The sequence below is a fragment of the Monodelphis domestica genome, chromosome 5 (genome assembly GCF_027887165.1).
Source record: "Monodelphis domestica isolate mMonDom1 chromosome 5, mMonDom1.pri, whole genome shotgun sequence".
Taxonomy (NCBI): Eukaryota; Metazoa; Chordata; class Mammalia; order Didelphimorphia; family Didelphidae; genus Monodelphis; species Monodelphis domestica.
Genome location: NC_077231.1, coordinates 36,268,121 through 36,371,135, shown reverse-complemented (window position 1 = coordinate 36,371,135; position 103,015 = coordinate 36,268,121). Strand labels below are relative to the sequence as shown.

Below are 103,015 nucleotides of genomic sequence, written 5' to 3'. Positions count from 1 at the left end.
TGGGGGGGCAAAAATAGCTTCTGGCCAACTTGGACCAAGAGTCTGTTTTCACATGGTCAGGATCACAAAGACCAGGAAAGAAAGATCTTCTTTGCTTCTTTCTTAGTTGGTAGTATCTTTCAGATCACAGCTACACAGTCACTAAATGTTGGTATTTCCAAACTGGCAAAAAAAAATGCCAAAAGCTCCAGAGAGAAGAAAAAAACCTCCTTTTTTGCCAAGCTCCAGTGGGTCAGAGCACTCAGGAAAAGACAGTTGGCTCAAAAAACCCTTCTCAGCATTCCACAGAACTCTGCCTAACAACCCCCATTGCCTGCAAATTCCAAAGCAAGAAGCAGTTTTACAGGACTTAAGTTTTTGAACCCAAAACCTAAAGTCTCTTCCTTCAAAGTTTAGCACAAGCACCATTTCCTTTAGGGAATCCAGCCTGATCATCACTCCCTTCCTGCAGTGACTTGAGCTTCCTAGAATTGACTTTTTATTTATTGGAAGTATTTTCCTTTTCACCTAAGATTATAGAAGATCTTAATATGTAATCATGAGTAAGGGACATTGTAAGGAATATTTTACAATCCCATAACAAATGTGTAATTCATTCCTTAGTCAATTTGACAGAACTATATGGTTTTGGCCATGGAATGAAGGCAACTGAAAAATCTTATTCTTGGTTGAAAGGAGTCCTCCTACTTCTTGGACCTATATGTCAAAGAAACAATTCATTAACTGGTGGAGGACTCTGGAATGCTTAGTGGAGGCAGGTGAAGAACTGTGCCAGAGGGCAGAAAAGTGTGGTAGGAAAGGGATTTTTTTCCCCTTCTCCTTACCCTCTAACCACTTTCCTTAAAATCAAATCCAGAGATGGGGCCAAGAGAAAACAAAGCATCTGAGATCATTTCAGTTATCAGTTCTTTAGGTTTCAGCAGCCTATGAGACTTTTCATCATCAAACCCCTGTTATGGATGGCCAGAGATCTGGGATAGGATGGAGATAATGCTTTCTTTAAACATGGGCTTTTTCTTAGATTCTGTCTCTTCAGAGACCTCTCCCTGAGGAGAATCTGAAAAGGTGTGAGTCTTTTCTCTTGAAAACTGGAAGCTAGATGAACAAGGACCAAGCTATTTTTACTTCTACCCCTCATATAGAGAGTATTAGAGTAATAATAGTGAGTATATAATAAAATAAAATTACTAGCATTTATATGGCACTTTCAGTTTCACAAAGTGAAATCTCAGTTGTCCAGTCTCCACCAATGAGGAGAGTCCTATGAATTCCTAATAGCCTTTGAGCTCTGGGTGATATGCTCTAAGGAGTGGGCAGTTACAATTTCAGTCATAGTGCCTCCCTGTTATATTTATATTTTCGGTCCCTAGACCAGTCCCTTACACATAGTAAGAGATGGAATAGAAATGTTGGAACTGAACTGGCATGGCTAATGAGCTGTGTGTTCACCATCCCTATAAGGACCCAAACAAAGGTTATTGGATTAGGTTTCAGCTAGAAAAGGGTGGGTCATTTTAAGGGTTGGGTATAAATAATCTTCATCTCCAGAGTGTTAACTTGGAAATTACACAGAACTACCAAAGTAGTTAGAAAAAACAAGTTTTTAATCAGGAAAGGGATAAGTCCAATATTTGGTCCTTTACTTAGAACCCACCACCAAACTCTTGCAGGGTCTACACCCCGGGCCTCTGGGGACATTATCCCTGGGAGTGACATCGTGTTAGATGACTACTACTACTAGGAAGGACAAAAGAATTTGGGTAATTTATTTCTCTTTTGGGAAACCGAGGGACAGGGAAATATTGATTGACATTGATTGATTGACATTACCATGGTTCCAAGGAAATGGGAGTGTTCAAACTAGCTACCAGCAGGTTTAGGAAAGAAACCATATCCAAGGGGCTGAGGTATCAGGGAGTGACCTAATCACAATAGACACTAAAGAGGTAGTCCCAGCCAAGGCGTGGGTCTTCTAGGGAAGGACCTGATACAATGGGGAAAACTAATATAAAAGGATATTTAGCATTTGCTTAGCCCCACCTGAGATTATAATTTACTTGGGATCTATTGTGCAGCCAGAGACTAGATAAATCTGAAACTTCCCTCCTCGGTGAAATCTCCCAGGAACAGGGATGAATTTGGGGTCTCCGGTTACAAGTTAATCCTAAACTTGGGGTTCATCAGATTTTACTAGGCTACAAGTTTGGAGGTTTCTAGATTCCGGGTTGACAAGAGGAATATATATATATTTTTATTTGTATAGACCAGCTCTTATCTAGCAAAGTGGACAGTGAGGATGAATAATAAGTTTGCGAGGGAGCTGGTGGAGAAATGTGGAGTGGAGAACAAGGCCCCCCTTGGAATATCTTATGCACGATTCTTTGTTCCATGTCTTGAAAAATGGAGACACCTGCCAGGTCTTTTAGGACCAGAATACTTCATTCCTTTTTAGACTGTTGCTTTTTCTAATGAACCCAAATTCGTTTTGCTCTTGCGTATCTACTTTTGGAGGAGTCCAGGCACTGTCACCCCAAGATTAGGGGTCACTAACACACTATGACAGCCAGGGCGTGCCCGACTATCTACTTTTACTGGGTTAGGGGTGGCGTCAGTTGCAGCAGATCACGTCAATTGAAGGGAAGGGGGCTGGAAGGCGTTAGAGGGCGGCAACCGCTTTCGACGACGATGATTGGCCGAAAAACCAATGTTTGATGGGTAGGCTTCCTAGCCAATGGACCTTGAGTAGCTGCTCCGTGTTTACGGAGCATCAGCCAGTGAGTAGGCAAGAGAGTGGCTGAGGACCAATGAGAACCATTGAGGCGGGGTTAGGGGCGGTGTTTCCAGAGAATAGGGCGGGGAGCTAGGTAAAGGGGTTGGAGCGGAGCGGAGGAGAATTAGTGATACTTCCGGCGCTGGAAGGAGTGGGTGGTGTGAGTGGCAGGTGAGGAGCTACGTCCTGGTTAGGGTCTGAGAGGGAACTAGAGAAACTCTTAGGGACTAGTGGAGGAGTCCTTGGCGCACCTCGGAATCAGGATGCTGCCCTGGGTTTACCACTGCTAGTCAGGAAGGCCTACCCAGTTGTGCGGTTTCGGGGAGGGAGGAGATGAGAGCTGGCGTTGCGCGTGCGCCGCTGCGTGTGGTAGCAGTGGGGGAGGGGGGCAAGAACGCACCCCCCCCCCCCCGTGGCGCCTTTCTTGGGCCGCTGGCTACTCCGGGTCCTCTTCCCCCCTGTCTCCCCCAGCCTCAAAGAGGGGGATGTAGATCCTGCCGGGGCCTCCCTGCTTTGCTGTTGTGGGCCGGGGTGCGGCCCTCTCGGTTCGACGCTCCTGAAAGTGAGCCCCGGGGCCCCTCGGTCCCCCTGTGGAGAATCGGGGAAACATGGGGCTGGGGGCTGCCGGGAGGGTGACGGCGGGGAGGGTGGGCGGGAGGCACCGAGGGTCCAGAGCTGCTCCGTCACGGTGGGGGGGGACGAGTGACGTCATATCCTCCTCTGTGACACCCAAGCTTCCTTGGTAACTTGAAAGACCAACTGCAGAGGCGGGGAGGCGGCTAATCAATAGAAGACCGGGCCCTCGGCCCAGCGTCCCGGGGCCCAAAGGGCAGCCCCGACCTGGCAGGATTGGTTACCTTTGGACAGGTGAGACGCCCCGGCCTTCCCTGGGGCTTGGGAGAGATCGTCGCTGCCAGGTGTATTAGGGCGAAGGTTCAGTGACTGCAGCCGGGAATGTTTGGCTGCGCTGCCCTTGGATGAGCTCGGAGTGGCCCTAACTGGGACTTTGAGGCAAGCAGAGGGGGCGGCTGTTGGAGTCACAGTCACTGCTCCATTTTAAGATAGAACATTACTTTTCCGGTCTCTTAAGTGATTTTTTTTCATTTATGCTTTGTCTTTTTATTACCTAAACTGTTTAACCCATAACCAGAAACGTGGGCCAAAGCAGCCTTTGAAACTAGAAATAGGGGGAGCAGCTGAGTGGCTTAGTGGATTGAGAACCAGGCCCCAAAGACTAGAAGTCCTGGGTTCAGATCTTAGCTGTGCAGTCCTAGACAAGTCACTCACTCAACCCCCATTTCCCTCTCTTCTGCCTTAGAACCAATATGGAAGGTAAGGGTGCAAAAAAAGAAAAACTAGAAATAGGTTTATTTGGGTCACTGGAGAAAGCTTAGACCACGGGGTCAGAAGATCTGAATAATGGTAACCATTATCTGTTTCCTACTTTGTAAAATGGGAAATAATACCGACTTCAGAATTATGGTGAGGAAAGAACTTCTTAAGCTACCAAGAACCATGTCAGTGCAAGCTATTTGAACTGTTAGGAGTCAGGAAGACTTGTTCAGATTTGGCCCCAGATACTTCTTAGTTTTGTGACCTACCCTGGACAAGTCACTCAACTTGTTTGCCTCAGGTTCATTTGTAAAAATGGGGATAATGATAGAAATTATCTTCCAGGATAATTATGAGGGACAAAATGAAATAATTACTTTTTTAAACTCTTCTGTCTTCCAAACTTTAAATAGTCTTTCCAAGAAGAGCTGGGCAAGAGGTGTTAAATGACTTGCCCTGAGTCACAAAGCCAGGAAAATGTCTTGGTCACATTTGAACTCGGGACCTCCCATTTCCACGCTTGGTTCTCTATCCATTGAACTACCTAGCTACTCCCTTGAGGTAATAATTGTAAAGTATTTGGCACAAAGTAAGCATTTTCTAAATCTTAACTTTTTCTTATTATTATTGCTTAATGAATACTTTGAAGTTATTTTGCCATTTTCTTTTGTTGTAGACTTTGCAGAAGCTCATGTTTAGAACTTCATCTGCTAACATGTTTATTAAGTACTTTGCTCACAGCACTGAAGTAGGTAGCTTAAGAATTCTCTCCATTCCACATAAGATAAAATTGCATTTGAGAGGTTCCTTCATTCTCTGAAATGTAGTCTGTAAGTTGTGGCAACAATCTTAAATTCTTCAAAGTGGAAGCATATCAGAGTACCTCTGCCCCCCTTCCTCATTCTGTTTTACAGACTTCTTCCCTTAACTGAAGACTAAGAAAGGTGAGACAGTGTGGTATGATAAAAAGAGTACCAGACACACGTAGAGAGCTATTGGTCTAATTCGATGAACAATGTTGGAAATATATGTAAAAATTAACTAAACCATACCCCCATCTGGACCCAGTAAGATCATGTTCCCCACATATACAAAATATAAAGAACATCACTTTTTATAGTAGCTTTTGAGGGCTTTTTTTTTTTTTTTGAGGACAAGTACTACAGGTACTTGGTGGGTAATTGGAGATGGTTGAACAAATTGTCTCTGAATGTAATGGAATATTGTGCCATAAGAAATGATTGAAGAATTCAGAAAAGGTTAGAAGAAGAGTTGTCTGAATTGATGCAGAGCAAAGTAAGTAGAACTAGGAAAAAACTTTAATAACTACTGGAATGTAAAATAAAATAGTATTTCAGACTCAGATTCTTGTCTCTTGGCCAAGGTAATGGATGTAAAAGGGGATGGTAAGACATATTGTTCATATGATCGTATTACATTTTGCAATGACAGTGACATTAAAACCTGTTTGACTTGGAATCAGAAGAGACAGTGGTTCAAACCCCACCTGATACTTCTTAGCTGTCATGGATAAGTCACTTAAAAACTCCTTACTCTTGATTATTCATCTTTAGAATTGGAGCAATACTTATTGTAATCAGTGATATATGGAAGGTACTTAGCTCATCTTAAAATGCCAGAGCTGTAAGGAAGCTAAATGTCAACTATATTAGTATTAATAAAAGTGAAATGAATCAAAATGTCAGTCATTTTTTAGCACTCAAATTTTCCTAAAATTGTCGACATGTTTTTGACTTTTTAAAAATCAGTTAATCAACAAACATTTATTGAGCATCTACAGTGCAATGACTGTGCTAAATTTTTGAGATATAAAGATAAAATGCGAATAGGCCCTACCTAAGAGGAGCTTACACCAGAGGAGATAAACACATGTATAAATATAAATTATATGTGCTATTTAGGCATGTAATAATTATCATGCATATACAAAACAGAACATATGGAGTATGCATTAGTATGAACTCAAGTTTTAAATGTAGTTTTATTTAGATTTTCATTTATTGATGGGTGTACACTTAAAATGACAAGCTATTTTCAAATACTGTTTATTAGCTAAGGGCAGTTCTTTTGTCCTTAGCTTATTGATATAAAACCCTGCATCCCTACTGTTCCTCGGAAGGAACCTGAAGAGTTTCATTTTATTTCATAAACTACTCTAGGGGATTATTCTGTCCCTTGGGGAAACTAAGTTGGAGGAGTAATACAGATCGGTCATTGAAAAGCATACAGGAAAAATGAGAAGGGACTAGGGTTGTTGTAGAGAAGGTTGTAGGGTTTTTGGAGTGCGGAATGGGAGAGCAGGGGCAGTTTGGCATAATGGATAAAGAGCTGATCAGTTTGATCTAGGTTCAAGTGCCACCTTTGATAAGAGAGATACTGACTCATTCTGGGTAAATCAATGCTCCAGACAACTCCCTTAAGGTTATAAACTGCAGAGAAAGGTATTCATCTGCATTGGTAGCTCCCTACACTGATAATGGATCTATCCAACAATAAACATTAAGAGCTTCCTATGTGCCAGTCTAAATGTTTATGATATGGGTGTTAAAATTCCATTCTCTTTACAATTTTTCTCTTTTAGTTTCACTTTGATACAGAATATGGTAGAAGTGGACAAAAGCCAATTTTGGGGTGATATTTTAGCCTACTTTAATGCCCTCCTTCCCCCTTTTACATGCAACTTTTTGTTTATAAGCAATTGCACAGAAGATAGAGTAAGAGAAGGATTATTTGATAGATTGTTTTGCAACACAACTTCTGAAGGTAACTCTTGAGTGGTCAGCTTAATAATAGCCTTGGTATTTGTAAAGCCATGTAGGATGTATGTGTTTCCTTTGGTACAGTTACAGGGTGACATTCCCCTCCCCCTCAAGTCCTTAACTAAAACCTTTGGGGCCATTCTTGTGTAAACCAGAACCTTAACTATCCTAAGTTGGCTTCCATAAGTGGGAGTGGAGGTGTGGGTGTGGTACCTGGACCTGTTATATTATTGGTCATAGAATCCTGAGTACTGTTCTGGCTCTGTGCTCTTTGGTGGTGCAATGATTATTGTGGTTATTTTAAAATTTTCCTTTTTATTATTATGCACTTTGACATTTAAAAAATGAACATTTCTCCCAAATGAAGAGCAGAAAAAGAAAATTGCATGGCATATGAAGCTGAGTTTATTGTTGTAGTTATTGTTAATGGGAAATGGGTTAGATTCCTTAGCCAGAGGCTGTTTGGTTTTGAGTCAGCCTTAAGGATTTGACCATATTTGAGTCTAAGAGAATATGAAGCAGTTCCAATTTGTCCTTGGTCTGAGGACACCAGGAAAGAACACATTTGTTTTTGGCAGATTGAGGCAGTTTTTCTAGATAGCTAATCTGTGATGACCAAGGCCCCTTAGTCTGAAGCAGAACTATTACTGTTGATCTAAAAATAAGCTGGACTCTTTAGAGATGGCTTGGTGGCCATTAAATTCTCAACTCTTAGATTCATTCATTAGTCAACCTCATTCACACCTTGTTGGGGACCAAAAGTATAGTATGTGTCATTGTTGTTGGACTAAAAATAAATAGCCTGAAGGAGGAGGTATAAAAGGGACCTCAGAGGTCATCTAGGTCTATACCCTCTCTTTGCATTTGAGGAACCTGAATTTTGTTAATCATTTTTATAAGAATGTAATGCTGTATATGCAGATGAGATCTTTATAATGCTCTTACTAAATTGAGGCCTTAAAAGAGTGACCAATGGAAACATTCTCAATAAATAGGCAAGTGACTTCATTAAAAATTACTCATGAGTAAGATGATTTAATCATTAATACTGGATTAGTAAGAAATTGTGATAAACAAAACTCCAGTTTTTTCCACCATGAATTCTGTTTTTTGTAATTTGTCATTTGTAGTAGCTCATAGTTGCCTTATTCCCTTAATGATCAGTGGTAATGGGGTAATGTGACTGGAATGTCACTATTAATGCTACCCAAATTTATCTTTAGTGAAAATATTTACTCATTTTGTTGGGTTTTGTCACCACTAACTATGGTAATTCTGTTTTCTCTATCTCATCAAAGGAAAGTTTTCTTAAAAATCAAAACACAATTTGATCTATATAGGTAGTATTGTTAGTATATTACATGAGCACCTACTATAAAAGGATGATTTGTTTGACACCTACCATCTCTTGGATTTTTCTTGTCCTTATATTAAGCATTAAGTATAAAACTAAACATAAATCATAAAATAATACAGTACACTACCTATCTGCCATTTTTATTATGAAAAAGGTACTGTGTAAGCCTTAAAATAGGCCTAATGTATGTGAGTATTTATAATTATGATTTTATAAGACAAATGAGTGGAAGGTGCACATGAACACTATATAGCAAGTCACAGGCAGTACTGAGGAAGATATTTCCCCCCCAAACAAAAAAGAAATCACAGTAATTCTTAAAACTATGACTTTTCTTAAACTCTTGCTTTTTCATATAGAATTTGCTAGCAGAGAGATTACATAACTCACAATGCTCCAGTAGAACTTTAGGGGAGAGTATATATTGGGAATAGTCCCTAACAAAAATTTCTGGGTTCTTTGGTATCATAAGGATGAAGGCATAAAATGAAGTTATAAATTTTAGAGGGTTAACACTTAGGCTGCTCAGTGGACTGAGAGCCTGGGCTACAGAGATGGAAAGCCTTTGGGTTCAAATGTGGTCTCAGATGGTTGCTAACAATGTGACCCTGAGCAATTCATTTAACGCCACCCCCAGCCCTTAGGACTCTTTTGCCTTATGCAATATTGATTTTAAGAGGGAAGGTAAGGGTTCTTAAAAGTTAAGAGAAATTTAGAAGAGAATTTCACTTGAGTCTGAAACCATGCTTTATTAAATAAGAGGTATGTTGATTTCCTAATTGCCTGATGAAATCCTCAAACCAAAACTAATTGTTTTTACCAGTGGAAAGACTGGTTATGTTGTGATGTTATGTTGGTGGGCCTTTTACAATATATCCTTTGCCTCATGTTTCTTTCCCTGCAGGTTTTTCTTTGACAAGAAAATTATAGTATTGAAGGTCTTTTGAGATTAATGGTAGATTAGCGTCTTTAAGAGTTCAGTTATTTCTGAGACAAGAACTGGTAGCAGTGTTGGGTTGGATTTGATGAACTATTTACCTTGATTGATTATGACTGACTGAGAATCAACTTGATTAAATAGTTCTTATTTAAAACCACCCCATACTGTGTTCCTTTACTAACTGTTTACTCATCTGGAATATCTGAAATGTGGTTCTTTTTGAATAATTGTGGTCTTCAAGCCCCAAGGCTAAAATTATTCCTTCCTATTTGTAGACTTCCCTCCCCCTTCAGTCTACCTTTTAAGGTGTGAAATAATTCAGTCTTATTCAATTGAGTTTACATATCAGTGATTACTGGGCAGTATATTTATTCCATCCAACAGCTTTTAAGAAAAGTTGATATTTAGAGGCTTAGTAGATTAGCAGATAGAGAATTGTCCTGGAGGTCCAGAAAACCCTGATTGAAGGCCCACCTCTGACCCTGGGCAAATCACAAAAACCTCAAGTTAAAGATAGAGGCAAAGTACTTGCTTTTGTTGGTACCTCTCGATCTCCCTCACCTGGGAGTTCTTTATACCAATTAAATCACAGGTCCACTCCCTTTGGAACAAACTAGTTAACATATTCCACTGAAATTTTAGAGGGACCTTAGTGTTTCAGTGGTTATTTATATGAAGGTCAGAATGAATGAAAATATTACACTAGAAATTGTTTGACTCAGGAAATTCTTGCTGACCTTGGCTCCTCTTTTCCTTACCACTCTGTGGTACCCCACTGGAAAGAGCCTGTCAGACACTCCTGGGAAGTACAAAGAATGAACCCGGAAGAAAGTTGTTTTCATTCTTCCTTACACCTTCCCCTTGGACAACTGATTGGTTTACTTGGGTTTATTAGAATTTTGATTTTTTTTTTCCTCTTCTAAAGTAATATGTCTTGAAACTAGAAGCAAAAAATAAATTCTTATAAATTAGAAATTTGCATCAAAACTTGAAAGCTGCTTCAGAATCCTTGTAAGATCTGTCTTGGGATATCATTAGGAGTGCTAATGGCACTTTCCAGATGCTGGATTATGCCATCCTGTAAGAGAACTCCTCAGGGGGCTTGTTCATCATGGTTATGGAAGGTTATGGTTAGCTTGCAACAGCCTGCAATAATTGCACCATCTAGATCAAGAAAACCCAGAGTCCCATGACTTCGAGTTGAGAGCCGCAGTGTTAGTGGACTTGGGCAACTGACAGCACATTTACCTCTCCAGGATTTTGATCAAACAACAAAAGCATTAAGGTGGGTAGAGATAAACTTAGCAGAACCAAAGGGGGGGGCATTGGAAACTTGTGTGATGTACAAAATGATGCTGACTTGTAGAGTGGAGTTCTTGGTAAAGCCTGCAGGAGATGTTTGAGAAGAGGGTCATCTTCTTGCTTCAAAAGCCTTTTTTGTTAAGGGAAACATTGATCCAGACCTTTGGTTAGTGGCTTTGAGTTGTGGTTGGCCTGGCTGTTGATTAGAATATGTATGAAGGATATTTTATAATATTCTAGATGCCTTATAAGCAGTGCTTGCATATGTAAACTGGAAAGGAGCCTTGGAGGTTATCTAGCTTAACACCTTTATCTTAAAGATGAGGAGAGGTTAAAAGAATTGTTCAAGATCACATAGGTAGTAGGACCAATTAGGTGGCTCAATGGATAGAGAGCCAGGTCTGGAGATGGGTTCAAATTAGTCCCTTAACCCATTGTCTAATCTTTACCTCTTTTCTGCCTTGGAACCAGTACTTAGTATTGGTAGTAATACCAAGGTAAGGAAGGAAAGGTTTAAAAAAAAAAGATCACAGATAGAAAGGGATTTGGTAGAGCTGGGGTTTGTGAACCCAAGCCTTATGACTCCAAAACAGTACTTTTCTACATACATTATGAGGGTGAGGCAAATATATAGGAGGCCGAGATTTAGTATGGGGAGAGCCATTATTGTGGTATAAGTTTGGTCTATGTTATATCTTTTGAGGGCTGTGAATGTGCATTAATTATGGAAAGGAAATAACTTTAAAGTCAAAGTGCCTGACTGACTTTATAGAATTAAAAATCCCAGGCTGTATTTTTGATTGCAGTAAAGTGTCCCAATGTCCTGAAAATAATCCAATTGGTAATTATGTTTCCTTCCCTATGTGCCTTGCATAGATTCATTTTGGAGAACTTGGTGGTTTTTGTTTCCTTTGATTGTGTAATTTTCATATTAGAGTTGGGATATAATTGTTGCATTTCGTCATCAAGGCAACTGAGTTTATTTGGGATCTTTTAGCATACACATACATGTGCATTTTTAGCATATATATATATATATTAGAAGGCAGAAGAGCAGTAAGGTCTAGGCAGTGGGAGTTAGATGACTTTGACTTACCCAGGGTCACACAGCTAGGAAGTGTCCGAGGTCAGATTTGAACTCTAGGCCTGACTCTCAATCCGCTGAGCCACCCTGCTGCCCTCAGTACATATTTTTTAACTGTATGTACTATTCATTGTCCAGTTCTGTTATTTTGGAATTCTTTTAGGTTCTTAAAATTCACTATATTGTTCACTTTTAATGAAACTTGGGTGTTTTCTCCAGCACCTGGAAACAAGATGGCAGGAACATTTTATATCCCGGGATATAAAACTCTGGACCTCTTTAATTGGATCACTAACAGAATTTCCTGGAACCATTTATTATTGGTTAAAGGCTGTGGACTGTTCCCCTTTGAGAAAGTGTCAAGTGATTTCTCCATACCTCCTGCATCTTAACCTTTTTGTCTTTTTTGCTACCCCTCTTGGCCCTGCAGAGTGAAGGCTGTGCCCCACAGACACCATGAACATGTTTGATCGGAAGATCAACTTGGATGCCCTCTTAAAATTTTCTCACATGTAAGTGTTTTGACCTTAACTGCCAATATGCATGGCTAACAGACAAACTAATAAATCTTTTCAGGAATCATCTAAGATAATCTAATTGAACAACCCAGAATCCTAGAATTGCATAATCATGAAAAAGTCTTTGAACTATTTTAACTTTGAGCGCCACCCCCATCTCTTGTAAAGATGTCATAGATATATGATTTTTAGGTGTTTTGTGGTTTGGCCCTCCCAAAACGTCTTAAAGAATACATTGTATTTTCATAGCAGCTCAACATATTTGTATTATAATTTTCAGAATATAGGGAAGTTTTATATGTAGGGGAAATGGGCAGGTTCCCTCCCCCTCCCAAGACTTTCCCTCCCTCCTTTAAAAAAAATATCTTCTGTTGTGGAATTAATTTTTGAGGCAGAAGTAGTAGAAAGGGCTAGGCTGTTGGGGTTAAATGACTTGCTCGGGGTCATCTCCAGGTCTGGCCCTCTATCCACAGTGCTACCTAGCTGTTCCATTTTCTCTCCTTTTTGATTTATTCAAGTATGGCCTTAGTTCCAGAGTACCCACTGTTTTTTTCATTATCATTTAGCACACCTTCTACACAGCAGCACCTGAAGAAGGTCTATGCCAGTTTTGCCCTCTGCATGTTTGTGGCAGCCGCAGGGGCCTATGTCCATGTGGTCACCCATTTCATTCAGGTAAGAACACTTAACTCGCTTGACTGCTGTAGAATTTAAGGAATTTGCTCAGCACTCTGACTGGGCTGATGTCTAACCCACATCCTTGTCAGCAGCTGGGGAGAGAACCTTCATCAGCATCAAATACAGGGCGATAAAGGCCATTTGGAAAGTATGGCAACACTTCCAGCACATACCCAAAATAGAACACAGAACAGTGTGCTACCGAGAGAGACGGGATAGTATGTGCCAGAATTCTCCTAAACATGCAGTTTTTTTGTTCTGTTCCTTCTTTCTCCCACCTGGACGTTCTCTGCCCAAGACATCCTGTGGTGAAGTAGGGGAACATTTGAATTTTAGACACAGGGTCATTCTGATGATTTCATATGAGGCTTAAGAATTCTCAGTCATTATAATACTTAGGAAGTAGGAGTAGAGATTTTCAGGAAAGTTGCTTCTCCATACTAAAGAATCATTGAAAATAGTTTCCAGAGAAAACCACACATGGTCAAAGTCTCACTGGACAGGATACAGGGTTTAGAGTTAGGAGACTTGACTAAGAATCTTGACTCTTACCTGAGCCACAGTTTCCTCATCTGTAAAATGGGGATAGCTTCCTATTTAACTTTTCTTGTGGTTTCTTGTGGGGAAAGATTGTGTAGAAATATCATTAAATTTCTGTATTGTGAATTGTTATTAAAAATTAGCCTGCTATAGTTTAGCTCTGTGTCTGTTAGGAGAATGCAAGTAATAAGATTATTATATATTGCCACAAGTGAGCAGACATTCCCAGATTGACAGTAGTTTTGTGGGAAATGTCCACAAATGTTTCTACATTACAGGAATAGGAAGTTTTCAGAGCAAGGTTATATTTCCCATTTATTCATGGGGAAAGATAGTGGAAACTGGGGACAGAGAATTGGAAACCAGAAAGGGCAGTTGCTACAGGGGCTTCCTGCTTCAGTATTTTTATTACAAGAAAATCATGAGTATTTTAACTTTGGGAGCATTTGAACTCTATAATAGTCTCTTATAAAGAAACTCTTCTTGTCCTTCAAGTACTTAATTGTCTATTTGACTCATCAGGTTGGCTTGCTCTCCGGCTTGGGATCTTTGGGATTGATGATATGGCTGATGGCCACACCACACAGTCATGAAACTGAGAAGAAGAGATTGGGTCTTCTGACTGGATTTGCTTTCCTTACTGGTATATAAAGTAGCTGAATTCATCTTGAAAGGATTTGTTTTTCTATCCTGTTAAAATGTGAATGAATTCTAGCTGTGTTTATTCTGTTCTTTCCATGAATGATCTCTCCCTCTCTGCCAGTCTGAAGTATACATGTCAAAGTCCAGTTCCCAAGATAATCACCCCCCCTCCCCAATTTAGAATAGGTACTCTACCAGTTTGCATTTATATCACTTGTTCTTTTCTTACTAGTTTAACATTGATGATACAAGAGGAATCAAGTTACTTGGGATGGGGTGGGGTAGAAACTTATAGTTCTGGGCACATAGTAGGCACTCGAATGCTCAAATAATTGAATACTGAGAGCTTAAAAAAATGAATAATATATCTTGTTGATGGCAAAGTTAGGGGCAGTGTGGTGGTGTAGTGAATAGAACACCAGGACTAGAGTCAGAAGGGCCTGAGTTCAAATCCAGCCTCATGTCCTGGCTGTATGACCTTAGTGAAGTCATTCAGCCCTTTTTGCCTCAGTTCCTTATCTGTAAAATGAACTGGAGAAGGAAATGGCAAACCAATGCAGTATCAAGTTTTGTTGTTTTTTTTTTAAACCGTTACCTTCTGTTTTAGAATCTGAGATTAGAATTTTTAGAATTAGATTAGAATTATTAGAATAGATACTGAGTATCAGTTCTAGGACAAAAGTAGAGGTAAGGGCTAGGCAATTGGTGGGAAATGTCTGTGGTCAGATAAAGTCAGGACCTTCTGTCTCCAGACCTGGCTCTCTAGTCACTGAACCTCCTAGTTGTTCCACTCCAGTTTCTCTGCCTAGAAACCCCCAAATGGGGTCATGAAGAGTTGGACAAGACTGAAATGATCAAACAACAAAACTGGCAGAGTTTAGAAAAGATCAGACCCTGTGACCTGAAAGATGAATTTAAGCCATTGAGTGAGCAAGCTTCAATAAACCAGACCAATCTCCGCAGTCTGTAGTTGGCCAAACATTCATGTCTGGTCTTGTGATCAGCCACTTGGTAGTATATATTGAAATTCATTTTGTGGGATATACTTGTACTTAGTCTGTATTGGGGATTAAAAAGAAAATTGTCGTTAGTAAGGTAGTGTCTTTACTTCTCATCACAGCTTTATAACCTAGAATGGTAAAGAGGACCCAAAATAGGAGAATTCCTAAAGAAATACTAGTTTAATACAGGCAGTAGGTAAACTCTAAAATGAATGATAGTATTTTCAAAGTGGTTAGAATTTGGACACTAATCAGGGAAGGCTGCTTAGGGGATGTAAGTGGAGAGTAGGATTTTGAAATTAGCCAGAGTTGCAAATTGAGAAGCATTAAGCAGGGGGAGGACATTGCTGAAAATTCACATTTACTTAATGCTTTGGGAATAACTGAATGGCAAATATTATCTTCATTTTGCAGATGAGAGGAAATAGACTCAGAGACTAAGTGATTTGTGTTGTGATCACAGAGTTGTATCTGCAATCTAGATTCAAACTTAGATCTGATTCATTCAATGCTCTTCTAGCACCAAGATGTGATCACTGCTATTTCTTTTGTTGTTGTTTTTTATCACTGCTATTTCTTGAGTGATTAATAAGTAGGTCTAGCTGACTTTTTACTATATAAGAAACCAGTTTTTTGATGATAAGGTTGTTCCTTTCATGATTTCTAGCCTGGATTTGAATTATTCTTGGTTCCTACCACTTACTAGCTATGTGATTGTGTACATGAATCATTTAACATTTCTAAGTCCATATACTTATTCACAAAATAGGACCAGTTCTGTCCACTTCATAGGGTTTTTCAAAGCTCAAATGAGATAAGAAAAAGTATTTTGTAACTGTAAAATGGTATATGGATGAGTTATCATTCCTGACACTTAGTCTACATTGTTCTGAGTCCTCTTCAGACTTAAGATTAGATTTTTAAAATCCTCTCCCTGCTAATATTTTCTGCTGTGTCTCCCATTGTTGTACATTGTAGCTTCTAGTTATTTGGAGGCAGATCTGTGTCTAGTCAAAGAAGCCCCCCAGATTTGATAATGATATTGATATAAAAAACTAACTGGGAAAGCAGGAGGAAAAAGGTAGACTTCATTAAAGTTTGGTCTGCTTCTGATTTCCATGTGTATTTGCATGTAACCTACTGGGAATTAGCTCTGTGGGTGGGAGGAGTGTTTTCAGTAACTGACATCTAATATTGGATTGTGGGATATTTCTTGTTTTTTAGGAGTTGGTTTGGGCCCTGCCCTGGAGTTATGCATTGCCATCAATCCCAGGTAAATGATCTTAAGAGTTTTTCATCTGTTAACCTTTATATCCCACCTCCAGTCTGGCATCCCTCAGTCTCTCCCTTCTCTCTTGTAGCATCATTCCCACCTCCTTCCTTGGCACAGCAATGATTTTCAGCTGTTTCACCTTGAGTGCACTCTATGCTAGGCGTCGCAGCTATCTCTTCCTAGGAGGTAAGGAAACTGAAAAGTTGAGAGGTTTCCCCTTGCTCTTCATAGAGGCCTCACTAAGCCCCACCACTTTCATTTGTTGAGGATCCTTAATTGGGCCTGACTCGGGCTGTTTTGGGCCTTGATTGTTCTTGGAAAAGGAAGGGGGGCTGGGGGGCTGGGGGGCTGGCTCTCATAGGATGTTCTTACTTAGTGTGTTTGATCAGGCTTTTCTCACAGTAGCTTTTTGCTGCCTGTTTAGGTATCTTGATGTCCGCCATGAGCTTGATGCTATTTTCCTCCCTGGGGAACCTCTTCTTTGGATCTATTTGGCTTTTCCAGGTAAATTATTTACATGTGAAATGAAATAACTGAATATTATCATTTTGGCTTTGAACCAAAGACCTAACAGTATTAGTTTACCTCTTGATTCACCTGTAAGTCAGATAAATCAGAGGAACAATTTCAAGTGTATCCCTGCTAGGTTGTAAGCACTTCTCCCTTAGGGCCTAACATTGGGCTTCAGACATCACAGTAGGTATTTAAGTATTTTTGTTTTAATGGAACTACATTTTTATGAGGTGGTCCTACCTACACCACCGTGGATCTCATTGGCCCCTGAGATCCAGAGGTCTTCTGCCATAGGTGGGGAATGCAGGCATGTGCTAGTGACTAAGGAGAAGCTACGGTGTGAAGAGACCTTGTTTCTCCCTGCAGTAATTCCCTAGAGCAGTGGTTCTCGCCTTTCTAATGCCGTGACCCGCAGTACAGTTCCCCGTGTTGCAGTGACCCCAGACCAAAAAGCGATTTTGGTGGCGACTTCACAACTGTCATTTTGCTCCAGTTATGATTGGGAATGTAAATACCTGATACGTATTGTGTATCCTCATTGCTACGAATGGAGAGGTTGAGACCCGCTGCCCTAGAAGTTAAATATCTGGAGATTCCAAGGTTAATGGAATGCTAGGGGTGTAAGGGCCTTAGATAGAGGAAGCTGTTTGTTGCTTCATTTCAGGGCCCCGAAAGGATCCTAATTGACTTTCCAGGTTTCAGTGCTTCCAGTTGTTGGCATTAGTTAGAAATATATTAGCATTTTCAGGCGGCCCAAAGATGTAAATAAATAAATCCACTGAGTTTTGGGGAAACTTCACTAACACATGCTCTTGTCAAGTAAAAGGTTCTGAATTCTGTCTCCCATCGTTACCTTAAAATGTCTTGACTTCGTTCACCACATGTTGCTAGCGTGGTAACCATGTTCCTGTTCCCTTTGCTAGGCAAATCTGTATGTGGGACTGGTGGTCATGTGTGGCTTTGTCCTTTTTGATACTCAACTCATAATTGAAAAAGCTGAGAATGGAGATAAGGATTACATCTGGTAAGTAGGAGGACATTAGGATGTTTAGTAAGCAGGTGTGACACTCGTCTTCCTTCTGCTAACGAGGATCTGGGCGGCCTTAAATCTAAACTGACTTTCGAATGGGTCAGCCTGTCGTGGTTGTAGCTTTTCAGTGCTGACTTGGATTTGGTTCAGAGGTCATTAGCGTGGGAATATTCGCTGGATTAGAGCATTGTAGAAAATGAGGGGAAAGCGTTCTGATTTTTGTTGTTGTTCTGTGGACTTGGGGGCTGAGAAGAGTAGTGGAGTGACTTCTTGGCTTGGTTTCTCTTTCCCAGGCACTGTGTTGACCTCTTTCTGGATTTTGTCACCCTATTCCGGAAACTCATGATGATTCTAGCAATGAACGAAAAGGTAAGCCTGAAAACCAGTGCCCTTCTAACAGGGCATCACCCTCCTCCCATCTTGAAAGCCTTTCCTTGGGAAGCTTTTATAATGGGCCACTAAGGAATGCTGGGGAGTAAAGCAGGTATTGAAAAGGAGGCATTTTCTGATCAGGGTGACTGAAGTCTGAATGGAAAGTGCATATTTCTGTAGCCGCAAGTAAAAGTTCAGACTGGAAGAAAAAAACATGATGGTCATGAAAACAGTTGTTCCTTAGAATGTTTGCTAGTGGCTGACCAACCCATACAATCTTGCTCACAGTCTTTATCCTTAATATACATTATGGAGACTAATGGAATGGATGAAGCCTGTTCTTCCCAGTAATTAGCTTAAATGAGACACGGAGTGGCCCTGGCGGGGCAAAGGGCCTTGCTCTTCAGTTGGGCCCTTTCAGAGCCCAGGCCGGGAAGCATGACTGGGCAGCTCCGATCTTTATCGTGTGCTTTGCCGGCGTTGTGCCCAGTGAGGCCCAGCTGCAGAAGAGTTCGTGTCCTTTGCTTCAGAGGACTGTGGCATTTTCACTGAACTAAAACGCTGACTGGCCAGGGTGTTAGCGAATCAGCTTCGGATGTGGGCTTCCAGGAGCAGCTAAGAGTTAGATGCGGGCAGGGTTGGCTGCCTAAGTAGTTCTGCTTAAGTTCTGGGAGTGTGGCTTGGGTTGACTCTGTGATTCTCTTCTTTTAGGACAAGAAGAAGGAGAAGAAGTAAGACAACTGTTCAGCCTTTCCCTCTTTGGCTCCCTTCCCTCATCCTCTCATTTCCTCTTTGCACACATTACAGGTGGCGTGTTCTGTGATAATGAAAAGCATCAGAAAAGCTTTTGTACTTTGTGGTTTTCTCTGTTTTGAGTTTTTTTAATCAGAAAACTGATTAGCAGATTCTAATTTGGAGTTTGGCTTCATGTTCCCTGGGATTCCATATCTCTCCTTTGTCCTTCGGCAGTCAGTCCCTGGTATGTGAAGAGTAACTGCGACCAAGCAGAGGGAGCAAGTTCCAGGAGTCTCGTTGCTGGCAGACTTTGACATTTCTCCTTGCAAAGTCTCCTCTTCTCACTTAGAATTATTTGGGCTGACTAACCATTCCTGTGGGTGGGAGATACCGGCAGTGTGTGCTTTAGCAAGTTGAATGGAAGCTTACTTAGAAACCCGCAGCTCCTCTTGTGTTTAGTGCTGTTGGAATTGAGCCTCTGCCAGCTCCTTACGAGATTTGTAAACAAAATGAACTGGTCTTTCTGCGTTAGAAGAAGCTTTGTGGACGGCACTTTGCCTCTGAGCCTTGTCGAGCCACTGCCAGTGGGGCAGACACACCATCTTGCGCCCCTCATTCTCAAAGTCTTGGTTGATGGACGTTCCCGGAACCTCTCACCTGGCTCTTGTTCAGGGAACCTCTCTGCTCGGACCCGTTAGCGTAGGAGAGTTTTCAGCATGTTTGGAAATGTTAGTTTGCTGGGACAGCAGCAGCTCCTCCGGAAACCTGCATGTTTGTTACCTGGGATCGTGGCGACTTCTCTAAAGCTCCCCCAATTCGTCCTCTCAGAAGCCTAGCCCGGCCTTAGTTGCTAAGTAGCCTCCCCGAGTTGTCCTTAGAATGCCCAGAGAGAGCGTCTTGGAGTTGGGCCCCGGAAAGAGCCGAAATCCAGATCTGCAGTGAACTATGGGGTCATTTCTAACGGGACCTTCCAGGCACACCTCCCAAAGGCTCGCTGGGCAGAGCAGGGGAGCAGCCAGGTGGTGAGCTCCACGCAAGTGGAGGACGCTCAGAGAGACCACACTTTGAACCCGAGACAGAACGGCCTCCCATTTGACCAGGGCTCCCAGAATAGTTGAGGCTGCACTGCAGGAGAGATGGAATTACTCGGGGCTCCTTGCCAGCAGCCCTCTGGCTCTTCCCTTCCCCCAGACAGCACAGAGTGCCTGGGGAAGCCTTGGAGGCGCTCAGGACGGCTCTGCTTCTCCCATAGGCGGCAGACCCTTGATTGAGTGGTTGCCTCTGATCCCAGGGTACCGACCTAGGTAGGACTGCTTCTCCCCTTGTAGTGCCCCCCCCCCCCCCCAGCCTTTTGTCCATGTATTTGATGTTGCTCTGCCCTTGCTAAGAAGTTGACTGTGTTAATGTCTCCTGAAGCCAAATTCCACCTTTTGTGCTTTTTGCTTGGGATAAAAGTTTTTCTTTAGAAACAGTGCCAAGAATGACAAGAAAAATTCTACTTTTAAAGAGAATGCCTAACAGGTTTTTAATACATTAATCACTGTAACTATAACTATCACTTTCTTTTCTAGTTTCTTGGTTTTCAGCTCAGGCTGCATTCTATAACTCATACTGTGAAGATAAAGGTGTTTTTGATTCAGAAATATATGAAATCTACAAAGTCTTAATTTGTAAAAAATAAAGAAAAAAATCCTGAGTCTGTCTTGGTGCTTTGTGGGTGTGTGTATATACCCTTGCCATTGAGGGCCTGCTTAGCTAAGGATGGGCTCCTTCCTGTCTCTCAAAGAAAACTGACATCTTCCACAGGTCAGTTTCTTCAACAATGATAAATTTGTTGTTTTTAAATTAAAACCCTTTCTGTCTTCAAATGGATGCTAAGGATCAGTTCCAGGAGCAGTTAAGGACCAGGCAATGGGAGGCTAAGTGACTTGCCCAGGATCCCAGATTGAACTCGGGGCTTTGAGTCCAAGCCTGGCTCTCTATCCACTGAGCCACTTCGATGCTCCAAATTCTTGATTTTTATTACCTGGGTTTTTTTTTCTTGGTCTTTAATTTTTTTGATTCAAAGACATTTTTCTCATTGTATGTTTTCCAAAATTATAAGATCCAAACTGGCACCTCCCTCCCCCCCCAAGCAATTTGATCTGGGCCAGACATTTGATTTAATTTTTATACAAGCAGTTTTGGTGTAAAAAATTTCCCCCTGCAAGGCATTTGCAACTTGAGGTAAAGGGACTTTTGTCCAGGGTTACACAACCCTTTTGTGCCCAGAACCTCAAAGCTGGCTGGCTGCCTTTTTGACAGATAAGGTTGCAAAACTGCACATATCCGCTTCATTTGACCTTACAATAGAAGATGAGAGGGCGATACCAGAGGTGCCGCCACTCAGGGTAAAAATGAGCATCTGCTGAATAAGTTTTACTTGTTTTTTTTCCCCTCCATTCCTGCTTCCCCACATTAGCCTTTTCTCCCACTGCAGCCTGTCACAGGGCTCATTCCAGAATGGTGACATCACATAGAAGTTGGAATACTTTTGTGCCCTAAGAAATCCGGCAGGTTAAAGGAAGCAATGGAAAGACCCGAACAAAATGAAAGGGGAAATGAGTGTGCCCAAGGGAACGGTATATACAGTTGCAGGAGTGGGGGTTTGAAGAATAATGGGAATCTTGGGGGAGGGAGATACAAATTTGAGGTAACCAAATTAATAAATCCCTTGATTAATGTAACTAAAGAGGTGGTTAAGCAAGGCAGAAAACAAGCTGTTAATGTTCTTGCTGCCCCTCAGCTGTGCCTTTATGAATGACATCAAGCCTTAGAACACTGTAAAGCCTCAAAACTAAGTTTGCCTTGACCACCTAAGGAAAAGCAAGTTGGATTTTTTTAATGCCTTTTTCTAGACCCACCTCCACTTTTTGGAGAAAAACTAGCCTGCAACCCCGATACGTGTATTTACCACTGTACTGATGATGTACAGGAGGCAAAATGGGCATTTAGGAAAGAAGCTAGAGATGAAATCCTGTTTTATTCTAGAGTTGACAGGGAGCCCCTGAAGGATGAGTATGGAAGTGGTTTAATGTCCCAAGCTCTGTGCTGCTGACAACAGCAGATGGGAGAGTGTTTTCTGGAGGTTGTCATACCCCAACCAGCTGACAAGGTCACAGTCTGAGGAAATGAGGTCTGCAAAGCAGACCCCATAATGAGGGCCTCCTGCTGATCCCCCTCTGTGACTTCTCCCCAAATTTTTTTCACTACTGGACTTATTCTTTCCCCAATACAGGAGAAATAATATGAGAGCAAATACTTACAGGATCAATAAATATATATACCCTACTTTAAGCCCCTTAGGTTATTACCCCCAAAAGATTGCAATTACAGAATGAAAGTCCACTTCCCATGACCCCTCTTTCTCAAGCACAAGATACACTCCACGGCCCTACAATAAACACCAGCCAAAAGCTTGAGTACTATAATGAATTTTCCTACAGTAAGCACACTCCAGTGAATTTGTTAAAACAAGCCAAGGGGCATTGCTAGGCACTTCAAAGTAACACAAGAAAAGCAGAACTTGTAAGTTGAGGAAAACCCCAAAACTGATCTGTTTTAAGTCCTCACACCTAGATACGAAGATGTTTTGATCTCCCAAGCAATTGTGATTGATAGTGAAAGCTGACCAGAAGCACAATGATCCTCGCAGCAGGTCAAGGGGCACTAACCTACAAATGGCTTTATTCACATTAATCATATCTATCACAGTGTTGTAGAAACCTGGTAAATGATCACAGAATTCTTTGTTGTAGTAACATCACAAGAGTGTTGTTTAGGTGATTTGATAATATCCAATCAAATTGTAGAATGTCACATATATAGAAGATTGTCAAAGAAGCATGTACCAAAAAAAATCTATATAATAAATGAAACAGCACTATGGCAGAGCACTGTGTGTGATGCCTGTATATGTGGGTTGAATGCCCAGTGTGTCTCCCTTATTCCAACTGTGATGTCATATCTGGGCAGAGACCTTGGATCCTCAGAGTGTGAATTTTAGATTACCCCACCCTACTTAGTCTAACAAAATCAGGAATGTCTACACCCATACTTAAGGATTAAGTATTTAGGAGGATGGCCTATGACAGACATGTGCTAGCGAATGACAAATCAGACCTTAGGCTCTCCGAAGTCAAGCTTAAGCTACCATTGGTACATGTGAGATGCAAGAAAATGATGTAAAACCCTCTATTTTATGTCACTTCCTCTCTCCGGGCTCTTTGGAGGCGGTGAGGTCTCTGGCTGGAAGCTGGCTGAGCATTTTGGCATCTTGGGGTGGTGGCAGCTATTGTCTGGTTTGGCGGTTAGTTTTCCTTGATACTATACTGGGAGAAGCTGAGTAGCCTAGTTCAGGTGAGAGACATCTTAGCTGAGCTCTCTTGGAGTTTAGGCTGATTCCTTTCTCCTTTATCTTCCAAACACTATTCTCTTAGAGAAAGCCTCTAATCTTCAAAGTCCTCATGGCGGAGGACTTTGAATTCCCCCTGGCACAGGCCAGGCGGGAGAAATCCTAAACCTTTCTCTCCTTAATTCATTCCCTCTATATTAATTAAACCACCATAAATTTCCAAACTGACAGGTATTTTATTTGGGATATTCCTTGGCAACCAAACTAATTTAGTTTAGGTCACAACCCCAAAATTATCCTTATAAGAGGGGCTGCTGGATGGACCCCTATAGGTGTTGTCATTGGTGTTCATTCACCAAGTCTCATTTCTACTTCCAGAATGTTTTGATTGTCTTCTCCCCACTAGCACAGTCCCTGTCCTAATTCAAGTCCCAGGCATTTTTCTTCTGCAATAGTGCAAGTCTCCCTGCCAAAGTGCTCCTTCTAAAGTGTCATTAACCATGTTGCTCCCCTCTAGGATCAAGTATTTCATCAAGTCTCATCCTTTTAAATTTTCTATTCTCATCTCTTCTGATATTCACGATGACGGGTCAGTCGTCTGTAATTCATAATCATTCATAAATAAATATGCACACTGGGGGTAAATGCCCCCCAAATGTTTTCCTGATAGGACTGGGTGATGAGAAGTTTGGAGACAAGCGGTCTGCCCTTCTGCAATTGGCTTTTAGAACTACTTTGTCAGTACATACCTTGGAAAGAAATTGCAGATGAATGCTGACCAGTCCCAGAAATAAAAGGAAGGAAGAGAGGAGGCCAGATTGCATTTCAAAAGCCATCTAACATTTTGCCACCTCAAGTGTCTTCCTGAAACTAAAGCTTGCTTTTAACATTAGCTATATTTTAAGCTGAACTGCACCAGCACCCCAAGGTGGCTGTATAAGGGTGACACCAGTCAGATTGTCACCAAACGGGACTATTTCTCATTCCCTACCTCTGGCAAATGGCACTTGGTAAACTTGAGTAGGAACTTTAATCTCATTGCCTATAAAATGATAAACCTTCTAGAGCAAGGATAGACATTTTTTATCTTTCTACCAGGATGTTGCCTTGAAAATAATAGACAAGAGATAAATGTACTTTTATTTAAATGGCTTAGGACAGGCTTCCCCAGTCCCATTTTTATCCCTGCTATAATGATCCCATTGACCTCTTTCTTACTTTAAACAAGAAAGAGTTCTCTTTTACTCTACATCTGCTAATAACGTGAACATGCCCTGCCCCCCCAACGTCAGAGCTAGATGAAGTGGGGGCACCCTTGCAGGGCAGTGTGGGCACGCATTAGAGGCTCCAGGAGCTTCCTTTCCTCATCTGGAAGAACTGAATGACTAAATTGGGTCAAGGAATGATATATGAGTAGATGACGCATCATGTTGGCAAGTTGGGAATGCTCACTGAGCTCTTATAATGGGAAAGGCAAATACCATCATGCCAAGCTTAAGAGTTTAGGGATAGGAGGAAGCAGTTACAGATTCTTGGGGCAGAAGGAAGAAAATTCTGGCAGGGAGGGTGAACAAAAACAACAACTACCACCTTTCCCCAGCCCCTTCACCCCTGGATGCCCTATCTTTTGATTCAGTGATCCAGATTTTCCATGAAAGTGCATTAAAAAACCCCCAACTCCTAGTGCAAATATCAATAATATGGAAATAGGTCTTGACCAAAGACACATGTAAAACCCAGTGGAATTGTGTGTTGGATATGGGAGGGGGTGGAGGGGAGAGGAGGGAAGGAACATGATTTTTGTAATACTGGGAAAATGCTCTAAATTAATCAGTTAAATTAAATAAAATTTAAAAAACCAAACAAAAAAGAAAACCAGACATTTCTGTACCTCCTGCCTCCACGGGAAGTTCTAATAGAAGAATTTCTTTTTTTCTTACTTTAAAAATATTATTTTTTATGTTGTAAATTGACTAAATAAATTCATTCAAATGAAAACAAATTGTTATTAACCCCAAATGGAAAGAGCTGCCTTACAATGTATTAAGGTGATGAGGGGAAAAGTAAAAGAACCCATATGGTGTAAAATATTTATAGCAGCTCTCTTCGTGATGGCAAAGAACTGGAAACTGAGGTGAATGCCCATCAATTGCATGATGGCTGAACCAGTTGTGGCATATGATTGTGATGGAATATATTGCTTGGTAGGAAATGACGAATAGGTTAATTTTAAAAAACCCAGAAAGACAAAAAATATTATTTTTTATTGGAAAACCCCCCCAACTTACTTTTTGTCTTAATATCATTTCTTAGAAGAGTGATGAGGACTAGGCAATCAGGGTTAAGTGACTTACCCAGGACCACACAACTAGGGAATGTACATTTTTAAAAAGAATATGTGTAATATAACATAACATTAATATAACACCATGCTTAGGAGGGGCTGGCGTTTCTTCTAAAGGACTAGCACCATAAGCTGAGGAAGGAGAATTGAATCTTAATAAGATTTTTGACAGCCTTAGCACCAATGGGATTTTGAAGATAATTAGAAGAACTTGCAGTTCTTCCATTCTTTTCTAGGCTCTTTTCTGGGCTCTCTTCTTCCTCTGCCATCCCTTGGCAGCTTTCTCTAACAGAAAGTTTTCTCCTTTCGGAAGCCTTCTTGCCTTGGAAGATTCCTTTGCCTCTGAAGCCCCTTCACTGGATCAGTGGGTTCCTCCCAGAAACTAAACTTTAGGAAGAGCCCCCTGCTTCATTATTGTCCAGGTTCTTCCCAACTCTGGACTTCTCTATGTGTCGGAAAACATCCCCCTTTTCCCACTGCTTCTCTGTGGTCTTTCCACATTCCAGTGTTTGCTCCTTGGAGGCAAGGGCTGTGGCTTCTATTTTCATAGAGCACACACTAAATGCCCAATCAATATTTGTGCATCCTACAGACCCCTGGACAGATTGAGATATTTTTTAGGGAGGAAAGGACCAATTCAGGAATTTGTTTTGTTCCACTTCGTATGTTTGTAACAGAAGTTTTATTTTTCTTGCTTTCTTGAAGTTAAAAATAGTGGGGAGAGGAAGGAGGTAGGAGAGAGAAAAAGCTCAATTTTCCTTCATCGAAAATAAATAAATATTGATTAATTGCAGCCATGGAGGGAAATCTGATGCCACAACTTGTCCCTTGATTCCTAGTGTCTGCACGTCAAGAAATTGCTAAGCGCTGCCTCCTCATGTGAGATCATTCCATCCTCGTTTGACCCGAGATTCCTAGCAGAACCCCTTTGTTCTTGCATATCGTATTGCCTAGTCTGTTGGCTTTCCAGTTTAGATGTTTGTTAATAATCATTTAGTGAGAGAGGGATGAAGGAGCCAGAGAATGTCACCATCTTGCTCGTTGGGCAAGACTACTTACCTGGACTAACCAGAGAAAGGGACTTTTATCCTGAACCCCAAAAGAACTCAGTACTCCTAGACTGGAAATAGCCAATATGTATGGCACTTAATTCTAGCGCAATACCTACTCCGTAAAGATAGGGGAGCAGAGTGATCACTTACAAGCTCCTGCCAGTATTTAAGAATCTACTCTGGGAGGGGCAGCTAAGGGGCTTAAAAGCTAGCCTCAGATTGTGTGACCCTGGGCAAGTCACTGCCTAGTTCTTACTGCTCTTCTGCCTTGGAACCCATACTTGGTATTGATTCTAAGACATAAGGGTAAAGGTTTAAAAAAACAAACAACCAACATTGTGCTTAGCACTGGGGATTTAAAGAAAGCCAAAAGACAACCCTGGCTCTTAAGAATTCCTGTAAAAGGTGGGACTTAAGAGCCCAGGGAAGCCAGGAGTCAGTGAGGAGGAGGACAGAGAAAGAATTCCAGGCAGAGTGGACAGCCAATGAAAATGTCTGGAGGGAAGGGATGGAGAATGTTCAGAGACTAGCAGAGTCAGGGTCACCAGATGACAGCATTTATGGGGACAGATTGGGAGAGATCAGATGATGAACACCAAACAGGATTCTGAATTTGACTCTGGAGGTGACAGGAAGGCCTTGGAATTTAGATGGCTTTAGGATGATTTAAACAAAATTTATTAAATTTAATTTAGAATATTTTTCTATATTTACATGACTCATGTTCTTTCCCTTCTCTCCTCCTCCCCCTTCCTGAAACCGATGAGCCATTCCACTGGGTTTTACATGGATCATTGTTCAAAACCTATTTCCATATTATTAATATTTGCAATAGAGTGATTATTTAAAGTCAACATCCCCAATCATATCCTTTAGGGTGATTTTTATGTAATTTTAATTGTATTTTTTTAAAACCCTTACCTTGCGTCTTGGAATCAATACTGTGTATTGGCTCCAAGGCAGAAGAGTGGTAAGGGCTAGGCAATGGGGGTCAAGTGACTTGCCCAGGGTCACACAGCTGGGAAATGTCTGAGGCCAGATTTGAACCTAGGACCTCTCATCCCTAGGCCTGGCTCTCAATCCACTGAGATACCCAGCTACCCCTCTAAGGTGATTTTTAAATGGAGTTTCTTTTTCTAACTCTTGCTGCCGAGTTTTGTTGGAAATAGATAGAAATGCAGATGATTTGTGTATTTACTTTGATTCTTGCAATTTTGCTAAAGTTGTTTCCACTAGTTTTTTAGTTGATTTTCTAAAAGTATAACATCTTATCCTCCATAAAGAATAATTTAGTTTCTTTATTGCTTACTTTAATTCCTTCAGTTTCTTTTTTTCCCTAGCATTTCTAGTACAATATTAAATAATTAGACTGATGCTTTAGGAAGATCCCTTTGACAGCTGAGGGGAAGATGAACTGGAGTAGGGAGAAGTTGGTAGCAAGACCAACTGGTGGGCTCTTAACTATCCCTATGAGGTGATGAAGACTTCTGCCTTGGGATGGTGGTAGTGTCAGAAGCAAGAAGATACGTATAAGAGATGTGACCTTGGCAACACATTCTATGTAGGGGATGAGAGAAAATGAGGAGCTAAGCCTTGGTGATTGGAATGATGGTGGTATCCTTGGCAGTAATGTGGAAATGAGGAAGATAGGAGGGTTTGGGTGGGGAAGATTATATAATGAGTTGAGTTTTAGATATGTTCAGTGGAAGACATCTACAAGACACCCAGTTTGAGAAGCACGGTAGGTATTTAGAGATGCCAACATGGAGGTCAGCAGAAAGGCAGATAGGAGAACCACCAGCATATTTGGATCCATGGGATCTGATGTGATCCCCAAGTAAGGGAGAAAAGAGCCCAGCCAGAGTCCTGGGGGACATCCAAGGTTAGCTGGCAAAAGAGGCTGAAAAGGAGCAGTAGAAGAACCAGGAGAGAAGAGTGTGGTGAAAACCTAAAGAAAAGAGATGATCAAAGGAGAGATGGTAGCCAATGGTGTCAAGAGCTGCAGAGACATCAAGGAGAGGGAAGATTGAGAAAAGGGCATTGTTTTGGCAACTTGGAGATTTGTTCGGACTGTTCCCCACAAAGGTGGTCATCACATTTTCTTTGGAGATTTAGGGTGAGACCTGTTTCTAACCGTAAATGCATGTGCCCTGCTTCAATCTTCTCTATACCTTGAAGAAGCCTTTTAAAAGAGGAGCATCTCTAAGAGATGATAAGCAAGATGACTCCAGAAAAAGCTGAAAAGATCTACAGGAACTGATGCAGAGCAAAATGAGCAGAAATTGTACACCGTAATGGCGATATTGCACGATGATTATCTGTGAAAATTTGGCCACTCTCAGCAATGCATTGATCTGGGAGAATCCTGAAAGACGACCTCCAGAGAAAGAACTGTTGGAGTCCTCTTTCACATCAACGTATTTCTGGTTTTATTTGGGGGGTTTTGGTTATGTATGAATGTGCTCTTACAACAATGCCCAATATGGAAGTGTTTTGCAGGATGATAAAAATAAAATAAAATAAAAATAAGCATCCTTTGTCCAATCATGTATTCTGACATAATTAGGAAATTGTTGGGGAAGGAGGGCTTACTCTAGAAAATTTTTTGATATATTTTTATAATTTTTAATTTTATAATAATTTATAAATATAAATAATTCATATAAAATTTTATAAAAGTAATATATTAATAATATATTATATGATAATATAATATAACCTATAATATGATATATCATATGATACATATTATCATATAATATGATAAAATATGATAAAATAATAATAAATTTATATATTAATAATTTATATAAAAATTTATAAAATTAAACAAAAATTTAGACAAAGACTCTAAAGATATAGTAGGAACCCCAGAGCCTCCTACTTTTGGCCACTCACTGTGGTCTTCCACTAACCCCCAGGGTCTTTCTCTATCCCAGGATGGGTTCTAAGGTTTAGACTTTGGCTGATAGGCTGGACTATCTTCTTTCCTCTGGATTGTCATGACGTTCTGACTCCGTGTTTGCCCATCCTTCCTCCTGGTGTGAATTGATCTGTATTGAGGGTTCTGCCTTTCTGTGCCAGATACCACAAGGTGGCAGTGCTAGACGTAAATTCTTCTGCCCATAGTTGGACTGTCTGCTCTCTAGCTCTATGGCTATCCTTAGGGGTTGCCATTTTCTTCCAGATTAAGCAGAACATCTCAGAAATAAATACTCCATGAGAGGGGAATAAAAGTGGGCATAGCAAAAGCATTCAGATGGCTAAACCTTTAAAATGAGGCAATACGGGCACAAAAAGATGTATGGCTCTTTGGGTGACTCCCACATCTCCAAGGCCAGCTCCAGCCTCTGCCTCTCGCCCCAGCTCAGACAAGTTATATGGACGCCCCAAGATGCTGTCTACCGGACAGTTCTACTTGCAGAATCCCCAGATGGGGCAACGAGGTGGCTAGGACGCGTTGCCAGCCTGTCTCCTGAAAATCTTAGTTTTGGTTAATTTGGTTTCTCCAAATCAACATAAATTCATTAAATAAATAAATAGTGATTAAGATACTATGGTCAAACGATGTGAATGGGTTTCAAAAGGATGGAAAATTGTTAATAAAGGTAGGAATGTTCCAAATCACTACTAATAAGTGGAAGGTCAATCAAAACAAGCCAGAGTTTTCCCTGTACAGCCAGCAAACAGCCAAAGATCTTTAGAAAAAGATGGCACCCGACCATGCTGGAGGGGTTGTAGAGAATCTAATGCATTGTTGGTGGAGCTGAGAATTGGTGCAACCATTGTGGAAAGCCATCTGGAATCGTGCAAATAAGTGACTAAAATGGTCCTCCCCTTTGACCCAGAGATTCCATTGCGAGGCATATGCCAAAAAAAGGTCAATAACAAAAGTTCCACGTAGACCAGAATATTTCTAGCTGGGGGAAATATAGGCAAAGCAAACACGAAACAAACAAAACATAAAATGCACAGCCGGAGAGGATGCTTGAATGACCCAAAGACTACTTCAGTCTGCACAGCCTCTCCCATGTGTGTTTGCTGTTTTGCTGGGAAAACTGGGTCTACGGGGCACGGCTATTCTTGATGGTCTTTGACTGGCTCCAGAATTCCGGGCTGGACGGGACATGCAAGTGGGGAGCAGAGGAGAGCGGAGGGGCTCTGATCAGGAGTAGAGCCGAGAGGATGACCAAAGTGCAAGCAGACACGGGAGCCAAGGACGGAGTGAGAACGGAGAGCAGAAGTGCGATGGCTCAAATCACCAGAATCCTGTGGGCAGCCCCTTCTGTTGCTGGCGTGCTGGCCCAAGAAACTTTGTTTTAATAAAGAATTCATTTCAAATTTAATTAAATTAAGTCATTAATCTCAAGTGAACAAAATTGCTTGGAAAGGGAACAAAAGAGGGAGCTCCCTGCCCCTGGGCACGTTCAAGGGGAAACCAGACCTGCACTCGTCTGGGATTCGTGTTTTTGGAGAGGCTTGTGGCCTGCGTGTGTGAAGCTGTTGCCCAGACTTCAAGATGCCCCTGGAGAGCTTCCCTAACAGGGCGCAGATCCGGACTACGGGTCAGCTGATAATCTTGTATGAAGTGCCTACTGTGTGCGGGTCTGGAAAAGACGCTCCTGACGGATGGAGAGCAGGAGGAGGAGCGTGTACGGCACCGTTAGACCGTGAGTTTTCTGTACCAGCAAAAGGCCCTCTTTTCAACGCATTCGACCAGGGAGATGCGGCCCACTTTTGCCTCTGAAGGATTCCAGGTACGGGGGCGACGGATGGGGGGAGAGCACAAGGCGGAGAGCCGCTGGATGCAGAGAGAAGGGGCTGGACATGCGGCAGGCGGATGGCCCGTGCGCGCCTGTCGCCCTGGCAACGCGAGGGGAGATCCAAGGACCACGGAGAGCATCTAGGAGGCCCGGATGGCAAGTCTTTTCTCAGGCCGAGGCGCTCCGTGTCCAAGATGTGGAAGGGACCAGCACGCGGTCGGCGGGGCACCAGATGCCGCCAAAACCTCGCCATCGTGGGACAAAGGATGGGTCGCGAGGGCCTCGCTTCTGATGTTTGGGAGGAGGGCAGGGAAGACTGAGCTCCTGCACGAGCTTTTCTGGAGGAACCCACGGAAATGACATCCGTGTTTAACGCTTAAATGAAAAATCTTTAACGTCCATGAACCGTCCAAGGGAAGTTAGTGGCAATAACGGGAATCTCTTCTGGCCATTGCCGGGTCCTCCAGGCATTTTCCTGGAGATCCTCCGGGTCGGTGCCTTTCCCTCCTGGCGTGGCGGGACCCCGTGGGGGTGTCCTTCGCCACAGTCACCCCCAGTGTCCGGTTCCTGCCCCCAGGAGAGTCCGGGCTGGGATGACTTGACAGGAAGGTTTTCCGGCGACGGCTCCCCGAGAGCTGCTGAAAGTGGCCCCCCAGCGGCCTGGTGGAGAGCCCGCTCTGCCCCCTTCCCTTCTCTGCCGCCCGAGGGCCGTGCGTCGGGGTGAGGCTGGGGGAGCCCTGGGGGCGGAGAGCAGAGGCCCTTTTTGCCTCTCTTTGTACCCGGGTCACCTGATGGAGGCTAGGATAGAGGAATGTGGGCGTCGCAGAGTCGAGGAGCTCAGAGGCTCCCCAGTCTGTGGCTGAATGGGTCCCCCCCTCCTGGTCCTCTAGGCAGATCCCTGGCCCGCTGCCATGCAGCAGACCGTCCCCCTGGCGGGCAGAGGCCAGGCCCCCCCCAGAGCCTCCTCGGCCTCGCCCCCCCCCCCAGAAGCCCCTTCCTCAGCATCCCGACTGGCCAAGGGGCTCCTGGGATAACTTTCCCGGGCTTTATCTGAAGTGCAGCCACATTCACGAGGGCAGAGAAATCAAGCCAAGCAGAGGGCGCAGGAGGGGAAATGACTTTAATATAAACAAAACTGTTCCCCAACGACAGAACCCCAAAGACCTGGGGAGGGGGCCAGGACAGCACCATCTACGAGAGCGATGAGGCCCCCGGAGGCCAGGGGACACGGAGGAGACGAGATGGGGGACGCCACACTCCGCGGCCTCCTCCCCCCTCGGCTGAGGGTTCTGGCCTCGTCCAGGGAGGGTGGCGGGAAACGGGGAGCGGCCGCTTAGACGGGAGGCCTAGTGGCCAGGCCATGGGGTCCGGCCAGCGGGGGAGCGGGGCAGGCCCAGCACCATAACACAGTGCCCCTGGGGTCCAAGACGGGGCAAGAGCAAGAGGAAAACCAGATGGACGCGGGCGATCCAGGCTGTCGGCGGGGCTGCAGCGCAGCTTCTTCTCCAGCTCTTTCTCCCGGGTGTGCTTCAAACGGGGTCCCCGGGTGGAGCAGCCCCTTCTGGTCCACAGAAGCCGGGCCCCGTTCTGGGCAGGGGGCGACGCGCGCCTCGGACGCCTCGGCCGGCATCAGCCTTGGCTCCCGCAGGAGGACAGGGAGTCATACAGGGAATCGCTGAGGGACTCCGACGTCTCCAGGCCAGGAGGGCCCCCCCCAGACGCCCGTCCGTCCTCCCCCATGTCCGAGGTGCTGGGCGTGCGGCTGCCACTGAACGCTGGGCCGGGGGTGCCCGACGGAGGCTGCCCTTCCTCTAGACGCTGCTTCCTCTCCGCGGGGGGGACCTAATGGACGGGAGCGGGGGTCAGGGGGGAGGGGGCAAACCCCGCCTGCCCCCAGCTGCATCCGACCCCGGCAGCCCCCATCGGTCAGGGGCCCCAGAGGCTGTGGCAAAGCAGGGGGAGGAGGGAGAGGCCGGGGACCAGCGGCCCATGGGGAAGGGCGCCGAGCTCACTGCTCCCAGGCCCCGGGGAGAGGGGGGACCCCTCCTACCATTCCCTTCGGGCCAGGCCTGGCGGCGCTTACCAGCGGGGTCCTGGGCAGCCCTTCCAGCTGATGGGGCGCGCAGAGGAACGGGTCGGAGGCGTTGGTGCCCGCGCGGGTGCTGGGGAAAGTCCAGTTTTTGGAGAGCTGGATTGGGGGCGGCCGTCCGGGATGCCCGCTGGAATCTGCCTCAGGAATGGAGAAGGCACCGCATTAGGGGGCACGAAGCGCCCAGACTTGGCACTGCATCCCCCGCCCAGAGAACCCCGCGGCCCCCCGCCCTCTCCGAGGGCGCCCACCATCCGTGCAGGCCTTGTGCCCGTGGTGCCTGGGCGTGGGAGAAAGCAGGGCATGGAACGTGGGCACACTCGGGTGCCGCCCGGCCACCAGCAGCTCTTCCACGGCGGGCACCTCCCGGTCCAGCGTCCTGGCGCGGCGGGGAACCTTGGTGAGGGGGTTGGGTCGGGCCGAGGGGTCCGCGGGGGCCGGGTCCAGGCGAGAAGGCTTTGGTTTGGGGGGGTTTTTGCCGGGGGCTCCGCCGCTGCCGTGGTCCGGCGGCGGGAAGGTGCCGATGCCGCTGTCCAGGGTGCGGGTCAAGGAGCCGCAGGCTGGGGAGGAAGGGCAGAGGGAAGAAGGGGAGCTCGGGCCTGGCTCCCCCCGGCCGGCCGAGATCGTGCCCATCCCCCTCCTGCGACAGCACTGACCTGTGAAGTTGGGGGCCGGGATGGGCTCGGCGAGGCCGTCCTCAGGAGGGGCCACTTCCCTGGGCGCTGGCTCGCCGCTCTTCTGTGGAGCGGAGGACGTGCTCAGGGCCCGCGGCTCCCGCCCCCCCCCATATTGCCCCCCCCCGCTGCCCCTCCCCCCTTACCTTCCCGGAGGGCTTGTGGGCGCTCTGGGCCACCAGGCCGTTGCGGGGGCTGCGGAGGGCCGGGGGGCCCTTGGCGTCGGGAGTGGCCGGCGCGAAGTCTCTGAAGTCCGGCTTGGGCTCCTGCCAGCGCTCAGGGGGCAGCTCCTTCCCATCTACCCTAGGTGGGGGAGAGCACGAAGGCGGGTCAAGGCGGGCCCGGCGCCCGGCCCCCTCCCGCCCGGCCCAGCCCCCGTACCGGTTGAGCAGCTGCTGCATGAAGGTGTCGGCCCCCTGGTAGACCAGGGCCAGCTGGCTCTGGGCCTGGCCCAGCACGGCGTCCCCACTGCCCCCGGGCCCCCGGGCCGGCCCCCCCGGGCGTCCCCGGCCCTGCCGGCTCAGGTAGGCCTTCTCCTCCTCCAGGGCCTTGCGCAGGTCCTCGGCCTTGGCCATGAGCTTGGAGATGTTGAGGCTCTCCGGCTCCAGCCTGCGGGCCTCCTGCTTGGCCCCCTTGGGCGGGGGCGCCCCCGCCGGCCCGTCCTTGCTCTTGCCGGGCTCGGCCCGGCGGCTCAGGGCGGGCAGCTTGCTCTTCTTCAGGCCGAACCAGCTGACGATGCTGCTCGAGTTGCGGTGCTTGGCCTCGGCGCTCGGGGCCCGGTCCTGGCCCTGCAGCCGCAGCACGTTCTCCTCGATGCCCTTCATGACCTTCTCCTCGATGGCCGAGTGCGGCGCCGGCCCCTCGGGGCCCCCCGCTTTGGGCACGGGCTGGGAGGGGGGGCCGCCCTCCGCCCACGGGGGCCCCTTGCCCTTCTCCTTGGGCACTTGGGGGGACGCCCCCCGCGGAGCCACCTTGGTGGGGGACTTGGAGGGCAGCTTGGTGGGGCTGCCGTGGGGGCTCTTGTTGGGCTTGCCTGGGCTGGGCACGGTGGTGGGCAGCTTGACCGGGGTCCGAGGGGTCTGAGGGCACAGCGCCCCTGCCAGCCGGCTTTTGGCCAGCTCCACTTTGGTGAGGCAGCCGCGAGGAGACACGGGGTCCAGGTCGAGCCGGGCGCCCATGGAGTGGGAGGAGTAGCAGCGGGGCCCGGGGTCCCCGGGGTCTGGCTGCTTTAGGCTGCTGGTGCCCGAGGGCACCGCCCCCCGCGGGGGCGCCTTGGCCTCCGCGGGCTCCCCGGCCCCTTCCCTCGGCCTCCCCGGGGGCCGGGCTCTCTCGGCCCCGGCTTTTCCGGGGCTCCCGTTCTTGTCGCCGCCGCTCGGCGCTCCCTCCGAGCCCGGCTTTGCCTTGCCCAGGACCGCCAGCCGCTCCCGGAGAGGCGGGCAGCCCGGCTCCCCAGGCCGTCTCCCCACGCCGTTGCCTGGCCTCTTGGAGGAGCCGCCCGTGCTCTTCCAGCCGGCCTGGGGAGATTCTTGTCCAGCCTTCTCGGCACCCTTCCCCTGGGCACCCCCGTACGGGCAGGGGCCGGGTGCGCCCCGGGGAGCCTGGTCTCGTGTCTCCGGGGCCAGCTGGGGGTAGCCGGACGACTGCAGCGGGGAGACGGGGGGCTCCGGAGAGGGCCCCGCAAAGGAGCTGGCGGAAAGGTCCAGGACGTCTCCGTAGCGGGCCGGGCTCGGACACGCGGGGGGCTCGGAGAGGACGGAGGGGGGGCCCGCAGGGGCGGGCCTCAGCGGGAGGGCGTCCACGACGATGACGGGCGGCGCGCCGCCGGGCTGGCTCCGGGCCACCCTCTCGGGAGACAGCTCGCCCCCAAGGCCACGGTGGGGAAGCAGGGGGGAAGGGCTGCCCTCTGGCCCGCCGTTCCAGCAAGGGATGCGGGAGCTTCGGGCCAACTGGGGACTGAGATGGGGGGTGCCGGGGCTTGGGGCCTTCTCCGGGGCCAGAGACAGCTTCAGGAAGTTGAGGCTCTTGGGAGGGGAGAAGGAGAGGTCCTGGGTCTCGAGGGGGGACGAGGGGCTAATTTGGAGCTCGCTTTTCACCTGAGATGAGGAATGGGGGTAGCTGGGCCAGGGGCCTGGGCCCGCAGAGCTGTCTCCTCCCCCCACAAACACGCTGAGGAAGGGGACGGCCCCGTCACCCTCTGAGGTAGTGCTGAAGCCCGGCCTGAGAGGCTCGGGGCCGCCCCCGCCCCAGGCTGCCTTGGGGAGGCCTTTGGCTCTCGGGGCCTCGCCGGGCAAGGGTGGCTGCCCCGAGCCGGGGCCGTAGGCGGGGGTCGTGTCTCCGCTGTGGGGTCCCCCGGCCCCCGAAAGGAAGGCCTGGAGGTAAGATTCCGTGTCCTCCAGCAACTGGCCCAGGTTCAGCTGCTTCCGGGCCAGGGCGTTGAGCAGGGCGGCAGGTGTCAGGGCCTCCCCCGGCTCCCCGGCCTCATCGGAAGAGGAGCTACTGCTGCTGCCAGGGCCGCTGTGGAGGCTGGGCTGGGGTGCCGGGGACCTCTGGGGCTCCCGGCCTGTGCCCCAAAGCCTCCCCAGCTTCTCCTCCTCTGCGCGGGGGCTCCCCAGCACGGGCTCCCACCGGAGCAGTCCCCCCAGGCTGCTGGGGCCCAGGAGCAGGCAGGATGCCCACGGGGCAGGCTCCGGCAGAGGTGGCGTACACACCTCACCGTTGACCGGTTCTGGGGAGCCCAGCCGCTCCCCGGGGCTCCACTTTTCACCCGCCTTGCCCTTCAGGGAACAGTCGGGGTGGAGGCCAGGCTCCCCCTGGGGGCGCTGCCCCGCTGCCCGCCAGGAGGCCGTGGGGGGGTGCAGCAACAGAGGGTCCGTCTCTTCCAGGCTTCTCAGCACCTCTAGGATCTGAGCCTTTTTCTTCAGAAACGGGGAAAGGGCATCCAGCGGGGGTCCCAGGCCCCCCAGAGCCACCTGCTGCTGCTGCTGCTGCTCACAGCCTACCTAGAGGGAAGAGAGGCTTGAGGCCGGGGATGCCCGGGTCCATCTTCGCCCAGCAGGACACACGAGCCCCCATGAAGCCTTCAGAAAGCCCGGGCCCAGCCTCTGGGGCCAGCCCTCTCCCTCCCGGGCCGGGGTCTCTGGGAGCGAGGCCAGCGTGGTTCTTAAGGGGGCAGCCCCCCCCCCCCCCCGGGGCTGTCGGGGCAAGGCCCTTCCCAGAAGGCCCAGCACGCCAACGAGAACCGTGCCACCTGCTGGCCTGGTGTCAGCAGGCAAGCTAGCCCCAAGCAGGGAAAACCCAGCGGCTTCTGGAGGCCAGGCAGCGGCCAGGCTCCCCCCCCCTTCCCCGTACCTCTTTGGGTCCGGGGCGGGGCCCCATGGGCAGTAGGGCCGCCGGGCCCTCCTCAGCGTTCAGGAGCGCGGGGGCCAGAGGCTCGGAGATGGGCTGCAGCGGGTGTAGCGGGAGCTGAAAAGCAGAGGCAGTCAGCAGGGATCCCCCTGCACAGGGAAGGGCCCGCCACTCCCTGGGTCTGAGGGAGCCGCCAGCCCTGACCCCTGGGGCCTGGGCCTGGCAGCTCCTCTGAGAGGACGGGGGCCGCCAATCAAGGGGACCACGAGGGCCAGCCCTGGCTGCCGGAGCCAGGAAGCCCAAGCCCACATCCCTCCGTGGCCCAGCCAGTCTGGGCCTGCTTCCCTGCTGAGAACGAGGCTCGGGGACCTCAGCAGTCGTGGAAGGACCCAAATCCCCGACCAACAAGTGCGCCATCGTGAACCCGGCCTATACTGGCCTCCACTGGACACCTAAGCTGGGAGGCCCAGCCCAGCCCAAAGCCACAGCTTCTCCCAGGGCCTCTCTCAGGGAGGAGGCCCCAGTGCTGTCCCCCTGTGCCGGAGGGGCGCTCTGTCCCCTGTGCCGGAGGGGCGCTCTGTCCCCTGTGCCCGAGGGGCGCTCTCTCCCCTGTGCCCGAGGGGCGCTCTCTCCCCCTGTGCCCGAGGGGCGCTCTCTCCTCCCCTGTGCCCGAGGGGCGCTCTCTCCCCCTGTGCCCGAGGGGCGCTCTCTCCTCCCCTGTGCCCGAGGGGCGCTCCCTCCCCCGTGCCCGAGGCCCGCTCCCTCCCCCGTGCCCGAGGCCCGCTCCCTCCCCCGTGCCCGAGGCCCGCTCCCTCCCCCGTGCCCGAGGCCCGCTCCCTCCCCCGTGCCCGAGGCCCGCTCCCTCCCCCGTGCCCGAGGCCCGCTCCCTCCCCCGTGCCCGAGGCCCGCTCCCTCCCCCGTGCCCGAGGCCCGCTCCCTCCCCCGTGCCCGAGGCCCGCTCCCTTCCCCGTGCCCGAGGGGCTCTGTGTCCCCCTGTGCCCGAGGCCCGCTCTCTCCCCCATGCCCGAGGCCCGCTCCCTCCCCCGTGCCCGAGGGGCGCTCTCTCCCCCTGTGCCCGAGGCCCGCTCCCTCCCCCGTGCCCGAGGGGCTCTGTGTCCCCCTGTGCCCGAGGCCCGCTCTCTCCCCCATGCCCGAGGCCCGCTCCCTCCCCCGTGCCCGAGGGGCGCTCTCTCCCCTGTGCCCGAGGGGCCCCGACCCTCTCGCTGGGCACCAGCTCCCTTCGGCCCCCGGCAGCAGTTCTCCAAGACCTCCCTGTGAGCTGTGCACAAGCTCCAGCCTGGCGAGGGCAGACGCTCACCTCTGGGGCCCCAAAGTCCTCTGATCTGCTGCCTACAAGGCGCTTTTGAGCGTTTCCCACAGGAAAGGCAGACGGGGAACTAGAAGGGGCCTGGCCGGCTGTTCCCAGGCCCAGGCACCCAGCAAACAAAGGCTCTGAGGCGGGCCGAGACCCCACTTTCCCAATTGCGGCCTCAGGGTCCCACTACCCTCTGCTGTAGGAACCAAACTCTGGTGGAGCCTATCAAGATGATTCTAGATCTTGGCTCGGAAGCCCATCCAGGAGTCTGCAGCCATCTGGCAACAAGGAGAAGCCGAGCGGGCGGGGCCTGACCCGGGTTCCAGTCCCGCCTCTGCCAAACTCACAAGCCCTTTGACTTTCCGGGGCTCTGGGTCCCCGTTGCTAAAGAGGATTCAACCGTGGGGCTTTCTGATGCCATGATCCTCTGGTTCCCAATCCAGACTGCAGACGCCACAGGGGTATTAAAGCAAAGGCGAGAAGACGCTTTTGTGAAAGAACTTCAGAAACTGGCTTGAAGGGGGCAAGGGTGGATAGATCCAGTTGATTCTCCAGAGTTCATAAACCAGGGCACAATGTAATCCTAAGCCTTTCATTCTTAGCCCATCTTTTGAGGAATTAGGTGGCGTAATGGATAGTGCCAGATTTGAAATGAGGAAGACCCGAGTTCGAATCCAGCCACAGACCATTTACAATTGCTCAGTTACCCCCTTCTAAAGATATTCATTCTGGTTTCTTAGGCCACTTCCCACAAGAGTCAGATCCACATCCTTAGCCTATTAGCATCATGTAGTATTTGATAACCTAGTTCAATGCAAATGAGCACAGATTAACTCGGTATGCTTCCGTTTCTGCCCCTGTAAAATGGGGATAACAACAGCACCTGCCCTACAGGCTTGTGTGGATGGAATGAGACATTTGTGCAGTCTATCGCGGTGCCCGGCACGTGGTAGGTGCTGCAGAAAGCACGTTCCCTCCCCTTCAGTACAGGGAAGATCTTCACAAGCAGGCTGGTCACAAGAGGAGGGATTCTTTGGCCGAGGCAACCACGAAAGGAAGGAACCTCCACAGTGGTGCTCAGTCCTCTGAGGCCCCCTGCAATGCTGCGAGCGGCAGGCGGGTGGGAGAAGGGGCAGAAGACACGAAGACTCCGTTCTGGGACTTGCACAAAGATGCACCCGACCAGCAGTTCTCTGTCACCGCCGTCGGCAGCGATCAGGCGCCTACTCTGGGCCGTGCAGTGAAGACACAAGAGCGGGCGAAGGCCGGCCTGCCCTGGGAGAGCCGCACGCTCACAGACTCCCTGAGAGAGGCAGGCCGCCGCCGCCGCGGAGGCCACGACAGGAGAAGGCCAAACTGAGGCGTGGTCCGCCGGCATTCGGGCCGACACACAAGCGCGCCACCGGACACTCATCTGCCCGAGTGCAGGCGTGGGTGAAGACGCCAGACGGCTTTTGTTCACTGCGCGAAGCACGGTGGGCGGGCCGCTCCCCAGAGGCCCGTCAGTGGCACTTTCCAGAGGGCTCAGACGGCTCAGGGCAGAGGGGTCGCCCGCCTTGACTGGCGCTTGTCACGCTTTGCTGGGGAAAGCCTGCTGCCTAAGCTCCGAGCCCTCGTGGGTGCTGGCTGGGCCTTGCCTGATGCTGAATGCCGTCTACAGGCTTGTCCAGGACAGACCTTTTGGCACCCCCACCATGAAAGCAGCCTCCGCACCAAGGTCTGCTGCCAAGGAGACGAGGTGCGGCAGTCCGGGCTCAGCCCGCGTCTCCAAGCGCCGATACTTGATGACGTCAGGGCCAAGCTGGCTCGGGCCCAGGAAGTGGAGCCCGCAGGGGGCGAGGGGAAGGCGGGCGGCTCAGACCCTTCCGGGCCGTGGGCACATCACTTCGCCAACAGCCTAGTCTCTGCTCTTCTGCCTTAGAAGCGACACGGAAACAGGAGAAAGGGCTAGAAGAGGGGAGGTGGGGCTCCTGCCCAGCCAAAGACACCCCACGGCACCCTCTGAAGTGAGACTTGGGGCTGGAACGGGCAGAGCAGAGGCTGCGGAGCGACGGTCAGCATTAACATCGAAGCAGGCAAAGGCACAGGAACGGAAAGCTACGGCTCGCCCGGCTTACTTGAACGCTGTAGAGGTGGTCAGAGAAGGGCCCAGAGCGGCGCGGACGTGGAGAAGTCGGTCTTCTCCCCCCAGAGTGAAGGGGCTGCCTGAGCTCCGCGGCCCCCTCCAGATCTGAGTGTCTAGACGTGTTTCCAGAACGCCTGGCCCCGGAGTCGGGGAAGTGGGGTCACGCCACGATCCCCTCGGGGAGGACCTCAGAGAAAGGAAGCCCACCCGGGGCAGGAGAGACCCGTCCAGACTACTGAACAGGCCATTCTCCCTCTCCGGGTGAATGTGAAAGGCAACATCACGGCCCAGAGTGTGTGGCAATGAGGGATCGGAGAGCAAGAGCCCGAGGACCAGAGGCTCTCCGTTCAGACAGGAAGTGTAAAGGGACCCATTCGCGGAAGCAGGGCCTCTAAAAGAGCGGCGACCACATGGGTGGGGAAGTGTTCTCACTGAGAAAAGGGATCCAGAAATCGTGAGCAACTCCGGACCCCGACACCTAGGCCGGAGCAGCCTGCGGGCAAGCTGTCGAGGCTGTTCTACGCCGGGCCACACGAGCACTCAGGATCACTCGAGGCCCTCCACTGCCCGCCACTGTCACAGAGGTCCAGCTCAAGCCCACAGGAAGAGGACGCTGCTGGAACTGGCAACGTCTCCAGAGGCTACTGTTTGTAAACGGCCTTATGTTTATGGCCGATGGGAGGCTGCTCTAACTGCAGCGAAGGGAAAACAAATCAACACAGAAGAAGGCCCATTTTCCAGACTGTGGTAACAACGCCGTTGAGCCGACCAGCCAAGAGCTGGTCCCTCCGTGGCCTTGGACAGACACTGACGGGAGCGAGCTAGATTCCCAATGGAAAAAAAAATGGCGGCCAGCAGGCTGACTGCGCTGGGAACGGTGGGCGCTTCTTCCCGAGGCGGGCCATTCCGGGCTGGGACGAATACCAATCATTAAAGACAGCCACGTAAAAGGCAGGAATGCGGGCCAGCAGGTGACCAACGAACACGAACAAGAGGATTCTAAAAACCCCAACAGAAGCCCAAGAGAAATGGAGAAAAGGACATCATAAAAGCGGACGGAGAGAGGAGGGACACTCCTGGCACCGTGGAATGCCAAGCAACGGGGAGGGAGGCTCGCCCACGGCAGAGGCAGAATCCATGGCGAAGCTCTGCCCCCCGGGACAGATCCTGACAGCGGGGAGATCACAGCTTCTTGCCATTATCTATCCGTCCTGTCCAGAGAGGAGCTTAGGGGTCTGTGTGTTTCCCAGTGACGCTGTCCCTATCGCTCCCCTTAGAGGGGATAGTGGACATCCGTGAACAGTGTTGGACTTGGAGTCAGGAAAACCCGAGTTCAAATCTCAGCTCAGACATTCACTAACTGGGAAAATCACTTGCCCTCGCTCAACCTGTTTCTTTACAGTACTTACCTCTTGTTGTGAGGATCAAATGAGACTTATTTGGGGGTGCATTTCAGGCAGAGTGAATAAAGTGCTGGGCCTGGAGTCAGGAGGATCTGGGTTCAAATCCAGCCCCATACATGCTGTCACTAGTTGTGTGACCCTGTGCATGCCCCTTAACCCGTCTGCTTCAGTTTCCTTATGTGAAAAATGGGCACACTAATAGCGCCTAACTCCCAAGTTGTGCGGATCAAATGGGACAAGAGTCTTACGTACAGCACCTGTCACATAGTAGGTGCTCTATGAATGCTCACGAGTTCTTCATTCTTGCCCTTACCAGGGACCAGCCCACTTGGTCTTCCTACCGGCCGATTCCCCAGGGTCTCTACTCCTTTGTTCCTCGATGAGCTCCCGGGAGCCTCTTCATCACCCACTGGGTGGCTTTAATTCTCGCAGTTTTAGTCCACAGGTCACCTCCAGCGACGCCAGCAGAATGTTGGCATTAACAAGATGAGTCTGTTTACATAGGAAAGCTTGGAGTTGTTAAAGAGCTTTGCAGTCTACTGAAGGCAAATTAGCTTGATTTCTTGTCCAACTTCAGCCTAAATCTGCTGCTCATTTGTACAGGCTTTCCCCCTAAACGTAGGTCCCATCTGGGGCAGCAGATTCATCGAGGAGTCAGGCCAAACTTGAGCAGTTCAAGATTTCTTCCAAGAGGCCTCCCAAGCTCCGGGCCTTGGAGGGACCCCCCTCCCCTCCCGGACTCTGTGCAGGGTCCAATCCCCCACAGCGGCGAGCCTTCCCCTTTAATACAGCTCTTGATGTCTTTCAAAGCATCTTGAATGACTGATAAGGTGAATGGAAGCCACCATGTTGGAAGAGAACTGTAATACATTGCTTTGCTTTCTAGTAAAACAATATAGACATTTTGGTCTTGTATTATTTACACCTTTCATTCAATTGTGAAATGGAAATGGAGAAGATATGGTCCATGCTTGAATCTCAATTGCAGAAGCCTGCTTGTTCCTATCCTCATTAAGGCTGCTCTCCATCTGTACAGGTGAAGTATGCATTTAGGTTGTAGTTGCTGATCCCCTTTCAGCTGCCTTTTTTGGGTCTTACAAATTATACTTGGAGATCAAAGAGACCTGAATAAACCATTCAATCTAGCCATCGAGGAAAGGAATTTTCACTCAAACAACCTGGCAAGTCCTTGTCCAAGGAGAGGCACCTGGCACCTCAGAGGGCAGTCCATTTCCCTTCTGAATAGCTCTAATTCATAAAAAGTTTAAGTAACGAGGTCTCAGGGTTTTTCCCCTCCTTCAAAAGACTTCATGAATAGACTCCCCACGCTCGCCGTGGTATTTCCTCCAGCTTGATTCTCCTTTACGTGTACTTGGCTCCAATTCAGTTGCTTTTCCTGTCTTTGTTCTCTCTCTGTCTGTCTCTGTCTCTCTTTTACCACCCCCAAGAGCCAAGCTGGGACATGGTGTTAGCGGTAACTCCATTGCCCTTGGTGGTGAAAATGGGTTTCTAGCTATAATCGTTTTTTCAGACAATGACCATTTTCCTTCTGTTTGTTGGGCTCCTTTCATTCTGACACTTAAATGTCCTTGGGAGGACTTTACTGACTATTATTATCCTCTTTGGGATAGCAAGGCAGCAGATCGCTAGGTATAGATATTTCAGTCAATCAGCGGAGCTCTGAACTGCTTTCCAGAAAAGCTGGGTCCATTCACGGCTTTGCCAGAATCCTAGAATGCCCATCTTTCCGCAGCCCTAAGGCCTGGACTTGATGATGTTTATCCAACTGAAGAAGCATTTGGTGCCTTCTAAAGTTCTCCCCAGTTCTCTCTGCCACTTAAGACTGGAGTCTTTCTCATCATGCTTCCTGTTCGGATGCTGTGAGGAGGCCAGATCCCTGGACAGCAGCAGCGAGGCCTCCTCTAGGAGTTTGGAACTGCTTTTCCAGGTCCCATCCTTCCTTCTCCTGGCACAGCTTGGAGGGAGGGAATGAGTACTTTCTCCCTACACTAATAAGTGGAGCCTTTCTAGATGACAAGGCCAATGTGCTGAGGAGCTCTCAGGCGGTTTTTATCCCATCTTAGCTTCTCTAATCCACGGGGACTGGGTGGGTTCTTCCAACCCCCCACCGATTCCTGGCTGGCTCATAGACCCTGGGAACATAGATGGAGACAGTCCCCTATTCTGATATTCACGGAAAAGGCGATCACCAGAAGGGTGTGGGTAGGCAGTCGGGCCTTTTTTTTTTTAAAGGAAAGAAAAGCTTACCTGTGGAAGAGAACCTGCTGAAAGCTGTAACTTCTGCTGAAAGAGAGTGCTCAATGTCTGGTTCTGCCTCTCCAAGTCAAATACCCTCCTCTTCAACTTGATGCATTCTTCTCTTAAGTCCTTGCGCACCCAAGGGCAGAGAGCAGATGGGAGGGAAAAGGAGACAGGATTAGCCCAGAAGCATCTCCTTTCCCTCTCCAGGACCTCGGAAGGGCCACCTGACAAGTCGCTGGCCGACTCATCCCCAGGTGGCCTCTGCCAGAGACGAGGGACTTGGCAGGACAGAGACAAGTTGCCCTCTCTGCTTTCTGACTTCTGCTCCCACGCTGAGGGAGTCCCCATCATCCCCAATGAATCTAAACTTTTCTGAAAACTCCATTCATAGGTTCAGCAATGGTAAGTAGTAAGTGCCAAGAAGTTTACTAGAGGTCGAAGCAAGTTAGGCTCGCTTCAGGAAGTGTCTCCTCCCCTCGCAAAGGCCGACGTCCCAAGGTTCCGTGTCAGCAAGACCACTTCTATTTCTGTGGCATCGGCCCATCCAGGAACCCACCCAGCTGTTCGCCTTCTCCTGGATGCCATCTTATACACTCCCAGGAGTGGCCGTGTTCCTGGTCACCAGATGCCATTTGGCAAGGAAGAAGAAATCAGATGGGACCAAGCACAGGGCTAGAGCCACAAGCCACGGAGAGGAATCTAGAATGATCTCCAAAGCCTACACTTTACTAAGAATGGGAAGGGATTAGTTTCAGGGCCAATGGAAAAGCAGCCGTCCATCCCACACCTCGGAGAAACTATCTCCAGAAGTCATTTCTTCAGCTTTTATTCATAGGGCTCCTTGGCCAACCAAGTGATGTGGGGAAGGGGCAGAACCAGCCTCTAAGCCCAGAGCCAAGACACCCCCTTACCTTCTGATTCAGAAGAGCCTGTACCACATGGTTAGCCACCTAGGAGACAAAGAGACACAAATGTCAGGCATCATAACAGCAATTCCTTTTTTTTTTAAACCCTCACCTTCCATCTTAGAATCAATACTGTGTGTTGGTTCCAAGGCAGAAGAGGGGTAGGGGTAGGCCATGGGGGTTAAGTGACTTGCCCAGGGTCACACAGCTGGGGAGTGTTTGAGGTCACATTTGAACCCAGGACCTCCAGACTCTAGGTCTGGCTCTCAATACACTGAGTTATCCGGCTGCCCCCTCAATTCCTTTTTTTAAAATAAATTTTTATTGATGATTTTTAGGTGCAAGGTGGCCAGATGATGAAGGGCTTTGAATGCAAAGCTGAAGACTCTGTAAATAGGGAGCCACTGGAGTTTATTCACGGAGGAAGCATTTTGTGTTTTGTAAAATTGATCTAATGGTGGAAGGACTGGAGCAGGCAGAACGTGAGGGAGACTCACCCACAGACTCTGGAAGGAGGTGAAGAGTTCCTGCACTGGGTGGCAGCAGTGTCAGAGGAGAGAAGGGGACACAGACAAGAGATATAGGTGGGGGAGTGAGGAAGAGAGGAGGTGAGGATCACCCTTGGGAGTGGTGGGGAGGGAAATAGTGAATCCTTGTTTTAGACACAATGATCTTAAGATAGGGGACATCAGGAGAGAGATTAGGGTTAGAAAAGTAGACTCAGAACTAGAGATGACGACTGAATCCATGGAAGCTGCTGAGATAACCAAGTCAAACAGTACAGAGGGAGAAGAGAAAGCCCAGGACAGAGCCCTGGGGAACATCCACCTCTAGTATAAGGACTTGGATGAAGGGTGTCGCCACCATTATCTGATATTGTTCTAAATAGGTGTCACTATATGAGAGAAGGAAAAGAAAGGAGGAAAAAACAAAATCAGTTCTGCAGACTCCAACATGGTGGTTTACTAAAGGAAACAGAGAGAACTAAAAGTGAATGGAAATGATTAATAAGCTTTGTAAAGAAGCAGGATAGAAAACGAACTCAGGAAATATTCTTTTCAACTTTTCTTTTTTTCTATTACATGTAGAAACCATTTATGACAAGTGCTTTCTGACATTTTGCAATTCAGATTCCAATGCCTCCACGCCCAGGGCAGGGAATAGTCTGACAGAAGTTACACCAATGCTTTCGCACAACACATATTTCCACATTCAGAGAATGTTTCGTTTCTGTTTGGACTGTAGCACTTTCATAAACACGACAACGCTATCTAAATTAACTTACAGATTTACCAGGTTATTGAACTCTTGAAGGATTACTTCCTAGAACTAAAAAAAATAACAAAACTCATCTGGAGGGGGAAAACATCAAAGATTCTCGAGGGAAGCAGGAGAATGGAGGCTAGCAGCAACCCATCTCAAACTATGTTATAAAGCAGCATCATCCAAACTATCTGGGAGTAGTTTTTAAAAAAGGGTTCACTGGAACAAATTATATACCCAAGAGTCCACAACAGACAAAAACGCAAATGCACACAGCAGCATCGTGTTCTGAGCCAAGACTCATGTGTACAACGGGGAAGTGGGCTGATTAGATTTTGACTAACGGCTCACATCATATTCCCCAATAAATGCCGAAGGGGCAGAAGACTTGGATATCAAAGGTCACATCTTAAAGGAACAGGAAAGGGGGTCCTTTTTACCACTACCCAGTGGGAGAAGCGTTCTTGACACAATGAGAGATAAAATAGACAATTGTGAAAAGCTACTGAACAAACAAAACCAATTCAGTTAGAACTGGAAGGAAAACAGTGAGGTAGGAAGGAATCTCTGTAGGAAATTTCTGTGATAAAGGCCTGATAGCTTCAACATCATAAGAAAAGGATACAAACACCTGAATACAAAAGAAGTGGTTTCAGATCTGTTTGCAGGAGCCCTCCCTGGTGTCTGGCCTGAGCCATTCCTGGCCAGGCTCTTTAGCCCTCCTTACACAGTATTGCTGATTTGCTGGAGTTTGCTCTGGGGTTCCCCGTATTATTTGTTGCCTCCAGAAGCTCTACATAGATTCACATGCACCAGGGCTGGCTTTCCTGGTGAACTCTCCTATCTGCCTCTTCCAGTTTTTGGTCATATTTCTGTGTAGTTCTGGATTGGATGGAGTTGATATGTTTAGTTCTTTCAGGTTTTCTGTATCATTAGATGTTCTGGGATCATCTTCGGATATATAAATATTTTTTTGCTGGGGAGGATTCTGGTTGAAAGAGCTGGTCTTTAGTAATCTTTCCCAATGCCATTTTAATGGAAGTTCTCAGGGTTGTTTTAATCTCCATTTCCTTTATTATTAATGATTACAAATATTCGTTCTTTTAATAGAGTTGTTAATAAATATTAATTATTTTGAGAACCATTCACATTCTTTGACCTACTAGGGAGTAGGCTTCACCCATTTTGGTTGTCTGCTACCTTGACTGATGATGTCAGACCCTGATCAGAGAGAGATGATGCAAAGATCTTCCCCAAGGCAAGGGCCCTCCTATTTGTTTAGTCCTTGAATGTTTGCAGTCTTTTGTGCTGGAAGAAGACCAAAATAACTGGATTTAAGTGAGGCAGAGTTGGGCAAAGTGGACGGCCTCATTCTCTCTTCAGTCATCCAAGTCTAGTGGCAAGACAAGAGTCAAGACCACTGGTGATGGCTCCGGACCCAGCGGATAACCCTGGCTTCTTTGGTGTTCCATGTAATGAGGAGTCTATGTTTTACCTTCATTAGCCGCCTTGTTCCCATTTGGTTCAGACTTCACACCTAACACAGCTAGGAAAGGTAAAGACGGGCTCTTTCATTTTTCTAATGATGCCATCTTTGGTATTTAGGCCTTCATTCATTTTGAATTTACTATGGTCCGTGCTACCTGTCATGAGTCTAAATTCAATTTGTTATACCACCTTCCAGTCTTCTTAGCCATTTTTTTTTTAACCCTTACCTTCCGTCTTGGAGTTGATACTGTGTATTGGCTCCAAGGCAGAAGAGTGGCAAGGGCTAGGCCATGGGGGTCAAGGGACTTGCCCAGGGTCTGTGTGACAGCTGGGAAGTGTCTGAGGCCAGATTTGAACCTAGGACCTCCCATCTCTAGGCCTGGCTCTCCATCTACTGAGCCACCCAGCTGTCCCCCCTTCTTAGCCATTCTTGTTAAATAGGAAGTTCTTTGAGGTAATTTTTAAAAAACCGATCCACCCTGGTTACTCAGTTGATTTACTTCAGGTTCTTCCTGGTTCAGTCCACTGACTCCTCCCTTTTAAACCAGAACCATACAATTACTGCTCTGAAAGAATAGTCTGAGGAATGGAATTACCATTACTCGTTTATTCCAAAAATTTTTTTGTTACTTGCCTTGAAATTCTCAATGTATTATTGATGAAATGAATGTTATTAACGTTTAGTCTAATTGTCTAGATTAAGAAAGATAATATTTGTAAAGCACTGAGCACAGCGCCTGGCACACAGCAGGCTTGTAATAAGGACTTGTTCCGTTTTCCCTGCTCTGCAAAATATCCCTTTGGCAGGCTGAATATTATAATGAGCTATTAATTAATTTCAGTATTATCGACATTTTTATTAGATTGGCACGGAGCTCAGTTATACAGAGTGAATATTCTTCCAATTATTTATATTGTTCTTTATTTCTTTTAAGAAGCAATTAGTAATTACAGTTGAATAGTTGTTGAATTTGCTTTTATAAAAGACTAATTCTCAAACATTTTACACAATTTTAGAATGTTTTTCATGATCAATTCCTGTATTTTGTCGTTATGATATAGAAATACTATTGATTTTTGTAACTTATCTTGTAGCCTACTATTATTTTGAAGGCCTGCAATTCTATTAATGCTATTATCCCACTTAATATATTTGTGGATTTTCTAGGACTTTTAAAGTAAACCATAATGCCAGGAGCCAATATATAATTTTGTTACCTTTGTCTCTACAGCTCTAATTTTTTCTCATATTTTGCTTTCGTTATTTCTAGAGTAAGAGGGGATCTTCATTTTACTTATGTATTGGTTTTAGAAAAACATTGTTACTTAAGAAATAGTTTTATTGCTGCCTTGCTCCTATATTGCCTACATTTCTCCTTATATCTTTCCCTTGACCTCTTCCCAAAGAGTCATCCCTTATAGCCAAGAGATTTTTTAGAGGAAAAACCCCCACAAAATGGATGAAATATTAAAAAAAAATCTAATGCCATATCCAAAGTTCCACATCCGTGGAATCCAACTGTTGAAAAGGATTGTTTTCTTATCTCTTCTTTAGGGCAAGCTTGTTCTTTGAAGGGAACAAACATTAATTAAGAGCCATGCACTACGCGAAGCACATGACAACCCTGGGAAGTAATCACTATTATGAACAGCTGAGGAAACTAAGGTAGACAGAGGTTAAATGACTTGCTCAGGGCTACCTAGTTAACAAGTGTCTGAGGTTGAACTTGAACTTGGTCTACGCGCCATCTAGCTGCCTCTCTGCATTTTAAAGTAACGTTGTTCCTGATTGCTGTTGTGGTTGCTTCTCTCCATTCCCTTTCTGGCAGTCCTGTTTTCCTCACGCTGCTCACTCCGCTTTCCAGCCATACACGTTTCCCCAGGCTTTTCCGTATCCATCATGCTCATTATTTCAGTCGACACAGTAACACTGCGCTTCATTTGTGCGCCACAAAGCACCATCCCTTTTGGGCTTTTGTATTTTGCTAATTGAAAAAGGCTGTAAATACTCGAGGGCACATGTATACATATGTGTATATGTGTGCTTATTTAGCCCTCCTTGCCAGCGTCTGACACGACATCGCTGCAGATCTGGGGCATCCTTTCCCACGGCGAACTGTTTGCAATTACTTTGAGAACTCTGCTCATGCCCTCTGCCGGCTCCTTTGTTAGGGAAGTTGTCAGCAAACTGTGTATCGTGGACAAAACCTCCTCAGTGATAGGCGGCAGAACGATTTCCCCTGAATGAACCGCTTCCTAGTGTTTCATCCCATCAGCATTCACACCTTACTCAGAGCTGAAAGGTACAGGACCAGCTTCTCTTCTAACCTTTTTATGATGGCTTATTGACTATGTTGGTCTTGGTCTTATTGCTGCCAAGTTGCTCACTCTTTTCCCAGCAAACAGGCAGTTTTGTCTCCAGGTTTATCAAACCCATCTAGCATGTTCTCTTGGTCTACTTCTGAACTCACATCAAGTGGCGCTGAGACTACTGCTCTATAACACAGCTCCAGAGCCGTCTTAACTCGGACTTAGGGACGTGCTGAATACCAAGGACCCGTGTGGGAAAACGTGCCGCTCAGCTGCCGCGAGAACAACCAAGGGGCGCAGGAACAGCGGGGCTTACTGATCAGACACGGGACGCCCAATTTGGCCCTCGCTCAAGACTTGAAAATTGGACGAGGAGACCAAAGGGCTGGGGTGGGTGGTGAGGATGGACACAGGACAGTGGCCTGGGATCCTCAAGTGGGGCAGCGTTTTATCTAAGTCAACTACAACTAAGAACTGGGAGAAGAGGCACCAGAGGAGCTTAAACCTGAAGTTTGGGTCCAGGGCCAAGCTTAGGATCAATTTATATTCAAACAGGGAGGAAAAGGAACTCCTGGCTAATATTCAGGCAGGGCAAACAGTCTAGTTTTTTTGTTTTGTTTTGTTTTGAAACCCTTACTTCCATCGGTGTGTTTCATCAATCAATATAGTGTATTGGTTTAAGGCAGAAGAGTGGTAAAAGCTAGGCCATGGGAATGAAGTGACTTGCCCAGGGTCACACAGCTAGAAAGTGTCTGAGGCCTGATTTGAACCTAGGACCTCCTGTCTCTAGGCTTAGTTCTCAATCCACTGAGCCACCCAGCTGCCCCTCCTTTATTCTTACAAGAAGGAAAATTTAAAAAATTTTTATATTTAATAATGAGAAATCATTTTCCTAGATACTGTCAATCTTTTGTTCCTCCAAATTTAATTATCTAAAATTATTTTGTCTGAAAGATCTCTTTGGTAGTTTAATTGATATAGCATTAAACCTGTAAATTGATTTTAGTATTATCATTTTTATTAAATTTGTACAGCTCAGCCATTAAAACTGAATATTTTCCCAGCAATGTAAGTTGGTTGTTCTTTATTTCCTTCTGGATTATTTTGTAATTGAACCTCTACAAACACTGAGCATTCTTGGGTAGATGATCTCAAATATTTTAGGCATTTTACAGTTATTTTGGATGAGACTCCCCTATCACTGCCTCCTAGATTGATCACCATATGGAAATTTACCATTTATTTATATATGTCTATTTTGCAGCCGGAAACTGCTAAAGTTATTGTTTTGATGAGTTTTTTGCCAAATCTCTAGGCTTTCCATCAGTAAAATGGGATGGTTTTGTGTCTTCTTTGCCTCTATGCCTTCAATTCGATTCTCTTGTTTTCCTACTATTGCTGGCACTTCTAGATCTCTATGAAATAGTGAAGAAAGGGGGAAGTCCTAGGTTCAAATCTAGCCTCAGATACTTCCTAGCTGTGTGACCCTGGGCAAGTCACTTAACCCCACTAGCCCTTTACCACTCTTCTACCTTGGAATCAATACATAGTATTGATTCTAAGATGGAAGGCAAGGGTTTAAAAAAGATATAAATTCATTTTAGATCTGTATCTTTTGCCTGTACTGTCTTATTATAAATGACATTATAGTCTATAAAGGACATTTATTATTTGCTTTTTTATATTACATACAATTTTTCTGTGCACTAAAACATGGTTTATTCATATAAAGAAGTCATATGATATTTGACTTTTATTGGGCTGTTCAGTCCATTCTTGGGTAAAGTTATGAAAGTTAAGTTTAAGTTCTCCTTCATTTGTTTATTTCTAATAAATCCTTTTGTTCTTTTAGGGTGTTTTAAGTTTTGCTTCTGACACATACTGACTGTTGATCCAGAACAAGTCACTTGCTATACCCCAATGGTCTTGGTAACTATAAGACTGGAAGTTACAGAAAAGGTGCCATATGAGTTCCCCATATCAATGGCATTGTAAGTCGAGTTGCTAATTTTACTTTGTCTTTATTAATTTTGATTAAATTGCTTTGATAGGTTGTAATTTCCACTGCCTGCTTTATCTCACAACAACCCTTCACTCCTATTTATCAAACCTTTCCCTAATTTGGGGGAGTTTACTTATTCCTTCATTCTTCATCTATTCTTTTATACGTCTTTTTATATATCTTTTATCCATCTCTTTCCCTGGTTTCTCTTCTTATTCTTTCAGTTTAATGGCTCTCAATATCTCCCCTCCAACTTTTTGTTTGCTAGGTTTTCCCCCTTATACTTATTTCTAAAAACCTTTGCTTTGTATTCTTCATTAATTCTTTTTCAATCTAATCTGAAATTTTATTCTGTTCACCTGTGGACTTGATTAGGCAAGCAATCCTTTCCCTCTAACTTTCATTTCCATGATCTCCTCTTCCTACTTATACACACTTCTATTCCACAATTTTCTCTCTTAAAATATACCGATTCACACATAGGATTCAGTCCCTGGTACTTTGGTATGGCTCCTTCATTTTTCTCTGTATTTCAGTAATTTTGTGTTCCAAAGCTGTTAACCTCTCTTATTCTTCCTCCTTATCTCTCTCTCTTTTTTGGTGGTAGTGGGAGGAACTGGGCATTCTAAAACATGGCGGCCAATGACGGTTCACAGCACAGCACAGCACAGAACCTCTGGTCTGCTCCAGGTAGCCCCTCCTTAGTCCCCACACTGCCTCCCTGGTACATCTTATTTACTCTATGAGTGCAGAGACCCAATTGGCTGTAGTCCTACTTGTACCTCATAACTTTTAAGTTCAAATGATCCATCTGTCTCAGCATCCCTAGGAGGGACTACAGCACCCGCCTGATCCTCTGTCAACCCTTTTAGAGAAACTGTCTACCAAGGACTCCATTTGCGCTAATTAAAAAAAAATATTTTTTGAGAGCTCTAAACTCTGACCTACAGTCACTCCTGATTTCTTTTCGATATGCTGCATCTCAAACAATTTGGAATCTTATGCTATTTCATGCATTCTTGGGGAGTCTACATCATTCCTCTGGAATTAGCCAACTTTTTTTTTTTTGCTGTGGGAAAGGGGGGAGGGGAGAGATATTTGTTAGGAAAGCTTTTTAGTCCTGTTGAGGATTTAGGGTGCCTTCTTCCTTGTTTCATGATCCTTTCTGTTGATTTATCCATTTGTGCTCTGGGCTTGGAGTTTTCCCCCCTTCCTGAGGTCTTCGGCGTTTCAGCCTTTCCCCCTTAGATTCCTGGATCCTATTCTCCCAACTACATCCCCTTTTGTTGATGCTATGTTCCCCAGCCCGGCCACAAAGATGCTGTAGCCTCCTCCCTCCTGTCCTGGGGGAGTTAGGCTTCGCTGGCCTTGGTCCTTCCCTAAGTAACCTCAGGGAGGACAAGACTGTCCCTAAATAGATTCGTCTCCTTCTCTTTAAATCTGGTGCAGTCACACATCCTGGCCCCTGCCCCAGTTCCTCTCTTGCCTCTCTACCACTTTTCCTTCTTTGTGAGGAAAAGTCAGAATCTGTTGCTTTCTGGTGGGAAAGGTGTTCTGGGTAGAGTCTGTAGTTTTATTGTCTACCTGTGGGGTGACACCAGAAAGAAGGCTCCCTGCCCTCCTTTCCCAGGTGAATGGACAATTCAGATGGCGGGGGTGGGGAGTGTACAGGAATAGATCAGTCATTTCTGACCCAAACATGTAGGCCCTAAGTCCATAAGTTAGTCTGTGTCCCTGCCAGGAGTGTGGAGACTGGTGGGGAGTGGTGCTAAGTGAACACTTTAGAAATGAAAAGTTTCCTTACTGGGGCAGCCAGATGAATCAGTGGATTGAAAGCCAGGCAGGGTGACCCTGGGCTTGACCCCCACTGCCTAGCCCTACTTAGTACTGATTCTAAGACAGAAGTAGGGGTTAATTTTTTTTTTTAAGTTGAGATCCAATCTTCACAATTCTTTTTTACTGTGATCAGAGATGATATAAAACTTTAATTGCTTTTCTGGTTTTTGTTGTTGTTTTTGTTTTTTTTTTCCTTCAGAGCATTAACTGGGTCTGAAGAAAGTATCTTCTTGGTCCTGGGCTCTGAAGTTCCTTAACCTCGTTTCTTTCTTTTTATTTAATTAAATCTTAATTCTTTTAATCAGAAGTTTACCTTCTTTCCCTTGCCTTCTCCTCTCTTTCCTCACCAAATAAGAAAAATAAAATGCTTATTATAGTCAAACAAAATAAATTGTCTTCAAAAAATATATCTAAATTTCCCAGTCTTCACTTTGAAGCCATTTTCTGTCAGAAGCTGAGTCCTTTGGAATTGTGGTTGGTCACTGTGTTAATCAGTTTTAAAGTCTTTACAATATTGTCATTACTGTGTAAATTATTCCCTGGTTCTGGGTTCTGTTCACTTTACTCTGCATCAGTTTGTACAAATCTTCCTTGATCTCTTAGAAAAGCTGTGCCACCCTCATCATTTTTTATGACATGATAACATTCCATTACATTTATATACCTTCACTTATTTAGATAGTCCCCATTTGATAGTCAATCCCTTGGTTTTTAGTTCTTTGCCACCATAAAAAGAGGTACTATATTTTTGTACATATGAGTTCTTTTCCTTTCTCTTATCTCTTTGAGGGCATAGACTTATAAATCAATGGTGCATTAATGTATTGCCTCTCTGGCATTTGCAATTTTCTTGTTAACTTTGCCACGCTGATGCATTTAAAGAAGAACCTCAGAATTGGCTTACTTTGCATTCCTGAAATTATTAATGAGTGATTTAGAACAATTTTCTATTATTTTAGAAATTTATTATTTAGAGCAATATATCTATTTTGTTGACTGGATTTCTTCCCCTGAAAAATGTCCATTCATATCCTTCAACCACTTAACATGGGAATAGATCTTTTTCTTTTTTTAAATAATAAAGGGTCTTTAATCATTGTTAGAAAGATTGTAGTCTGGGATCTCCCATAGCACCATGCCCATGGTACTTGTGTTTCCTCAGAACATATCTTATTCTTTAAAATTTCAATCAGTTTTTTATGGCTTAGAAATCAGGCCTTTCTTACAAATATTTTTCCCTCTCTATTTGCCTTTCTTCTAATCTAGATGCTTTAGTTTTGTTTATGCAAAAACTCCATAATTTTACATAATCAAAACTGTCCATTTTGTCCTGTTATCCTCTCTATCCATATACATAGCAGGCAATTTCTTACTTGCTTCTCTAATTTGCTTAACATTGCACTATGTATCTATCATGCAGCCATTTGAGATTATCCTCGTATACGGTCTAAACTTAGTTTCTGGCTAGTCTACTTTCCAATTTTCCCAACAGTTTTTATCAAACCGTGAGTTCTTGCCCCAGTAAGCTGGATCATTAAATGTATCAAACACGAGGCTATTATGGTCATTTGCTTCTATATATTGTGCACCTAATCTGTTCTAATGGCCAGCTGAATCACATCATCAAAACATTTTGATGATTACTGCTTCGTAGTATAGTTTGAGATGCAGTACTGCTAGGCTCCCTTCTTTCCCACTTTTTTCATAATTTCTCTTGAGATTATAGATCTTCTGTTCCTCCATCTACACCAATGTTTTGTTTTTAATCAGTCTCTCCAATTCCCACCCTTATTTTACTTCCCTTTCTACACCCCCTCCCTTCTTATTCCCCTCTTATTTCCTTTACAGTCTTTTTAAACTACCCCCCCTCCCTCCCTTGTACTACTTCCCTCTCTACCAATCTGTTTGTTACCCTTCTACTCCCCTATAGGGCGCAAATCAATTCTCTCCCCCAATGGATTGGATTGTTTTTCCCTCTTTGGATCAATTTCAATGCATGTAAGAAGAGTTGAGTATTTCCTATCTCCAACCTCTTTACCCTTCCAGTGTATTGATGTTCTCCGAGACCCTCACCATGAGCTTCTTTGTGACATATAAATTTACCCCCTTTTATTGCTTTTTCCATTTCTTTTAGTATTAACCTCTTTTTTTAGCTCTAGTTATATATATATATATATATATATATATACACACACACACATATATATGTATTTATACATACATACATATATATATATATATACACATATTTATGTCTTGGCATCTCATCCTATACAGTATGTCACTGTTCCCTCTAAGTGTAGTTCTTCTAGCTGCCCAGGTGGTAATAACAATTTTTAAGAGTTACCAATGACCTCTTTTCTTATAGGGATACATATCGTTTTAAGTTATCGGGTCTCTTAAAAAAATAGTTTTTTTTGGTTTTGTTTTTCTTAATTACCTTTTGATGATTCTCTTGAGTTCTGGGTTCGGGCACCAAATTTTCTGTTCAGGTCTGGTCTTTTCTTTACAAATGCTTGGAATTTTTCTATTTTTTTTTTTAAATGACCATACTCTCCCCTGTAAGAATATAGTCAGTTTTGCTAGGTAGTTGATTCTTGGTTGTAGACCTAGTTCCCTTGCTTTCCGGAATATCATATTCTATGCCTTTCGATCCTCAGTGCGGATGCAGCCAGATCCTGTGTTATTCTCACTGTAGTTCCATATATCTGAATGGCTTCTTCTTGGCAGCTTGTAATATTTTTTCTTTGGTCTGATAGTTCTTGAATTTGGCCATAACATTCCTGGGTGTTGTCAGTTGGGGATTAAATACAGGAGGTGATCTGTGGATTCTTTCAATCTTCACTTTTCCCTCTTGTTCTAGAATATCGGGGCAGTTTTCTTGGATAATTTCCTATATTATTATGTCCAGGCTTTTCTTTTATCATGATTTTCCAGTAGACCAATGATTCTTAAGTTGTCTCTCCTGGAACGATTTTCTAAATCTCCTGTTTTGTGAATGAGATGCTTCATATTTTCCTCAATTTTTTCATTCTTTTGATTTTGTTTTATAGTGTCCTGCTGCCTTGTGAAGTTACTTGCTTCTAGTTGTTGTATTCTGGTCTTTAAAGACTGGATATCAATCCCAGGATTTTTAGGCATCCTTCTTCTGATCTTTCATCTCTTTTGTCTCATTTTCAAGCTGATTAATTTTGGCTTTCAAGACACTCTTTTCTTGTTTTAGTTCAAGTGCCTCTGTTTCCAGTTGTCTTAATTGTGTTTTGAATTGTATTTTGAGTTCTTCCAAAGCCTGTATCCAATTCGCTGGGGTTTGGTTTTTTTCTTGGTGTTCCCTCATCCTTCTCTGTTCTGTTTGCTCTTTGTTCATTGCCTGTATAGAAGCTGTTGAGTGTACTTTCTTTTTTCTTTTTCTGTTGTTTGCTCATATTTACTCCATCTTTACTCCCTGCAGTTGCCTGTGCTATTGCTCCTCTCATTTTTTTGTTGAATCTTTGGTTTCTGTCAGCCTTCACCCTTGGAGCTTAGTCAGAAAATCTCTCAGCGAAGTCTGTGGGGGAAGGGTGTTGGAGCTTGAGCTTCCCTGCCTTCTTAAGGCTTTGATGGGATTAAGTCCAGGGGGAGTGGGGGGGGAGGGGCTTGAGCTGGATGTGCCCTGAGGCCAAAACCTTGGGAAGGCGGGGCAATATGGAATGTCTCTGCTGCTGCAACTAGGCTGCCCACTCTGCTCTTCTTCTCTAACTGCTTCCCCGCCTGTGTTTGACGCTCTGAGCCTGGCACAGCTTTGCCTTCAAGGTACTCCCTCCAGACCAACATTCTTGCCCACCCAGAGGTTCCAGCTGCTGCTGGAGGCTTAGTGCTTCAGTGTGGGGGAGGGGCCTGGGACCTTCCTTCTTCCTTCCCGAGTGTTCTTGGATTCCATCTTTTGGGGGAGGAGGGGCGTACCTTTTAAGTTGAGTCCAGCAGGAGGGTTCCTTGGCTCTGTCTTGTTGTTAGGTTTGATTTTCAGTCCCCTAGGAGCATTTATTTTGTAATTGGTAAGGAAGGGTTTTCAGAGGTCTGAACTTTCATTGCCTCTATGCCGTCATCTTGACTCCACCTTTTCTGTTCCTCCAGATAAATTTTGTTTTATTTTTTTCTAGCTCTATAAAGTAGTCTTTTGGTAGTTTGGCACTGAATACATAAATTAATTTAGGCTGTGTTGTCATTTTTATTATGTTGGCCTCAGCTTACCCATGAACAATAAGTATTTCTCAAATTATTTAGATCTGTATTCATATAACATTTTATAATAGTAGTCACATAGTTCCTTGTGTGTGTCAACAGAATCCTTTAACCTTGTTTCAAAGCTAAGACCACGGAACCAGAACTGACTCTTTAAAACTTGCTCCCCAATTCTCTCACCCACCCAGTGGATGTACAGCCTGTGCCACTGACCTCATCCAGGCAGCGCTCATAGGTCTCTCGCTGGTTCTCATTGGCTTGCGCCAGTGCTGAATTCTCTGCCTATAGAGAAGGAAGGAAAGGACAGCAAATTAATGGATTTACACAAGCCCCTAATCTATTCCTATAGTTTGTAGGAAAGGACATGCAAGGAATCCACCTACAAACCTACAGGGGCCAGAGGTGGCTTTAGGAAAAGAGGACAGGAACTGTGCCTTGTTCCAGATTCTACCACCCTCAGCAGCATGTGCACAGGGCTCCGAGCCTGTCAGCATCCCGCAGCATTCCACGCATGGGGCTCTGAGCCAAGTGGGTAATTTTAGGAAAGTTTGTTTACTCTGACAGAACTGTATCTGTGACCCCATGGAGGTCTATTTCTCTCTCAATACCAAGTTTCAGCTGATTGGGGGAGTGGGGTGTGTTCAAGATTTTAGGTTAGAGGGAAGGATGTGCAGAAAAATGAAAAACGCCTCCTTTAAGGAGTTCTTGGAAGGGGGAGAGGGTAAGATGGGAAGAGCTTCGGTAAAGACAGGGTGGGGCACAGTAAGACACTCAGCTCAGGAAGCCCCTAGGCTTGGGGGTGGGGAATCATTATTTCAGCCAAGGAATAAAGGGAAGGAAGGGCAGCACCGGAGAGAACAGGCTTCTTTGCTGCACACTCACTAATTGTGAGGCTGACTGTGGCACTCCCAACCTGGGGAGCCTCCAATCACCCTCCAAATAGTCACAGAAGAACAAAAACACCTCAGACCATCCTAGAGTGGCAGAAGAAGGGGTGAAACTTTGCTGGGGCCCAGGACAACATGGAGAGACAGGAAGGAGACCTCCTCTCCCTGGCTGGAGAGAGCACTGAACGAGGCTCAGGAGAATTCAGACGTGAGCCAGCCCAGGTGGCAGGGGAGTCAATGCAACACAGAATGGGCAGCAGTGGAAAGAAGGGGACCCACATCAGAGGCTGGAGCCACCTAGCTGGGGCAGCAGTGGGAGGAGCTCAGCCCAACAAGGTCTGGCCTGAGCAGGATCAGGCAGAACCCAACTGAGCTGGACAGCTGCAAACCTCCCCTCAGGAGGCCAACCCGGCGGCCTTGGCAGAGGGCTCGGTCTGGGGCTGAGACAGCTGAGAACTGACCTCGGGCACAGGTCAAACTCGGGGATTCCTTCCACTCCAGGACCAAAGCTAAGCGTCAGCATGCAGACAAAATCGATTCCCCAAAAGAACAAAAGACAGAGAAAAAGTCCAGAGAGAAAAACATTTTGACAAGAGAGATGACCAAAATGTAAGCTGAGGAGAGGCCAGCAATACAAAAGGAAAATGTTAGAAGCCTCAAAGGAAAATGTGAGTCATGGGGTTGAAAGCAGAGCCCCTTCCTTCGTACCCAACAGGCTAAAACATAGTGTAAAAGATCACAGGACCACAGGCCTGAGAGGCTGTCTAGTCCAACCCCCTCATTGTACAGATGGGGAAACGGAAGCAGAGACACACACACACACACAGCCATTAAGTGATGAAGGTGGGAATTGAACTCAGGGCCTCTGGTCCCAAACCCAGCAGCAATCAGTGCTCTCTCCCAAGAGATACAGTCTGCACAGCCTGGTTTAGTCAGGGATGGGGAAGGGGTAAGACTACCTGTCATGTACCCAACACTGTGCTAAGGGTTTTTTTTTTTTTTACAAATATTTCACTTGATCCTCATCACCTTACAAGGTAACTGCTATTATTCTTCACATTTTGCAGCAAGGGAAACCGAGGCAGATAGAGGTGAAGTGACTTGCCCAAGGTCACAGTTCATGTCGGAGACGGAATGTGAATTGGGGGGGTCTTCCTGATTGCAGACATGGCGCCCCACCCACGTCACAGTCAAATTCACGAGAGCAGGCTCTGAAGGTCTCCTGCTCTCCCCCCGCCGGCTCCAGGTCTTCTCCCCAGCCCCACTCTCTTACCTCTAGTTCCCGAAGTCGATGTAAAAGCTCTTGGCACGTCCCCAGCTCCATGGCACTGCTGCTTCCTGGCTTTGGGGCTCCAGGGTCCCCGGCCGGCTCCTCTACTGCCTGCGACATCAAGCTCTGGGAACAACAACAGAAGGACCCAAACAGGTTAACAGGGAAGGGAAGAGATCAGGCTGCTGTCCTCACACAATCCTCATCATCCAAGTCTGGTATGGCACAGGGGCCGGGGAGATGGAGGAAGGAACGCTGCTCTGCGGGCATAAGACCTGGGTTCTAATCCAGGCCGCCCTGATTTCTACTTGTGGAACTGAAGGTGAACAGCGCTCCTTGTGGGGTTTCTGTTTCTTCACAGACGCAGGTCAGAGGTCAGCAAACTTTGCACAGGTCAAACAAAACTGTTTTTACATTTTAAAACAAGACCTTATTGATTATATTCAAACACGTAAAAGCCATCCTTAGCTCGCAAGCCTCAGGCTGTAGCTGGCTTACCCCTGGTGCAGATCCGCGTCCTCCAGCCTGTTTTGATATAACCCTTTTAGCAGTAAAACACTTTTGAGCACGCACTCCTAACATGTGTATGATTTAGTCATACATTATGTGACTGTGCTAATGTTTGTATTAAAACATGCCTGAGAATAAAGATGAACGATGGCCAAGACGAACACATTCGATTCTAGAGTCAAGGGGGACCCACTGGAGTTTAATGGTCAGACCCATGATTTGTAGTGGTGTGGGAGGCAGCCGGAGATCGTGGCTGGGGCCAAGAGGCTCTTACGATAATGCGGGAGAGAAGGAAAAGGCCTGAACAGGAGGGCAGCGTCGTCAGTGAGGAAGAGCTCAGGCCTCTCCGGAGGTAGAAATGACGAGACCGACAGAGAAGAAGGGGGGCCACCAACGCGGCGTCCGGCAGAGCCAGGGAGCCGCCGCCGTGTTCTTCGCCGCCCCGTGGGGCGGTTTCTTGGCGAAGACGCCGGAGCGGCTGGCTATTTCCTTCTCCAGTTACTTTTACAGATGCGGAAACGGAGGCAAACAGGGTCCGAGCGCCTTGCGCAGAGCCGCTGTCCGAGGTCAGGTTTGAACTTGGGAAGAGGCGTCTTCCTGATTCTAGGCCCGTCTCCTGCATCGACGGGGCCGCCTTCCTGGCCACCTGCCTAAGCTTGGAAATGAAAACCTCTCACTGCTATTCCCGAACCACACGTGTGACAGAGGCCCGCAAGGCCACTCCCCCAGGGGCTCCGAGTGCAGCACACACCCAGCTGTGCTGCTCCTCCCGGCTAGAGGGCCTCCTCGGGGCGCAGAGGCCTTCTCCTTCGACCGCCCAGGGCTGAGCCCGGCCCGGCCCCCAGGAAGTGACTGGCTGGGGCTCGAGTCTTGGCTCTGCGGTACGGATGACTCCTGGGCCTCGGCTTCCTTCTCTGTGAAACGAGGAAGTGGAACAGACGACCTCCAGGGTCCTTTCCAGGCCTGGTCTATGGACTCACGGGCCGGGGCTGGAAGTTTCTCCTCCTGTAAGACTGCGCATGGTGGAGGAGAGGCCGGCTGGCTTCATCCCACTATTCCTTCTCCTTAAAAACAAACCCACGTCTTGGCGGGTCTCAGAAAGGATTCGAAACACCCTGCAGGCCCACAGCAAAAGAGCAGTAAGGCCAGGCCCCCGGGCTCAGGTCCTCTGGCCTCCAGGCTGGGCTCTCTAGCCACTGGGCTGCCCAGCTGCCCCAGGCTCGTCTTTTCCACAGACGTCCAAGGTTCCTATCTTGTGCCTGTCTGAGCATCAGGGCCGGCCCTTTCCGGCTTCCACTCTTCAGGCGCGTTCCCCACCCGAGCCGGGTCCACATGCCCCTGGGAAGCCCCTCACCTCTCTCTCCGCTCAGCAGTTTGGGATATCACGGCAACAGGAGTCAGCGGTCACCTTGCTTCAGTCACCAGGCCTGGAACGGGAAAGCAGAGGCAGAGTCATCTTCTCTGGGCTAAGCTTTGGCGGCCCTCTACGGCAGCGCCCCCCCAGCACACCCAGGCTGGGTAGATCACGGACAACACGGCAAGCCGCTGTGATCCCCCCTTCTCCCCCTAGAGCTAGAGGCTTGTGTTGGGACCTGCAGAGCCAGGACATTCAGTGCTCCCACCCAGCAAAAGCTAGCGGTTACAAGATTTATAAGGTCTCCTGTCCCCCTCTATCCTTCCCCTTTTCAGGCATTTTTTTCCTTTTGCAAACTATTATTTTTATTATTATTATTTTACTTCCCTAAAATTTCTCCAAGAAGCCATTTCCTTCCTCCACCTTAGAAAGCTATTTTACATAATATTTTATAAAGAAAAAGAGGGACCCCCCCAGTCAACCAATTAAAATAGTGGAAAAGTCTGAAAACAAATGCGATATATGACACCTAAGGACTCTCACACCCCTGGCAAAAGAGTGGGGGAGAGATGTTTTCTCATATCTCTTCCTGGGGCCCTGCTGATTCTTTGTAATTCTACAATACTGACTTTTGATCATTTTGAGGTTGTTCTTGCCCATTCCAATCGCTACACCCCCATCCACTTTCCATGGACATCTCAGGAGCATTTACTAGTTCCTTCACCCATAAGTCTTCACTTTACCAGATAAGGAAAATCAGCTACATATAGTCAAGGGATCGATCCCAGAAGCCTCCAAAATTCCCTAAAACAAAATTCTTGCTTTTTCCTATTTTCCTTGCCAGGATCCTTACTTTACCTTTATTCTTTTCTCAACTCACTTGCTAGCCTCAACACTGTTAAGAACTCATCCCAGTCTGCTGGACTTTTAGCCAGTATCATCTCCTTACTCATGTCTCCCCAGTTTATCTCTGAGGTCTTGATGGCTTCCCTTTCTCCTGCAGGAATACAAGTATTTTAATGCACCAAATCACTATTAGTTATAGAGAAATGCACATGAAAACTCTGAGATACCTCCTCACACCCACCAGATAAATGTTAGAGGCGATATGGGAAAGTTGGGACACTCACTAATACCCTGTTGGTGGAACTATGAACTGATCCAACCACTCTGGAGAGTAACATGGAACCATGCCCAAATGGTCTTAAAACCATGCACACTCAGTGTAATGTCCCTGAACAATCTGCAGGGATCTAGGAGAAAAAACGCTATCCATAAGCAGAGGATAAACTATGGGAGTAGAAACACCGAGGAAAAGCAACTGCCTGACTACAGCGGTTGAGGGGACATGACAGAGGAGAGACTCTAAATGAACACTCTAATGCAAATACTAACAACATGGCAATGGGATTGAATCAAGAACACATGTGATACCCAGTGGAATCACGCATCAGCTATGGGGGGTGGGGGGGAGGAAAAGAAAATGATCTTTGTCTTTAATGAATAATGCTTGGAAATGATCAAATAAAATACTATAAAATTAAAAAAAAAAACAAAAACTATGCACACTCTCTGACCCAGCAATGCCACCACGGGGTCTGTATCCCAAAGAGATCGGAGATAAGGGAAAAGGATGTTTCTGTACCAAATATTATTAGCAGCTTTTTTTGTAGCAGCCAAAAATTGGAAACTGGGGAATAGCTGTTCTGATGGAATACCATATGAAATGATGAACAAGAGAAGTTCGGAAAGACCTGGAAAGACTTGTATGAACTGATGCAAAGTAAAGTGAGCAGAACCAGGAGAACACTATATACAGTAACAGACATAGTACATGATGTTCCCCAAAGAACCCCAAGGGACTTATGCTTTCCACAGTCAAAGAAGGAACTGCTGGGAGTCTGACGGCAGATCCAAGCATGCCATCTTCCATTCTATTTCCTTTGTGAGCTTTTTATTGTATGTGTGATAAGTATCTTCTGCCACGACATGAGCCATATGAAAATATGTATTACATGAAAGCATTGGTATAACTTATATCAGACTATATTTACTCTCTGGGGTAATGGTGGTGGTAAAGGGAATGTGAATTGTAAAATGTCAGGAAAAAGTTGTCAAACATGTTTTCTACATGTAATTGGGAAAAAAACCCACAAAAATACTCTATATGTGCATACACATATACCCCAACACACTTAATTTGAAGCTATGGAGCAGGGCAGTGTTTTATTATATGATCTCAGAGTAGTCGGAAACCTTAGAGGCCATCTAATCTGACTTAAACATGCACAGGAAATCTCTTGTTCTCAAAAAAATAAAATAAAAATAGGATTATAGTAAAAAAATCACAGACTCTGCAAATGTAACCATCTTGTTTGAAAACACAGGAATTTACTTCAAAGGAAGCTTTGATATTCACTAGTCAGTTCATCTTTTTGGGCCAATTTCTTAATTTTTTTTTTATTTTTTATTTTTTTTTATTTTAAACCCTTACCTTCCGTCTTGGAGTCAATACTGTGTATTGGCTCCAAGGCAGAAGAGTGGTAAGGGTAGGCAATGGGGGTCAAGTGACTTGCCCAGGGTCACACAGCTAGGAAGTGGCTGAGGCCAGATTTGAACCTAGCCAATTTCTTAATTTATAGAATAAGAGGATTGGATTAAATGACTTCTAAAGCCCTCTACATCTTCCCCAAGTAGTCATTTTGGGGAACAAAATGGCAACTGTGGGTAAAAGGAAAGAACACAATTTTAAAATACCCTTTTTAGAAATTAGTCAAGTTTGTTATTTTAGGAACAAAACAAAATATCACATGTAACTTTGTTCATAAAATCACCAAATTATATCATTAGAAATGTGCATTTCTAAAATAAAATCTTTGAAAAAGTTTAGGAAAACAAGGAGTTTTGTTCCCCCTGATTTGGCTGGGAAAAAAAACCCAATAAAGTACTTGTATTTAAAAATTGGGTTTTCCTCCCACATTTTTCCATCTCCCTTCTACATTCTAAGTATTCGTATTTCTGAGAAGGCAGAATAGTAGAGTGTGAATTGAATTTGGAGTCACAATGGGTGGGTTTGAAGTCTTTTTCATTAATTTACCCAAATATTAATTAAAAACTCGCTATATACCTAATGTTCTTCTAGGTCCTGTAAGACATACAAAGATGTGTAAGTCACAAATAAGCCCTGCTCTCCAAAAGGCAGGCACCCACCCAACTCCACTGAAAGAGCTAGAAGTCCTTGGGGAGAGACCTACTCAGTTCTGATCCAGTCATTCTGGGGCTGATCCTGAGAAAGGATGACAATGGGATCTATTCCCAGCCCAAGGGACCACACGACTGCTAGTGGGGAGACAGAGGCAAGGACAGTACCTCACAGAGCCACGGTCCCAACTCCCTTCTTAAGAGATACGCACATCTTTGTACCAGGCCCTCACACATGGGAGACGTTAAGTTTGTTTGAATGCTGGAACACAAGCATGAATGAATAAACCCCTCCTTCAGCTGAAAACGTTTTCCCTCTGGACAATCTGGGGATGTGCCTTTCCCTGTAACCTACAGACCAGGTGGCAAAGCGGAGGAACTAGCAACGACAGCGCTTTAAGGTCTGCGCTTGGGTCCTGACAACAATCTTGGGGTGTGATAGGTGCTAGCACCCCCATTTCCTAGCTAAGCAAACTGAGGCCCACAAGTTAAGGGACTTGCATGGTACCCCGCAGCTGGTGAGTCAGTCTCTGAGATGAAATCTGAGCACCTGGCTCTTCCTGATTTCACTCTCTACGACGTCATGCTCCAACAACTCTGAAAAGGAAGGCAGCCCCAAGTCCTGTCTCTCAGACTCTGGCACCCCACCTCCAATGACCTGGGGCCAGTCCCACTTTCCCTTCCCTTGGAGGAATTCTTGAGTATAATTCTCACTCCAAAAATCTCTCTGGGGTTACCCATCCCTTTTAAAACTGTGCACACAACAGAGCACAAATGGGGACCTATATTCTCTCTCAAATGCCCCCCTTCTCCCCTGGCTCAGTTTTGCCTCCTCTCCCCCCAGCCCCTAACAGCTGGCATCCAAGGACTGGGAGTATAGACCTAGGGGATGCTCCAACATGGGGAAGGGGGAGAAGGGTCAGGATTGGACCTGGTTCTGGCCCCCGAGACACTGGCCAAGGTCAAAGGAAGGCTCCCTCAGGGTCTTCATGCCAGTCCTCCCAGAGTTCCTGGGTATCAAAGCCAGGAACCAGAAGTGTGGGAAGAACCGGTAGTAGTGCTGATGGTGTGTGGTGAGGGGCTCATGGTTCCCCTTCCCCATCTAGGACAACTGGCCCCACCAGACACAAGGGAAGAAGAAAGGCTCTGTTCTAGAGGGCCAGGGGTGGCTCCCCTTCCCTCTGAGCCTCCTGTCCATGTCCTCAGGGGTCCTGTCTGGTGTCCGAGGTGGATCTGGGGTCCACAGATGGCAAAGGCTACCAGGATATCAGAGGAATATCTCCTTTCCCCCAAACAGGCAGGCTCCCCAGCTTTAGCACAAGCCCAGGAACAAAAAGAGCAGCTGCAGTGGGGGAGACTGGAATACAAGACAATGGGTTTATTTATAGGGTCACACACAGGGCTTCTGCAGGCTCGGCCCTGTCCCTCGGGGGAGTCCAGGACTCTTGCCACCTTCTATCCAGGCTTCACTCTGGGGTGATTCTTGTGATTTCCATCCTCACTCCATGGAATACTGGCTTTCGATTCTGCATTTCTCAATCCAGGACCCATCTTCAGGGTCCTCCTCCTCCAACAAGTCTTCCCTGACTACTCTGCCCACACCTCCTCTTTGTAATAAAATGACAATAAAACATAATCATTTCAGTGGGGTGAGGGGCCAATCTCTGTGTTACTCTCTCAAGTTCCACCGCTAAACCCTCTTCCCCCCAGCTCTACCAGTCTCTATCAGTCTTAGCCATCTGGGATTCTGTCCACATTTGTACCTGACCAGGGCCATGGCCTTGGGGAAGCTCCCAACGGTGGCAAGCTTTAGTGTTTTCCTCTCCGAAATGAAGCGAACCCCACCTTGCTGACCTGTCACCAGCCCCCTCCTCTGTCCTCTCTCCAGGCTGCCTCCAGCCCCAAAGGACAAGGACACCAGCAGCTTCTCAGCCTTCTGGGTAGAAGCAAGATTCTTCCCCGAGCCTGCACGCGAGAAGACCCCATGGGCACCAGGATGTGAGGAAAGGGGCTCCCCTCATCACACTCGGTCGGTTCGGTTCCCGACTCCCGCACAGCTCCCAAACTTCCAGTCAGAGCCCCAGGGTGACCGCCTGCCAAGGGAACGGGCGCTGGCACTCAGGACAGCCATCTGTGCCCGAGCGGCTCCGAGCCTGACCCAGCTGTCGGGGTGTGACTGGCTCTGCCGAAAGAGGAAGAAGAGAGAGGAGGGTGCAAGAGGAATCTTGGTTCTTCAGGCTCAGCTCTCCCCCTTATCTGGGAACCGGATCCTTAATTCCCACTCAGAATCAAGCAGGATGGTTAACCCTTGGCAAGACGAACCTCCCTGGGTCACAGCTCTCCCATCAGGCCACAGTGAAGATGAATGAGGTCATGTCTGGTTTGAAACAATAATGGCAGCAAAGTGGCAGGATATAAGATAAACCCACACAAGCCACCAGCCTTTCTGCATATTACCAACAAAATCAGCAGGAAGAGACCGAAAAATTCCACTCAAAATAAATAGAGAATGTATAAATATTTGAGAGTTCATCTACCATGGCATGCATGAAAATTATATGAAGACAACTATAAAACCCTATGAAACAGTCCTAAAGAATTAGAGAGGTCGTAACTGTCCATGGTTGGGCCATGCTGATATATAAAAATTATACTTCCTAAATTCACTAGCTTTTTTTAGTGCCAAACCAATGAAATTACTGAAGGATTATTTTACTGAGCTAGAAAAAATAAAACTATAACAAAAATAAAAATAAAAAATAACAACACATTTTGGGGAAAAAATGTCCAAAATCTCAAAGGAAACAATGAAAAAAGGTGGGAAGGAGGTCTAGCAGTATCAGATCTTAAGCTAAACTCCAAAGCAGTAATTGTGAAAATTACTTGGTTAAACAACAGAAGAGTTATCAGCTGAACAATTTTAGGCAAATAACATTCGAAAGCAAGTGAACATACTAGCACAGATTTTGATAAATTCAAAGGTCCTAACCACTCGGCAAAGGACTCATTCACTATTCAACAAAACCTCCTGGGAGAGAGTTAGAAAGCACTTTGGCAGAAATCAGTTTAGACCAACACCTCATAGCAACGTCAGTCACATCAACAGATTGGGATCGAGGAAGGAAATACTTCTGCAACTCTGGACCGAGGAGGAGTTCATGAACAAACAGAGCAGACAAGATCATAGAACATCAGACTGACCATTTGGAATATATTACATAAAATTGAAAAGTGTTGCAAGAACCAAATCAATGCAATTAAAATCAGAAAAGATCATTATCTAGAAAGTCTGCAGTTCTTACAGAGACAGGACTCTGGGTCTAAGATTTCATTTCACTGAGAAATATTTGGGGTTGAAGAACAGGTTGGCAATCCCTTCAAGAAGAATTCCAGGAGGGCAGTTAGGTGGCTCAATGGATAGAGAGCCAGACCTAGAGATGGGAGGTCCTGGGTTCAAATCTGGCCTCAGATACTTCCTAGTTGTGTGACCCTGGGCAAATCACTTAATGCCCATTGCCTAGCCCTTATTGCTCTTCTACCTTGGAACCAATACACAGTATTGATTCTAAGATGGAAGGTAAAGTTGTTTAAAAGAAAAAAGAGAGAGAATTCCAAAGCCTTATTAGCAGCATGGCATAACAAAGAGAGACTTGAAGTCAGGAAGTCCTGGGTTTAAATCCTACCTCAGATCCTTATTAGCTGTGTGATCCTGATTAAATCACAAGATCAAAGATTTAGAGTTGGAAGATATCTCAGAAGCCACCAACACTGACTCCCTTATTTTATAGGAAAGGAAACAAGGCTCAGAGAGTTTATGCAATTTAACCCAGTTACATATCCAGGAGTGGCTGATGTGGAATTTGAATTTAGGGCTTCCTGACTCTTGTCTATTATGCTCCATTACACTTTCTCTGACAAGCTCCTCAAGAGTAAATAGGCATCATAGCAGCACCAATCTCACAGTGGAGTGAAGCTCTGAAGAGCATCAATTGTCAAGTGCTTCACAGAGCTTCAGGCACTGTCAATGCTGGTTATTATTTGATGGATCCCATCTTGGGCCCCTCTGCCCCCAGCCTTGCCCCACAGCTTCCCCAAGGAAACAACAGAACAAAGAGGAAAAGCCTTCCACTGTACCCCAGGGCCAGGAAGTGAGGTCCCCTCAGCAAAGGAAATGAAGAGTCACAAACCAGTTCTCCCTGAGCCTCTGGAGCAGGCCCTGCCTGGAAGGGAGGGCTCAGCAGGCCAGGGACCAGGGGCAGGGTAGTGTCTCCTCCTTTCCTGACCCAGAGACTGAATGGGGGAAGGAGCTGCCTCTGTCCAAATATAGACATTGGCTCCCACATTCTTCAGGCAAAGTCAACAAGGGGCTTAGCTCAGTATTAACACACCTGGGGCCCAGGGCAATGAGATGGGTAGGATATCTTGGTACAATATTCTAGTCTAAGGTTATGAAGAAAGTGGGCTCCTAAGGCCCCAGGAGAAAGAGGGCTAATCCTAAACCATCTGATGGTTTGGGGGCTCCCCAAAGCCAGAGGCATCTGAAGAACCCTTCCATCAAGGGCTAGAAGCATCCAAAGAAAATCTTGTGTCCTTTGAGTTTACCCGTCTACCCTGGGGCAGGCATACTGAGCCAATGGGTCAGTCTCCCCAGGAAAGAAAGGCCTAAGGCTATCAGACCTGTAGAATTCAGTGGATGAGAAGAGCGGCTGGACCCTTTCTCATTGGGGAAGGGAAGGAATGGGGGGGGGGGTAGGCTATCCTATATATAGGGAGAAGGGCTGAGCTAACCAATAATCTGTTTGTCAAAGACTCTGAGCTGGGCACCTCCTGCCCATAGGAAGAGACTCTGGAATAGAGGAAGAAAGCTGGAACTATTGCAACAGAGGTTGAAAATGGCGGCCTGGTATTGGCTAGAGAGTGGGAGAGCACTGGCTCTAAGAGGTGCCCAGGGCTGCTGCAGTCAGGTCCTGAGGGTGTCTGAACAGATCCTCATTCCAAAGGGCCAATTATATCCCCCACATCAAGCCAAGGCCAGAACTTGGGTGAATCAGGCCCTGGGAACCTTCACCATGAAACCACTCCAGAGCCACACCCTAAGTTGGAGGGGCCCCCAAACCCCAGCACAGGCCCTTCGTGCTCTCATCCGCACCTGATTCTAGAGTCCAGGAAGGGAGGCAGTGCAGGATCCAGGGGATCCTGGGAGACAGCAACGTGGGAGAGGCAGAAGGCCGGGGAGCAAAGACCCACTGTGATGAAATACTTCAAGCGCAGGCCCAGGAACAACCCCACGTGATTTCTTCTCCTAAAACGTACAGGAGAAACACAGATTCAGGCCTGGCATGGCCTTTTCTCCGCTGCAGCAGTAGAGTTTTTCAGAAATCGTAATAACATCAGTGATAATTCCCTTTAATAACCACTTGGTCTCCACAGATCCTTTCATCTGTACAGCTCCCAGGGCTGGGCAAACGGTAATTAGTGGATGGAGTCACACCCTGGTGATGGCATGCTATTAACTCACTGGCACATGCAGGGAAATTGAGGCACAAGGAAAAGATGGTCTTTCCTTGCTGGACTCAGGACCCCAACTAGGTGTGAGGAGTGGCCAAACTGGCTTCCAAACTTTATCAGGAACTGGAGGGGGTCCCTGAAGCCTCCTACCCGAGACAGCAAGCACAAGGCTGGATGTCTGGGGTGGGTGTTAAATGAAGGCAGGAGAAAAGTTTCACATCTCATGTGCCCTGGAGGATGGCAGGTGTGAGGGCCCTGCTCCCTGCCCAGGCTAGGGAGCCAGATTGATATAAAATGGTTAAAATAAAAGTGGGTACCCACAATAACTTGGGGGAGCATCTACCAATGTCAACTATCACACACTAAGAAAGGCAGCTACCTTGTGGCTCTTGTTCATCATAAGGCAGAATCTTCCCAAGTTCTGGCTCTTAATTTGTCCATTGAAGCTCTCTTTTCTTACTGTCCCAGGCCTGCATCTCTCTCTGTCTTTTAAACCCTTACCTTCTGTCTTAGAATCAATATGGTGCATGGGTTCCAAGGCAGAAGAGTGAGAAGGGTTGGACAATGGGGATTAAGTAATTTGCCCAGAGTCACCCCACTAGGAAGTGCCTGAGGCCAAATTTGAACCCAGGACCTCCCATCTCTAGTCTTGGTTCTCTATCCACTGAACCACCTCAATGCCCCCATTTCCTGATCTCTTAAACAGGGGCTATATACAGTGGCACAGCCCAAACTGTTCATCTAATGATGCAGAATACAACATGGGCAAAGACCTGCTTCTACCCTGCTGCCAACCCCAGAGGTGCCAGGAGAGGGAGGGAAAAAATGAAGGTAACAAAGAACAGACATTTTTGGTGTCTTTCCCTCTTTTCCTTTTAACCATGGTGAACCAGGGTAGGATAAAAGGTAATCTGATCTCCCCACAGATGGAAAAGATAGACAGAGGCAATGCCCAGGAAAACTCAGACAGAACAATGAAACCAAAAGGGCTTGGGGTAAGATGCAAATAGCTGCTCTCAGTGTTCTCTAAGAACAGGTTTGAATTTAAGATTTCCCTATTTTAAGACCTTTGAGTGATTTTCCTAGACACACCACAGATCTTATTAGTGGCTCCAGAAGGTTCTTGCTCATTCTCAAGGAACATTTAAATGAATACCCATCAGAGAGACACCAGGACCAGCTTTCAGAAACCCAAGGTACAATATAACCAATTATTTAATGCTCTGCCCATGCCTCTCTCTCATTCCCAATCCCCAGTCAGATGGACCCTCTCAGGTGAAGTGGAGGATGCTATGAATCTGTGGAAAAGACACTGGGCTGGGAATCAGGAAACTTAGGGTCTATAACCAACCAATTATGTGATCTAAAGCAATACCGAGTAATAATAGAAATAAACATTTATATAGTGTTTTACAACTTTCTGATTGGTAAGGTAAGTAGTGATCACTAATGTTCTCATTTACAGATGAAGAAACTGAGGTCCAACGAGGTAACATGATTTGCCTAGAATCACCATGGTATGTATAGGAAGGAACTGGAATTTGAACTAGATCATCTCACTCCTTCTTAGGCAGGCTCTTCCTAGTAAACCAGGCTGATCCTCTAGGCCTGTTTCCTCATTTGTGAACCAAAGAACTGGACTAATCTTTCAAGTCTTCTAGTATTTACATTCCAAAATTCTGTCCTTTTGTATGCAGTGTTATGGTTATTTGAATTAATTTGCATGTGCATGTTACAAAACCTAAATATGGAAGAAATCCAATCCAACCAATTCATCAGTAATAGTTCAAGACGGTCTTTGGTGGTACAAAGGCACAGCTGCTGTGAAAGAGGCAATCTGTAGCACTGGACATCTGGGAACAATAGTGCCACCACAAAGATGTAGGGTGACCTTCCTTTACAACAAGGGTTCTTGACACTTTTTTTTGCTCAACAGATGCCCCTGGCAATCTGGTTGAAGCCAAAGAGCCCCTTCCTTAGAAAGAAGTTTTTAAATGAATAAAATAAAGTATTAGAAAGGATCACAATAGGAACCAATTAGGCAGAAGTATAGATTTAATTTTTCCCCCCAACAAAGTTCCTGGAACCACTAAAAACTACTTATAGACCTTTTGGGAAGGGGAGGGGAATGTCTGAGGACTTGAGGTTAAGGAGATGCCTCTCCCATCTCTCAGGCAGGGTCACTCCTAAACTCATTCTCAAACTGGACTCACAACCTCCCACTCTGGAGAAGAAGTGGCTGTTATTTCGTAACTGTCAGTGGATAATTCAACTTCATCTAGGGTGGTGGGGGGAGAGGCTATATGTCAGTGTAAATGCTTTTGACAAACAACTTTTATTCTGGGTGGCACACAATCCATACCAGGGGCTCAGGAAAGTCCATCAAGATATTCTCCCTCATTTCTATGGTCAATGCCATCTCCTACTAGAAATTCAGCCCCAAAGGACAACTGGGCTGAAACTCAAGGTCTCCACTGTGCCAGGCAAGTGGACAGAGTCACTATAAGCACAAACTCTAATGGTTCCCAGTACCTCTAACCTGCATTTTTCCCTCCAATGTTCTCCTTAGCACCTGGGAAACCAAGGATAAAAACAAATAAGAGGGACAGAGGGGCCTCTGGCTCCCAGGCAGAGGAACATGTTCCAACCTGGAAAGCCAGACTCCAGGGAAAGCCCTTGCACCCAGGAAAAAAAAAGGGAGTTCAGGAACAATGAGGTAGGGGCTACCTCATCCCGGCTGCCAGGATGGTAAGAAGAGAATCAGAAAAAGAAAACTTCTGTCAGAGCTCCTGAGCCCTGGGGGATGGGGTGAAGGAAAAGCCACAGGGCCAAATGGGTGTAGGGCAGTGAAGCACTCCCTCCACCTTACCCTCTCCCAGTGAGAGAATGGATGAGCTTTTTCCCTGGCCCAGATCCTAAAACAAGTCCAAACAGCTGAGCTACAAACTCTTTCCTGGGAATCTGCCTACCTCACTGCCCTCCTCCTCCCTCCTCACCCCCAATCAAAGTACCAACTCAAACATTGGAAGAGCCAAGGTACCTCAGCAGGGGCCATAGTGCTGCCAGCTTTGCCAGCCTTGCTGCAAATAAAGAAGCCTGGGAGGGTATCTGCTGCCATCTCCCCTCTAGTTTCCCAGCCTAAGAATCTGCTGTGTAAAACCAAGCCATACAACAAGTACATTTAGACATCCAAACCAAGCTCCTGGCTCAAGCCTCAGGCCCAGGATTTCTTTCTCTGCATAGTGGCACCAGTTTCAGCCCACTACCCTTTGGGGCTGGCTGCCTACCTTTAGGGACAATAACCCTTTTCCTTCCTGGTCCTTTCCCTCTGCTGCCTTATGTGTGGAGAAGATGAAGGATGCTTGAAGGACCAAGGTCACCTCACCCTTGGACCATCTGTTTGCAAGTCAAGGCCCAGCTGTAGAAGAACATCTGCTAGGGCAAAGCTATGGAGCTGTTCTCAGCCTGGAAGCCCATCAGCTGAGGGTGAGGAAGGGCCCAGGAGAATTTTGCCACATCCCTCCTTGACAGCTATCTCAAAGGACTAGGGCTCTCCCCCACTGGCTGGCAGAGCCTGCATGGAGAAGGGCCAGTGGCCCAGGCTATGGGTGCCAGTTATTTTTCCTCAAGGTTACAGATGAGAGGAAGACCACCCCCATCCCATTCCCCCAATCAGAAGGCTTTCAGGCTGTGCTTTTTGTTGTTGTTTGGAGGCTGTGGAGGAAGAGAGTGTCACATAAAGTCTCCCTAGGAACCTCACCAGCCTGAACTCCCAATCTCGGTCTAGAGGGGCAGAGATGTCTGAGGCTGGGTACTGGGGAAACGAGAATACTCAGTCAGCTGAGCCCAGGGCCCTGGGCGCAGGGAGAGGAGCCCAGGGATGGCCTCAGTGACCCTTGGGCAGGGGCCAGGGCGCGGGGAGGGACGAACCTTGCAAGTAAACGCAGGGGCTGGGGGATGGTCTGGAGCGCCTTACTCCAGTCAGGGTGGGGGGCCAGGTGGGTCTCAGTGACCCGGGGCAGGGGCTGGGAATTGGTGTGGAGCGCCGCACTCCGGCCTGGGTGGGGACCAGTGTGGGTCTTAGTGACCCAGGACACGGTCTTGGGGGGTCGGTCCCAAGCGTCGCACTCGGGGTGGGGGCCGCGGCGGGCACAGCGCATTCCCCGCATTCTTCTGGCACCGAGGCCGAAGGGCCCGGGCCGCCTAGGGGAAGGGGCTGCGTAGGCCCCATTTCCTGCACAGCCCACCCCCATTCCAGCCTTGTCTCAGTCTCCACTCCTCTCCCACTGCCCCCCAGCGCGGGGGGGGGGGTTCTGAGCCGTTGGGGGGGCTGCCCCCCACCACAGGGCCAGGATTGGAGCCGTCCGCAATGCGGGGGGTGGGGGAGCGGGGCGAGCGGGACAAGGTCAGAGACTCAGTAGCAAGGAGGGGGCTGGCCCGGAACCCCCCCCGCCCCTCCAGTTTCCTTCCGGGGACACGGAGCGTGCGCGGGGCTGGGGGGAGGGTGGGGGGCCGCGGGCGGACAGAGCCGCGGGCGGGAGGGCCCCCTGGGAAGGGGGAGGAGGCTGGGGGGGCGTCGGGGCGGAAGGCCGCGCTGCCACGAACGCGTTAACCCGCCTGGGTTGGGGCTCCCGCCAGTCTTCCCCACCAAGACCAGAGTGGTCGGGACTCACCGAAGACTGGGGCCGGGGCCGCGCCGGGCCAAATCCACTGGGTCCATGGCGGTTGCGGCTGCAGCAGCGGAACAGGAGCGAGGGGCGGAGGAAGGCAGGGCTCAGACCGCCGCCTGATGTCAGGGCTTTAAAGGGGCCCTCTGGCCCCGCCCCCTGCCGCCCTAAGTCCGCCTCCATAACCGGCTCAGCCAATCCTCGCCTTCCTCCGGGATGCAGGCCCCGCCTCTCGCCACTGCCAGATGTTCCCGGCCCGAGTTGGGCTCCCCGCCACCGCCACCCCCCCAATCGCGCGCGCCGCTTCCGCCCAGCCTGGGAGACACTGCCCGCTAGCCTAACCGGCCTGGTCCACCTTTTCCGAGCCTGGTTGAATGTCTCTGGGTCAGGGTCGGGGGAGAGGCTCCGGGGGCCGCGCGTGGAGACGGGCGTGTCCCGCCGTGTGCACACCTGCGTGCACGTGTCTTTTGTCAGCCCTAGTGTTTGCATCCGCAACTAGACTTGGGACGACTCTGGGCGTGATGCATATTGAGATTCCCTCCTCGGCCTCGCGTGCCCTCGGAGCCAGCAGCCCAAGCAGCGGGCTGCAGGTTTCCGAAGTCCAGCCGGACCGCCCGTCAGTTTCGTTTTTGTTATGTTGACACGGCCAACATTGCCCTGTACTAAGGCGGATCCAGAAAATGCGGACCTGAAAACAGGAGGGGGGCTGCCAGCTGGTTTTTACCGGCCCAGATTTTATTTTACATTTTTTGTTATTCGGCACTCGACAGATATTTACAAACGTGGCCAGAAGAAACAAAAAACGCTGTCTTAATTTTATTACATTGCTGTTCAGCCCAGTGACGTTTTGTGACTTCATTTGGGGTTTCCTTGGCAAAGATACTGGAGTGGTTGGCCATTTCCTTCTCCTGCTCATTTTTCAGATGAAGAAGCTGAGGCAGAAAGAGTGAAGCGACCACTAGTAAGTGCCTGAGATCACATTTGAACTCAGGTAAAAAAAAAGTTTATACAATAAAGGGATGTTGAAAATTGCTATCACATGTACTTGGGAAAATTTAAAAAAACTTTTAATAAAGAAAAATATTAGTATATACAACAGAGGGCAGTTAGGCAGACTCAGTGGATTGAGAGTCAGGCCCAGAGACCAGAAGTCCAGGGTTCCAAGGTGGCCTCAAACACTTCTTTAACCTCCATCATCTAGCTCTTAGGCTCTTCTACCTTGGAACCAAAATACAATATTCTCTCATTCTCAGACAGAAGGTGAAGGTGTAAAACAAAAGTGTATACAATAATAAATTTAATACATTAGTCCCCAAGTTGTCCTGTTTGTGTCTTCTCTGGACTTCCTTTGGTTCTCTTCCATGAAACTGAAAAGAAAAGTTTCCTTGATTCTCTTTAATTTTTTTTTCTTTTTAAAATCACTATCACTAGCCCTTTCACCAGGAAAAAAACCCCCAACAAAACAAATGGTTCTTTCTTATAACAAATAAGCATAGGTTGGAGTTCTTAAATCTTTCAAAGTTTTTCATTATCAAATTTTATGGAGTTGCTGCCGGGCCCCAAGAGCTGCACTCTGTTCTGTAACCAGGCAGGAAATATGGACCAGTTTCCATCCTATGGAGTCTCCCTCTTCACTTCGGCTCACAAAAACCCCTGCCCCAGGGCACTTGGGATGATTTTATTTATGTCCAAGGCTCATGTCTACATTCTCAGGAATAGGACTGGTAATTTTCTTACATATTCAAAAAATGTTAAACATGAATGAATTAAACAGGATTTAGTAATTTGGTTGAGGAGTACTATTCTTTAGGACAGCTAAGCGGAAAGAGTAGGTAGAGCACCAGGCCTAGGGTCAGGAAGACTTGGATTCAAATCCAGCCTCAGATACTTACTAGCTATGTGACCCTGGGCAACTCAAACACTGTTTGCCTCAGTTCCTCATCTGTAAACTGGGGACACACTGGAGAAGTAAATGACAAACCACTCTAGTATCTTTGCCTAGAAAACCCCACGGACATTTATAGGTCCTCATTGAGTTGGACACAGCTGAATAACAAATTGTTAACAATCCGATAGGAAGCTGATTCATAAACCTCAACCTAGTATCTTCATACTAGCTCGACAAGTTGACAAGTCTACACATTGAGAGTTTTACATTTCATCTCCCACTGCACTGTCTAAATCTCTCCTGAGGCATGTCTGTTGGTAAAATGGCTAGACTGGAACCCGTCCTCCTGTTGGTGCTCGTCTTCTCTGAAAAAAGAAATTCCCCTTGCCAACAGACACTCTCACTCCATTTTTACCTTCTGTCAATATTCTACATTGATTCTAGGCAGAACTGTGGTAAGGGCTAGACAATGGAGGTTCAATGACTGGCCCAGGGTCACACAGCTGAGGCCACATTTGAACCCAGAAGCTCTCATCTCTAGGCCTGGCTCTCCATCCACTGAGCCTTCTAGCTGCCCCTTATATCTTAAGAACACCCACTCAGTGTGTGAAGCAAATACAATGTAATAAAGACAGTCATAGGCTCAGAAACAAGCTCATCTGTTTCAGTCTGTACATATTTGAATGAACTTCCAGCCTTAGACACTGTTATCAGTTAAGTTTTCTACAAAGATTTTTTTCCCCAGTTCAATTTCCCTACCCGCTTTAACTGCATTGATGTAGTTTACACCGACTTTTTAGTTCCATATAATCACAATTGTCCATTTAATCCTGTGATCTTCTCTGTCTCTTGTTTGGTCTGGATCTCATCCTTTGTCTGTAATTGTGAAAGGAATTCCCTCCCCCGATCCTCAGTTTACAACAGTCCCTTTTATATCTCAAACTTGTATTTATTTGGAGTATATACTACGGTATACAATGTAATTTATTCAAAACGGCATTCGATATTTCCTAGCAATTTTGTCAAACAGTCCTTACCTTAGTATCTGGAGCCTCTGGGTCTACTAGCCTCACTTGCCTCTGTTCCTTGTGAACTTCATCTGCTCCACGGAGCAACTTTTCTATTTCTTTTAAACCATTATGAGCCAGCTTTTTGGATGATGACTGTTTTGTAGTAAAGTTTGAGAATAGGAAAGGAAGACAGAAGCGTGGATCTAAATGATGGGGAACAAAGAGTCTCTATAGGAAGACAGACGAAGAAAACAATGTTCAAAGGCTGTTATTATAGTTGCTATGTATAGGAGAAATTGGAGGCCCTGAGATGGCATCTCTGTCAACTTCCTCACATTTCTTCTTCAAGACTGAACCACAGTGCCAGGTTTGACATCTTTGGCCTTTATTTGGCGAGTTCTACATGGAGGAAAAAAGCTAGCACGCCTAAACTTTAGGTTGAAAACCTGTTAGCTTACTTTCTCATAATATGTGGCCGTTTCCAAAGAACCAGAACCTTCCAGCACACTGAAACCATTTAGATATCTGAAACCTTAACTTCCACTTCTCATAAGGATGTTTGCTGTCATGTGTACGGAGTACTCTAACTGATAGACTGTTAGAATTGGAGGCAGGAAAACCTGGGTTCAAATCCTGCCTTTGACACTTACAAGAATCCTGGCTATGAGCAAATCACAACCTCTTTGGGTCTCAGTTTCTTATCTATAAAGTATATATCTGTAGAATGTAACTCATCAGGCTGTTGTGAGATTCAAGAAAGGTAACAGAAATAAAGCCCTTGACAAAATTTGAAGCACTGTATCAGTTGTGATTATCAAAATGCAATATCTCCCTTCTTCCTAAGAAGTTCAGTAGTTATGCCATTAAGGTCTACCTTAAGACATTCTTTTTTTTTTTTAAACCCTTACCTTCCATCTTGGAGTCAATACTGTGTATTGGCTCCAAGGCAGAAGAGTGGTAAGGGCTAGGCAATAGGGGTCAAGTGACTTGCCCAGGGTCACACAGCTGGGAAGTAGCTGAAGCCAGATTTGAACCTAGGACCTCCCGTCTCTAGGACTGGTTCTCAATCCACTGTGCTACCCAGCTGCCCCCAAGACATTCTTTAAAAATGTTTAAATAATCATCGATATTATTTAGATTACTTATATTTCCCAGTGTTTCCCTTCCTTTCTCATACATTTTATAACCGTTACAAAGGACTGAAAGATGTTAATAACAGACAAGTCTGGTGGCTTGTTTAATTGTGTTGATAATCACTTGGTAGATGGCATCTCAAGAAGCTATGCACTCACTTTTTTTTTTAACCCTTGTCTTCTGCCTTACTGTCAATTCTAAGGCAGAAGTGTAGCAAAGGCAATAGGAGTTAAGTGACTTGCTCAGGGTCACACAGCTAGGAAGTGTCTAAGGCCAGGTTTGAACCCAGGACCTCCCATCTCCAGGCCTGGCTCTCAATCCACAGAGCCACTTAGCTGCTCCTATAAACTGTATTTCAATATGATCAAGTACCTTTGCAATCTTATGTATTTTACTTTATGTCTTTTAAAAACATTATTTTGAGTGAGGGGTCCATAGGCTTCATCAGACTGTCAAAGAGGTCTAAGACACAAAAAAGGATCAAAATCCCTGTTTTAGGAGCTTGATATTTTAGCAATTTAGATGGTGTGGACACCATGGGATACTGACTGCACTAGTCACAAGGGTTTGGCACATATCAGGTGGAAAGATAGCCAAAAAACCCACCAAACTACAAATCACGAGACTTGGGTTTAAGTCTCCTCTCTGTCACCACCATCTTGCTACATAATCTTGAATAAAAACTCACATTTGAAAAACCCTTAATGGTTTATAAAGCTCTTTCTTCTAAAAAGAAATGGGGAAAAAAGCATGCAGTCTGAAGTGCAAGTATTATGGTTCCATTTTATAAATAAGCAATTTGAGGCTTAGGTCCATCCGACTGATGATGATAGAACTGGTTCATCATAGTGCAATTCAGTCCATGGGACAATTATTTTTTAAACCCTCACCTTCCATCTTATGATCAATACTGTGTATTGGTTCCAAGGCAGAAAAGTGGTAAGAGCTAGGCAATGGGGGTCAAGTGACTAGCCCAGGGTCACACAGGAAGTGTCTGAGGCCAGATTTGAACCCAGGACCTCCCATCTCTGAGTCTGGCTCTCAAACCACTGAGCCACCCAGCTGCCCCCCATGGGACAATTCTTGATATCTTTCTACTTCAGTGAAAAAAAAAGAAGGGAGAGCAATAACAAACATGCTTCATTCACTGCCATCGACAGATGTTTTCTTCAGACTGACTGCTAAAACGAGCCTTTTTTGAGGCTTACGCTTTTTCTGTACGTGCTAAACACACATGGAATTTGACTGGCAACTTTGAGATAATCCTGAACTATTCATTCCAGCTGTATGCATGCGTGTGGTTGGAATGAGGTGTAACCATTGCTTTTACATAGCTCACACGTGGTGGGACTGCTGTCACTTCACAGCTACGTTTTGGGGGTCTCACTTTGCAGGAAGCTCTCTTGGTTGCTTTGCCTGGAATTAGGGTCAGTTGACCAACAGGAAAAAGAATAGGTCCCTGAATAGACCCACAGAGGTCATCGGTCATATATCAGGCTATGAAAAAGGACCTCCTGGCTATATGCAGCCCCTCCAGGAAGCTTCAGTCACGTAAGGAGCTGGAGAGAGGGGAGTCCTAGGACTATGGAGTGAGTTCACAGATGGTTTACCCAATGGTGACAGAGCACACAGGACAGAGCCCCAACCAAATTCTGAAATGAAACCCTGCTGTTTGGGCTGTTCCTAGAAACACAGAGTGGGGTGCCCTGGAGATCTGAGGCAGAAATAAACATAGTTTGCACAGCCAGCCCCAGGGAGAAAATACAGTGCAACACAGAGGACACGATTGGTAGCATTGGACTAAAAGGATCTTGTGGCTAAGTGGGGAAAAGGCAATGCTAAGGAAGGGGGAGCCCTGGGAGCGAACTCTGCTGAATGGACGGCTTAAGACTCTTTATGTGGGATTTAGGAGGTCATTAAGAGCGGTGGCATGTAGACTTTGCTGAGACTCTTTAGTGCAACGCACAGTGGGAAACACTCGAAAGGACAATGCTTGAGCCTCTCCAACGCCTTCGGTGAGCTGAATGGAAATGAGGATAAGGATGGATTTGCTGAGGGGAGAGGGTTATGCTGCATTCATCTGAAAAGAGAGCCGCCTTCTACTTTCGCTCCAGGACAGGTGGCATGTCTCTGTCTCATTCTCCCTCCTCATCTCCCCCCTCTATTTCTCTAGAAGTTACAGTAATAAGTGGGGGAGAGGATCCAGTGGAGTAGGACCTAGGCTCCTCGGAAAAATGGCAACACTTGGCCTGATTCAAAACTTTGGTTTCTCCTTTTTGCTACTGTTGGCATCCCTTCTATAATTACACATCTTTCCTATCAAAAACCCCCAAAGCCCTTCATTTTACCCTTTCTTTCCTTTTCAGTCAAACTTTTCAAATGAGTATCTGTACTTCCAACATTTCCATCCCTATTTACTCCTTTCTTATGGCCCTACAATACGACTTCCAATCCTCTATCCAATTGAAATTGGAGTGTCCAAGATGACCTCTTTCTTCTCAAATAGAACGATCTTCTTAAGAAGTTAGTTTGTCTGTTACATTTGACCCTGTGGATCAGCCTGCAGTGACTTCAGATTTAATAACAGCATGGTACTCCTCTGAAGGGCTGAGATGGTTTCCTATAAACTTTTACTTTTCTAAAGCTGGTCAAAGAGAAGAGGGGAGCGGAAATCTAGGATAGCAAGTCTTAGGGGGCCACTTTACATCTGACTGGTGTTTTCTATGACATTCTCTCCCCTAGATTCCATGACATTGTCCTCTCTCTCTGACCAGCATCCCTCAGCTTCTAAAAATTCATCTCCTTGTTACGCTTCTGACTCTCCTGGACTTTGCCACCATGACTCAGGAACCTTCTCACCTTGGAACCTCTCTTTGTCATGCCAGTTCTTCCTGAAGGCCTTCATTTTGGAGACAGGCCCAGATTGGCTATCCTTCACTCTCCACTATATTTCTGACTCTCTGGACTTTGTCACTGTACCGCCATGTAGGTACTCTCTCTCTTTCTTTCAAAACTCTTACTTTTGAAACTGATTATCAGTTCTAAGGCAGTAAAAGTGAGGCAACTGGGGTTAAATGACTTGCCCAGGGTCACATAACTAGATAGCATAGGAGGCCAGATGTGAACCTAGGACCTTCTGTCTCCAGACCTCTCTCTCTATCTACTGCGCCACCTAACTGCCCCACAAGTATTTTTTCAGCTCCCTTTTATGTACTGTTTCCCCCTATTTGAATGCAAGTTCCTTGAAACCACTTGTACTTGTATTTTTACCTCCAGGGAGTTGTCCCTCTACACTCAGATCTTTAGGAGCTACCCACTTTCTGAAATTTAACTGTCACTATTTTGAGGTTGACTTCCACCTTTATGTCTCCAGACCCAATTTATTCCCTGTACTGTTGGATCATGTCAGTGAGTCACCCAAACCTGTTGTTTCTTCCTTCTAAATGTCTTTTTTCTCACCCTGTTTTCACCTTAGCTCAGGTGCTTCTCCCTTCATACCTGCTCGAATGCATTGGCTTCTAACTCCTCTGTCTACATCCTCTCCTCTCCTCAGTCCATCACTTTTTTCATGTCTGTCAAGAACTTGCAGTTCTTCCAAGCTGCTCAACCAGTCATTCAAGGCTATACTTTGAGCCAGGCGTAGCCCAGGCCCACATAGTGATTCAGGGTCTGGCTTAGAATTCAATGGGCAATTTGTGGATAAATATGATAAGAAACACCTTTACTTAAAGGAAGACACAAAAGGATAGGATTCTAATCTCTGCTGCTGAATCAGAAAATTGTGTCCCTGAAGGGCAGTGAAAATTCTGCTAAACCTTTAGCATGAACTCTGTAGGATGGGCCTTTGGTGCCTTAGGCAGCAAGGAAGTCAATCCAATGATAATCCCAAGAATGGCCTCCCTACAGGTAGACCAGTCAGGCTTACATAAAACAAGTGCCCCTCCTGCCATATCCCAGCCCTTGGTGGCAAAGACCCAATAATTTTCTAGAGAGATTTTCCCCACTAAAATAGTCTTAAAACAATTCTGGCTTCAGGAAGAAGCCTATATAAATGGCACTTGAGGAGGAGCTTATTACAATCATTAAAACCTCCAGATTCAGTTTGAATGCCACCTCTGCAGGAAGTTCACTCCTGTTAAGAGAACCTTCTATCTGGGGCAGCTGGGTGCTTCAGAGGATTGAGTGCCAGGCCTGGAGATGGGATGTCCTGGGTTCAAAGCTGACTTCAGATACTTGTTAGCTGAGTGACCCTGGGCAAGTCACTTAACCCTCCTTATCTAGCCCTTATTGTTCTTCTGCCTTGGAACCAATACTCTGTAATGAGTCTAAGACAGAAAAAGATTAAAAAAAAAAGAATGCCTTCTATCTATTCTTATGCATGTATCTTATAAAATTCCCATTTATGTTTATATAGGTTGTCTCTTAGTAGAATGTGAGCTCCTTGAGAACAGGGGCTGTGTTTACTTTTTCTTCATATTCTCAGAGTTTAGTGTAGTGCCTGGAATAGATCAGACCCTCAACGAAGGCTTATAGATTGACTGATAAAATGGGCTGTTATAATTTTGCATATAAGGAATTTTTGCTTCTGTCTTCAAAACTCTTCTTAGATATATTCTGATACTGTTCCCCTCTATTCATTCGCTCGGAAGAAGGCAGGGAATTTATGGAAACCTTTCTAAAAAAGCAGGTAAAAAAGGAGTCTCCATTGGTCCCAGCTAGAGTAGTGACCACTGGAACTATATAGACCTATATACAACTATTACACTGGAACTATATACAATATTCTCAGCCAGGTAGGAGCAGGAATTTGGGAAGGCAATACAAAGTGACTCTCTGGGTCACAAGCCTAGGAGTAGTTGGCATAAAAAGGCTCTAACCAGGCTCTGTGAAGTCCCATCTGGATCAATCCAGGGATAGCAGGAGGTTTCCCTAGAGGCAGTCATTTTTTCAGGGGTCCTTAGGGGGTCTTCCATCTGCTGCTGGAAAGGAGAGTTTGTCCTAATTCAGTAAAAGTATTTTTTTTTTTGCTACCATTTTATGGATCTCCCCGTCCTGGTGCTTCCAAGCTCTCCCTTGTCTTTCACTCTGAAAATGTCAATGACCAACTCCGTGTGAATGACTGTAATTTTCCTATCTAGTCCTGAGTTTCTTTCCAAGAGCATTTCCCTCGTTTTTGTTGGTACCTTGTATTTTCATATCACCTTCATTTACAAATATATTCCTCCCCTCCCTGGCACAAAGAGCCAACCTTTGTAATGAAGATTTAAAGAGGGAAAAATCAGTTCAGCCAAACTAACAAACACTGGGACTAAGAGTTAATGTTTGTCCTCTTTCCCAGTTCTCCACCTCTCCAAAGAAGTACACGGTTTCAACTATTCTTTGAGGCTATTTGTTGATTATAAATGAAAATGTTCAATTTCTTTTTTTGTTCCTTCCCTTTATACTGTAGTCCTTCTGTATATCATTTTCCTGATTCTGCTTATCTTTCTATTCTTCTCTAAATTCTTCATATTTATCATTTCTTATAACATCTATCCACTGTTAAGTTCTGACAACATAGCTGAAATTTAACATAATTCTTTCTCTCGATATTTTAAGCCTGGGCCTTAGCCACCTCCAGCATGCGCCTCCTGACTGGCCTTCCCATTTCTTCCCACTTTATCCTATACACAGCAACAAGAATCATCCATTTCCCCTGGTACTCAGAGATCTGCAATAGCTTTCTATTATTCTATGCATGAAATTAAATTCTTTACAGGAACTTAATACAAAGGTCTTAACATATATTCTCCCTACTTTTCGAATGACTCTTAGTTTAGTCTTTCCCTTTGAATAAGAGAAATGTCTCCACTCTCTTCCTCATAGCTACCTCACTCCTGCTTCTGTTTTCAGTTTCTGCCAATCTTCCCAAATAAGTTTCTGGTTCCTAGAACAGGCCCTCACTATTCTACTGTGAAGACCATGAGACTACCTTTCATCTCCTCTATTTTGTATATACATGGCTGTTTGTACCTTGCCTCATTAGATGTGAGTGAGCTCTTTGAGATGGAAGCCCAATGCATTTGGCTTTCTTTGTATCCCCTGTATTACCGAAATGCTTGGCATTAAGTGAAAATTTAATAAATGTTTGTTGACTGACATTAAGATTTAGAGCTGGAAGGAATCTTAAAGAGCTAGTCTGGGGCAGGTAGGTGGCTCAGTGAATAGAGCACCAGGCCTAGAAGTGAGAGGTCCTGGGTTCAAATGGGACCTCAGATACTTTTTACTGTATGACCTTGGGCAAGTCACTTAACCCCATTTGTCTGGCCCTTACTGTTTGTTCTTCAGCCTTGGAACCAAGACACTTTGTATCAACTCTTAAAAGGTTATTTAAAAAAAAAAACAACAGAACTAGTCTAACTCCCTTGTTTATTTATAAAAGTTTCATTGATGTCTTTTTTTAAATCAGTCATTTCCGGCTACACACCCTGTTCTCCTTAGGGAAGCCTTCCCCAGTTATAAAGAAAAACAGTTAAATAAAACCAACTCAAAACATGGCCCAGTCTGATAGAGTATGTATGCCTCTTCCTGCACTCTCCCGACTCCTCCAAGAGAAGGAAGGAAGTGTACTTCCTCATTTCTTCTCTGGGGTTGAATCGTCATTATAAAAACCGTGTATGGTCATTTTAGTGGCTTTTTCACTTCCATTCATGCACATGGGGTTTTTGAAGCTCTGTGTCCATACCACCTGAATTCCTCCTTTCTTCATGCACAATCACTCAGCACTACACTCATAAACCCTTGTTTGATCATTCCCCAACGGATGGACTCCCACCTTGTTTATAGGTGTTTGCAACCAAAACAAGGTGCTCCTATGAATACTTTCATAAATATGGGGCCTTTCTCCTGGCTGTGTGACTCTGGGCAAATCTCTTGTCCCCAATGACCCAGCCTTTCCAGATCTTCTTGGCATCGGGCTCCTCCACGAAGGCTTTCTCTTCTGAGGACCTCTGGCTCTGGTCATCTCCTCCTTGCAGCGTGGCTCCCGTAGTTCTGTTCGTCTGCCCCCTCTGCATTTATACATACTGGACCTGTTCCTATCCTTTAGACTCTCGCACTGTGTTCTGGAACTGACCATAAGACGGGGAGAGCCCCACTGGGGCAGTGTAACGGATCTGTCACCCACAGACACCCTGTTCTGGCTGAGTTACCTCTATTGATAGCCTCTCGCTGAAATCTTCCTAGAAGAGTCGGGTGTTCCCTTGGATATCCCAGGATCGCCCTTTACCCATTAAAAACCCCACATTTCAAAACAAAGCAAACTATGCTATTTTTATTGATTTTACATGTTGACTTCATAATCTGTATCTATTGGTTCTGGCATCCATTTTCAACTAATTGCATTTGTGTGGCCTACACGTCTTTGTGATTTGGACCTGGTCTTTTCAACAGAGATGAGATGGCTTTCCCATAAACCTCTATTTTAGTTAGACCAATAAATCATCATTCCAAATTACATTGTATGGCTCAGTATGAAGCTCAGGGATAGAAGACGATAAAAGCGAATCTTTGTCCGGGCTGGGGAAACCCTCAAGAAACTAGACCGAATCCAAATAGCATCAATTTGTGTTAGGGTGGATCAGGTTCCAGCTCATCCACCCTCAAATACCCTCTGCCTCATGTCCAAACTGTAATGGACACCTCTGTATTGGAAACTTCAGGGCTTTGTGATTTGGGTTTCTCCTATTCATGATCTACTCCCAAGCAATGGGGAACAAAAATAATTTATCCTGACCATTCCTCTAATAATTTTTTTAAACCCTTACCTTCCTTCTTAGAATCAATACTTTGTATTGGCTCCAAGGCAGAAGAGTGGTATGGGCTAGGCAATGGGGGTCAGGTGACTTGCCCAGGGTTACCCAGCTGGGAAGTGTCTGAGGCCAGATTTGAACCCAGGACCTCCTGTCTCTAGGCCTGGCTCTCAATCCACTGAGCCACTTAGCTGTTCCCTCTCTAATAACTTCTCTTGGGTTTTGATGCTACCTCGTTAATAACAGTCAAGGAGAGGATGACCCAGGAAGCTCCACAGCCAGGACAGTATCGTTCTGGTTTCTCTCCTCCTGCTTCTCTATCCCTCCCACCTTGTTACTCTAGGATGTTAATAAATTGTTTTGTACTTCTTGATCACAGGGATGGGGGAGGCTCTGAGGGCTGGCTTGCCTTGAAGAGCAAAAGGCTTCGGGCCCAGTTAGTGCTGCCAAAGCAGCACACCAACTCCATGCCATGGTCATTGGTAAGAATCTGAATGATCCGGTCAGCCATGTCACCACGAATGGCAAGAGAATGAAAGTGGTCAAAGTGATGGCGGCCTAGCTTTCGTAGGCGCCTGGCCGCTGCCCGGTAGCACTTCCAAGGCTGTGGTTCAACCAGGAGGTAGCGGCCGAGGGAGGCGAGATGGGCCAGGAATGCGAGCAGGCCGCTGTCCCCGTGGTTCAGATGGATCCACATGGTAACGGACATACAGAAGACGATATCAAAGGCGGAACGGCCGAACCGGTTCAGGAAGGAGCTCAAAAGGGGCTCCCGGGCCTGAGGGTCCATGATGTCCAAGGCAACAAAGGACATGGCTGCAGGAAAGGGGCAGTCTTTCTCAGCTCGATCCACCAGGGCAGGGTCAATGTCACAGCAAAGGAAGCGAAGGTCTCCAGGGGAAACTGGACAGATTTCTCCCTCGTCACATGAGAGGAGGTGTCTGTACAGAGCCGTGCTCAGCTCCTGTGGAAATCCAAAAGAGCACCGTCATTTTTCAGCCTCCCCCCAGGGATCGGGAAGAGAAGCAAACAGCTTTCTTCCGTCCGGCGCACCAACCTGGCCACTACAGCATCTCACACGAAAGGATAAGAAGATTTGTAGCCCCAGAGGGCAAAATGAGAGGCAGTGGATGGAAGCTGCAGACAGGAGGAGTTTGGCTACAAGCAGAACTATCTCCAAAAGCCAGGTCTTCCCCTTCACTAGAGATCTTCTATCGAAGGCTGGATGACCACTTCTGTGGGAAGTGTGGGAGGGGGATTAGATGGCCTCTCAGGCCCTTCTGACTGAGATTCTGGGAAATGATTCTCATAGTAAGCCAACTTATGGGACCGTGGGCTATTACTGAGCTAGTTTGTGCACCTGCAAAGAAGAAGCTGACTGTTCAGCAAGCGATAGCTACTCTGGAAGTAACGCACTGCTCGACTATTAGCGCCGACCTAGCTCCAACTTGAGACTAGGCATCCTGCAGAGAAAGCTTTTCCACTGCTTGGGTTCTTGATGCCCTCCAGTGGACACAGCTTGTCATGAACTGTCTGTATGAGACGGAAGGTTTAGATTGTTTGAGGGAAGAGAGGCTGAGAGAGAGGCTGAGAGAGAGAGACAGAGAGAGAGAGGGAGGAAGGGAGAGAGAGAGAGAGGGAGGGAGGGAGAGACAGAGGGAGAGACAGAGAGACAGAGAGACAGAAGAGAGAGAGAAAGAGAGAGGGAGGAAGGGAGAGAGAGAGACAGAGAGAGAGGGAGGGAGGGAGAGACAGAGGGAGAGAGGGAGAGAGAGACAGAGAGACAGAGACAGAGGGAGGGAGAGAGAGAGACAGAGAGAGAGAGAGAGGGAGGGAGGGAGAGACAGAGGGAGAGAGGGAGAGACAGAGAGACAGAGAGAGAGACACAGAGAGATCCTAGAAGACAATAAAAACAGTAATTCATGTTTATGTTATGCTTTAAAGTCTACAAAACATTTTCCTCACAACAGCACGTGGAGGCATAAAGTGCAAGTATTATTGTTGTTCAGTTGTTTCAGCCATTTCTGACTCTGCTGGACCCCATCTGGGGTTTTCTTGGCAAAGATACTGGAGTGGTTTGCCATTTCCTTCTCCAGATCATTTTACAGATGAGGAAACTGAAGCCAACAGGGTGAAGGGACTTGTCTTGGACCCAGGCTCTTCTTCCTTCAAGTCCAATATATTTCCTACTACCTCACACTATTTCAGACAAAGTGTGACTCCCCATCCGATGGAAGAGACCTCAGACCTTATACAAGCGCCTCATTTCCCAGTGAAGTGAATGATATGCCAAAGGATAAACAAACAATAAGAAGCAAAGCGACATCCAAACCCTGGTCCTCCAATGAGGACAAATCCAACATGTTTTCCACTACACCACCACCACCATCTACAGAAAATACCTCTCCATTCTCTTTGATTCCATCCTTCAAGGTTCATTGTGCTTCTTCCCATCACTTCACTACAATTACCTTTGTCTAGTGAAATCCAACAACTGATGGACTTCTTAGTCATCTTAGTTCTTTAGACATCTTAGTGTCTCTCAAATCTTGGAAATACAGTCCAGGATACACATACTGATAGACTGGCTCTATTCATCTGATATCTTAAAGTTGGCATAATAAAAACCAAGCTTGACTAGGGACATTTCCCCCATCAAATCACTGCCACTCACTTTTAATTTTTTTTAAAAAACCCTTATCTTCTGTCTTACAATCAATATTACATATTGATTCCAAGGCAGAGGAGCAGTAAGGGCTAGGAAATGGGAGGGTCAAGTGACTTGCCCAGGGTCATATAGCTAGGAAGTCTCTGAGATCATATTTGAACCCAGGGCCTCGTCTCTAGGCCCGTTTCTCAACCCATTATGCCAACAAGCTGCCCCCTCACTTTTTAAATAGCACTACTCAGCCCTGTAGATCATCACCATAGGCTCAATATTTTTACTTCTGGCTTCTTAGATTCCAAATGGGATAAGTTGGAAGAATTAGTTTTGGAGTCAGAGTCTTGGGGTCAAGTTTCAACTGTATTTACTAACTGTGTAGCTTGACCAAGTCTTTTTATCTTTCTGGGACTCAATTTCCTCATCTACAAAGTAAGGATAATAACCCTTGTACTAACCACCTCCAAAGATTATTGGGATTAAACCAGAGAATATACATAAAAATGCTTTGTAACCACAATGCACCACATGATTATCATGATGACCAATTAATTCAAGTGCCAACATGCATGGGGAAATGAGGATTCTCCACTGCCTCCCCCAAATACCCTCAAATCAAGTCCCCTCCCCTCAAGCAGCTTACATCCTAATGATCAAGCTAACAACAATATGTCCTCTGCAACATTTCTCGAATCTCTCCATTTCCAGTTATGATGCCAGCCCCCTGCAACAAGGTCCTCATCCTCTACTTCAGAGGCTTCAAACACTGTGGACCCCTAGAGAACCAGATTAAAATGTAATTGGGAAAGATTTCACAAAATAAAAATACCATAAAACATAAATAACATTACATTTTATACTAAGTCAATCCGTGGCCTGCAGGGATCCGTGTGTACAGATTAATGGTCTCCTGTTTCTGTTTGAGTTTGACACCAATGTTCTATTCCAGTCTACAATCTCTTTTGAAACCTTGGGCTTAACAATACTTTCCTTCTCAAATCCATTGTCCTCAGATCTTTCCAACAGTGTTTTCCTGTCTCACTTTACTGTTTCCCAGAATTTGCTTATTCTTGCCTTTGTGCATTCCTGTGTATCATGCTTCCGGCACAGAAGGTGGCTCCCACCCCACTACAAGTCATATTTCTCTTGCCTTCAACACCTGAACAGTTTGTTTTCTCTTCAAGGTCAAGCTGGTTGGAATATGAATTGAGAAAAGGAGGGACGAAGAAGAATATAACTTTTTGTGTGCCTGTGCTATCACAGCATTGGTTCTACCATAGTTTTTCCAGTGGTAGCAATTAATGGGTTAAAAATAGGGTTATGAATGCATCAAGGATATGATTAGAATAAAATACTTGGAGCCTCCCTAGCAAAATTCACAACCACTCAAAAGTTTAGCCTAATACTATAATTTCTTCATCCAAGTTACTCATATGTACAGTTGGATGGGCCATCAGTCCAATGATATGGCTCATCAATTCAACTATCATGGAGGGACACTGCAGAAAGACAATGAACTTGTCCTAGAACAGGAGGAAGAGAATCGGTGAATAGTCTGGATGGCTGCTGGGAAATTCTACAGTGATCCTTAGTAATCTACTAATGCCATATGACCACAAAACATGGAATACCACAGCCATTTCACAATCGAAATCTAAGGTGAACCAATGAGCACACAGGAGGTGGGCATAAGCAAATGGCAGTATATTGCCAAGCAAGAAGTTACATAAAAGATATCAACCAGGGGGTAATTGGTGGCTTAGTGGATAGAGAGCCTGGCCTAGAGATGGGAGGTCCTGGGTTCAAATCTGGTGTGTGATCCTGGGCAAGTCACTTCACCCCCATTGCCTAGCCCTTACTGCATCTCTACCTTGGAACCAAAACATAGTATTGATTCTATTCTGGAAGTCAAGGGTTTGTTTTTTTTTTTAAGGTATCAACCAAAAAAGTATGACCCAAAAAGCTGGTAGGCCAGTCAGAGCAAGGGTCTTGGACAGTGGGATAGAGTGCTGCACTGATATCTATAGAATGAAAGAATTATTCTATAGAGGACTGAACAGAAGACACAAGAATCCAACAGATCAGAAGGCAGGAAGAGGCTGCAGAGTGAACATAGAGGGGCACGGAAGGCTCGAGTTCGAATTTAGCCTCAGATGAATTCTAGCCGTGTCAGCCTGGGCCAGCCACTTGCTCTGTTTGCCTCAGTTGCTTCAACCGTAGAATGGGGATAATTGCATCTCTGTCCTCCTCAATCAGGAAGCATTAAGTGCCAGGAGCAGGGGTAAACCCAAGAGGGTCCCTGCCTTCCAAGGGCACCCAAAGCCCAGGGTGGTGGCGTGACGGTCATCACTTGGTAAGTACCTGGCACGTGGTAGGCGATTAAGAAATGTTCGCTGCCTGATCGCCAGGGGGAACAAACCTCCGAAGAGAGAAGTGCCAGGGAACCCATAGGAGGACCACCTACAATTAGCCCCGCCAGCGCCGCGCTCGCAGCCCAGGGCGGGGCCCGAGCATGCGCAGAGCCCTCCAGTTACTCACCCCCGAGTTACAACCCACATCGAGCCCCAGCAGCGGCCGAGGATCGGGGCCCCCCGGGGGGAAAAGCCGCTGCAGCAGTGCTGGGGGCAGGAGGCGAAGTCGCTGCTCGGGCGGGTGGAAGCGGGAGTAACATGGGAAATTTCCGTACGGAGCGGCCCCGGGTTCTGAGAACCCCAGTTCGGCCGTCACCGCCTTCTCTTCGGCGGCAGGCTCCGCCGTCTGCAGAATGGGCGCCGCCATTGGCTTAGGACCGCCGGGGTGGATTCCCCGGAACCGGAAAGAGCGGAATTATCAAGCCCGGGCACTTTGGTTCTGGGCTGCGGCACGCACGGGCTTGTGCCTTTGCGCATGCGCCCTTCCTCCCAAACCGGAGAGATTACGTAATGGAAACACAGTGGTATAGTCTGGGTCTGCGTTTCTCCTTAATTCAAATATTAGTGACCCCTGCCCAAAGCCTACAATCTGCTTGCTTGCACATTACTAACAGGAATAGAATCAATGAATGAGTAGTACTAGTGCGCGTCTCTCCCGGCCCATTATTTCTGGAAGGAAGGTCCCTGACACGCTTGACTTTAATCCGGGTGCCTCAGCCTCATCGGAGCTTCGGTGCATAGCCCGAAAGAGGAGACCAATAGCGCAGGAGCCCTGGTTCTTCCAGGAGGAATGCTTAAATGGATTTAGGGGCTCATAAGTTTGGGGATCCCAGCAATGCAGGCTGCTACTGACCTGAGAATTCGGGGCAATAATATATAATATGTATAATATATTTTGTAATTATAATACGAATAGAATAACAATAGCTGGCATTTATATAGTGCTTTGATATTTGCATTATTATCCCCAAGAGTCCTCATAGCCACTTTGTGGGTGGATGTGATTTTTATCCCCATTTTACAGTTGAGGAATTTGAGGCTCATGGTTGACATAGTTCCCAAAAAGTGTTGAGATCATTCCACACACTTGCCATATGTCCTTCACCACAGAGGGTCTGTCCAATGTTCCAGAAGTCTTTAATATTTACTGGCATTTTGGGGGCATCTAGGTGTCTCATTGGATTGAGAGCCAGACCTAGAGACAGGAGGTCCTGGGTTCAAATGGATCCCAGACACTTCCCAGCTGGGTGACCCTGGGCAAGTCATTTAACCCCCATTGCCTAGCCCTTTCTGTTCTTCTGCCTTGAAACTAATATACAGTATTGATTCTTAGATGGAAGATAATGGTTTAAAAATATGTTATATATACAAGATACAAAGTATACAATATAAAATTATATATACAAATTATATATTCGGATACAAATTATATGTTCTATATTAATACAATAAAGTATATATAGAATTACGTATTATATATATGTTGGCATTTCTAATGTACCAGTGGAGCTTTCTGGCAGTCCACGATTCATTTCTTGCCCTCATTGGATGATGGGCAATCTCTTCCTAGACTGCTTTTATTCCTGTTCTTCCTCATTAGTTATGTATTACAGCCTATTCACACTCACTATTGTAAGGGTTAAATTAAATGGCTGGACAATAATTTTATGAAATTATGTGGTTGCCAATACTTATATCTTGAGTCAGAAAATTTATTTACAAATATTTTCAAATAGAGAGAGAATAATAAAGAAATGTGAGGAGAATAGCACCCTAAAAGCTCTCAACCAGGAAGGCTGGTGGTGAGTAACCACAGGACCTTCTCCAAGATGGTATCTAGTCTCTTAGGGAACTAGGAAAGTAGTCAGCCTTTCACTCACCCAACGAATAGTCCAGGAGTCAGAGTCTAAGTTGAAGCTGAGCTCCAAGCCCATGATCCAAGCTGCAGTGCCCAGCAAGCTCCCTCGAAGACTCTCCCAATTAGAAGACTATCTCCAGAAGACAATCTCTTCAGACAATGTTCTCTAAGACCATCTCCCCAGACTGAATTCAGGGCTTGCTTTTATGGTGACTCCTTGTCTCTGCCCCTCTTCACAGGGGCCAATCACAGTTTCCAAAATTGTCTAGCACTGCCCAGGGGGTTCACAGTTCTGAGGATGTGAACTCTTACAAGTTACTGAGTGATTGAGTTTCTGAGGGTGTGAATTCTTAAAAGAACAAGTTTCTGACTGATTGAGTTAAAAAAAGGGATGGAGCTCTTACAAGTATCTTGCTGGCTTCTCACCTATCACCAAGTAGGATGTGAATTCACTAAGTGGTTTGTGAGCTCCTCCACCTAGTTCAAGCTTGTGTTGATTCAATCAAAAGGTAGACAAAGGAGAGTTAATCCTGTCTTCACAATCTAGGAGGTACTTAAGTTTGGTTAACCAAAGTGTTAGCTCCAACTAGGCAAAGAAAGGTTTCCCTTTCACAAGTATAAACTTGAACAAAGAATTCCCTTTTACACTAGCATTCCATGTTATCTATAGAATAATAAATTTTTAATTCTTCAGGTATTGTTACATTCTTTGTCTTTCTGCCATTGAGGACCACTTTTAGAAAGCTGGTATTTATTTTATTATTATTATTTTTTAGAAAGCTGGTATTTAAAAGACAGGATTTGTCTTCATAGGAAGCTCGGAATCATTAAAAACGTTTTGTAATTTTCCAAAGGCCCTCCACTTCCTGGAATTATGTCCTACTATAACAACTCTTTGTCCATTTCTATTGCCACAGACATACATAGTGATGGGCAAGCTCTGTAGTTTCTTCCAAATGCATGTCAGTGTTTCCAGAGAAAATCCCTTCATCTTGAAGTTTGTTCACAAGTAGTACACAACTTTGGGGAGTATCACAAGGCATATGGAACGGCCTCCTCTGGTGCTCCAAAAATGCAATAAGATAGATTACAATGGGATCTACAGAGAAAGTGGGGGACAAAGAACTCCACAGTGTTTCTTGCCACTTGGGGTCTCATTCCTCATACAGAGGTTGCCAGATACCATCACTCTTTCTTTGGGTTTGATTCATTCCTTTAGTCAGATCTCACATTCGCAGATGTCCATTCTTAGAGATCCACCACCAACTCTCTGCTGTGGAAAAATACCCTTTCCCTATTCATTCCCCAGCTCTTGAGCCCTCCTCCAATGTGTTTTATCTGTATGAGCAGATTACAAGGCAATACATCTTCAGTGTGATGTTTACCTAACCAGCCATTCACAGTAATGACCTAGATCTCAAACACGAGTTAAACAAGAGACAGATTAAAGCAAATGCATAAACAATAAAATACACCACAATGCAAATAAACCCAGATCATGTTCTTCTACTAACACAGTAGCTGTGGTGAGGTAGACCTGTGTGATTAGGATCTCTCATGACTCTAGATTACACGCACCAACATTATCGGCCCATGCAAGATCTGCATCACACAGAAGTGCGTCTCCGCTCACTACCTGATCAATGATGCATGGTGCTTGAGTCTGATTCAGATGGGCTTATTGAATAGCTCTCTATGACTGAAGAACTTCTCTGCTGGAACAGAATGTTAGCTCTTAATGTGAATAGCCATTCTCCTTTAGCTTAGCTCATTCCATCTCTCAGAGGTACAAAGGCTGGATCAATCACTTACTCATTCCCTTGCTGCCTGATCAGAATGGAGCTCACAGCAACACAATTCGGGATGTTTCTTGAGGACAGCTTACCAGGATGCCCTAGGAATTCCCAAACCCTCTCATCTTTTCCTTATGCCAGGGATGTTAAAGAAGCCCTTCTGAAAATCTTAACCTTTTTCTACCTCTGGGTGGTGCTAAAGGCCAATGGTCAATATTGGAACTGAAAACTGCAGAAATTCTTGTTTACTGAAATCTCTGTCTATCTATGTCTGTCCTTTCTCTTCTTCTTCCTCTTTTCCTCTCCTTCTCCTCCTTTTCTGTCTCCTGCTTCTCTTCCCTTACTCCCTCCCTCCTTTTCTCCTTCTCTCTCTTTTCTCTCCCTCTCCCTCTCCCTCTCTCCTTCTTCCTCTTCCTCTCTCTTCCTTTCTCTCTCCCCTTTCTCCTCCTTCTCATTTTCTTTTTCTTTCTCTCTCCGTCTCTCTCCCCTCCACCCCCTCCTCTCTGTGTCTCTACCCTTCTCCCTTTTTTCCTCTCCCCACTCCCCATCTTTCCCCTGCTATGTTTTCACATCTTGAGTTTCTCTGGGCTAGGGTGTCTAGAGGGACAAACTGGAATCAGAAAGACCTGAGTCCGAATCCAGCCTCAAGCACTTACCAGCTATATGACCCTGAGCAAATCACCTAACCCTGTATGCCTTAGTTTCCTCTTCTGTAAGCTGAGCTGGAAAAAGAAATGGCAAACTGCTCCAATTATCTTTGTTGAGAAAACCCCAAATGGATTCATGAAGAGTCAGACACAAATGAACAACCAAAACAAATGAGTTTGATCTAACTAGGTTTGGTTTAGAGGTTTGGACCAGTGCTGAACACAAATTATAGTTGACCAGATGTTAGGCTACACCAGCAATTTGACTGCTTTCTCAATGTTATAAACAGTAACTGGATTTATTTCTCAAACACGGGATGGGCCAGGGTGAAGGTGTCCCTAAGTCTAACAATATCTTTCTCCACCCCATCAGTCTGACCTGCGAAGGTCTCTTTAGTCCCCAACAAAGTTGGGGCTAATCTAACGACTCTATCCCACTACCTAAAGAAAATCTAGCTACCTAAATCCTGACTAGCTGTCCCACTAATGAATAGAAACAGCAGACAATCTGTCAGGTAAAGACAGCTAGAGGCCAGAGGCCTGAGCCAAGGGGGTCAGATTTGTCTTTAGGATACTATTGCTGGGTCTTCGAAGCCCCCCCACCCCCGAGAAATTGTCAGCATGGGAAAAGATGCCCTGACTCCCAGGAGCACAGAGGTTTCTTGCTCACAGGAACCTTCAAGATTTGTTCAGCCACCTCCTTCAGTCAGGTAAAAAATGGTCACAGGAAGGAACCCTCTGCTCCCCTCCATGTCCCATAATCAAGGGACCCCAATGGTCCCCGAGTGTCACCTTTTAAGTGGTCCTCCCATTCCAGAATGGGGTCCACAGAGTTCTGTGCATGTGCCGGGCTCTGCAAAGTCACACACAGACCCTTGCAAATCTCCCATCTGTCTCTTTCTATTCTTCACAACAAAAGGGGTTTCTCCTTTGTTGCAACCTTTTGCCTTCTACTCAGTGCTTTAAATGAGAGCCTCTGATTCTCAATGACTTGCTTTTTTACTTCAAAAGTCACAGGTTGGGGCAGCTGGGTAGCTCAGTGGATTGAGAGCCAGACCTAGAGATGGGACAACCTGGGTTCAAATCTGGACTCAGACACTTCTAGCTGTGTGACTCTGGGTAGGTCACTTAACACCCGTTGCCTAGCTCTTACCACTCTTCTGCCTTGGAACCAATATTTAGCATTCATTCTAAGACAGAAGATAAAGTTTTAAAAATAAAAAAGGACCTTGAAAAAGGGTATTCCCTCTGGATGCTTTTTCATAATTTACAGAGTAAACACAACGAGATCTTATATTCTCTACATCTTTCAGGAAAATGTGAAAAAATTTAGTAAAAGCACTAAATATCATCCTTGGTGTCAGCCTGATTGTTCTGCACTAAAACTTTCATTTGAGGATGCCTTCAATTTGCACGTAGACTTATTTAAAGAATTTGTAGAGATCAGAGAGTAAGCAGTAGTTCATAATGTTTTCCCAGATACTTTTTGGGGTGTCAAAAAGGTCAGAGACCTCCCCACATACCTCTGCTCTCTCCTCGTTCTTCAAAGACCTTGAATATTGAAGGTTTTAGTTCTCGCACAGCTGTGGCTCTTCCAGCAGGGATATCGTCTATATTCACTTAATCCAGCCCAGCTACTCCTTCCACCTTCATTCCCATCTGATACCCATCCTCCCGAGGGCACTGGTCTCATGTTTGGTTGGATTTGAGTTCAGGCTATTGTGCAGACAACTGTATGTAAGTACGTATGTGCAGTGGGTGGATGGACTCACGTAGATTTGGCTGAAATAACATAGAGCTTCATGGGGTGGATTCAGCACCCAAATTCAAGTTTTCACAGTAGCAAATCTTTGCACAGATTTTGGATGTTCAGGAATGTCAGGAAGGGTGACCCTTCCTGAAAAATAATGAGTAATTTAATAGAAGGAATGATGGGGGGCATTCAGAGTCGGCATCTAATACTAGAGGGCTTACTAGCTATAGAGCCATGGTTTGGACTCTTCCTGTGGGCAATACAATTAAGTCATCTGAGCCTTACTTTCCACATCTATAAATGTCGGATGATATCTCTTGTCCTAAATATTGTGAGGAGCAAAGGGTTTTGGAAACTTTAAAGATCCATATAAACGATGAATTATTATTATTAGGAGGAGGAGGGTAGAGCTGAATAAGTCCTAGGTTGACATGGCTAACATTAATCGATAAGCATTTTTAGATTATTTATTTGTTTATTTTTAAACCTTTACCTTCTGTCTCAGCATCAATACAGCTTGTGTGATCCTGGCGATGTCAGAGCTCTTATTACTCTTCTGCCAATACTTAGTATTGATGCTGAGGCAGAAGGTAAAGGTTTAAAAAGAAGAAAAGAAAATGCTCTAGAGAAGTGTCGTGTTTGTAGACTAGCCAGGAGGCTAGTATCACTCCACTGATCTCTGATTAGGGGCAGCTAGAAAGCACAGTGGATAGGGTACCAATCAGGAGGACCTGGGTTCAAACTTGACCTCAGACACTTCCTGGTTGTATGATCCTGGACACTTAACCCTGACTGTCTAGCCTTTGCTGTTCTGTCTTAGAATCAAGGTAATTAAAGGTTTTTTTTTTTTTTTTAAGACAGCTCTGACTCTCTCTAGAAAAGAGAGGAGAGCAGAAGCTTCCCTGCCCTGAGTGAATCCTAGGAGTGACAAATGAGGATGCATATTAAAACTTCTTTTTTAGTTAAACTGAAAATATTAAGAAAGAAAACTATTCCTCTTACTTAGTCCTCCAGACTTACCTGAAGGAAAGAATGTTCTCAGGACTTAATCAAACTCCTTAGGAAATGATAGCCACCCCCAAAGCTCCCCCCCCCCTGCCCCCGACCACTTGGACCCAACTTCCCTGTTGTAGGAAAGGATGTGAAAGATTTTGGGCCAAAAAGGCTATTATAGATAATGCACACAGGTAGCAAGACTCAGAGCTAATACTGTTAATTAGCAGTCCTTTAGATGTTTTTTTCTAAATTCTTCCAACAGAGAGAGGAGGAATTTTCCTTGTGACCTCTCTTGGAGAGGTCTAGAATTTATGAGGCAGATATTGTGAATTGCTCCCAGGCAGGGGCCAAGTCCATCTTGAGGATTCACTGTTCAGGAAAATAGTGCAAGTCACATTTCCAGTCTTTGCTGTCACTTCTGTGTGGGGTCCAACAACACCAGGTGGAAGGAAGCCACATGGAAATAGCATTGTGGTCAAGTTCACTTTTGGGATGGAGGTAGGGAAGGAAGCTCCAAATCTGGTCTCATCTGTTTCCTTCTCTTCAAGGATTCAGCCTCTAGGTGCACACATCACTCTTATGTTCATCCAGGTCACCAATGAGACAGAAACTTCCTCACCTGATTGCTTCTCCCAAGTAAATAGTCTAGTCTGCTTGTTCCTTCTTTCAGCAGATTCTCTAGAGTTGCTGGCCCTTGAGCTTGGGCGCCATCTTGGTTTCAGTAGCCCACATACAGGTAAGTCATCCTGGGGTGAGACTGATTTGAGTTTTCCCAAGTTCAATTCTTCCTTGTAGGTTGGAAATCTCTGATCCATTGGCGTAACCATATCCAGCAATGGATCACACTTGGAACACTTTGTTTGCCCTAAGACCAGTGAAGCATGTCTGCTGTACTTGGGGATATCTTATACCCTGAAATACTTGTTCTGGTTTAACTATATTTGCTTCCCCAAGTTCTATTGTTCTATTGTCTCTGCAGTTGACACTCCATATTGCTGTCGTCTTACTGGGGCACTGCCTCTGACATTTATATCCCCATTGCTTAGTACAATGGCTGGAATATAATAGGACTCTATAAATACTTGTTGACTAATGCCCTGATGGGTAAGTGCTCAAATGATAGGAATGATAGTTTTTGAAAGAATTGAAAATGATTCAAACCATGGGAAAGACTGTTCCAAATCACTAATATTAAGAGAAATTCAAATCAAAATAACTTTGAGCTTTTGCTTCAGATCCAGCAAATTGGTAAAGATGTCAAAAGGTAGAAAAGTCATCCCAAAGGAAGACAGGTAGAGCTACAAACTATTCCAAAAATTCTGGGGAAAAATTGGGAATTATGCGGGAAAAGTGACTAAAATGGCCAAAACTTTTGATTTAAAGATTTCACTGATGGGTATATAGACCCAGGAGATCAAAGACAGACAAAAAGAAAATACTTTAATTAAAAAAACCCAACCCTTACCATTAAAATTAATACTGGGCATTGGTTCCAAGGCAGAAGAGTGGTTAGGACTAGGCAATGTGTTCAGTGAATTGCCCAGGGGATTGTATTTGAGCCCAGGCCTTCCTTTTTCTTGGTCTGGCTCTCAATCCTCTGAACCACCTAGTTGCCCCATATCAATTTTTTTTTTTAAACACTTACCTTCTGTCCTGGAGTCAGTACTGTGTATTGGCTCCAAGGCAGAAGAGTGGTAAGGGCTAGGCAATGGGGGTCAAGTGACTTGCCCAGGGTCACACAGCTAGGAAGTGTCTGAGGCCAGATTTGAACCTAGGACCTCCCATCTCTAGACCTGGCTCTCAATCCACTGAGCTATCCAGCTGCCCCCCCCCCCCAATTTTTTTGTTGTTGTTGGTAGCAATGTTCTGGAAGGAAAGTGGCTGCTCATCAACTGGCGAATGACTAAACAATTTTTGTGATATGGGAATATAATATAATACTATTGTTCTGTAAGAATTTACAGATATGAGGAATTTGGAGAAAAAAGATGAGACTTGTATGGATTTATTGTGAGTAAGAAGAATCATGAAACAATATGTACGATTACAACATACACCAAAAAAATGGTCAAATTAAACCAAAAGCCATCTGGGCCCTGGTGCAAAGTCGAGAAGATGTACCTTTTTTCTTTCATTGAAAAGGTGGTGGAATATGGTGTAGAATGCCGCATGTGTTATAAGATGCTATCAGTGTGTTGATTGTTTTTGCTTAACTGTGGGCTTGTCCTTTTTTTGCCTTTGTTACAGATGAAAACTCCCCACTAGTTTGTGGGAAGGCAGGGCACATTTGGAAATAATTGTGATATTTTAAATAGTCATCAATAAAACTTAAAAACGAAAGGAGTGAGTTTATCTTCCACGAATAAAGGAAAACAACAACAACAAAAGAGTGGAGTGAGGGCTTGAAGATGGTAAACAGCTTTAAATAGCAGGTGTGGATATGAAAAAAATCAAGTGATAAAAGGATTGCCAAGTAGCAGCAAGAGTCTAGTTAATTAGAAGTTAGATAGCAAAAATTTGTTTTGAGCTCAGTGAGTATGGCTTGATGCTTTCTTCAGCAAATATATGGACGTGGAGAACAGAAAAAAAAGGGTCATGGGAGTGAGTCAGGAGTGGGAACGGGTACGATTGACACAAAAATGAGGTAGCTTGCCAAAATATGCATTGCCTCATATGGTAGAGCTTTCCCTCTGGAATCATCTTCAATCTTGTATATGTCTTGTTTGTACACAGTAATATATAAACACAATTTGTATGTTGTCACCCCCAGATTTCAGGATCCTAGAAGGCAGGGACCATTTTTTTTTTGGCCTAGTAGTTAGCACAGAATAGGCACTTTTACAGATATGTAACAACATTTTCTTTTTTAGAATTAATTCTAAGACAGAAAGGGCTAGGCAAAGGGGTTAAGTGACTTGCCCAGGGTCACTCAGCCAGGAAGTGTCTCAGGTCATATTTGAACCCAGGACCTCTTGACTCCAGGTCTGGATTTCTATCCAAAGGCTCCTGTGCTTTTCCC

At 46.0% G+C, this 103,015-nt stretch overlaps 3 protein-coding genes and 1 long non-coding RNA gene across 12 annotated transcripts; 1 reads left to right on the top strand and 3 right to left on the bottom strand.

Annotated features, from left to right (window-relative positions):
* Positions 1–2,238: 2,238 nt before the first annotated feature.
* LOC130454468 (uncharacterized) lies at positions 2,239–3,242 on the bottom strand. Its single transcript, XR_008912067.1, has 2 exons — positions 3,075–3,242; positions 2,239–2,794 (listed from the first exon to the last, which is right to left on the bottom strand). It is a non-coding gene; the product is annotated as an uncharacterized LOC130454468 (long non-coding RNA).
* On the top strand, positions 2,621–20,563 carry TMBIM6 (transmembrane BAX inhibitor motif containing 6). 6 transcript variants are annotated; one of them, XM_056798291.1, is made up of 11 exons: positions 2,902–2,941; positions 10,348–10,464; positions 11,996–12,077; positions 12,650–12,758; positions 13,824–13,944; positions 16,169–16,217; positions 16,306–16,403; positions 16,642–16,721; positions 17,654–17,754; positions 18,054–18,129; positions 18,844–20,563. In XM_056798291.1, exons 3-11 carry the CDS (start codon positions 12,022–12,024, stop codon positions 18,865–18,867), a joined length of 714 nt encoding a protein of 237 aa, XP_056654269.1. In that variant the 5' UTR covers positions 2,902–2,941; positions 10,348–10,464; positions 11,996–12,021; the 3' UTR covers positions 18,868–20,563. The 6 variants fall into 6 exon arrangements, with proteins under 6 accessions (XP_056654271.1, XP_007502968.1, XP_056654268.1 ...); XM_056798293.1 differs by lacking the exons at positions 2,902–2,941; positions 10,348–10,464 and adding an exon at positions 2,621–2,715; XM_007502906.3 differs by lacking the exon at positions 10,348–10,464 and having other exon boundaries at positions 2,809–2,941.
* An 11,957-nt stretch (positions 20,564–32,520) lies between these two features.
* Positions 32,521–76,197, bottom strand: NCKAP5L (NCK associated protein 5 like). 4 transcript variants are annotated; one of them, XM_056798288.1, is made up of 14 exons: positions 76,061–76,139; positions 71,029–71,181; positions 62,679–62,751; positions 60,818–60,940; positions 58,871–58,939; positions 45,544–45,582; positions 44,639–44,758; positions 37,531–37,644; positions 34,564–37,181; positions 34,329–34,485; positions 34,165–34,246; positions 33,760–34,068; positions 33,503–33,645; positions 32,521–33,261 (listed from the first exon to the last, which is right to left on the bottom strand). In XM_056798288.1, the coding sequence occupies exons 4-14, from the start codon at positions 60,932–60,934 to the stop codon at positions 33,049–33,051; spliced, it is 3,981 nt and encodes a 1,326-aa protein (XP_056654266.1). In that variant the 5' UTR covers positions 60,935–60,940; positions 62,679–62,751; positions 71,029–71,181; positions 76,061–76,139; the 3' UTR covers positions 32,521–33,048. The 4 variants fall into 4 exon arrangements, with proteins under 4 accessions (XP_056654266.1, XP_056654264.1, XP_056654263.1 ...); XM_056798286.1 differs by lacking the exon at positions 71,029–71,181 and having other exon boundaries at positions 76,061–76,197; XM_056798285.1 differs by lacking the exons at positions 62,679–62,751; positions 71,029–71,181 and having other exon boundaries at positions 76,061–76,194.
* A 10,280-nt stretch (positions 76,198–86,477) lies between these two features.
* BCDIN3D (BCDIN3 domain containing RNA methyltransferase) lies at positions 86,478–93,363 on the bottom strand. Its single transcript, XM_001374476.5, has 2 exons — positions 93,077–93,363; positions 86,478–88,840 (listed from the first exon to the last, which is right to left on the bottom strand). Exons 1-2 carry the CDS (start codon positions 93,314–93,316, stop codon positions 88,250–88,252), a joined length of 831 nt encoding a protein of 276 aa, XP_001374513.3. The 5' UTR covers positions 93,317–93,363; the 3' UTR covers positions 86,478–88,249.
* Between the last annotated feature and the right edge of the window lie 9,652 nt (positions 93,364–103,015).

Excerpts from the sequence above, each read along its gene's own strand:
- TMBIM6 (XM_056798290.1), top strand. The coding sequence starts at position 12,022 with ATGAACATGTTTGATCGGAAGATCAACTTGGATGCCCTCTTAAAATTT. Across the intron at positions 16,404-16,641 it reads CAGCTATCTCTTCCTAGGAG|GTATCTTGATGTCCGCCATG; the intron begins GTAAGGAAACTG and ends CTGCCTGTTTAG. Across the intron at positions 16,722-17,653 it reads GATCTATTTGGCTTTTCCAG|GCAAATCTGTATGTGGGACT; the intron begins GTAAATTATTTA and ends TCCCTTTGCTAG.
- NCKAP5L (XM_056798286.1), bottom strand. The coding sequence starts at position 60,934 with ATGTCGCAGGCAGTAGAGGAGCCGGCCGGGGACCCTGGAGCCCCAAAG. Across the intron at positions 34,247-34,328 it reads CCCACAAGCCCTCCGGGAAG|AAGAGCGGCGAGCCAGCGCC; the intron begins GTAAGGGGGGAG and ends TCCGCTCCACAG. Across the intron at positions 33,262-33,502 it reads GGCTGCCCAGGACCCCGCTG|GTCCCCCCCGCGGAGAGGAA; the intron begins GTAAGCGCCGCC and ends CCCGTCCATTAG.
- BCDIN3D (XM_001374476.5), bottom strand. The coding sequence starts at position 93,316 with ATGGCGGCGCCCATTCTGCAGACGGCGGAGCCTGCCGCCGAAGAGAAG. Across the intron at positions 88,841-93,076 it reads ATGTGGGTTGTAACTCGGGG|GAGCTGAGCACGGCTCTGTA; the intron begins GTGAGTAACTGG and ends GGATTTCCACAG.